General features: G+C 38.8%; 1 protein-coding gene across 4 annotated transcripts; it reads right to left on the reverse strand.

The window, feature by feature from the left end:
- Window positions 1-1,528: 1,528 nt before the first annotated feature.
- Window positions 1,529-82,729, reverse strand: Acsl1 (acyl-CoA synthetase long chain family member 1). Of its 4 annotated transcripts, none has more exons than XM_021264995.2 (21): window positions 82,549-82,729; window positions 54,233-54,459; window positions 41,412-41,526; window positions 31,220-31,284; window positions 24,875-24,976; window positions 22,570-22,669; window positions 22,175-22,353; window positions 17,343-17,375; window positions 17,060-17,111; window positions 16,479-16,552; window positions 13,682-13,759; window positions 11,784-11,918; window positions 10,285-10,419; window positions 9,382-9,477; window positions 8,385-8,457; window positions 6,716-6,804; window positions 5,971-6,087; window positions 4,998-5,141; window positions 3,842-3,943; window positions 3,658-3,729; window positions 1,529-3,173 (listed from the first exon to the last, which is right to left on the reverse strand). In XM_021264995.2, the coding sequence occupies exons 2-21, from the start codon at window positions 54,425-54,427 to the stop codon at window positions 3,033-3,035; spliced, it is 2,097 nt and encodes a 698-aa protein (XP_021120654.2). In that variant the 5' UTR covers window positions 54,428-54,459; window positions 82,549-82,729; the 3' UTR covers window positions 1,529-3,032. The 4 variants fall into 4 exon arrangements, with proteins under 4 accessions (XP_021120654.2, XP_004853065.2, XP_004853066.2 ...); XM_004853008.4 differs by lacking the exon at window positions 13,682-13,759 and adding an exon at window positions 13,819-13,896; XM_004853009.4 differs by lacking the exons at window positions 13,682-13,759; window positions 82,549-82,729 and adding exons at window positions 13,819-13,896; window positions 56,177-56,357.
- Window positions 82,730-144,179: the final 61,450 nt, after the last annotated feature.

Here is a 144,179-nt window from a genome sequence, read left to right on the forward strand (position 1 = left end):
GTCCCCACCAACATGGCCATCATCAGATGGCAGTGCCAAGCTCTTGGACTTCCCAGACTCTACAACCATGAGCTAGAACCTTTATTTTAATTATTCACTCTCTGGTATTTTGTTATAGAAACAGAAAATGAAGTAAGACAAGCCTTAGCAGGGGTATGCAGAGGGCTGATGCTTTAGAGGAAAGAAACAAACATAAAATACACAAAACATAAAACGTAAGGGACAGAGAAGATGGATTTGAACACAATGGTGGAAGAAATTAGGAGTTAACTAATACCTATGGAAAAGAAAATCTTTAAAATGGTAACATAGGGAGTAGGTTAGAGATAGAGGAAAAGAAAAAAAAAAGGAAAAGATGACTGCTATAAATGAGATATCTAAAATAGTTCCACAGAGAAATGCAAATTAAAACCACACTGAGATTCCATCTCACTCCAGAAAGAATGGCTATCATCAAGAAATCAACCAACAACAAATGCTGGTGAGGCTGTGGAGGAAAAAGAACCCTTCTCCACTGCTGGTGGTAGTGTAGACTGGTGCCACCACTGTGGAAATCAAGTGTGGAGATTCCTCAAAAAACTAAAACTAAAGGTTCCATTTGACCCAGCAGTTCCCCTTCTAGCTAACTTCCCAAAAGAGTTTAAAGCATCATACCACAGTGATATATCCATATTCCTGTTTATAACAGCACAATTTATAAGAGCTAAATCTTGAAAACAGCCTATATGCCCATCAAAAGATGAACGGATAAAGAAAATGTAGTATTTATACACAATTGAGTACCACTCTGCCATAAATTTGAATCATTTGTAGGAAAATGCATTCACCTTGAAACCATAATCAAGTGAAATAAATCTGACATACAAGTTTAAATATCACATTGTTTCTCTTATGTGAGAAATCCAAAGGGTAGGTAAGGAGCATAACATTTGGAAGTAGGAAGAACATGTCCAAATAAATGGGAAGAGGAACGGGGGGGGGCGGGGGGGGAGATGGAGAAGAATAGGAAGAAAAAAGGGAAAAAATAATGGAAGGAAAAAATGGAAACAAAGCTTGTACAAATGGGGAGAGGAAGAAGGGTTGAAGAGAGAGGAGGGGAATGGGAAAGAAAGAAGAATTAAGTACAGGTACAAATTCCCTATGATGAATGTGATCAACATGTATGACAAATAGGCACTGATAAATAAATAAATAACAGTTCTACAGCAAGAAAATTACTAAAATATAGAATTAAATCCACCACAGAGCCACTATTACAATGTCTCCTGGAATGCAGATTTCCAATAAAGTAGTTCCAGTTCCAGGAATATCCATTATTATTTACACCATGAATTTCTTCTCAACACACTAGGTCTGTTGCCACAGACAACCTGGTGAGAAACTGGGGCAGTGCCTGGAAGTATCCGAGAACAACTGGGAAGGGAAGCAAGCAAGCAGGAGGGACTTGAGGCTGAGGGCCCTCTTGTTCTTTGCTTGTGTGTGTCATGGGCTGTTAAATGTTAAAACTTCAAAGAGACACTTCACTCACTCCAAATGCAGAAATATTTATTTTGGTTTCCTTCATTGTTTTTGGAAATTCTGTTTTGGTTTATAAAACATAGAAATAGCAACACTTAAAGCAAACACTCAGAACCCCAATGTGACAAATTACTGACTTTTTGTGCAATTAAGAATACATATATGAAGTTAAGCTACCAAATAGTGTTATTACAATGACAATTCTTAGTGCAAACCCTGTTGTGCTTGTATAACACATGTACTCTCACATATCCAACAGTGGCTTAAATGTATAAACGACAGCTCAATTCAGTCAAATGTGGCAAAGACTTGCAGTCAAGTAAAAGGTTGTTAATTTCCAAAATTAACTTTTTAAAAATCCCTTAAGAAGTTAATCCCAGGAAATGATTTTTCCAGATTTCTACATCCCAGAAATTTGGCTTCTCAAATATATTTCACAGAGATCAGGTAGTATTATAAGAACGTTTGCTTATTACCTGCCATTTCAATAATTACCCAAGTATAACTATTCCCTTAATATATTTGAAGACATGCTTTGCCTGAGAGTTTATTTTGGGGTCAAAAAAGCAAGTTAATCACCACATTATCAATTGATATGAAAACTACATTAAATGTCCATTGGCCAATACAAACAGTGAGTGGTTCAGCGAAGATCAAGTGGACAGCTCTTCAGGCATCACAGTTGAGTAGGGTTGATCCAGATAATTTTTGAGATGCTGTCTTCACTGCAGAGTCTAAGGCAGGTTTCTTTTCATAACCCCTGGAAAGGATGGAGGGAAGAACCAGGTGTGGAGGAGAGTATGAGAGCAGCCCGCTGCGAGGTGGGAAGCCATTCGCTCTGATGAGCGGCCATTATTCCGAGACTCAGCACCCGCATTGCTCCAAGGTAGACCAGTCCTTTGGTTTATTAGGAACCTTATGCCCCATTAGGAACAACAGGAGGGGATTTTTTTGAACTCTTACATTGGAAGGATTTTGTGAGTGCATGTGAGATGGTAAAGGAAGGTGGCAGGGACTTTAAAAAAAAAATCTCTGGTTGACTTGTGATACTCTCCAGCTAGGACAGTTCTTGTTTCTAAAGGAACAGCTTCCCTCCAGTGCACTGTACTTTTCAGAGCAGCAGTCAGCTGCAGAATTTGCAGCAAGTAGCAGACATCTCAGAAACAGTAGAGTCCTAACCCCTTGGTTAGAAAAACAGGGAGACAGAAGTTTTAACACCCACCTTATTAGTGAGGAAGTCTCAAATAACTTAGCACTTTTATAGTTTCCCCTTTACAATTTTAAGGCTCGTTTTGGAAATTGTATATTACCATGAATATGGTCTGCGATACGAGGTGACTGTAAGGCAGTGTTCCATTTCCTCTAACAATCCTATGACAAGACCCTGAATGGACAAGCCAAACATGGACATTTCCTTCCCTATGCTTGCTGCAGTCAAAATTCCCAACATGAAGGCCATCAGTAGAAGAAGGGACTGTGGAGGTGTGCCATCTCTTCTGAGCTTTCTTCCTACGTTACACCTTGATGGTAGAATATAGTTCATCTATCTTTGACCTGAAATAGTTCCGTAGCTCTGGCCTTTTTGCCTTCATTGTGGGGGTCAGAAGGCCATTGTCAACAGAAAATAATTCAGGGTGTAGAGCAATGCCTCTGACCTGCAAACAAACAAGGCTGTTAGAGGAGGAGAGATGATGGAGAAGACAGTGCAGCCTAAAATGTCTAAATAGCATGTTAGCCCTTGTAGGGGATGAAGACCCTTCCAGGTATCCAATACATGCTTTCACTTCAGCCAAGCTGTGCTTTCTCAACAAAGGACAGGTATACCATTAGAACAGAATTCAGGTTGTATCTTGGACTTTGGAAAAGATGGAGCACACCCTTAAACCAAAAACCCTCCCCTGCTGAACCACTCCATTATTCATCCCTCATGTATTTCTTTCTTTCCTTTTTTTTTGGTACCAGAGATCGAACTCGGGTCCTTCCACTTGTGAGGCAGGTGGCAGAACCACTGAGCTAAATCCCCGGCCCCCTCATGTATTTCCTTATGTTACCTCATCCTCTTCTATGATCTACTTGTAAAACATCTTCAAGTCAAAAATCTGTTTTACAGAAATTCGTGTACTTCAATAAAAACTGTACCTGTTCAAATGATTTCAGACCAGAATCCGTGCCAATTCTTATCATATCTTCTAGGATAGCTTTTTTGACATCCTAATAAGGTAAGAAAAATAAGAGGTTCCTCTGTTGAAGGTGCATCCATAGCCATAAGTACACTTGATGCAAAGTGAAGACAGAGGAGGGACTGGACACTTCAGAGCCCTACCTTGTTTCTGCACAACTCATCAAAGGATCCTTCAAAGCCTCTCTTTCTGGCCCAGGAAGCTAAGGTCTCAGCATCTGGTATCACAATTGCTATGAGAAATGCCTTTAACATAGACAGTAAGTTATTATAGTGAGTTATGCCAAGTGCTCTCAAGGAGAGGTTCTTTATTTTTCTGGGTTACAGACCCCTGGAGAGTCTGATGAATGTTATGGGTCCTCTCTCGAGAACATACTCCTGCCTCCACCCACCAGAAGTTCCCAGAGTACAGGCGAAGAATTCCTGGCTCTGGGGTACAGCTGACATCAGGAATGTTGCAATTAAAGTTTTAAAAATCTAACAAAATTCTAATTCTTATTTACTTCTATGTATACTTTTTTGTTTAAAAAAAGTATTTATACAACCAAAACAAGGTCAAATAAGCAAAGTGATAGGAATCAGCTACGTGCTTTAGAAAAAACAGAAGGAAAATTTATACAGTCATTTAAAAAAATCTCTCTAGTACCCTCTTTCTTTATGCTTTAGAAACAATAAAGTTACACAAAAATAAAAAGCATGGTAAGGTTCTAGATCAAATAAAAATAAGTGTAATCTTAAAAGACAGGGTTCATTTTCTCACAGGAAAATATTCTTTTAAAAAATTTTCAAAATGTCAACATTTGTCAAAATATTTACTTTCAGGAAAGCAGAAACCCTTCGCTTCCTGGCTACCACCAATCCAACATTTTGGCCAATTTGTGCTTAACTGCAATATTGGTTTTGGTTTTCAACTCTGAGTAGTCTTAGTTCACAACTGTAATTTACTCAAAAAATATTTAGGAGCATATCATAAATAAGCGAGGTTTAATATGTTTAAAATTTTTAAAGTTTCTCACAGTCCATATATCAATATTTTTCCTAATTAAATTAGAAGCATATATTATTCACCTCCCACTATCTTTATCCAACCACCATTGGTATAACCATACCACTCTAAAATTAAAATATAGAAATTATAAAGAAATGCCAAGCAGCAAAAATCAAAGGTGAATTGATGACAGTCTAACAGGTCAGTCATGAAAGTCAATGTTTGCCTCAAACTGTCAATTATACCTAAGCCCCTGGAGGACAAGGCACTGGCAATGCTCAGCATCATATTCTCAACCTAGAAAGCACACACCTGCAAGCTTTCTCCGTGGACAAACACCTGGGCCACAGGTTCACTTCGCAGGTAGATATTTTCAATCTTCTCAGGTGCTATGTATTCTCCTTGTGCCAGTTTAAATATGTGCTTTTTCCTGTCAATAATCTTCAAGGTACCATTCTGTTGATCAGAGAGGAAGAGGCTGTGAGCAGATGCCTGGCTGGTTTGTGCCCAGTCACAACACAGTACAAGGTATTTGTTACACATTATCCTTTGATGCTGATAACCTCTTGCAAAGGCTGGCATTATCCCTTTTTACAGAGAATAAGGTTTACAGAGAGATTTAGTAACTTGCTCAAAACCATTCAGCTGTGTACAGAGACAGAAACAGGACTCCAGGCCCACGGCCACTCTGCTTCACCACTTGGCGCCAGTGACCTGTCAGCCCACTAGCAGCATTTGCTCCTTTATTTTAGCATACCTTATTCAGCTTCCTACTGAATGAGGTCCCTACATATCTGGTTCACCAAGTGAGTTAGGTTCTGTGAGAAGAGGGCACAGACTTATCCTTCGATTGGCCTTGCACAAAGTAAGATCTCAAAAACAATACAAAGGTGGAATTTCAGATTCCTTTATCAGTCCTGAGGAAGGAGGGTGCTCCAGGCTCTTCAGGAAGGGTCAGCCATCTCACATGATTAACTGGGAATCTCAGCTAGCCCCAACATCAAAGAATAGCATCAATATTGTAAAAAGCCACAATCTCTTGGATTTCAAATGAGAAGCAGCAGCTGGAGTTGATGTTAAGCATCAAAACAAATTTGCTTCAGTTAAAGTCAAAACAAGTATGCTAAGAGTAAAACCTGCCTTTGCAGGAAATAGAACAGTCAACTGTACCATTCAAGAAGGAGAATGGGGAAGAGAAAATTTAGGGCATCCCTGCCACACAGTAGCTGAGTAGTAAACAGTTTATATTCTCTCCTGCAGTGGAACAAAACTGTCAGCAACTTACTGGCAGCCATTTTCCAATGTCTCCTGTGTGTAACCAGCCATCTTTATCCAAAGCTTCCGCTGTTTTTGCTGGGTCCTTCAAGTAGCCCTTAAATACATTTGGCCCTTTCACACATATCTTTTAAAAAAGAAAATGAAAAAGAAAAATAATGGATCTATTAACATCACTTACTGGGGATCCTCCAAGGAAAACTAGGGTCTCAGTGTCTGGATGCATGTGCCAATCTATAGCTAAAAGCCCTCAATTCCAGGATCCCGAGAAAGTAACCAAAGACCCCATCAGATCTTAGAGGTGCTTCCAAAGCCCCACTTCTCTTTCATACTTGTCTTAGCTGCAGTCAAATTGTACGGTTAATGCTTGCCCTAGGTTCTATCTCAAAACTGGCAGAAAGCTCCAGATGGTATGAAATCACTTTTAAGTAATTAGGCTTCCTGTCCAGGAGACAGCAGCTTACTAATAGGCATCCAGGGCAATTAGTTGGCAGGAGACGGGCCCCAAGGACCTAGGCCACTGGACCCTTTGTAACTGCTCTGAGGCTCAAATCCCCAACACGACTGGCAGAAAGCAGGCATTAGCGTCCTCCCTGAGGCCTCTTGAGAGTTAAACACAAATGAACCCTGTTTGGCTCCATGATCACCAGTACAGTCAAGCTCAGTAGCTGTATTGAGTGGTGTTGGAGCCACTCTTAATGGACGTTATTCGAGGAAATGCCTCTTGAGTCAATGACTAATGAGGTTTCACTCACCTCACCCTCACCCTTGGCAGCCATGTAATTCATTTCTTCCACATCAACAAGTTTTATGAAACTGCAAGGCATTGGGGCACCAACATGTCCTGTATATTAAATGAGAGAATGATCATTCCTAAGGGGATGGCTAATATCCTCAGGCCACAGTTTTTTTGTAACAAAAACCTCCTTGTAAAAACAGCTGCTATCAACTTCTGGCTTCTGCAATTATAACCATTGTCTCTCTGGTAAAATAGTCTAAGATAGTTTCTTCCTAGAAGCAAAATGAAAACATTCAAAAGTCTTTGGGAACTTTTGTAGGTCTGAGGCTATAAATTATTTTCTGAAGTATAAATAATTTAGTCACTGAGTTTAAAGGACAGTGCAAACACCTGAAAGCATGTTTTCTAAAACTATTACTTGGTTTCTAGGATCAGACTGAGCTCACTTATTATCCCCACCCCCCATACATACGGACTTCTTGGTGTCCCTATTCTGAGAGAACACACATAGCTCTGGCAAACCTTGATTATTCTCTGCTCCACCCCTCCACTGCCTGGTTCTGATCAATACAGCCTTCATTTCCTAAAGTATGGATGTCTTACATTTAAGTTTATTAAGGTAAGACAGTGCTTATTTCCAGAGTCAACTTAACTCTCTTGTCAAAAAGGTTTTAGGATTGGGTTGTGTTTTCCAAAAACAGAAATAACTAATATTAAATACACTTTAGGATAATCACAAGTAATTATTCCTATGTTTTAATAATTTTAATATATGAAGATCACTATTCTAAATTCTCTGGATTTTTAAGGAATCTGAGGTTAAAATTAAACACCATGAAGAAGACTCACAGACTGTCAGCTATGAGAATTATGTTATTAGATAGTGCTAGCTTCTGAAATCTATGTTACTACATGGCACTAGTAATACACTAGGTAAGTCAGGGAAGTTTACTTATTGTAGGGTTGAATATGCTACCAACATAGCAGAGAGGAAAGCACAAAAGTTTTGCAGTCAGACTCAGGTTGGAATCCTGGCTCCAAAGCCATAATGCTGTATAAATTTGTCTCCATATTCATATGCTATTTAAGCAACAATCTATACTTTTCTCTTGCACTTTTTCACAGGGATATTCTGGGATCACACTCACATACTGTCCATCTTAAGCACACATCATTCAACCTTATCTGCCATAGGTATGCAATTACTTGTGGGTTTTTTCCTCCCTTTTTTTCCTTCTGAACAAGGAGGCTTGTGTTTATTCCTATCTGTAGTCCTAACATCTAGCACAGCACATAGTATAAATTTAATGACAATTTTTACATTAAAATTATCAGCAAATGATGAGACCCTAACCAATTACTTGCAAGTTCTTTTGGGCTAGACAGTCTTACTCTGGTATAAAAGGAACCCTCTCTCACATGTTCTCCTTAGGACACAGACAAATCCCTACTGTCACCTGGCATTATAGTCAGATCCCCAAAATGCCATTACAGTTGGCCACTGGGGGCAATTTCCACCCAGCTCCCTGGATTACAAGAGTGTTTACTCCAAGTCCTAATTATTTGGGACATAACACTTGCTTAAACTGGCTAATGAACCAATCAGTTATTAACCCAATTTCAATCATTCCAATCAACAAATTCCAAAAAGACAGACCCAGAAATGGCTGTCCCACCAAACGTACCTGCTGTCCAGTCTCCAGGTATACTCAGGGAGCAGCCAGCAGTGCACTCTGTTTGTCCATAGCCTTCATAGAACTGGGTTACCAAGAGGAGACATTATTAAGGGCAGACAGCCATGCTTTTGCACAATTAAGTTTCACTAACTCCTGAGTTAGTGCAGATTATGAAATCTTTTTGCAAATTTTCTGTAGATTGAGTTTATTCAGTGGCTCAACATGCAACCAAACCTTCACTCCCAAACACCAGCCCTCATCCATGTTCATTTTTTCTTCAACTTCCTATGAATAAGCAAGGGACACTTCCACGTGATAGGTTACTACTGACCTGGGAGTGCACCAGCTTTGTCAGTTCATGGTGTACCCCACATGTCTTATCTGTCACCATACCCTGTCCCCTTTAAAACAGGTTCTCAACGTGTTTTGTGGGTAGGCTTATAACATTCTCATACCGACATGTCTGCGTCCATAGGCATGGCTTGTACCTTACCCTAGAAAAATTACACAAATGATGGACACAAACACATCTCCACTGCCTAAGGTAAAATATATAAATTCTTATTTTTCCAAGCAACCTAGCAATGATGTATCTTTCAAAAAAATAAAATAGCACTAACATACACACATAAATTGTGGGTGGGGAGAACTGGTCAAAGAACATGAAATTTCAGTTAAGAGGAATAAGTTCAAGTGATCTATACTGTACAACGTGGTGACTATATTTAATAACAATGTCTTGTATATTTGAAAACTTCTGTGGGAATAGATTCTAAGTATTCTTACCACATGCAAAATGAGAAGTATGTGAAGTAATATATTAGCTTGATTGAGGCATTACAGTGTATCCACATACCAAAAAACACCATTTTATATACCATAAATATGTACAATTTTGATTTTTCAATTTAAAAAACCTGAAACAGAATCAAAATGACTTTTGGTAAAGAAGAAGTCTTAGTACCATGAAGTCTGAGATAATTTCATGATGTGAAGTGTACCTCACCTGACAGCCAAGGGCAGCTCTTAGGAACGTCAGCACAGTGGCAGATACAGGTGCAGCTCCTGTGATCATCAACCGGACTTTTCCACCCAGGCTTGACTTGCATGGTGGAGAGAGAAGGAAAAAGAGGGTTACATATTTTTTTGTTGTTGCTGTTCGTTTTTTTGGTACCGGGGATTGAACTCGGGACTTGGTGCTTATGCGGCAGGCGCCAGAACCACTGAGCTAAATCCTCTGCCCGAGAGTTACATATTGACAAGGCAGTTGGCTCCTCAGTCAAAGACACGAGCTTGGGACCCCATGTCAATCTAACAGTATCTAACGATCAACCCCATCTAATGATCTACTGGCTCTTCTGTGGGTGGAAAGGGACAGAACTCACACTTAGGACGGAGAACTCACAGGTGTTCATAACAGGAACACGTGACTTGAGTTCATTTCCACCCAGAGCTACTCATTCATTCTCCACAGGTACAGAAATAAGCAAACACCTCTGCTACAGGTATTTTAGGGAATCAGAGTAAGAGTAGGGTGGATCTGTTGCAACTACCACCATTTTGGCATTTGAGGGGACATAATGTTATTACATGTTCTTTAACTCATGTTTACAATTTTACTTGAGAGTGGCATACTTGTTCCAGAAAAGCTAAACAAAGTGAAGAATTAGAAAAGCTAAAATATCCTGAATCCTCTTCCCATAGGTGGCTAAAAGACTATCCAGATATACCTTGGAGACTAAGAAGGTTTAATGAATGGCTTTGTCCTTAAATTTTAGATGTGTGCCAGAATTAATAAAATCATGTCATTCTTTCCCTTACCTTCATTTTTCTTTTAAAAAACAGCCCTCATAGAAATCTTGAAACCCAAGTGAGTTTACCTGAGAAATAATAGCTGTGGGTCTGTTACCTGTATTTTGTGGAAGATAAGTTTATCCCACACGCTGTTGTTTCTAATGATGCCACTACGAAGCTCTGCTTCTTTCCTCTTGGATGCAAAGTCCAACAGCCATCTCTTCAGTATGGTGTTTGCTTGTCCAAAAATCTAATGAAGCAAGACATAAGAAGGTTTTCATACCCACCAAACCAGTGCCAGAACCAAAAAGTCAGACATAACAAATGCTAGTGAGGATGTGGAGAAACTGGAAGCCTGTGTACTGCTGCTGGTGGGGAAGTAAAATGGTACAGCTGCTTTGGAAAAAATAATTTGGCATTTGCTCTAACAGTTAAGTGCAGAGTAACCTTATGATCCAGTAATTCCATGCCTAGGTGTATACCAAGGAGAAATGAGAATATATGTACACACAGAAAGTTGTACACAAACATTTGTTGCAACATTAGTCATAATTACCAAAAGCTGGGAATGGCCCAAATGACCAATGAATTAATGGCTAAATAAAATGAGGAAGATAGTGGAATATGACTTCACCATTAAAAGGAAGGAGGTGCTGATTTATGCTACCTGGATGAAAACAAGCTAATGAAAGAAGTCAGTCACAAGTAACACATATTGCATGACTCCACGCATACAGAAGTGTAGAATACAGAAACCTCTAAATTGAGACAGCAGATCAGTAGTTGCCAAAGGGTTGAGGAAGATAGGAGGGTGGCCAATGATAACTACAGAGTAGGTAAAGGGTTTCGTTTTTGAGGTGATGGTGATGAAAATGTTCTATAATTGATTGTGGTAATGCTTGCAGAATTTGTGAAAACATTAAATTTGAATTATACACTTTAAATAGGCGATCTGTATGGTATTGGAATTATATCTCAATAAAGATATTTAAAATTATTTTTAAAGAACGATTAAAAAATAAGAAGAGTCTCAGAGATTACAGAAGCCTTGCTTCAAAGTAAAGAGTTTTAACGCTGCCCAATCAGAAGTGGTCTTGCCCCACCCACTATGTGGTCCACACTATGACCTCCATACTGTGTGGTGCCACCACAGAGGGCTAGCATCCTCTTAGTCCATTCCTTAGCTTTGCTGCTTCTCTCCATGTGGCTAAGTAATATTTTATATGCACATGGAGCTTTAGAATTAATAAAATCATTCAACAGTTGTTATTTTTGTGTGACCCAGTTAGCAACTTTATGAGATAGGCAACAGTGGAAGAGAGGTCACAGTCTGTTTTACAGATGAGAAATTAGAGGATCAAAGACTATTTTGCAAATAAAATCACCTCCCATTTTCTACCTGTACTGTGCCTTATGGTTTGTGTGTTCATGTGTTTCCTCTTATAATCTTTACTTTGTGAAGTACGTGTATTCTAATTTTACAGAAGAGCAAACTGAAGTTCTGTGAAGACGTTTGTCTGTGGTCACACAGATGGTTCCTGGTTGAGCCCAATCCTGAACCTCTAATTCAGAGCCCAATGTTCTGTCCCCCATACTTTACCACTTGGAACTTACACGATCAAACATCCGGTTCAGCAGTCTTGGAACCACAGGAAAGATAGTAGGTTGAAGCACCTTCAGGTCATCCATAAGCAGCCTGATATCTCCTTGGAAAAATCCTATTTTAGCTCCATGACACAGCATCACACACTACGGAGGTGGGCAGAAACAACACGTTTTAACCACTGCAGCAGGGGCTGTCAGCATGAAGACAGACAACACACAGATTTGAAGTCTTAAAAGCTTCCACATAGAACTAGCTTCTTTAAAAATGTTTTTGTATTTATGGTCATTCTACAAATAACATAGAAATACGGGATTTGTCTTAATTATCCTGAATATACAGTAATTAGCATGAAATTGGGGTACATCATTTTTAATGATGAACAGAGAGGTTTTAAACTTCATAATAAACATCTGTTGAATGAATTACATGTTTTTACATACTCTAAATACTTTTAGCCTTCCAGAAAGTTCAGGGCTAGTTTATTCTCAAAATAAAACTTCAATATTTTCCTCCAGTCCATCTTATTAAAATCTCATCTCCTTTGTTTGAATCTAACCAGAATTTTCAGAAAAGACACTGAAAACGCTGAAGTCAAGACAGCACAATATCTAATACCACCGTGGTTCACTTGCAATATACTGCACAATTGCTCTCCCTACCTAGTGCAAGCTACACTGACAATCCAGGTGAACCTGACAAACAGTCTGCCGATTTTAAGTTTAAAAAAGGAGATTCAAAAAATGATGCACCGGAAGCATAAATGGTCTCCATCTTGAAAGCAGAAACCACTAGACAGGTACATGAAGGTTCACTGCTGAAAAAGCGCACCCTTTTGTTTGGTGTGATCTGCCTCCCAAGCACATCTCTAATGTTACAGCTATATGCATTTGGTCCACTGGCAACTCAACTGAGATCACTTTATAAACTCCTAAGATCTGGAGGTGGGCAGCAAGTAGAACATGGATGGAAGATGGAGTCTAGTGATCTTCAGTCTTTTAGGGGTAAGTAAACGATACAGGGCAGCAGATAAATGAAGTGTCAGCTCTCTATTATTTAATTGTCCCAGGCACACAGCACCTGGCACACAGGTAGTGCTCAATAATTATTCACTAAATGAAGAGAGGGTGCTCACTGTTTTTCCTATAAGATCCAAAATCTCCAAGAGAAAAAAGATGGTTCTTGGTTAGTTTTTAAATCTGTTGCACAGTTGTGTACAGGGAGCCCAAGCAAAGATCAGCCAAACATCATCTTACTTTTCCAAGGGCTCTTAGAAAAAACTAGTCTTAAACTAACTCACCCACTAGGAACAAGCACAATCAAAGCCAGATTTCTAGGCCCTGGGAATTTAGCTCAGTGGTTCCACCGCCTGCCTTGCAAGCACAAGGTCCCAAGTACGATCCCCAGTACAAAAAAAAAAAAAAAAAAGGAAAAACCAGATTTCTTACAGAACAGAAGCCTCACCAGATTTATCAGACTGAATAAAAATCTTCCTTCTACATTAACCTTTCTGGAATCATGTCCATATTAGTATCATTCAAAAAGTTTCTAATATCTATCTATCTATCTATCTCAGTACAGGGGGTTGAACTCAGGGCCTTGGTCTTGCCAGGCAGGCAAGGAGCCACTGAGCTACATCCCTAGCCCAGCTTTTTTTTGTTTGTTTTTTTTTGTTTGTTTTTTGGTACCAGGGATCAAACTCAGGACCTTGTGCTTTTGAGGCAGGCGCCGGAACCACTGAGCTAAATCCCCAGCCCAGCTTCTAATTTTCAAATGAGGGATTAAAGTTCAGGTATCCAGTTTAGACCCAGAAAAAAATTTATACTCCTTCCAATAATTTGTACCATTTCTAAAATGAGGCAGAACAAAGAACTGTCTGAGGGGATGACAGTGTGAACATCACACTTACCTGCAGTAGTTGCTCATACATGTGTGCAAGTGGTAAGAATGAAATGTGTGTATCAGTGGCATTGAAGACAAGTGCCTTCTGTAAAATACAAGAACTTAGAACACAAACAAGTCAAGAAAACACAACCAAATGCCTACCTCTACCACTGTCTCAAACATGTGGGCGAGAGGCAAGAAAGATATCAAAGTGTCATCTGGGCAAGGGTTCACTGCGTTCTGAAAGCAAAGACGCCAGCAAGACAGAGAAGCATTAAGATTTCCTATAATTTCCCACTTCCTTTTAGAGCACATAGTACCTGAACACCACTTTTTATTCAATTAATTTATTTTTTGAGGCACTAGGGATTGAACCCAAGGTCCTGAGCATGCTAGGCAAGTGCTCCACCACTGAGCTATAACCCTCCACCACCTTGCCCTTTTAAATTTTGAGACAGGGTCTAAGGTTTCCAGCCTGGCCTCAAATTTGTGACCCTCCTGGCCCAGCCTCTTAACTAGCTGGCATTCTAGGATTGTACCACCAGGCCCAGTGAGAAACCATTTTTGCTTATGATTCTTTCTCTTGCCAAAGAATAAAGTGAAAGGTAATGCTTTATGGAAATAGAGTGGAGGCCATTGGTCATTCTCAATGACAGAATACACCCACTTCAGGACTTTTTTTTTCCTGTAAGGGTAATTTTACCCAAATTGGAATGTTAAGGGATTATGTGCTCTGTTTATTTAGTATTTCAGAATACTAAATAAACGTGCCACCCCACAAGTTCATCTGCACCTTAAGAAACACAAGATCCACTCCAACATAAGATAGCACACTATGTTGCAACCAAAAGGGGAAGGGAGGGAAGAGAAGACAAGATTTCCAAGGTCATTTAATTTACTATATAAATGTACCTACAATGTCTGAGTTTGATCAACACTTTTTACTTTAAAGCTCTATTTTCCCCCATGAAAATATCCCAATTTGTTTAAAGCAACCTCAGATCCAATGCCAAGGGATTTTCTGTGCTATAAAATTCTGATCAGGCAGATTAAGTGTGGGCATCTGGTTTCCCTCAGAACAGACTTACTTAAGGGCACAGTGAGGGTTTGCCTGAAATGTTCATGTTAACACAATTCTTGCCAATAACAGCTGCTGCCACACTAAGAAATGAAGGTGTTGACAAATTACCTAAAGGATGATGAGTCCACTTTCAAGCCATGGCCTCCCCAAAGTTGGGTCATACTTAGTAATAAAGTGACAACAGGTGAAAACCCCAGGCCTGGGCAAACTCAGCAGCCCCAGAAGCACTGGATGTAAGTTGAGCATGCCATAACTTTAGCTTAATTTCATTCAAGAATGACCTCATGACAACTAGTATTTCTTACTATGAAACTGTTACATAATGAGTACTCAGATTCAGCCATATGCACAATTTGGGTTTGTTTTTTTTTTGCAGCTCCGGGTATTGAACCCAGGAGCTCAGGCATGCAAAGCCTGCTGTCTACCAATGAGCTATGTTCCTAGTCCTCATACTTTTTAATTTCCTGATTTAATTTTTAAAAATGATCATTGTCATGGTTATTTTACAAAGTTAAGAATATCCCTTGATAGTACATGTGATTTGAAGTAATGCTATAATCATGTTCTTCAACAAACCATCGATGAATTTAAAGTTGTCTTTGAAGACCTGTTAGAGTATCAAAATTTTACTTTCAAAAGGTACTAAACATTGAACTCTGTTTAGCAAACATAACCTAGAAAGATATTTGGGATTAAGAAAGAGTATGGAATAAAATTAAGTGGCAACATTACCCAAAGACCAACCTGCAGCCACCAAACATATCCACTCCCCAAAACCATTAGGCACAAGCTCCTGCCACAAAAACTAGAGCTACAGAATACTCCCAAGAGATTGCAAAAGCAAACTGTTAAATGTTAAATAGCATGAAGGAGTGGCATTGTGTTGTAAGCACCTTTATAAAGACAGGTTTTGAAATACCTCCTTGGTGTTAAGAACTGTATTGGATCCCCATCCTAAATTCCTACACTGAAGTCCTCCCCTCCATGTACTTGGAGGTGGGACTGCATTTGTGGGTAGGCCCTGCTCCCATAGGGCTGGTGACTCAGAGAAGGAAGAGACACCAGAGCTCACTCTCTCCAAGCAGGCACAGAGGAGAGGTCATGTGAGAACCCTGCGAGAAGGCTGCCACCTGCAAGCCAGGAAGAGAGCTCTCACCAGGAAACAAATTTGCTGGCAGTTGACCCTGGACCTCCAGAACTGTGTGGACACAAACGTCTGTTGTTTACACCATCAGTTTGTGGTATTTTATTATGGCAACTTGGCCACAGTAAGACCTGAGGATGGTAAACTTTATAGGAAATTAATTAAGTTTGAGGCTTTGACCTTTCTCATACTATGGGACTAGCATTATCCATAATAAATAATGATAACTCAAAAACCTTCATCAGCTTTCAGCTCTTAATTGCCAACTTAAAGAAACTTTTCTCAACTCTGGAAAAAGCAGAGAGAGTCATCTCTTTGTTCTTTCCTGGTAATATTTACAGAGCATTACACAAATGATTTCACTATATAAAACCTGTAGTAAATTATAACTGTCAATTCATCTTAATGGTCATAAACAAGACATGGAGACTAGCTCCACAAAGAAAACCTTCTGACCTTCGGCTGAGCAGCACTCAAGTTCAGACGTTGTCCACATTTCAGACAGTGCTTTATACATAATGTGGACCTAACTTTACCACTTTCACTCTTAAGGCCTAATGCCAACCAGCGTATGTGAAGAAAGATGATAATATTTACCTCTGTCACTTTCACAAAAGCTGAACAATCACACACTACATTTTGGTGGGTGATCATTGCTCCTTTGGGGTTGCCTGCAGAGCACATAGGAAGCAGAACACATTAAACAAAGACACTCCATCCAAGAATTAGGGGCTTAAGTGCCTCTATTGTTAGATACACCCATGCATGGAGTGCCAGATGTTTAGTAACATTACATTCCTGAGCAACCAGCAATCCTTTCAATGAAACATTATGTTAAACAATCTTTATTAAGATGGGCAAATTTTACAGGATATGTGTATCAGTAAGAGAAGAAAAATCAAGAATTTTATCTCTGCAATACAGACAAGCACATAGTTTACCCTAGGAAGCTGGGTGAATCTAAGGTCACCGTGGATAAATGTTCTAGCAAATGCATGGTACTCTCAGATTCTGAGAATGCCTTATGGAGTAACAAGAAGACAGCACTGAACCACTTCGGTCTCTCCTGCTTTCTTTCATTCCCTTATAATTAGCTAACAAGTCTTATTAAAAAAAAAGAAGATAGTGTCTATAGTCTTTCAGATATTACTTGGAAGCAATTCCAACTCAAAATTTACCTGTAGTTCCACTTGTGAAACAAATTATTGCAAGATCATCAGGTGCTGGAGGCTGAAGAAGATTTTTTAAAAATGGTTATATATCAGAATAGAAAACTATAAACCCTGCAGAGGTGACAAACCTATGACACACATAACTCAGCCAGCAGTTATCATTGAAAGCTCTAAAAGGTTTGCCATCCCTGCCCTAAGGTAACACCCCAAGTCTCTAGCAGTCTCCAACATAAGTAGATAATAAAAACTACACAGAGAGTTATGACAGGGTCTAACACGGAATACTTACCTTGGGCTTCTTTCTGTTGGCTCTTCCAAGGGCCTTAATTAGAAGAGAGGAAAAAAAAAAAACTTAAGTGAAAACATTTTCTAAATGTAAAGAGTAAGGTCACATCAAGTCACTTAAAGCTGTCTTTACTATAGGGTTCATTCATGGCTGGCTCAAAGAAAGCAGTTTTCAAATTAAATGAACTATAGCAATTTTAATTAAGCAGAATCAAGATATTTACCTACTGTTCTAGGAAGCCATTTTCCAGTTCTCTTCTCGTCTATAAAACTACACATATGGAATCAAGACTGGCCTTTGAAATAAGACTTATTCAAAAGTCAGCAATCAAAGTCTGCTCCCCTCTCCCATTTCTTATTATAGTCTTTAACAAAGTCCTACTTTTAGCCATAACCAAGGAACTGCAGCTTCTCTGTGGCTTCCCCAAGTCAGAGCAGAGCACACTACCTGACTACCCAGCTCTGTGGAACTGACATCTTCCATTAGGGAGAAAGAACAGATTTCAGTGCTAGCCATTTTAGTGAGGTTCAAATATCTGTACTCCTCATGCACAGTGGAGACAGGATTGGGAGCCTCCAATTGTAAAACAGCCCACAAACAGAAGACATAAAACCACTTCCTGAAAGGGCATAAGGTTCAGAATGACAGATTCATTTCTGAGGTGCAGCAGTTCCCAACACAGGCTTCCAGGGAGAACCAAAGACATGGTTCAGTTTACTGCATTAAGCCACTTTCATGTCCATTAATTTTTTAAAATGAGCTATTTATATTCTTTTCCAATTAAAATTGAACAGCTTGAGTGAGCACATAGAGTGAACATGTCTATTAGAAAATCTAAAATAGATGGGTGTGCTCAGGGCTCAGTGACCTTTGCCCAGCAAACAATTTTAAACAGTTTTGAATCTTAATCACACTTTAAATTACATATATGACAGACTACTGATTAAAAACAAGAATACTGATGTCCCATTAGAAATCAACTAAGAACTAAAGCAATGATAATTTTGTACTTTTTTTTTCCAAAATAATCTTTGTTAGTTCCAAATTTCTACTCATCTGTTCAAAATCCTTTCCTAACTTCTGAAGATCTTCAATTCTTCAAAAATTGATGTTAAGAAAAGCAACAGCTACAATTTAGCTTTTAATTTTGGAGAATAAATATTGTTCAAATTAATGTACTATTTGCCCTGAAAGTTTCACAGTTGTAAATCTATCTTGTCATCATTTAGAAAATATACAGCAATTATCAAAAAAAAAATGTTGCCATCTTCAGGTTAAAACGTGAAGGATAAAAACTGAATTCTAGTTAGTGATAAATATACTGAAGTGTCTGGAGTAATGAAGACTGTAATGTACTAAAAATATACAAAAAATAAAAATAAATAAAATGAACTGATGAATGAATACATGGGTAGAGTGACATTAATATGTGATAAAGCAAATACATTAAATTTTAAACTATAGACTACTGGTGATGGGAATACAGTTGTCTGTTGGATAATGTTATCAATTTCTTGTATGTTTTAAAATTTTCATAATTAAAAGATTGAAGAAATGCAAACATTCCAAATACCTATGCTTTTATTTATTTTTTTTGGCAGGGGAGGGCAGTACAGGAGATCAAACTTGGGTCCTTGTGCTTGCTTTTATTTTTGATCCCATAAAATACATGTTAACACAAACTTGGTCTTATGATCAACAATAATGTTAAATTCACTCCTTAAAAATTCTACCTTTTATTTACAAAAATTTAAAAATCTAAGTGTAAACCACACTAAGCAGGGAAGTTTAAGACAATATTCTGTATAAGTTAAGGTTTAATATAAGCTGGTCACAGTAGCACAAGTCTATGACCCTAGCACTCAGGCAGCTGAGGCAGGTGGATCTTGACTTCAGATCAGCCCGGGGCAGCCTGGGCTACACAGCAATAACAAGACAATGTCTCAGAAAAAAAAGGCAACAAAAAAGATTTTAATAGAAATTTTATATTATAATCTTTAATCACTTACTCATCTAAGAAATGTTTTAAAGTAAAAATTATTCCTTTATCATTCAGCAGTCAAAAAAGACCCCCAGAAAAGAAAAAACAGCTTCTGTGTTGTGTATCTTGGGTGGGGGTGGGCTTGGTTCCAAGAGGGAAGGAAGTTAGGGGTAAAACAGATTACATCATTTTGAACGGGGACTATAAGCAAAAACAAAAAGAAAGTATGACAGAAAGTGGGGAAATGCTAGTGGAAAGTTAGCTAAAACCCCAATTTAAAAAGGAAGCAAAGCCATTAATGAGTATGGAGTCATGTTCTATGCTACTGGGTGTGTGTGTGTGTGGTATGATTGCAAAGTATGGAGTATGTGTTTAACTATTGTTTTTCAATTAATTTTATTGGTACATTTTAGGTATACAATATAATGACATTCATCATTGGAAATTTGCACGTTTACATAATCTATCTTGGTTCTTACTTTTCCCCATTCCCCTGCCCTCCCTTCAACCCCTCCATCCCTCCCTATTTACAAAGACTTGGTTTCCATTTTTTCATTTTCTCATATTAATTCCATTCCTTCCTTTCCCCTCTCCCTCCCACTTCCCCTGCCCCTTTGCCCCTTTTCTTCCTATTTCACATTATCTATTATACCTTTCAGTCCTTATTTACACTTTCAGTTTCTCACACTAGAGAAACTATTTGGTATTTGCCCGTGTGTCCTATTTATGTCACTTAAGAGCATCGCTTCAATGTGTATCCATTTAGCTATAAATGTCTCTAATTTCTAATTTTTGATGGCTGAGTAGTATTCCATTTCATAAAAAATCCACATTTTCTTTATCCAGTCTCCAGTTGATGGACAATTGGGCTGCTTCCAAGTTTTAGCTATCATAAATTATGCTCCTATGAACATGGGTGCACATATATCACTGTGGTATGATTCTTTTAATTCTTTGGGGAAGATACCCTACATGGGAATAGCTGGGTCAAATGAGACTTTCAGTCCTAGTTCTTTGAGGTATCTCCATACCGATTTCCACAGTGGTTGCACCAGTCTACACTCCCACCAGCAGTGGAGCAGGGTTCCTCTTTCCCCACAGCCCCGCCAGCATTTGTTATTGGTTGATTTCATGATAGCAGCCATTCTTTCTGGGGTAAGGTGGAATCTCAGCATTGTTTTCATTTGCCTCTCTCGAATGAGCAGTGATGTTGAACATTTTTCATATGTTTATTTGCTATTTCTACTTCTTTGTCTGAGAAATGTCTGTTCATTTCAGATGCCCATTTTCGGATTGGGTCTTTAAATTTGGGAGATCTGATTTTTTTAAGTTCTTTATAGATTCTAGATAGTAGACCTTTGTCTGAGGAACAGAAGGTGAAAACTTTTCCCCACATTGTGGGTTGTCTCTTCACACTGTTGGTGGTTTCTCTTGCTGTGCAGAAGCTTTTTAGTAAGAAGAGACCGTACTTGTTTATTGTTTGTGCTAGCTCATGGTCTGTGTTTAACTTTAAAAAATATTATTATGGTAAATGACACATGGTCATTCATCCCCCCTCAAAATATTTCCCCTCTCTTTGAACATATTTATCTCATCTTTTTTGCCACTTCTGGAACCAGTTCTTAAAGTCTTTTCTCATGAATATCTCTAGTTGTGCTGTCATGGCTGCCTCAGTGTTATGAGCTGATTCAAAATGTTTACCTTCATGGTCATTTTGACTCTGCATAAGAGCCAGAAGTTGCGTAGTGCCAGATCCAGTGAAGGAGGACACTCAAAATGCTTTTATGTTCTGCCTTTCTGTTAGATATCACTTGGCAGCAGCATTCACCATATTTTTTTTTTTTTGCATCTTGTAAAGACTCTCACAAAAGAACACTTCCTGAATTGCTTCAGAAAGCAGCAATAACAATGGGATAAGTGTGTTCAAAGCAAGTGGAATATTCTGAGGGAGGTTAACAGCAATGCGTCTTTCACTGTAGTAAATTTTTAAATTTTAAAGATTCATATTTTCAATCACTTTATGTATATGTGTGCATGAGCGTGTGCATGTGCACGAGGCAGAAGTTTCTGTTGGAACAGTGAGTTTTCCTGTGACTACTAGTCTTCAGGAAAGGTTTTAGAGAACCTTACTTGCAGCCTCAAATTTTGTGCAGAAGGAAGAGAGCTATAAATACAATTTTAAAAACCTATTTATAACAGTTTCATAAAAATGTTTATAACATCTTTGGAAACAGCATGACTTACTCTATTTAGAGTACTATTTCTTGTGATTCATATATAAAAATATCCTCTTCTGATCCCAAGTCCAAATGGGAGGATCAGTTCATATGAGCCACACTCATTCTCCCAGAACTGTTACCTTTAAAGTTGTGCTTACTGTAAATTTTAAACTGAAAATGAAAATAAACCAAATCAAACATCTCTGCTGGAAATTCACCAGGACTCTACAAAAGCAACCTGGGAAAAAGAATGATGAAACAGATTTCTGTATCTGGTTTGGTTCTGGAGGCAAGTCAGTAAATAAGACATTAAAGCCTAAAAAAGACATATGTAAACTTAAAACTTCCACCTGTCTGAAGCTGAAATTCATAGTTCCAGCATTTAAGAATGGCTTGTCAGTGCTCTGGAAAATTTATGAACATTGCAAATTCCTTTACCAGCAAGAAATTCTGCAAGAGGTGATGTATTAACACTGGGTATGTATGTAAAACTATTCTTTCTGGTCATAAGACAGAAATTTCTGCTCTTGACTTTTACTAGGGTGCTGAGATAACTGGCCTGTGTTGGGATTGCCTGCGGGCCCTAAAAATCAAGTCTGACCCTTCAGAGAAGTGGGCTGGGTGTAGTGACTCACCTCCATTGCCTTCATGCTGATGACTTCCACCCCACATTTTTTGCCTTGTTCCACCAGATCACTGCCATGGGAGTCCATGAGAACTATGATTTTAAGGCCTGGTGTTAACTTATTTTCTACACCTTCTAATAGGATTTTGGCCTTCTCTGGTTTGTCAGCAAAAATCACAGAGAGCTCAGCTATAAATAAAGAGAGATGATGAAGAATAAGCTCTGGGGTGTTAAAAGCTTGACTTTATAATATCTGACACAAGGATATTATAATATTATGTTCTTTGACTAGAAATACAGATGCATACTTAAATGTAAAACTCCCATTCAATCAGATATGCAAGTATAACATCACTGAATCTAACCAATAACTAGATTAATGTCCACCCCAAATCACAGACCTACCTTTGTTGACTATGTAAGCGATGGCATCGGCTCCAAGGGTATCATAAAGTGGAACAACCACCATTGAGTAAGCAAAGCATGCTTGTTCAATTATCACCCACTAAACAGCAGTAAAGGTTGGGGAGAGAGAACGAGATGTCATATCAAAATCACTCCAAGGATGACAATACTCTGAGATTCAAAGCAAAAACATTTAATGTAACAAAATTAACATTTATATATCTATTACTTTGTGCCAGAAACCATTAAGGATTCATAATGGAAACAAAACATTTGTTCCCTTTGCAAAAGTCATTTGGAATTTGCCTGAAGAATGGAAACACATATATGAAAAGATCATTAATACAAGATAGTGACTGCTCAGAGATGGGAGGGCTCACCATAGGTTCTAGGTGGTTGAAGATGCCTTTGTGGGGAGATACCTGAGTTTGCCCTTTGAAAAAGAAGCACAATTTGGAGAAGGGGCAGGAAGAGGGAGAGAGAAGGGCAAGATTCCAATAAGGAAACTATAGCATCCAAAGCAGAGAGATCAGTGAGCAACCTGGCAGACAAGAACAGTTTGGCTAGAGGAGAGGCTGGAGCAAGCCTGTGCTATGGGGGCTTTATTCTATGGGCCGTGCAGAGCTATCACACTGTTCTAGGCAAATCAGTGGCTGTGGGGTTTAAGGAAGATCAATCTGCAGCAGTGTATGGCACGGGCTGGGAATAGGGGAAGGAGGGTACACACTTATCTAACAGGAAAATTGTTTTGACAAAATCTTCCCCAGAAAGAAGCAATACAATAACCGGTTATCTTGCCACTAACTCATCAACCACACAGCAACTGACAAACCTACCAGGCAAATATGACATGATCACACTTTTCAGTGCTAACCCCTCAATAGTACCCATGACCTCCAGCTGCATGTTTCAAATGAAATTGTCTGGAGCAGTCTGACAGGGCACAGTAAAGACACAGCTGCTGGAGAAGGTAGCACAAGTTTTTGTACTCACTGGGTCTGGAAGGGGGATTTCATCGGAATTTTTTGTTTAATTCATTTTTCTTTTTTTTTGTTTGCTTTGTTTTATTTTCTCCCTGGAACAGATTTTAAGTTACCAGCATGGAGGTCAGGTCCAGGTTCCTCAGCAGGGCACATGTGACTTACACGGGCCCTCCCTTTCCTACCTCTTACCCTGTCACTCCATGTCCCACCATTGTAAAATGCTTTATCCCTCAAAACAGACAAGCTATATGATGTGAACATGCATTGCACCTGGTACTTCATTGGCCTCCCCACCTCTATTTCCTTCAATACTTTACTCAGGCATCACCTCTAGGAGGTCCTTGGCTGACCTCCCAAATGCTTCTGGCCTGTGTTCATACTTATCAGGTTACAGAAAAAGCATCATTTTGGGGGGTCTGTCTCCCTTATGTGGTACCTTGGGAAAAGAAACCAAGTCACGTGTGCAGTTGCTAAATAAAAGTTAGTGGATATGTTCATGAGGAGAGGAAGAAACCAAATTTCACCAGCCAAGTCACAATCTGACTGTAGAGAGTGCTGTTTTCCTTTTAGCAGAAGAAATTCCAAGAAACAATACTAATTTATAAAACAGGACAGCACAGGGATTGAGGTATAGGTATAGACTCTTTTGGATACAAGTAAGTATAAATTTAATTTCTTTAAGCCAAATGCTTGCATTTTTCCAAGCCAACTATGCCACTAATCTATTTACTAACACTTTAAGAGAAGCTTTCATCTCTCATTTAAATTCACTTTCATATAATGGTTTCCCAAAGCAGCATGCATGGACCAAGAGAGCCAAATAGCAGATTGTCTACATGAAGCCCAGCCCACAGGGAGGTACTTTCCCCACTGCCCATGGGATTTTAAACTTTGATATCTGACCAAAGGGAAATTTCAGATCTTTGGGAAAAAAAGAGAGTTTGCTATTAAGAAAACTATATCTAAATTTCTTTATAATTTATCAGTGCTAGTTTTCTAATCATAGAGTAGAGGTAGTCCTTAAAGTGTGAAGAGGTCTTTGTTAGGTATTTTCTCTAAGAATTTTCTTTGGGAGCCCCATAAAAAAAAATTAGAATAAAAATTACTAAGGGGAAACCTTTTTTTTTTCCTCTGAAAGGGTAAGAATGTCTTTGTTTGGGTCTTCATATGTGTAGGCTTTCTAATGTGTAACACAAAGCCATATTCTCAGCAGAAAGCAGACCACAAAAGCTGGTCTCAAGCAGAAGTAGGTGTAGACTCTGGCTCTTATAACTGTGGTTTAGAACTCCCCAAACCCTGTGGAGTAAGTGCCTAATTAATACCTCAGGTCTGTTCTGAGAAAAGATGCCAATGAACTGGTCTGGGGAGGCCTTGAAGCCCTTCTGGAGCAGCGCTGAGCCTATGTACTCCGACAGTTCTTCCACCTGAAGTGAAGGGGAAGGAAACAGAAAACAGCATCAGGCCGCAGCTCAAGGAACAAATCTGAACAGGTGACAGACTAGCATCTGGACCAGCAAGCAGTGCTGCAAAAAGAAGGGGGAAGGGGGCATTCCTTTATTTTAAATTTTTGAAAAGTGCAAGGTTTTATTAACCACAGCTCACTATTAAGAGAACAGAATATAGGGTCCTTTCTGCAGAGCAAATTAATCTCATCTCAATCTCAACAACTGCAGATGACAGATGATTTTATGTCAGGACTTCTTATACATTTGTTTTTTTCTAGTTTAGTTTTATAAATTACAAAATTAACACAGGGACTTTTTTTTGTATTTACAAAGAACACCAAAGCAATCAAAACATGTTATTTAATATTAACACAGAAACAGCAAGTTTTTTGAGAAAACTTTAATGTCATTCGACTCTAAGATTCCATTCTTGATAATTTATTCTTAGTAAATAATTCAGTCTTAGAAGTTTTAAAAAGTCTTTTGTACAAAAGTCTACATTCCAAAAATGTGGAAGGGAGGAAGGGTTGAAGGAAGATGTAGGGAATGGGGAAAAAGGGGGAACCAAGAGGTGTTATGTACAGGTATAAATTCCTTGTGATGAATGTGATCAATATGTATGACAAATACATACTAATAAAAAATTAATTAAAAAATAAACAACCCCCCCCCCAAATAATCTAATGTCAAAAAACTCCAACAGAAAAAAAGACTTGGGGCTGGATGGTTAAGCAAATGAAGATAAATCTTGGAGAAAACACTATATAATACAAATGCTATAATTATGAGAAACGTCAAAGTTAAGGTGGTACTTAGCAATGATAAACATAAAAATATCTACTTTTATAACAAGTGAAAGAGGCAGATGCACAAAAATTAGACAGGGCTATATGTCCATGATTATCCTCTCCCTACTCCTGTCCCAAATTAGCTAAATCTTAATACTTAGAGTTCCTTTTTAATTCTCTATTGATGAATTCTCAAGAGTACTTTTCAAGCACTTTCATGCCAACAGGAAATAAGGCCACACCTATCCCTGTAGGGAATTTGGTTGGCTTTGGCACATGGTGCCATCACGGCCCTGCCTATGAGAGGCTGACATTGGTGAGGTGACAGTGAGGTAACATGAATAGGCACAGCACCTTTTACTTCACAGACTGGTTCACAGCTCTTGGTTGCATTTAAGGGATTGGAACCTGAAAAATGTCTCCAACTGCAACCAGAGCTAATTGGGATAATATGCAAACATTTGTGTTTCTAGAAAGATGCTGTAACTTTCTTTTTTAAAAATATCAAAGAGGGGCCGGGGATTTAGCTCAGTGATTCTGCTGCCTACCTCACAAGGGGAAGTTCCCAAGTTCAATCCCTGGTACCAAAAACAAACAAACAAACAAAAAATAAATTAATAAAATAAAATGTCAAAGAGATTCCAGCCTCCAAAAGGTCAGATTCATTGAGCAAATTAAATAAAAATCATAAACCCTTAGCCAACCTTATCAAAAAAAGGAAAGAAAAGGCTCAAATCCATGCAATCAAGAATGAAAAAGGTGAAGTCACAACAGATTGAGGAGAAATCCAAAGCATCATCACTACCTACTTCGAGAAACTGTACTCTAATAAAATGGAAAACACAGAAGAAATGGACAGATTCCTAGATACATACAAATTACCAAAGTTAAATGAAGAAGATAAAGAAATTCTAAACACCCCAATTACAATGAGTGAAATTAAAAATGTAATCTAATTTACCAACAAAGAAAAGCCCAGGTCCTGATGGCTTCACTGCTGAATTCTACAAGACATTTAAAGAAGAACTATCGCCATTACTCCTTAAACGCATCAAGGAAATTGAAAGGGAAGTAAATCTTCCAAATTCATTCCTGAAAGCAAGTGTTACTTTGATTCCAAAACCAGGGAAAGACACAGCCCAAAAAGAGAACTACAAGCCAATCTCCCTAATGAATACTGATGCAAAAATCCTCAACAAGATACTGGCAAACAGAATACAAAGGGTCATCAAGAAGATCATACATCCTGAGCAAGTTGGATTTATCCCAATGGTTCAACATCCGTAAATCAATAAACATAATACATTATATTAAAAGAGTCAAGGACAAAAACCATATGATCATCTCAATAGATGCAGAAAAGGCATTCAACAAAATCCAACACCCATTCATGATAAAAACCCTATAGAAAATTGGAATAGAAGGTCTTTATCTCAACCTGATCAAGGCTATCTATGAAAAACCAACAGCCAATATCATACTAAATGGTCAAAAACTGAAAACTTTCATGCTAAAATCAGGAAAAAGACAAGGATGCCCACTATCACCCCTCCTGCTTAATACTGTTCTTGAAATATTGTTCTTGAGATTGAGGAGGACATAAGAAAACGGAAAGACATCCCTTGCTCCTGGATAGGAAGAGCCAATATAGTGAAAATGGCCATACTTCCAAAACTATTATATAGGTTTAATGCAATGCTGACTGAAATTCCAATGATATATTTCATAGAACTAAAGAAAACAATCCAAAAATTCATTTGGAGCCAGAAGAGATCTAGAATAGCAAAAGAAATTTTAGGCAACAGAGATATGGCTGGGGGTATTACAATCCCCAACTTGAAACTATACTACAAAGCTACTGTGATAAAAACAGCACGGTATTGGCAAAGAAAAAGATCTGAGGATCAGTGGAATAGATTCGAAGATTCAGAAACAACTACAGATATGCTCAGCCACCTCATCTTTGACAAAGAAGCCAACCACCATCATTGGAGGAAAGATGGCCTATTTAATAAATGCTGTTGGAAAAAGTGGATTTCAACCTGACAAAGATTAAAACTAGACCCATACCTATCACTATACACTAAATTAAGATCAAAGTGGATTAAAGATTTAAATATTACGACAGAAACACTAAATTTGCTGGAAGATAAATTAGGTAGAACTCTTGAAGGTATTGGTATACAAAAAGATTTTATGAACAAAACCTCAGTGGCACGGGAACTTGCACAAAGAATCAACAACTGGGATCTCATCTTATTAAAAAGCTTTTGCACTGCAAGAGAAACCACCATCAGAGCTAACAACCTACAATGTGGGAAAAAATTTTCAGCAACTGTACCTTAGACAAAGGACTGCTATCTAGAATATATAAAGAATTTTAAAAAATCAGACCCCCCAAATTCAAGGACCCAATTCAAAAATGGGCATCTGAAATGAACAGACATTTCTCAGACAAAGAAGTAAAAGCAGCAAATAAATATATGAAAAAATGTCCAACATCACTGGTTATTCAAGAGATGCAGATGAAAACAATGCTGAGATTCCACCTCACCCCACAAAGAATGGCTGCTATTAAGAAATCATCTAATAACAAATGCTGACAGGGGTGTGGGGAGAAAGGAACCCTTCTCCATTGTTGGTGGGAGTGCAGACTGGTGCAACCACTGTGGAAATCAGTATGGAGATACCTCAAAGAACTAGGCTTAGAGGTCCCATTTGACCCAGCTATCCCCCTGCTGGGTATCTTCCCAAAAGAATTAAAAGAATCACGCCACAGTGATATATGTGCACCCATGTTTATGGCGGCACAGTTTGTAATAGTGAAAGCTTGTAAACAGCCCAGGTGCCCATCAACTGGAAACTGGATAAAGAAGATGTGTTTTTTTTTTAAAAAAATGGAGTATTACTCAGCCATAAAGAATGAGGAACTAGAGACATTTATAGCTAAATGGATGCATATTGAGGCCATCCTCTTAAGTGAAATAAATAGGACACACGTGTAAATACTGAATAGTTTCTCTAGTGTGAGGAATTGAAAGTGTAATTAAGGATACACATGGATGAAATGGCCTAATAACATAGTTCTCAGATTGTGTTTCCATAGTGTGTCATATGACTGTATCAAAATTTAAGTTAGGGAGAAGCTTGGCTTATGTGGAGGCTGCCAGCTAACTGGAGTTTTTTCCAGACCGCTATTCATTCAGTGTTGGTTTTGGGGATCTTTCTGAAACAAATCACATCCTCTGCTGTCTTGTTGGTGCTTGAGATGCTTTTTTAAGTTATATGGAAAAATGTTTAAGTGCTTTTCAGTTTTGTTTTGGTTGAGTTCTACTGTATTTTAATATTATTGTAGTATTTTTCCCCTTGCATTGTTCTTCTTTGAATGGTTTTAATTTTTTGTATGTGTCTGTGTTTGATAATAAAGTTCTTTTTAAAAAATCAAATCTACACATATAAAGCTGACTTCAGTTAAGTCCAGTTTAATGTCTTTACTGGCCTCCAAAGAAATGCACAAATCAAAGATTAAGACCTTAGGGCTGGGGATTTAGCTCTGTGGTTTTACCGCCTGCTAAGCAAGTGCAAGGACCTGAGTTCGATCCCCGGTACAAAAAAAAAAGACCTTTACTTTAGAAACCTGTGATTTTCAATCTACCTTGAAAAATCCAACCTTTAACAGAAGTATCTTCTCTCTCTTTGTCAATAAAAACATCCAAAATCAATCTAGAAAGCACCTGAGGATCTTGTGAGCCCTTAGGGCCATCACTCAATGTTATGTGTCCAATACCACAAGCTTTATATGCCACTTGTGAAAATGAAAGATCTTGGATACTACTGGATAGGGAACTTATAGGCATCCTCTAATCACCTGAGCTACAGCTCATTACTCCTTCTACAGTTACAGTATGGTAGATTGCTTCACTTTTTCTCTCTCTTGAGAGCCAAATATTATTCAAGCAAAGCCTTCTGCAAAGGAGAAAGGGAAGAAACCACATGTTTCAATCCAAGAAGCATCTACAAGCACTAGAGCATGGCCGTGCTTTGTGCCTCCAAAAACAACTCCCATATATAAACACTCTTAAATAGACCAACTACTAGAAACACTTTTCATACAGACAGAGAGAGAGGAAACTGATTTGTATTCAGGAGTGCCACAGGATTACCTGGTCCTAGAATAGGCAGCAGAGGGAGCCTAGGGACAGAGAGCCATTTCCTGGACAGCTGTTCAGGGAACAAAAGCCAGCAGCATAGCTAATGCTTCCAGCTATGACTGCCTATCCTTGGGGCTGGACCTGGAAAAAGCAGTGACATCTGTGCTTGGTATAAGCATAATAAAAAGCAGTATCTTCCTGCTCAGGGACCTGCCACTCACAAACTCTGATTTTAACAACAGATAATAGGAAGTAGGGAGATAGATCATTCTCAAAAGGGAAGGGAATCCAGAGATGGAGGGAGGGGGAAGGGAGGAGAGGGATAAGGGATGAAGAAAGGAATTAAGATATGTTATATACACGGATCAACTCCACGCAAGGAATGTAAATATTATGTACTGAAAACACACATACAAAAAAAAAGCAAGGCGATCAAGGGATAGATGGAAGTGGGAGGGAGGGGAAGGAATGGGGATGAAAAAAGGAATTAAGATGTGTTATGTATGTGTACCAACTCCACATGGGGAATGCAAACACTATGTACTGCATACAAAGAACAATAAGCTAAAATTTTTTAAATCCCCAAAATAAATAAATCCTAAAAAAGAATTATTTTGATTAATAAAAAAAATCAGTTATAGCCACTGATAAGTGGGAACTAGAGTGAGACAAACGTGAAAATAACTAGATCCCAGCTTCCTTTGTGTTTATACAGTAATGCACAGTTTTTGGAACACCTGTGCTTCTCCCTACTGCTGCTGAGGTTAAACATCATACCCAGAGAGAGCTGGCAGGGGACAGCCTGAGGGTCAATGTGACGGATGAGAAATCCCAACACAGAAATCCCTCACTTCCGACCCTGGACTTGCCCCGAAATAGCTATGACCTGGATGAGTTACGCCTGTTCTTGGGGCAGGTATTCCTTGTCTACAGAATAAGAAGATACTACAGAGTGGGGCTTCCAAATTCCTCATGTGGGTCAGGCACAGAAGAATAATCACAGAGTATCCTGGGAGGAGTCATCTGCTTCAAGCAGTTTCTAGAATTTTATCTTCAAAATTGTACCCTACAATGCATCCATACCAGTTTTAAAATAAAGTGATTTAAACCACTAGTTAAATTATTCAACTACTTTTTCCCAAATCTTTATGTCAATTTTTTCCATGGATGCTCCGTATTTTTCCAAAGCTCAGTCTAGTCCAGCACATGCACTTCGTGGAAATCTTGCAACCCTCACCATCATTCTGCAGCCTGCAGGAGCATCCCAGAGCCAAGAAACTCACCTGTTTATAGGAAAGCCACTCATAGGGTTGGTCTGGTTTCCGAGAGCCCAAACAAGGGCCATTATCTACAAAAAAACAAACAAAACAAAAACAATGACAAAGCAAAGAATGACTTTAACATGTATAAAATAGTCCTGTATTTTAATGTGTACCTCACCTTATTCATTCAAATTACAAATGATGAGCTGGGATTAGGAATATTTTCTCCCTAGGTTTTGGTCTGATTTTTTGTTTATTTTGTTTCTTGAATTAGGGAAGAGAGGGTGATAAATAGGAGAAAAGACAAATACAACTTTTAAGGACACTCAACTTGTGAATTCCTCTTTAACATACTATTGGCTTAGACCAAAAGTCAGTAGCTAAGTGGTAAAGCAATCCTACAGTAGGTTTTCAGAATAGGTATCACTCAAAAATGTCTAAGGAAGTTTAAAGCACTGTAACTCAGAATATGAAAAGGAAAATGTACTTTTCATGTCTCTAAATTCTGATAGCTGGAATCAAGCAGAATCATAATTACATGAATGAAGTTCTATCTGTAAGAAACAAAAATGAAGAAAAGATCCAAAGTGAGGAGAAATAAGGAGGTAATTGTGAAGGCAAAGTTAAGAAATACCAGCATGTGTCCTGATTCCAATTTAGGTATCAAAGAAGCAGAAAAAAAAAAACTCTACACAACTGGCTTCACTATTCTAGGTTTTAATTCAGAAAGGAATTCTTTTTTTTTTATTAAATTCTTTTTATTGGTACATTGTAGGTATACAACACAATTACATTTCTCATTGGGAATTGTAGCTTTACATAATGCATCTTGGTTCTTATTTTTTCCCCATTCCTAGCCCTCCCTTCACGCCCTCCACCCTTCCCTATTTACAAAGACTTTATTTCCATTTTTTCCATTTTTCATCATTTTTCCTTTCCCTTCTTTCCTTTCCCCTGCCCCTCCCACTACCCCTACCCCTTTGGACCTTTTCTTCCTATTTTACATTATGGATTATTCATTCTATTCATTGGTACACGTTAGGTATACAATATAATGACATTCATCATTGGAAATTTGCACCTTTACATAGTCTCTCTTGGTTCTTATTTTTCACCCTTGCCCAGCCCTCCCTTCAACCCCTCTGTTCCTATTTACAGAGATTTTGTTCCTATTTTTCCATTTTCTCATATTAATTCCATTCTCTTCTATCCTTTCCCCTAGCCCTCCCACTTCCTTCCCCTTTGCCCCTTTTCTTCCTATTTCACATTACCTATTATACAGTTTAGTCCTTATTTACACTTTCAGTTTCTCGCACCAGAGAAACTATTTGGTATTTATACTTGTGTGTTCTACTTATTTCACTTAAAAGTATCGCCTCAATGTGCATCCATTTAGCTAAAAATGTCTCTAATTTCTCATTTTTTATGGCTGAGTAGTACTCCATTTTATAAAAAACCCACATTTTCTTTATCCAGTCTCCAGTTGATGGGCATTTGGGCTGTTTCCAAGTTTTGCTATTACAAACTGTGCTGCTATGAACAGGGGCGCACATATATCACTGTGTTATAATTCTTTTAATTCTTTGGGGAAGATCCCCAGCAGTGGAATAGCAGGGTCAAATGGGACTTCCAGTCCTAGTTCTTTGAGGTATCTCCATACTGATTCCCACAGTGGTTGCACCAGTTTACACTCCCACCAGCAGTGGAGCAGGGTTCCTCTTTCCCCACAGCCCCGCCAGCATTTGTTATTGGTGGATTTCATGATAGCAGCCATTCTTCCTGGAGTGAAGTGGAATCTCAGTGTTGTTTTCATTTCCATCTCTTGAATGACCAGTGACGTTGAACATTTTTTCATGTATTTATTTGCTATTTCTACTTCTTTGTCTGAGAAATGTCTGTTCATTTCAGATGCCCATTTTTGGATTGGGTCTTTAAATTTGGGAGGTCTGATCTTTTTAAGTTCTTTATAGATTGGAGATAGTAGACCTTTGTCTGAGGAAGAGCAGGTGAAGATTTTTCCCACATTGTGGGTTGTCTCTTCACACTGCTGGTGGTTTCTCTTGCTGTGCAGAAGCCTTTTAATAAGAAGAGATCCCACTTGTTGATTGTTTGTGCTAGTTCACGGGCAACTGAGGTTTTGTTCATAAAATCTTTTCCTACACCGATGTCTTCAAGGGTTCTACCTAACCTCTGTTCCAACTGGTTCAGAGTTTCTATTTTAATATTTAGATCTTTAATGCATTTTGATTTTAGTTTAGTGCATGGTGAGAGATATAGGTCTAGTTTTAATCTTTGGCAAGTTGAAGCCCAATTTTTCCAGCACCATTTATTAAAGAGGCTATCTTTCCTCCAGTGAGGGTGTTTGGCTCCTTTATCAAAGATGAGATGGCTGAGTGTGTCTGGCATTGTTTCTGCATCTTCTAATCTGTTCCACTGGTCCTCAAGTCTGTTTCTTTGCCAGTACCATGCTGTTTTTATCACAGTAGCTTTGTAGTAGAGTTGCAGGTTGGGGATTGTGATACCCCCGGTCATGTCTCTGTTACCTAGAACTGCTTTTGGTATTCTGGGTCTCTTCTTGTTCCAAATGAATTTTTGGATTTTCTCAAGATCCATGAAGTATCCTGCTGGGATCTCAATTGGAATTGCATTAAATCTATATAGCAGTTTTGGAAGTATGGCCATTTTCACTATATTAATCCTTCCTACCCAGGAGCAGGGGATGTCTGTCCATTTTCTGATATCATTTTCAATCTCTCTTTTCAGAGTGCCACAGTTTTCAGAGAAGAGGTCTTTGATTTCTTTCATTAGGTTGATTCCCAGGTATTTCAGTTTTTTGGATGCTATTGTGAAAGGAATTATTTGTCCTATTTCTCTCTCAGTGTGTCTGTCATTTGTGTAGAGGAAAGCTATTGATTTTTGTGTGTTGACCTTGTAACCAGCTACTTGACTGAATTTGGTTATTAAGTCTAGAAGACTTTTGGTGGAGTTCTTGAGGTCTTCTATATAGAGTATCATGTCATCTGCAAATAATGACAATTTGACTTCTTCATTTCCTACCTTTATTCCTTTTATCTCTTTCTCTTGTGTAATTGCCGTGGCTAATGTTTCCAGAACTATATTGAACAAGAGTGGTGATAGTGGACATCCTTGTCTTGTTCCTGATTTGAGTGTGAAGGATTTCAGTTTTTGACCATTGAGTATGATATTGGCTGTTGGTTTTTCATAGATGGCTTCTATCAGTTTGAGGTAGAGACCATCTATTCCAATTTTTTGTAGGGTTTTTATCATAAATGCATGTTGGATTTTGTCAATTGCTTTTTCTGCGTCTATGGAGATAATCATATGGTTTTTGTCCTTGGCTCTATTGATATAGTGTATTACATTGATTGATTTGCATATATTGAACCATCCCTGCATCCTTGGGATGAATCCCACTTGATCAGGGTGTATGATCTTCTTGACGATCTTCTGCATTCTGTTTGCCATCATCTTATTGAGGACTTTTGCATCTATGTTCATTAGAGGGATTGGCCTATAGTTCTCTTTTTCAGTTGGGTCTTTCTCTGCTTTGGGGATCAAGGTGATGCTCCCTTCCAGGAGTGAATTCAGGAGTATTGCTCCCCTTTCAATTCCACTGAAGAGTTTAAACAGTAGTGGCAGCAGTTCCTCTCTAAATGTCTTGTAGAATTCAGCAGTGAAGCCATCAGGGCCCGGGATTTTCTTAGTTGATAAGTTTTTAATTACATTTTCAATTTCATTGGTTGACACTGGGTTGTTCAGAATTTTTTAGGTCTTCTTCGTTGAACTTTGGTAATTCATATATATCTAGGAATCTGTCCATTTCTTTTGTGTTGTCCATCTTATTGGCATATAGGATCTGGAAGTAGGTATTGATGATCCTCTGGATTTCTGCTGGGTCTGTTGTACTTTCATCCTTTTCATTCCTAATTGCATGGATTTGGGCCTTTTCTTTCCTTTTCCTGACAAAGCTGGCTAAGGGTTTGTCAATTTTGTTGATTCTTTCGAAGAACCAACTCTTGGCTTCATTGATTTCTTTGTATCGTTCTCTTAGTCTCCATTGCATTGATTTCTCCTCTGATCTTTGTAATTTCCTCCCTTGTATGAGCTTTGGGGTTGTCCTGCTCTTCTTTTTCTAGAAGCTTGAGGTTCAGCATCAGGTTATTTAATTGAGCTCGTTCTGTTTTCCTAATGTGCGTATTCACTGCTATGAATTTCCCTTGTAAGAGTGCTTTCATTGTGTCCCATAGATTCCAATATGTTGTATTGTCATTGTCATTTAATTGAAGGAACTGTCTGATTTCTTTAATTTCCTCTGTGACCCATTGGTTATTCAGAAGTGTGTTGTTCAATTTCCACATGTTTATGACATTTTTTGAGTTTCTTTTGCTATGGATCTCCAATTTAATCGCACTATGGTCTGATAATATAGAGGGGATAACTTCAATTCCTTTGCACTTCCTTAAACATGTTCTATGTGTGAGTATGTGGTCTATTTTGGAGAATGACCCATGTGTAGCTGAGAAGAATGTGTATTCTGATTTTGTGGGGTGGAAGATTGTAAACATCTGTTAAGTTTATTAGTTCAAGAGTTTGATTGAGTTCTAGTATTTCATTACTTATTTTTTGTCTAGTTGATCTATCTATTTGTGACAGTGGGGTGTTGAGGTCCCCCACTACAATTGTATTAGTGCATATATGACTTTTCATGTCTGTTAGTATTTGTTTTATATAGTTGGGTGCACTAGTGTTTGGTGCGTAGATATTTATGATTGTCATCTCTTCCTCTTGGATTGTTCCCTTTACAAGGATGTAGTGTCCTTCTTCGTCTCTCTTAATCAGTGTTGGTTTGAAATCTACTTGATCTGCCAAGAGGATAGCTACTCCTACTTTTTTTCGGGTTCCTGTCGCATGCATTATTGTTTTCCACCCTTTACCTTTCAGTCTAAGAGTTTCCTTTTGAATTAAGTGTGTTTCTTGTATGCAGCATATTGTTGGATTTTGCTTCTTGACCCATTCTGCCAGTCTATTTCTTTTGATTGGTGAATTGAGACCATTAACGTTGATGGTTATAACTGAAATGTATTGACTTGTCATTGCCATGACTTTTTCTTTTTGTTGTGTTGTTCTCCCCCTTTACATTTAATTTCTTGTCATGCCAGATGGGTTCATTCTGCTTTGCTTCCTGGGGTTGTGATCCTCAATGTCTGTCCCTAGGATATTGTGTAAAATTCTTTGGGTGCTGGTTTGGTATTCACAAAGTTCCTAAGGTGCTCTTTGTCATGAAAGGATCTTATTTCTCCATCCATTTTGAAAGATAGTTTTGCAGGGTACATCAATCTGGGTTGGAGGCTGTTTTCTTTTAGGGCTTGGAATATGTCACTCCAAGCTCTTCTTGCCTTAATGGTTTGTGTTGAAAAGTCTGCTGTGATTCTGATGGGCTTTCCTTTGTATGTGATTTGTTTCTTTTTTCTAACTGCTTGTAGAACTTTGTTCTTCTGTTGAGTTTCTGGAATCTTAGCAATTATATGCCTATGTGTAGATTTTTTTTGATCAAGGCTATTTGGAGTCCTATATGCCTCCCTTATCTGTATGTCAAGCTCTTTTCCCCTGCTTGGGAAGTTTTCTGCCATTATTTCTGAGAAGAGATTTTTTATGTCATCTGCACTCTCTCCTGTTTCTTCTTTGACTCCAATCAGTCTTATGTTATTCTTCTTTGAATCATCTAGCAGCTGCTGGATTGATTTCTCATGTTCCCTTATAATTTTGAAGCAATTTTTCTTTTCCTGGCCACTAATTGCAATCTTATCTTCTATATCTGAAATTCTGTCCTCACGTTGGCTCATTCTGCTGTGTAGACTTTCATGTCCTGGAAATCTATTTGCATCTATTTTATGGATTCCATTTGTTTCCTATATTGGGATTCCATCATGTTCCTGAGCTCCTCTCTAGATTTGTTAATAATGTCTTGCACTAGGGGCACAATTTCTCCTGTTATCTGAGAAATTATTTCTGATTTCATTTTTTCCAGATCCCCTTTTGTTGCCAGTTAAGTGGATCCAGGTGTTTGAGTATCAGAGTGTTCCATCTCATTTCCCTTTGGGGTTGCTGTAGGTGATCTGGAAGTCTGGTTTTGAGACTTATTTACGTGTTTTCTCATTTCAACTGGGGCAGGGGGCTGTTAGTGCCTGCACGGATTACCTCCTCTGAGCTGGGAGAGGTGGGACAGGGGCCGGGAGCAGCTGTAGGGATGATGGCCCAAAAGCCGTTTCCTGTGGGCTGGGAGCAGCAGGAGGGATGGTGGCCAGGAAGCCCCTTCCTCTAGGCCAGGAGCAGCAGGACAGAAGGTGGCCCAAAAGCCCTTTCCTCTGGGCTGGGAGCAGCGGGAGGGATGGTGACTGGGAAGCCCCTTCCTCTGGACCAGGAGCAGTGGGATGGTGGCTCAGAAGCCCCTACCTCTTGGCCGGGAGCAGCGGGACTCAGTACCGTGGTCTGTTGGTCTGGTGTCCTCTGCGTCTTTGTAGTGTGGAACCAGGTGGCTGTACAGAGGAGCGGGCGGTGGGGTCCAGTGGATTGTTGCTGGGGCGCGGGCTGATTTGGCGTGTTCTGCATGACTTGGGACCTCGGTAGGGTGTGCGCCTACTCTTTAACTCTTGAAGCTCATGTTTTAGTAACCAAAAGCCTATGCTGTAAAAGCCAGGCAGTTTTCCTCCTGGAGCAGCACGCCTTACTGGGATGTGAAGTTGGATGTCCTTGCACCTTTTCCAGGCTTTGGGAGGTCTGTCCTCTTGTACTGAGGTGCACCAATTTGTTCCTCACACTGGGCACCACCTGTCACTGGTAGATTGTCCTGTATCTTACATATTGAACCAATCTCTTATTCCTGAGAATAGGTCAGTTCGCGTAAAGTGTTGTGTGTCATTCCAAGAGACAGTGCTGCAGATAAGCCCCCTTAAAAGTTATGGTGCTATATGGTTTTAGCAAGCAGGTATTAAATGAAAGGCATTTCTGGTCTATAGTATGATCTGTGGAGATGCCATGGGTTGTTCCAGTGCATTTTCAGTCCACAGCCACAGGCATGAAAGTTGTTTCTGTATGAGAGTCTGTAGAGGTTTCAATCCAGTCAGCTGGCTCCAAGGCAGGGTGGCATCCAGAAAGGAATTCTGATTCGGTTTGAGAAAGAAAGCAAGAGAATGGTCCCACCTTGGGCCATGACAAGCTGGGTCCTATTACCCAGATCTATGCGCTAGAGAAGTATGATGCTCATGGAGATTCAAGTATCAATCAGGAAGCAAGACACACACGGGCTTCTTTGCTATCCCTAAAAAAGTGTCCTGATGAAAACAGGAAGAATCTTACTCTCAGACCTTCTTGAGTTTACAGAATCTGTAACAAAGGCAGAGCAGTACATGACAAGTTGTGTCAGATGTTGTCTTCAGATGGGGGGAAAATACATTAGCCAAATGAAATGATCCCCTTTTACTCCAAGACTGACAAACTGCAGCCAAGATCCCAATCACACCCACTGCCTGTCTTTGTAAATATAATTCTACTGAAACACAGCCACAATTGTTCTTTTTAAGTATTGTCTGAGGTGCCACTCAAGTATTTGCAACCAGGAGCATATGTCTGTGCAGCCTAAAATATGTACTCGCGGGCCCTGAATGACAAATTGTGCTGATTCTAGCTCTAACACAGTGGTGGGCAAGCTCCAGGCTCACTTGCAGAACTTAAAAAGTATACCATACCCAGGCCCTACTAATAAAATCTTTGATATAATTAAATGGGGATTAGGCTTGGGCCTTCCTATTTTCTAAAGGTCCCCCAGGTGATGCTAAATCACCTGTTTGTAGGAAACAGGTGATTTTAAATATTTCCTGTAGTCAAGAAGGCTCCATGCTCAAATACATGCCAGACTTTATGGAGAGTCACACTACTATAAAGTGTGGTTAGGGATGAGAGTCCTGATAAACAGGGAACTCAATCTTTGTAAATGACTTTCCAGGTGCAGTTTTAAAATACTAGGTTTAAAAATTCTAGGCTGGCTTCTCCCATCATTGAACAAACTTCTGACAACTTTATCCAAATGCTGGGCTTTGCTCTTCTACAATATTTTAATTCTAAAATAGCCTAAGAAAATTAAAGTTTAGAATAAAAAGTTCCTCAGGGAAAAAACTGGCTTGAAAAGCAGTGCCCTTTAGTCAGAATAGTTTAAGAAGACAACTTACCTTCCTTCTTCTCTGAAACTTTTTTTTTTTTGGTACCAGGGATCTAACTCAGGACCTTGCACTTGTGAGGCAGGTGCGGTGTCATTGAGCTAAATCCCTAGCAAAACTTTTTTTTTGCAGTACTAGGTATTGAACCTAGGATCTTTGCACTGAGCTGCTTTCTTCCCTATAACCCTCTTAAGATTTGCTCCTGCTAAGTCACTAAGTTGCCCAGGTTGGGATCAAATTTGTGATGCTCCTGCTTCAGCTTTTTAAAGTTCTGGGATTGCAGGTGTGCACCACCATGCCCAGCTTCTCTGAAACATTCATAGAAAAACTTTCATTTTCTATTTCTAGGTAGAGCAAGTGACACCTGCCTGAAGTACAATGTAGGTCACCATGTTCCTAGATGAATCCCACTTACTGTTAACAATGGAAAAAACACACACATATAGGTATATACACACACACACACACAAATACATTTCATGTAGCTTATGCTATGCTGTTCTACCTAATGGATATTTACTATCACAAACAGTCCTCAACACTAACTTTCCAAAAGTTCATACATTATACAATATAAAAGTACACTTGTTTTCTCTTTAGAATAGGGCTTAATGAACTTGCTAGGCTTAATGGGATTAGTGGCCTAAATACAATGAGTTGAGCAATCCAATTGTACCATTACCAAGTAAAACAACAGGCACTTCTTGAATATGTATTGCTTCCAAAGGACGGTGGAGCATAGAGAAAACAACATCCCCTAGTCCCTGACCACAAGGAGATTACAATCTAGCTAACAATGGAAAAATTAAAAGGTAGCCAACCAAAGGTTAACAAAACAAAATATAGATCACAAAGACCATTTCTATAGAGGAACCTAGTAAAAGCAAAAGTGAAATGACTAAAGCAAAGAGAGAGTTTGCCTTCCTTCAACAGAGCATGCAGTAATAGAGCACCCACTGTGTGTAGGCACTGTGTCAGTGCTGTGGGAAGAGATGACAGGTAGCTGTGCTGTCCTCCAGGAGCAGAGGTGGTGGAACAGAAGGCCAAGTAAACACCTCTGTACCATGAGGGCTTACTACACAAGGAGGTGTAAGATGCTGAGAGGGAAAAGGGGAGAGATGCTTTTGATAGACTAGGGATTTTATAGAAAGGCGAAATGCAACATGAGTTTCAAAAAATTAATAAGAAGCCAGGTGTGGTGGTATTCACCTGTAATCCCACCACTTTGGGAGGTCGTTACGGGAGGACCACATGTTCAAGCCCAGCCTGAGCAATTTAGCAAGGTCCTATCTCAAAAAGGCGGGGGGGGGGGGAGCGGCTGGGGATGTAGCTCAATGTGAAGGACCTGGGTTTAATACCCAGTACTGAAAAAAAATAAGTAAATAAAAATAAACTCTGGCTGCAGTTGCAAAGACTGGGCTTTATAATCAGTTAAAAACTTTTAAAAGTACATGAAGGTTCAGAGTTTGGAGACAGCCAAGGTGGTCTTGCTTGAATAGCATATTCAAAGGGGGCCTAGAAGGGAGGAGACAGATACCAGATATCAGGGTTTTTTTTCTCATCCATAGTTAATAATTAAGAGTAATCCCACAAGCCAACATTTCCAAAGTGTCTCTGAAGGGACACTGCTTCCTTCGGCTATCACTGTTTCTCAAAATATAGGTCTTGTGATCCAGTAAACTTGAAAAAACACTGGATTGAGACCAGCTGGACAGATCTCTTTACTGCAAGAAACATGAGAGCTCTTTAGGATTCTCCATAAGATACTGGATATATGGTATTTGGCCACAGGGAACATTTGGAGGGAACAGTGAGCTTTGGGACTGGCTCTGGACAAATTATGGAAGGAGAGAGAGAGGGGCATAAGCAATTCTATGTAGGTGAAAGATTTGTGCATGTGTGCCTTTCTGAACTAAAGCTACTCTTTCTTAAAGAGAAACAATAAGTGACAATCACAGAAAAGCAGGCAACAGGCTTACTTGACACCTGAATGCCCCTTTGGAAAACATCGTATAATGTTCTGACATCATCATAGAAGTACACCAAGGGCTCATCACTGTCAAGGAGTGTGGATCTTCGAGCACCATTGCTACCCTGTTGAAAAAAACAGGCAGAGAAATACATTAAAAATAAAAAGCCTTTGAAATGATGTTCTGATGGCTAAATGAAGCTGATCAATAGTTACATACACTCCCTCCCCTACTTATGTTATTTGTGGCAGGAACACTTAAAATCTCCTCTCTTAGAAATATTCAAATATATAATACAGTGTAATAACTATAGTTATCATCTGGTATAATCTATCTCCTCAACCTATTCCTTCTATTGTGTACCATCAATACATATAATTTCTATCTGTCAATTAGACATAAATAAATAACAAGCCTAACATACCCCTATGGTATCCCTGTCACTCATTACTCAGTGAGTGTTTGCTGAATGAAGAAAGTATAAGATTTGCTAACATGCTAATACAAATCAGTCATTCACCTACAGGTACAGTAAATACAGGTTTCAGAGACACAAAGCTAAGACAACACGGCCATGAAAAGGATCACTGGGGCTAAAACTTGTGGGAAAAGAAAAGAGGGTCACAGGCCTGTAACCACCTATCCTGCCAGACAAAGCCAAAAAGAGTGAGAAGACAACAGGAAAGAGCCACCACCACACACACACACTTTTTTAGTACTGGGGATACAACTCAGGACCTTATGCTTTTGAGGCAGGCGGTGGAATCACTGAACTAAATCCCAGCCCACACTGTGACAATTCTGACTGCTGCATAAGTACCACAGAGGACGCAATCCTGCTCACATCTGGTGGAAATGATACACCATTCAATTTTCCCTCTATGATATCATCAACATTTTTCTTGAAATTATTTCTACTGTTTCATCTCTCACCAACAGCAGTACAGTCCATTGGAACTTTAGTGTCTTGGATTAACATCTAATAGTTTAGAGCATCAGCTACCAGATATATGAAGGTGCAGACACAGGTCTTTCTTGGTTTTATTTGCGGCTTGGATAGGGGTGCAGATTTGAAGTCACTGAGCACCTTTCTCTAAATTATCTTCATCTGTTGGCTCCTAAGTATACCGAGATGTACAACAATTCCTAGCCATGGAAAGATGGCAGTTCCCAGCCTCAAGCAGTAGCAGGAGGAGCTGCTGAGTCTAGGGCCAGAGAGATACTAGGATGGGTCCAGATATTCACAGGAACCACAAAAGCATTTTTTATAGACTGATAAAAGCTCCAACACTATCATGTTAGAGCCTATTTTTAAAAAACTTAATTTAGGGTGGGGCCTTCACACTTGCATGATCAGGAAATTCTTGGAAAATTAGACTGATATAAGGACTGCTATCTAAAAGTGGAAGAGAGAATTTCTGGCTTGAGGTTTGATGAAAGAAAACAGGAATGAATCCATGAAGCAGGGGGTCAAAGAGCAAGGTAAGTTACTCCTAAACTTTTCCTATGCTTATTCAAAATTCAATACATCCTTTCAGTACCTACTATTATACATATGCATGTTTAACTCTTTTTTGTTTGTTTGCATTGCTGGGGGTCAAACCTAGGGCCTTGTACCTATTAGGTAAGTACCCTATCACTGAGCTACATCCCCTGCCCTTGTGTTTACCTTTTCATCTAATACTGCAAATAGTTTTCTGGAGTAAATATGACCCAATAATATATGCTAATCATCCTACTATCTTCTCTGTTTTGGCAGAAACTTTCTAATACCTGTAGTCATGATTGCAAACACAATTATCAGCCATAACATGGTACTTTATAAAACAAAGAAGTTTATTCTTCATGTTCATAAAGATGGAAAAGCCTCTTCATTTTAGAACCACATATTATTATTGGTTAATCTGAATTTGTTCTTTTCTGTGAAATGGAGATTCTCTAAGTTCACTTCCAGCATTTGTTTCAGTTAAATAAAATCACTGTTTTAAGCTATGAATGTGTAGACTATTAATTACACACCCAATAATGTACTAACTAAAACAGAAGTCCTCCAGAACTCTATTTTTACTTCAACAAATAGACTCAAATTCAGAAGGAATTTTGTAGCTTTCTAGTAAGCATCAGAAATCTCTTCAGCCTGGGTCAACCAAAAAGACCTAGGGTACCAAGGTTAAGGTAGGAAGGGAAAAGGAAAGGAGACAGAATGGCAGAGACTACGGAAAAGTAAGGAGTGAAAAAGATAAGAAGAGGTGTGCATAGTGCACCAGGGCCAACTACCATAAATCCCTTCTTCTAGGCCAGGGCCCAACCCACTTTGTGTGTGGAAACATGGCTGGCTGGGGGAGGTACTCATGACTGCTTAGGATGACACCTTCCCTATGTCTAACCATGACATTAACTCATTCAGGTCATTTCTGAATAGGAGCTCTTTAAAGCAACACTGCTTTCTGCATTCTGCAAAGGGATTCTTGTAGTTATAAATGGGGCAGAAGGAAATCAGGTAAACAAGATACAAGCTTGTTCTCAAAGAGACTCCAAGGGGCACTGGCTGAGAAGAGTATGGAGGAACTCAAAATGGACAGACAGGGCCTGGCGATGTAGCTCAGCAGCAGAGTATTTGCTTAGCCTGAACAATGCCTTGGGTTCAATCCCTAGAACCAAAGGGGTAAGTAAAAATAAGAGGAGAAAAGAAATGGACAGAGGGGTTTAGCCTGGAAGCAATGGAGCAAGAGTTCATCCTAGAGCCAAAATCCTCAAAAGTGTAGTCTAGAGGACATGAGGCCCTTGTCAGGAAAGGGAATTAGTGAGGCTCAATCAGAAATTCTGGAGTGTGATCCAGCAATTAGTGTTTCAACAAGTTTGTCAGGGGATTCTGGTCCAGGCTATAGTTTGAGAAGCACCATGGTAGAGACACTAGGGCCTATAGGAGGAGTGTGGTAAAGAACAAGATAATGCTATAGAAAGAAATCTACAGAGAGTGTAAGTGGTGTGTAGGACAGAATGGGGAAAAGAGTAGAGAGAAACCAATTTATTCAGGCCTTGACCAAGACAGTGGGGTGGGAAGGGGGCAAGGACAGCCATGTCACACCACAGTGCTAATCAAGCTAACCAATGGGATCTGACAGGTAACAGCATGCAGGAAAAAGGAGGAGGAAGAAATCTAAGAGCAGAGAAGACAGCAGTTCCATCTGATCAAATGGAAGAGTGTGGGTTGAGAGATAGGTTTGAGAAAAAGGCTAAGTTTAGCTTGGATTATGGAGACTATATCCCTTTCAGAGAGACCAACTATCTTGGTCAACATCCCAATTTTCATTTTGGGAATCACTGGTCTAGAGGATCATTTGATAATAAACTCTTAGCTAACTAATACTAGTTAGCTTTTAGTTTTGGTGGTGTGTGATCTTCAGGACTCTGAGAAACACAGAGGTAAAAATGGGTATTATATCTCTAATAAAGCCACCATCTTGATAACATAATCTGTAGATAAGGAATTATTCTAATGAACAATTAAACTAAATAGCAAAAGCTTGAAAATAAGCACTAAATGAGATTATGTGCCAAAAAGATACTAACTTCACAGTACATATGAAACTGGGTAAAAGGCCACACCATCATTAAATTATAAGCATTTCCTGTAATTTTGAGAGGAACGTGAATGTAATTGGGGAAGGATACTAAACAGTAAGTCTTGTGCTTTGAAATTTGTTGTTCTATGAAATGGTCATACATTTTCCTAAAGAATCATCATTTTTGATGCGCATTAGGTGTTTCCATTCTTCTTGAACAAAAATGTTAAACACTGGGTGTCTACAACCTTAGCTCTACCTGCAAGCCTGGAGGACTGAACCTGCAAAGCTTCAACAAGCAGAGCCCAAAGTATCTAATGTGTATAAAACAGAGCTGCTTCAGAAATGAGGTACTCAATTGCTGAGTTATCCAATTTGTGGGGCTATTTCTAGGAACATCTCCCGAAATGAAAAATAACTTGTGTGGCCTTCGATATATGGGGGTTTCCATGGTGCTTAAGTATCTACCCTGATGAGTCATTAAGACCGAGTAAGGAAGAATTATGGGTCTTTTATGTCTTCTGTTGCAGACCCCTTTAATGAGGCGTTTGCTTAGTTTTTTGAAAAACGATGGTGATTCAAATACACTACTGTCAAGTCAGTGGTCACTAGGATATTCCCAACATCTAATGCAAGCTAAGGGTCCTTTGAGGTCAGTCTCTCTTCATGCTGAGTTAGGAAATAAAAGCTCAGGTTGAATTAGGCTGAATTAGGAAATGAAAGTCAAGTTCCCCTTCAAAGCAAAAAGAGGGAAAGGCAGGGGCAGGAAAAGAGGGAGCATCACTATATCAGTGGTTCACAAGACTAGACCTCCTGGCAATATTTTACAAATAGGAACCCTTGGTGTTGAGTTATTCTGTGCCACTCCTATAATTAAAAGCAAAAGCAAATTACATCCTGAGGATTTTTTAGGGGCAGAAAGGCCCTAGCTTTATAAAGTATGGTCTCATTCGTCGTGTCTATAAAATGGAGATCTACAGCCCATAACAGGTAAATGCCTATTGGGTTACCATTTTTAACTTTCTCTGAGGAGAGGAAATGTGGGTGGGAAGGGCAAAAAGAAAAGGGAAGCCAAGGGTAAGAGGGAGGAGGAGGAATGAGAGGGAGAAGATAGAACTGAGAGGAGGGAAAGGTAGGGAAGAGGCCAAGTAATTTCTAAGGAGACTGCAGAAGACTTAGCTGGACTGTAATGCTAAAGCCATCTACAGGGAGAAGAGTAGCATGAAGAACCACAATGGCACAGATAAAAGGGACTCTTGTATTCCTTTCACTACCTTAAACATGGAGTAGATTCCTTCCAGCAATTTCATTTTATTCACTTGTTTCCAGACCAAAAATATCTACTTTTTTTCAATTATTTTTATTAGCACATGTTTGTAGTACATGCATTTTACAATCATCTTAGGGAGTGAGTACATGCACATAACACAGCTTATTTCTTTTTTTAATCCTCTCCCTCCCTCTTCCTCTATTTCCCCTTTCCCCCTTCTCATTCTTGTTGATATTATTAAACTTAGTTCATGTTTATGACATATAGTGTTTACATTTATTGAAGTTATTAGGAACCTGTACATGGCTTATCTTTCTTCTACTTATTTCCCCATCCCTCACCCCTCACCCCTCACCACTGGTCCCATGGACCACTTTCTATTTGCAAAAGATCATCCCTTTTCTCTTTCTATCCTTCGTTATTCTCATTGCTTGAATGTTGCTTACTCAAATGAGAGATACCATAGGATATTTAAGCTTGTGTATCTGGTTTTTTCCACTCAACACTGTATTTTCCAGGTGCATACATTTTCTTACAAATGTCTCAATTTATCCTCCTTTATAGCCAAATAGCATTCCATTATATATAGATATCACATTTTCTTTATCTCTTAGCTCTTTAGCTCTTTGGGAAAGATATCTAGCTCTTTGGGAAAGATATCTTTCTTTAGCTCTTTGGGAAAGATATCTAGAAGGAGGACAGCTGCTCAGTTCTTTGAGAAATCTCCATACTGATTTCTATAATGGCTATACTAGTTTATATTCTTCTGCTACACCTATGTCTTCAAGTGTTTTACCTATTTATTCTTCTAGTGGGTTTAATGTTTCTGTTTTACGTTTAGATCTTTGATCCATTTTTATTTTAAAGCATATGTTAAAGGAGAGACAGCCTATTCAACAAGTGGTGCTGGGAAAGCTGGATAACTGTAGAAGTTTGGAACTGGACCCTTATTTCTCAGTGTGTACTAAATTACTTCTTTTTATAAGCAGTACAAAACTGCTTTTCCATTCAGCAACCTTTCAGAGAGGTTCTCAGGCCATCAATCCCCATACTCAGCAACACTAAATCTTGATACAGCAAACCAGGTCTTCTGGAGTTGGGGCAGACAATGGGAGGGAAGGAGGGAAAGGTTAGTAAAAATGACTGAGATGTGATATGTATAGGTACCAATTTTCCCATAATTATCCCATAATAATTATTTATTTATCACAAATAATTATTTTGTATCACAAATATGTAAAACTAAAAAACAAATAAATGCCAGTCTATGAACAGACTCCTTCCTACACCCACCCTCACAATAAATTCTGGATGCTGATGGACAGGATTTTTAAATGATACCTAGACTCCTATAATACACTGAACTGTAGCAGTCACAGGGCAACAGTGAACCCTCAGCCTCACTATTCATGCTCACTATTTCACCAGCTAACTTCCTAAGATCCTTTATTCCCAAGTACAAAGAAAGTGCAGAAACTTCTTCATGCAGGAATGATGGAAGGTAACTGGATGTATTTACTGAGCACCAGCTAAAGACAAGCTACTTTCCAGATGAGGAAGTAGACTTGGGAACATTTGCCCTTCCTGGACAAAGTGATGAAGCAAAGCTTTACAACAAGCTTAGTGGGACATCAGGTAGGCTAAGAGTTTTGTGCTGTGGCTTGCAGGCAGGTCCCAAACTTGTCCCATCACTGAACTTCCAGGGTTACTAGTATCCAGCTAGGAGTTTTGATTCTTCAGTGCTTTCCTCTAATCCTTAGAGCCTTTTTTCTTTTAGTCCCTAGTTCATGCTCCAGTTTCTAACCCCTGAGTGCCCCATTATCCCGATCAGAGGATTTCTTAGGAAGAGTGCAGGCAAGGGCAGGAGGCTGATATAGCACTTAGCAAAATATCTCATCCCTAGAGAAACTCAGCCAGCTACAGAAGGGAAAATATCACCCTCCCATCTCAATGAAAAGGGAGAAAATTTGAAGTCACAAAATCCAAATTCTCACAAACATATAATGTTCCAAAATAGGATTTCAGCCTATATTTAGACTGCTTTGCCTTCTGCTTTGCCTCTGTCTAATCTAAAGGGACCGAGTCTCTATTGCCCACCTTTTGTCATCTGGCCTTTTGGGTGCTGCTGTGCAGAAAGATTTTGTTAAGAAACATGGGTAGCAATGTTTGCCATTTTTCATTTGGCACTAGTTGGTCCCATGTAGGGAAGCTATTTAAAACTTAAACATTACAGCACATGTTTCTGTCATTTATGTGTGTATAAGTTCCTTGTCTGCTGAGGCCTATGAAAAGTAGCATTATTTGTAAAATCACATTATGTTTTCAGCCCTGCTTTATCATATTCCTATACAGTGAACATTAGCTTTTTCTTCCCGATTAAAGGGAACCAAAACAAATAGATTTGGGGTTTTTTTCTTAATAATAATGTCTTTCTTTCCTTGAATTCCTAAGATAGCTACTTAATGCTGCTGAGGCCTGCCCTTGGCACAAAGGCCCGAAACTCTTTCTCTGGTTCTCTGTAATCGGTTCTCTATAATCTCCGCCCCTCACCTGTAGAACACCCAGCCCCCACCAGGGCCATCAGCTCTCCTTACTGGCACTGATACTTCTTTCACTCCCTGCTAATCCCCACTCACTTGCTAGATGTGTTTCCAAGTCGGCAGACAAACCTTAAAAACACCTTAAACTCAATCTCCTATAGTGAATATAGTAAGAAATAAGGAAAAAGAATTTAGAAAAGTTTTACATAGTTTATTTTAGTAAGAAGATTGTTAAGTTTTAGAAAAGGTGTTCACATCTTTATTTGACCACCTGCATGATTATTTTGTGATCAAGATCCAGGGACAAACAGACTATAGGGAACAGTGATTGGGAACCTAAGATTACAAATGGGAAGTGAGAGTGAACACCTCAACACAATCAAGGATGACTCACAGATATGGAGCCAGAGCAACAGACTAGGAGATTCTCTCATGCACCTCTAGTTGAATACAAATCTGATAACTGTTTTCTGCTCCAAAGCCTTCCAGAGGTGAGAATTTGGTTTGTATTTATAAATGACTACATAAATCATACTGTGTCATATTTACAGACATCTGCAGAAATATCCAGATGCTACTACTGTTCCTAATATCACTGCCTTCTTTTAGTGTTCACCTCCCACCTGACTCAAAATCATTAGTCTAATGCCGCTGCTGTATGGCTGGCTTTCACACCCCTTCTACAGGCCCTGGTGTCAATGACAGTCAGCGATACCACCACTCAACCTCACCTGCCCTTCCCCAGGAGCCTACACTCAGGCTTATTCCTAAATGTCTGCCTCATCATAGCATTTAATCTTGCCTAACTCAAAAAGGGCTCCTGGGATCAGATTTGGGCCAACATGTCCAAATCCACAAAGGAATAGTCATTTCAGGGGTTTCTGATACTGTTACCCTATAGGCTTCCACAAGTCTACATAAAAACTTACGACTAAGTGATATGTTCTCTTCTCTTGCACAACTTGCTTATTTCAGTTTATAAGCAAGCCTACATATGCATAAAAATTGATTATGTGGTGAAGGGTGATTCTACCAGCCACATGGAAAAATCCTCCTCTAAAACACACTCCATATACTAGGACAAAGAATCCTAGTTCTTGTTACAATGACAACATGAGCTGAGTGGTCTGGGGTTTATCTGTGTAACCCATGGCATTGAGAAACCCTCCAGTGGGCTGTGGTGACTTTTGAATTTTAAAACCACTACAGAGCGGGTATACTACATTTAGCTTCCTTCTTTCAAGTTCTTGCCCGAAATGAACTTCTGATGGCATGAAAACAGTTGCTTGTATTGATTGCTTTTATTTAAAGATGGCTCTTACCCTCAGCCACTGACAGAAGGAGACCTAAACAGTTCTTCCCACTGGCCTTTAAGTTTCAGAAGGCAGAAGCCTGTCCTGCCCTGGTATTGTGCACATCACATGGCAGAAGCTCAAGTACCTGCTGAATTAATACATATCTGGTGACTACTCTCTGTGACTTGTGGAGGATTACATCCAAAGCTTTACATCCTGCATGTTAGATTTTCTGGAGCATATGATTAAAATATTAAGGCAAGTTGCTAACCATATACAACCCAACACATGGATATGTAAGTTTCAGTCTTTCGTGCAAATCACCTGGCTATAAAGTGAGGGCACTAAACTGATGATTTTGAGCCAGATGACCTGAATGTTATGAGATCATTTAATGTGAAACTAAGTTTTCCTACTTGGAAACAAGTTATCTTCAACATGCCGGTTCTGCATATTAAAAGATCTGAATCCACACTTGAACCAAGGTCTACTAACACTGACTCAGTTATAGACTAACTGGTTTAGTCACTGGAAGTAAATTTTTAATCAAAGTTCTGATATTCTTAAAATTAAGTCTTAGACCAAGGGCAAACAAGTAGTATAACATTTTATTTGTTGCAATTCATTCCCTTCTCTAATGTTTGAAAACAAACAAGTAACAAAAAACATGGGTTTTCATTTAAGTACTTATGACCTTGTGGCAGTTGTCAAAAAACCTAATTTGACTCATATACCATCTCGATGTCCATATCACATCTCTCAACAATGAAAGGTGCTCACATATTCTATTATCTTCTTTACCAATTAGTGTGGTTCTCATCTATACTTCATAAAGGTTTGCATACTAAATGATAGGTAGGCATACAAAACCAGTAGCTCTAAGTTCTGCTCTGACCACATCTGTGTCCAATCCGGTTCAAGAGTAGAGGATTCAGGAAGGGCAGAACCACTCAAGTTTTCATAGCTCCATGCCTTTCTTCCCTCCCCTACCAAGTCCTCACCTTCCACTGATTCCTGACCATTCCCAAGCTATAGCCAACAGAATCTAGGCTCCATTTCTTATCTCACCTGCCTCTCCTTCTCCTCTTTCCATCACTACCTTTGGAATCCTATGCCTGCATATTCATTTTCAGAAAAGGCTGCTCTCGAGTTTCATGGCTCTAGCTACTAATTCTTCAGGTTTACCTGGACTGATCTAAACTTCCCTTATCCTTTCTTAATCCCTCCCCTGAGCCCTACTTATAATACTCAACTTTCTACTACCATAGCAAGGGCAGCATAAAGCATTTCCAGATCTGCCACCAGCTGTATCAAACAACCTCATCTCTTCAGGTTCAGTATTCTCATGTGTGAAATGTGAGGGTTAAAAGAGAAAACCTTCGAGGAAGAAAGAACATTTTCTGGACACCTACTGTGTGAGAGGCAGGCACTGCATGTCTGGGCAGTCTTCTTGCAGTAGTAAAGGAGGGGAGGGATACTCATTTGGGTGTTCCAGATAAAGAATATAAAGGTCAGAACAGTCAGATGTGTGTGCATAGGGCTTCCTGGTATCAGCAGAGGGAAAGGCCCAGCCTCTGCCACAGCTCTCCCTCCTGGAATGCTTCAGGCATCAATATGCTCTCACCTGTCTTTCCCTTAAGGGCAGCACCAGAGCCTGGGCACTAACCTATCCCACAAGCCAATTCCAAGCCACTTCAGGAAAGATCACCCGCACTAGGAGGACATGGGGCTCTCAATCTCAGCAAATAATCTGTGACAAGCAGACACAGAAATCTCACACATTAAATATGAAAGTATTTTAAAAACCAGCAAAGCAACCAACCCCACAAAACCTGCTTCATCCTCTGCTCACAGTACAGACCTTCAGAAGATGAATGTTGTTCTCTGACCGGCAGGGAAAGCTGGCTTTCAGGTCAATGATGCAGATTGTGAGCAACAACTGTACACAGAGGAAGGGCTTAGGAAATGTGGGCCTGGATCAAACCATGCTTACAAATTTAAGGCAGGCTCTTTGCATTCTGGTCCTGATGCCAGCTGCCTCATTCATGCTACTGAAGGTCAAACCACCTTTCCTGCACAAGCCCATGAGTAGTAACACTCTCTTAGGACCCTGAGGGTCCAGAGGAAATTTCAGAAGGTATAACTTACATAGAACCTCTGTGCTGCTGTAGAAAAGTGGGGCTAGAAAACAGCCAGCAAGGGGCATGATAATAAGTGGCCATAACAAAAAGTGCAGCCTTTTCTCAATTTAACACTCATGGAAAGCTGATAGGAAGAGGAAGGTGATAGAACCTGTATGAGACAGGGGAGGAGGAGGAAGGGTAGGAACTGCCAAATGGTGTTCACTTGTTTTCAAAGTAGGAACAAAGCAACATTTCATTCTGGCAATCAGCTCCTAAAACAGTATCAGATATACAGGAATTTCATCAATATCGTATGAAATGGAATTCCTTTTTTCCTGAGATACAGGTCCATGCAACAGTGCTAATTAGCTATATCAACACATCTGTAATTACTAAGCACCAGACCTCCAAAGCACTTTTAAATTTAAATTTTACATTCTTTTAAAAGAAAGACCAGTATCTTAGAAATCTAAGACCTATAAATTCTACAAATCAGAGCTAGAGCTGTAAGAGAAAAGACAGAAAACCTACACTCATAAACTGGATAGTAAAATTACAGATTTTCATTTTCTTTCTGCTAATCTGTAATTTTAAATTGTTCTACAGAGAATGTATGTAATTATTTTATTAAGACATAATAATTTTATGCTAAGCTGGAACTTAAAAACCACATTGTAAGAGCTTTCAGAATTTCTCATATAAAAACTAGGCATTTCGTTACTGCTAAATTATAAACATTTAAACTCTGCACTTGCCAACTACCCTTCTCATAATGGTTGCAAAACTACTGTGGTACTCCAGGTGCTCCCTAGCAAAGAAGGAATGCCAAAACCTCAATCCAGTCTAGTAGGCAAAGTTAAACTCTCATCCTAATGTGTATATGATTAGTTGAGATAGGATACGAAGGTACGTATCTTTATCTTCTCAATAGAAATAAAGTGTAAAGCCAACTTTTCTTGGCAGTTCAGTCATTCTATATTTATATATGTATATATGACATGAATTAGACTGATGTATCTTTTATATATTTTAGGAATTCATCTAAAATTAATCCAAGAACTCACCTAAAATAAAACAAAAAACTAATATCCTATAAATAACAAAAACCTACTAATCAAGTCAGGAATTGTACATTTGCTCCCTAGGGCAATCAATGTAGAGGAGATAGGGAGGGCCTTGCACCTCTCCATCTAAAAGCAGTAAATAAGGCAATTCTGTGTTTCAAAACATCCTTCTGCATACATGTTGAAAGTAATAAATACTGAAAAGTAATTCTACTTCAGTAGAGGAATGCAAACAACCACAAAGCAACGAGCAGGTAAAGCATTAAAGTGACACCAAGAACTTGATTTCTTCATTTTTCAGAATTTTGGCTTTTGTTTGTTAATAAACCTTGAAAAGAGACTAAGAAGGAAGCAAGGAAGAGCAGGAACACTAAGGAAAATACTGCTAAAGGGGTCTTGAGGTAGCACTAGGCCAGTGGTGGCAAACCTATGGCACAAGTGCCAGCCACAGCGGGCTGTTCGTTATCACTGAAAGCTCTAAAAAGTTTCCCTTACTCTGAAAAGTTCCTACCCTCATCTTATCTTTTGTGAAGTCTTAGAGTCCCTTTCAGCAGTTTCAGAGTGTTTTCTAAGTATCAGATGTGCCGCAAGTATAATTCTTCTTCCTATAACATTTGATGATCCTCTTTGTTGCTGGAATATCACACCTGTTAGGGCAGAAACTCTATGCTGTCTTTTCTCAGCAGTGAATCCTCTGTACCTACCACAGAGCCTGGAGCAAGGGAAAAGCTCATGTTGATTTCTGGAATGATCTGTGTGACTGTGAAGGCACAACCAACTTACTTGACCTCTTTTGTCTCTGTGCCTTTTGGCTCTACTTCTGCTTGTTGAACACACTGATGTTTACTACGATCCTCACAGACAAATACTTGGATGTGATTGTGACTTTGATCAATATTACCTTCAACAGGGCTTTACTAATCAGGGGAAGCTGAGAGAAAACTCAGGACGCAGGCTGGGCCCCCCACTTACCGCCACTTCCACCGACTGCATGGAGAGGTCACATGGTGGCTTCAGGGCCTTGGGCCTCGTGGCGTACCAGAAAGTAGTGAGCGCAGCAAAAGCTCCGAAGCCCATAAGTGTATTGGTAGGAAGGGTGCGCACGTACTGCCGGATGTCAACCAGCTCTGGCAATCGAAAATACTGGAATAACTCGTGGGCTTGCATGGTCCTGTGCTGATGGTTCCCTAAGATGAATTCTGTCAGAAGAGAAAAATGTCATATTCATTCCCAGGCAGCAGAACTCCTTTCCAGAATTCTCAAAGGTCAACTACCTAACTCTATATAGCTGGCTGACCAATCAAGGCATTAAATGCACAGTCCAATGGTCTAGGTCTTTTTCTGGCTGTCAAGTTTCATTTTTCTACAAACATAGTAGGAATTCACTTTTTTTCTATCTCTCCATTATCTTGTATAAAAGGAAAACAATGATCTTGCTTTCATTAGCCACATTAAAACAATTTTACACACAGAGAATGCTTGCCATAAAATGCTCAAATAAGTGGTACATGTTTCTACTTTCTTCCCTGACAGGACATCTCAGTTCTCTGCTACCTAATCAAATACACTCAACTCTCATTATGAAGGTTAGTGGGGATACAAGTGAAGAGGAACAAATAAGCCCAAGCTACCTAAGAGCCATCAGTTTCTATTTCTTCCAAGAGATCTCAGAACAAGTTTTCCAGCTGGTAAAACAGACCAAGCTAAATTTCAACACTTCTCTCACCTTCCCTGTACTTTTCAAAAGTGACATATAAGTGTGAGGAAACCACAGGTGGCTATTACAATTAGATCATTTAAAAAATATTTCCCAAGATACTATACTTAACATAAATGAATAAATTGGTATGCATAACTTTAAACCAAGTATCAAATATCTAGAGAGAATTTTTAATGTAGTATCTGAGAAAAAGTAGAAAATAGTAATTAAGATCCTAGATCTGGAATCAAATCTTGATTTACAGCTTATTAGTTGTATAATTTGGCAAAAATTACTTTACCTCTCTGTACCTATTTCCTCATCTACAAATGGAGATGAAAACATTGTCCATCTCCCTGGGCTTTTGTGATTACTAAATGATTCACATAAAGACCTTAAGATGGTGCCACACACCAATAAGTGCTCAATATAAATGTTAGATATTGTTATTATTTCCTCTACCAATGCTCCTGTGATTTGTCCTAAGTGCAGAACAGTAAGTTATTCAGGTAATAAAAAATGATGCCTATAATTTACAAATAAAATTAAGAAGCTAAAACACATAGAGGAAAATTAGATGAATAACTTGATATATATACATATCTCAAAGCCCCAAATTCAACATTACAATTTACATATAGACTAGTCTAAAATTAAATGTTCAGTTCAGATAATAAGAATAATCATAAAATAAAAATTATTGATGAATAACTGCTCTAAAATGTGGCAGCCAAATGAAGGAAATAACAGAAATGAGCTGAAAGACTTTTCCCAAATACTCCTTGGCAATGCAACAAGTGCTCACATTGTAAGTTCAGATGGTATTTGTGAGCTACTTACTATAATCTTTTCAATAGCTAAGTCACAGGAATGAAAAGATTTTTTCTTTTTAAATATAGAAATCTTGTATTTAAATTTAAGTCTATAGTAATACATAATGTATATATATTTTTCCCACAGAGTAGCAGCATGTTGGGCTATTTTTACTGACCAGTAGTTCCACAGGACCCAGAATAACGCATTTGCCCAGCTCAGTCAATCTTGTGCTACCATGGCTCTGGGTTCAATACACACACACACACACACACACACACACACACACACACACACACACATGCACGCACGCACACAGAATGTCAAGGTTTGACATGACAACAGAGAACAGATAAGTAAATGGCTTCAGGTTATAATTCTAGACAGAAAGAACCAGCACTTACAAAACCACTCGCCATCTGTGCCCCCAGCAGCTGACTGTTAGGTGACACGCCACTGCAGAAACAGAAAAGGGTGGCGAAGCTGGGGGTGGAGCAGGGGCTAGAGGAGCTCAGCCAGAGCTTACCCAGCCTGAGGTCTTTTAGGGCATTAGTCACATGCTGAGTCTACACTGCTGCCCACTGGGCTAAAGGTAACTAGCAGACAAAATCCATACTTGACTTCTCAGGAGAACAGAGGGTGGAGGATGGGCCAATGAGGAGCTGGGAGCAGAGTCACCCCACTGCTCCACCCATGGGCAGGGACCGGCACCACTGAGCATGTTGCTGCCAGCACCAGTTCTACAAACAGACGCTGTTTTCTTTCTGCTCAGCTTCCCAATAGCAAGAAACAATGGGCATATTTTTAAATCACTGAAGGAAGGATAGGATGTTGGGTGATATGTCTAACCAACATGAGGCATACCCAGAAAGAAAGAGACTGCCAAGAGTGCATTCAGAGCAGATTTATTCTAAATGAATTCATAGGAATTGAGCTATTTCTGTCACTTTGCATATATGAGTGCCTAGTGTATGCCAGGTACTGTGCTAGGAGCTGGGCAGACAGTGCTAATGACAAGGTCTGAGCTTTCAATGGGCTAACCATCTAGATGAGAAGATATGAAATTAAACAGGCAAGGTCTGCTAGGGATCGGGGGAGACTTCAAGGATAAGCAGACAAATCAAGTCCGAGTCCTCTTGGCACTGTGCAGTAAGACTGCACAAGGTACTGCAACTCTATAAATAAAACAACCTTCAAAATCAAATGTACAAACTTACCCTGCCCTCAAACCACTCCCATCTTCTAGTTTTCTTATTATCCTGCAATACTCCAAGTCTGAATAGGAATATCTACCCCTTACATACACACCTTTGCCCTTCTCCCTTCTTTCTCTAAAGACCCTGAAGTAGTTTCCATAAAATCTAGATCGTGTGGATTTACAGGGGTTGTTAAAACAGAATCACATCCCTGAGTGAAAAAGCCAAATAATTCCTCTCTAAACAAATATAATCATACACAAGGGTTAATTTATGTTAAGCAGTGGCAGCCAAACTATGAGCTGCATCGTGCTAACAAAGTTTAGGGAAAAAATTTTTTTAAACTTCAGAAAATTACAAATTTAACAGCATGCATGTAAGAACATTTTATTAGATATGAATCTATAATACTAAGCATTTAAATCCAGCCAAATTCTTACATTTAGTGGATAATGACATGCTATGGCAGTTTCATCCGTGCCTCTTAGCTGGCAGCCAGGTAACAAGCTGCAATCCAACTTTACTCAGCAAACTGGTTAATGCCTTGCATAGGAAAATACAGTCTATACATGAAGAACTAAGACAGTGCGTCATTTAGATTCACGTAAAGAACAAAATTCTTAAGCATCAAATGGACAGAATTATAAATCTTTTCCCCTCTGTTTACTTAAGGAAATGATACATGGCTATTTAAAAATGGAAGCACACCCACGACATTCAAAGAAAACTGGACATACTAACCTTTATAGGGTATATGTGAATATAAATGTCATGTTTTAAGATTCAATCCTAACAAATCTTGTTGTAAGATTGATGCATTTGCAAATAAATGGTTAAAACTCATAGACAGGTTTTTCCTGTCTCTGTCCAGGTTTCAACATTTCAATGGTGTTCTGTTGGATTTTTAAAGTATTTTTTTCAAAAAATTTCCATATCATTATCTAAGGAAGTAAATATGCCAGGCACATAAATCATGCTTCTGTTGCTAAGAATATGATTCAATGGGCTTACAGGCTTAGTAAGCTAGTATTCTCCACAGAGAACATACAAGCCTACTGACAGCTTCTCCTTCTCTACACTTACACTCCTGTGCACCTTTCTTCCCGCCACTTACAAAAAGTGTTTGCTCAGCTGGGTTCTTGGAATTGCCTACAAAGCTGGAATCACAAACCACAGCACAACAGGAACATAACAATGATCAGGGAAATCAGGTACAAGCCCAGCATAACAAATCAGAGTAAGCAGAAGATGGCCTCTGAATAGATGTGGGGAGAGGTAGAGGTAGTAGGGTGGGGGAAATAGAAACACAGGCTCAACTTCCAGAAAACAGAAAACCTTGCTAACAATCAGCATTTCCTTAGTGTTTTAGAAAGATTTTCACATCTTGCATGTCTTGGAATGTAACAATAGCAAAAATGATGAGGAAACCAAGGTCAGAGACTTAAAAGCTTCTCCAAGGTGCTTGTCAGGAACAGGACATCACTCTGAGTCAAAAACCAATCTACATGAATGACCTCTGCTGGGCCACTGACTTTATCTACTGAGAACATTGACAGAGTTACCTGAACAAGCCTTCTTCAGCCAACTTCAGATTAGGAACCACCAGACCAGGTTCTGAGGGTCCTCCCAGAAGCAACACTCCATGGTTCCGTGAGATCCACCTAAACTCCCCACATCTTACATAAATGCTAGCCTTTATCCTATCACCCAGGCCCCTGCACATGTGGGTTCCCAGCCCACACCTCTTACCACTGTGTTTATATTATGAAAAAAGTGGCTTAAAGTCAAAGGAGACTCACAAGGGCATCATTCTCTAAGGACATGGACACACACACACATACACACACATATCCCTCCTGAAATTCTGCAAACTTTTACTTACATTAGCATTTTATTTTCTTCTTGTTTACAAACCATAAAACAGGTGATCTAGATAATTTTTCCTTCTGAAGTTCATCAAGCTAAATAACAGCAGTCTGATGGAATGTTTCACTAAGAATGCAGACCTCAAACAAACCCACATAAATGGCACCCTTGCTCTGGCATCAGCGAATTAAGAAATCCTGACATCTTTCCTTAATGCAGCAAGCCAGGCTGGCAAGATGCTGCCATTCCTTGTTCCACCTCTCTCCTCATACAATGGGCTATTTACAGAAGGCTGAAAGTACCCTCTTTGTCCGGCACTGGCTGGGCAGAGCTTGAACCTCTGGGAGGAACAAGAGAGCAGCAGCTAGGCCATTTGCTGTTATTTCAATCTGCCACTCCGAAATTGTCAGACTCATGCTCCTTAACCCTGGCTGGCAAATTACCTAACACTAGATTTGCTTAAGACATCGCCTCTTGAACCAAAAGAGCAGTCAGGCTGTCCCTAGAGACGGAGGGAGGTACATAAGTTACAAAGGGATGCCAAAGTCTCTCAGAGAAGAAGGCAGATGCCAATGTCCAAACCCCATTCCTCGTTGGAATCTGTGACTGTGGTTACTGCCCTTGACCCATCACATTTTCAGTATGAGAAGGGGAAAGACCATTTGGGTAACTTTGGCATCCCATGCACAAATAAGCAAGTGGTTCCACAGAGAATTAATTATTCTCACCCACTGTCTTGGGGCTTTTTTTTTTTTTTCAACTAAGTGCAATTAACCTTAAACCAGTGGATTTTTCATTTTCATTAAAGTGATCCAATGAATTACCAGTTCAATTTCCATGCAGATATAAAAAGGAGAAACAAAATAGAGATGTCCTGTATTTATAAACTTGATTTTATAAAATACTCAAGTTAAATACGTCTACACAGTACTTATACTACTCCCTGCCCATCCTTTCTAAAGTTGTCACAGGAAGAATAAGACACAAAGCTTTTAAAAACAAGTACAAAGCTATACTAATTTTTAACCAGTAAGATTACGGCCATATTTCAGTCATATTGGCCACAGGCCACAATTATCATATATACATCCCCTCGCCCAAAAGGTGCTACTTGAAAGATAAATTTTTTCCCACTTGAAAAGGTAAATTTTTGAAAATGAGATAATCAAATATTTACTTATAGTACTTTATGTATTCATTAAACTTCATATATATATTTAAAAGACATGACAAAACAAATTACTTTAGAAATATTGTTTTTTAAATTCACAGTTGAGCCAGGTGTGATGGCAGTTGCCTGTGATCCCAGCATTCAGGAGGCTGAGGCAGGCTTACCATGAGGTGGAGGCCAGCCTGGGCTACATAGTGAATTTAAGGCCAGCCTGAACTACATAGCAAGACCCTGTCTCAAAAAACCAACCAACCAAACAAATAAACTCACAGTTCATTAATATTTTATTCAAATTATTTGACCATGCATCTTCAAACAAGGTCTTAGGCATCTTTAAAGCTACTTTGAAGTATCCAGCAGGTTTCTATGAGGTTTCTTCACATTTTCTCTTCCATTTAAATTGTTTAGGTTGAAGCATTTTAAAAAATCATGCATGTAGCTATTACAGAAAAATATTCTCCCAAGTCCATAAGAGCATATTTGAATAGTAGGATAGTAAAGAATTTTGTCCTATGGGTCCACATTTATATAACTAAACCTCATATATTATTGCTTTTAAATCTGATATTTAAAGACCTTTTTAACAATATTTAACACTTGGTTTTGTAAGGTCAAACTCCAGTAAATAATTACCCAGCTAGTGTTAATATTTCTTTAACTTAAAAAAAATCCAATTCAGTTATTTAACCTTTACAAGAAGACAAGACTAGGACTGGCAGAGATGGGTTTAGGACTAAGTGCCTTCTCAAAGAAAATGGCTGTAACACACCCCATTGAATGACAGCTTTATTGAGGTTTTAATACAAGGAGTGAAAGACCGTATGGGGAAACCCTCCCCTCATATTAGGGCATAAAAATTGTTTTATTCAGATGTGAATACAAACTGAAGAAAACTTGCAGACTGGTTCCTGAGGTTTGGAGGTAAAGCATATAACATAAATGTGTACATTCAAGAGTACACAGCAAAGCAGTGGTAACTGCAGAGGAGACCATGAAGGCAGCAGATGCTTCCAAGGAATTCTGCATGGGATGGGCACATGTTGAGCTGGTCCTCAAAGGATGAGTCCAGTCTAAGAAAATGAACTATGCTTCACGCCGTAGGAACAGAATCAAGATTATGAGGAGCTAACCCTCCGCCAGCACAAATATTTGTTGGCAAATTAACCTGGAACAAAGGAGAGTTACATTGGAGGGGAGAGGGGAAGAAAGGCATTCAGAGAAATCAGCTGAGCCACAATTTCCTCACTGCTGGTTAAGCATGTATGGCGTGTCAAGCACTGTGCTAAGCAATTACACATGACTAACGGCAATCCTCATAGTAGCCTTTATTTCTGTGTGAGGCTGTGACTGCCTTCAATTCAAAGAGCAGGACACCGTGCTTAGGAGTTAAATGTCCTACTCCTGGGCTGTGGAAGAAAGGACTAGATCCCAGGTGTGAAGCCAATGTCCATGGACCTGGAGAGCCAAGTACTGTCACATGTTTCTGGTGATTTAAATCCAGACATGCAAGGCCATCCTGATGGCAACAAAAAACCACAGTACAGTGTTTTTGAAAGCCAGGATATGAACACATATACCCATCAACAGATGAGAGAATGAATAAAATGTGGTATATACCTACAATGGAGTGTTATTCAGCATTTCTATGATATTGATAAATATCACAGCATGGGTGACATGGGCGAACTTTGAAAACATCAGAATAAGTGAAATAAGCCAGACAAAAGAACAAATATTGTATGATCTCAATTATATGAGGTACCGAGGTCAGCAACTTCACAGAAAGGAGAACAGAGGTTACTAGGGGCCGGCACTGGGTAAGGGAGACATGAGCGTTATTACCTAACGGGTACAAACATTTTGTTTGGGATGATAGAAAATTCTGGAACTGGATAGTGGTAATCATTATTTAGCTCTATGAAAGTACTCAATATGATTGTGTAACTATACACTTAAGAGCAGTTAAAATGGTAAAGTTCATGTTAGATATATTTTGGTACAATAAAAAATTTCAAATCATGGAGGTCCCGAGTCATGCGGAAGACGCCAAATCACCCTGCTGCAGACAGGCAGGTCTGCCCACACCCTACCGAGGTCCCCAGTGGCGCGGAACACACACCGAATCAGTCCCCTGCAGACAGGCAGGTCTGTGAACGCCCTACCAAGGTCCTGAGTGCCGCGGAAGACTCCTAATGACCCCGCTGCAGACAGGCAGGTCTGCCCATGCCCAACCGAGGTCCTGAGTCGCACAGAACACGCCAAATCACCCCGTTGCAGATAGGCAGCCACCTGGTTCCACACTACAAAGACGCAGAGGACACCAGACCACCAGACCAAGGTACTGAGTCCCACTGCTCCTGGCCCAGAGGAAGGGGCTTGTGGGCCACCATCCCTCCCACCGCTCCCGGCCCAGAGGAAGGGGCTTCTGAGCCGCCATCCCACTGCTCCTGGTCCAGAGGAAGGGGTTTCCCAGCCACCATCCCTCCCGCTGCTCCCAGCCCACAGGAAAGGGCTTTTGGGTCACCATCCCTACCACTGCTCCCGGCCCCTGTCCCAGCTCACCCAGCTCAGAGGAGGTAATCTGTGCAGGTGCTAACAGCCCCCCGGTCCAGTCGAAATGAGAAAACATGTAAATAAGTCTCAAAACCAGACTTCCAGATCACCTACAGCAACCCCAAAGGGAAATGAGATGGAACACTCTGATACTCAACCACCTGGACCCAATGAACTGGCAACAAAAAGGGATCTGGAAAAAATGAAATCAGAAATAATTTCTCAGATAACACCAGAGATTGTGCTCCTAGTGCAAAACATGATTAATAAATCTAGAGAGGAGCTGAGGAACATGATGGAATCCCAACATAAGAAACAAATGGAATCCATAAAACAGATGCAAATAGATTTCCAGGACATGAAAAACTCCATTAAAAGTCTACACAGCAGAATGAGCCAATGTGAGGACAGAATTTCAGATATAGAAGATAAGATTGCAATTAGTGGCCAGGAAAAGAAAAATTGCTTCAAAATTATAAGGGAACGTGAGAAATCAATCCAGCAGCTGCTAGATGATGCAAAAAAGAATAACATAAGACTGATTGGGCTCAATGAAGAAACAGGAAAGAGTACAGATGACATAAAAAAATCTCTTCGCAGAAATAATGGCAGAAAACATCCCAAGCAGGGGAAAAGAGCTTGACATACAGATAAGGGAGGCATATAGGACTCCAAATAGCCTTGATCAAAAAAAATCTACACATAGGCATATAATTGTTAAGATTCCAGAAACACAACAGAAGAACAAAGTTCTCCAAGCAGTCAGAGAAAAGAAACAAATCACATACAAAGGAAAGCCCATCAGAATCACAGCAGACTTCTCAACACAAACCATCAAGGCAAGAAGAGCTTGGAGTGACATATTCCAAGCCCTAAAAGAAAACAGCCTCCAACCCAGATTGATGTACCCTGCAAAACTATCTTTCAAAATGGATGGAGAAATAAGATCCTTTCATGACAAAGAGCACCTTAGGAACTTTGTGAATACCAAACCAGCACTCCAAACAATTTTACACAATATCCTAGGGACAGACATTGAGGATCACAACCCCAGGAAGCAAAGCAGAATGAACCCATCTGACATGACAAGAAATTAAATGTAAAGGGGGAGAACCCAACAAAAAGAAAAAGTCATGGCAATGACAAGTCAATACGTTTCAGTTATAACCATCAATGTTAATGGTCTCAATTCACCAATCAAAAGGAATAGACTGCCAGAACGGGTCAAGAAGCAAAACCCAACAATATGCTGCATACAAGAAACACACTTAATTCAAAAGGAAACTCATAGACTGAAAGGTAAAGGGTGGAAAACAATACTGCATGCGACAGGAACCCGAAAAAAAGCAGGAGTAGCTATCCTCTTGGCAGATCAAGTAGATTTCAAACCAACACTGATTAAGAGAGATGAAGAAGGACACTACATCCTTGTAAAGGGAACAATCCAAGAGGAAGAGATGACAATCATAAATATCTATGCACCAAACACTAGTGTACCCAACTATATAAAACAAATACTAATGGACATGAAAAATCATATATGCACTAATACAATTGTAGTGGGGGACCTCAACACCCCACTGTCACAAATAGATAGATCAATTAGACAAAAAATAAGTAATGAAATACTAGAACTCAATCGAACTCTTGAGCAAATAAACAGATGTTTACAGAGTGTTTCACCCCACAAAATCAGAATACACATTCTTCTCAGCTGCACATGGGTCATTCTCAAAAAAAGACCACATACTCACACACAGAACATGTTTAAGGAAGTGCAAAGGAAATGACGTTATCCCCTGTATATTATCAGACCATAGTGCGATGAAATTGGAGATCCATAGCAAAAGAAACTCAAAAAATTTCATAAACATGTGGAAATTGAACAACACACTTCTGAATAACCAATGGGTCACAGAGGAAATTAAAGAAGAAATCAGACAGTTCCTTCTATTAAATGACAATGATAATACAACATATTGGAATCTATGGGACACAATGAAGGCACTCTTACAAGGGAAATTCATAGCAGTGAATACACATATTAGGGAAACAGAACGAGCCCAATTAAACAACCTGATGCTGAACCTCTAGCTTCTAGAAGAAGAAGAGCAGGACAACCCCAAAGCTCATACAAGGGAAGAAATTATAAAGATCAGAGGAGAAATCAATGCAATGGAGACTAAGAGAACAATACAAAAAATCAATGAAGCCAAGAGTTGGTTCTTCAAAAGAATCAAGAAAATTGACAAACCTTTAGCCAACCTTGTCAGAAAAAGGAAAGAAAAGGCCCAAATCCATGCACTTAGGAATGAAAAGGGTGAAACTACAACAGACCCAGCAGAAATCCAGAGGATCATCAATACCTACTTCCAGAACCTATATGCCAATAAGATGGACAACACAGAAGAAATGGACAGATTCCTAGATATATATGAATTACCAAAGTTCAACGAAGAAGACCTAAAAATTCTGAACAATCCAATATCAACCAATGAAATTGAAAATGTAATTAAAAACTTATCAACTAAGAAAAGCCCAGGCCCTGACGGCTTCACTGCTGAATTCTACAAGACATTTAGAGAGGAACTACTGCCACTACTGTTTAAACTCTTCAATGAAATTGAAAGGGAAGCAATACTCCCAAATTCATTCCTGGAAGCAAGCATCACCTTGATCCCCAAACAGAGAAAGACCCAACTGAAAAAGAGAACTATAGGCCAATCTCACTAATGAACATAGATGTAAAAATCCTTAATAAGTTAATGGCAAACAGAATGCAGAAGATCATCAAGAAGATCATACACCCTCATCAAGTGGGATTCATCCCAGGGATGCAGGGATGGTTCAATATATGAAAATCAATTAATGTAATACACTATATCAATAGAGCCAAGGACAAAAACCATATGATTATCTCCATAGACGCAGAAAAAGCATTTGACAAAATCCAACATGCATTTATGATAAAAACCCTACAAAAAATTGGAATAGATGGTCTCTACCTCAAACTGATAGAAGCCATCTATGAAAAACCAACAGCCAATATCATACTAAATGGTCAAAAACTGAAATCTTTCACACTAAAATCAGGAACAAGGCAAGGATGTCCACTATCACCACTCTTGTTCAATATAGTTCTGGAAACACTAGCCACGGCAATTAGACAAGAGAAAGAAATAAAAGGAACAAAGACAGGAAATGAAGAAGTCAAATTGTCATTATTTGCAAATGACATGATACTCTATATAGAAGACCCCAAAAACTCCACCAAAAGTCTTCTAGACTTAATAACCAAATTCAGTCAAGTAGCTGGTTACAAGGTCAACACACAACAATCAATAGCTTTCCTCTACACAAATGACAGACACACTGAGAGAGAAATAGGGCAAATAATTCCTTTCACAATAACATCCAAAAAACTGAAATACCTAGGAATCAACCTAACGAAAGTAATCAAAGACCTCTTCTCTGAAAACTATGGCACTCTGAAAAGAGAGATTGAAGATGATATCAGAAAATGGACAGACATCCCCTGCTCCTGGGTAGGAAGGATTAATATAGTGAAAATGGCCATACTTCCAAAACTGCTATATAGATTTAATGCAATTCCAATTGAGATCCCAGCAGCATACTTCATAGACCTTGAGAAAACAATCCAAAAATTCATTTGGAGCAAGAAGAGACCCAGAATACCAAAAGCAGTTCTAGGTAACAGAGACATGACCGGGGGTATCACAATCCCCAACCTGAAACTCTACTACAAAGCTACTGTGATAAAAACAGCATGGTACTGGCAAAGAAACAGACTTGAGGACCAGTGGAACAGATTAGAAGATGCAGAAACAACGCCAGACACACTCAGACATCTCATCTTTGACAAAGAAGCCAAACACCCTCACTGGAGGAAAGATAGCCTCTTTAATAAATGGTGCTGGAAAAATTGGGCTTCAACTTGCCAAAGATTAAAACTAGACCTATATCTCTCACCATGCACTAAACTAAAATCAAAATGCATTAAAGATCTAAATATTAAAATAGAAACTCTGAACCAGTTGGAACAGAGGTTAGGTAGAACCCTTGAAAACATAGGTGTAGGAAAAGATTTTATGAACAAAACCTCAGTTGCCCGTGAACTAGCACAAACAATCAACAAGTGGGATCTCTTCTTATTAAAAGGCTTCTGCACAGCAAGAGAAACCACCAGCAGTGTGAAGAGACAACCCACAATGTGGGAAAAATCTTCACCTGCTCTTCCTCAGACAAAGGTCTACTATCTCCAATCTATAAAGAACTTAAAAAGATCAGACCTCCCAAATTTAAAGACCCAATCCAAAAATGGGCATCTGAAATGAACAGACATTTCTCAGACAAAGAAGTAGAAATAGCAAATAAATACATGAAAAAATGTTCAACATCACTGGTCATTCGAGAGATGCAAATAAAAACAACGCTGAGATTCTACTTCACTCCAGAAAGAATGGCTGCTATCATGAAATCCACCAATAACAAATGCTGGCGGGGCTGTGGGGAAAGAGGAACCCTGCTCCACTGCTGGTGGGAGTGTAGACTGGTGCAACCACGGTGGAAATCAGTATGGAGATACCTCAAAGAACTAGGACTGGAAGTCCCATTTGACCCTGCTATTCCACTGCTGGGGATCTTCCCCAAAGAATTAAAAGAATCATACCACAGTGATATATGTGCACCCGTGTTCATAGCAGCACAGTTTGTGATAGCTAAGGCCTGGAAACAGCCCAAATGCCCATCAACTGGAGACTGGATAAAGAAAATGTGGGTTTTTAATAAAATGGAGTACTACTCAGTCATAAAAAATGAGAAATTAGAGACATTTATAGCTAAGTGGATGCATAGAGGCGATACTCTTAAGTGAAATAAATAGGACACACATGTGTAAATACCGAATAGTTTCTCTGGTGTGAGAAACTGAAAGTGTAAATAAGGACTAAATGTATAATAGGTAATGTGAAATAGGAAGAAAAGGGGCAAAGGGGAAGGAAGTGGGAGGGGTAGGGGAAAGGATAGAAGAGAATGGGATTAATAGGAGAGAATGGAAAAATAGGAACAAAATCTTTGTAAATCGGGAGGACTGGAGGGGTTGAAGGGAGGGCTGGGTAAGGGCGAAAAATAAGAACCAAGAGAGACTATGTAAAGGTGCAAATTTCCAATGATGAATGTCATTATATTGTATACCTAAAATGTACCAATTATTAGAATGAATAATCGATAATGTAAAATAGGAAGAAAAGGTCCAAAGTGATAGGGGTAGTGGGAGGGGCAGGGGAAAGGAAAGAAGGGAAAGGAAAAATGATGAGAAATGGAAAAAATGGAAATAAAGTCTTTGTAAATAGGGAAGGGTGGAGGGCGTGAAGGGAGGGCTAGGAATGGGGAAAAAATAAGAACCAAGATGCATTATGTAAAGCTACAATTCCCAATGAGAAATGTAATTGTGTTGTATACCTACAATGTACCAATAAAAGAATTTAATACAAAAACAAAAAAAATTCAAGTCATTTAGGAAAAAAACAGGATTTGATAACTAAGTAGATACAAATGAAAAAGATAAGGAATTGGAACACTGAGTTTTGAGCCTGGGAAAATGAACTGGGGAACAATAGTGAAGAGACACGGAGAGGGTGAGGCAGGAAGGTGGTTTGTGGGCCACTCGCCCTGCTTTCCAGAGTCCTGAAAGCCTTCCTTCACATGAAGAAGAAAGGTTCCATAGTCACTGGGCACTTTTCTGGGCGGGATACCCTGCTGGCTACACCTGGCACAACATGGGACAGGGAAGCTGCCTCAGTCCTTCCTTTGCACGCCTGTCATTTCTGTCTCTCTTAAGAAGTTCTTCCTAGAAACAACTCCAGACACACTCAGCCACCTCATCTTTGACAAAGGAGCCAACCCTCACTGGAGGAAAGACAGCCTCTTTAATAAATGGTGCTGGAAAAATTGGGTTTCAATTTGCCAAAGATTAAAACTAGACCTGTATCTCTTGCCATGCACTAAACTAAAATTGAAATGGATTAAAGATCTAAATATTAAAACAGAAATGCTGAACCAGCTGGAACAGAGGTTAGGTAGACCTCTTGAAGACATCGGTGTAGGAAAAGATTTTATGAACAAAACCTCAATTGCCCGTGAACTAGCACAAACAATCAACAAGTGGGATCTCTTCTTACTAAAAAGCTTCTGCACAGCAAGAGAAACCACCAGCAGTGTGAAGAGACAACCCACAATGTGGGAAAAATTCTTCACCTGCTGTTCCTCAGGCAAAGGTCTACTATCTAGAATCTATAAAGAACTTAAAAAAATCAGACCTCCCAAATTTAAAGACCCAATCTGAAAATGGGCATCTGAAATGAACAGACATTTCTCAGAAAAAGAAGTAGAAATAGCAAATACACATATGAAAAAATGTTCAACATCACTGGTCATTCCAGAGATGCAAATGAAAACAATGGTGAGATTCCACCTTACCCCAGAAAGAATGGCTGCTATCATGAAATCTACCAATAACAAGTTCTGGCGGGGTTGTGGGACGAAGGAACCCTTCTTCATTGTTGGTGGGAGTGCAGACTGGTGCAACCACTGTGGAAATCAGTATGGAGAGACCTCAAAGAACTAGGACTGGAAGTCCCATTCGATCCAGCTAGTCCCCTGCTGGGGATCTTCCCAAAAGAATTAAAAGAATCATATCACAATGATATATGTGTATCCATGTTCATAGCAGCACAGTTTGTAATAGCTAAAACTAGGAAGCAGCCCAGTTGCCCATCAACTGGAGACTGGATAAAGAAAATGCGGGTTTTTAATAAAATGGAGTACTACTCAGACATAAAAAATGAAAAATTAGAGACATTTATAGCTAAATGGATGCACATTGAGGCGATACTCTTAAGTGAAATAAATAGAACACACGTGTAAATATAGAATAGCTTCTCTAGTGTGAGAAACTGAAAGTGTATATAAGGACTAAAAGTTATAATAGATAATGTGAAATAGGAAGAAAAGGGGCAAAGGGGAAGGGGAAGTGGGAGGGATAGGGAAAGGAAAGAAGGGAATGGAATTAATATGAGAAAATGAAAAAATGGAAACAAAGTCTTTGTAAACAGGGAGGGGTGAAGGGATTGAAGGGAGGGCAGGAGAATGGGGAAAAATAAAAACCAAGATTACGTAAAGGTGCAAATTTCCAATGATGAATGTCATTATACTGTATACCTAAAATGTACCAATAAAATATGAAAATGTTAAAAAAAAGTTCTTCCCTGTGACCCAGCCCTGTCTGCATTCCGCCTCCCCCCACTGTCTTCTTCACCTACAATCCTTTCATCAGCCCTGTTTTATAAGGTCCAAATGCTAACCAGACAGGCCAGAAGCCACTTTCTCTAATAAATTCTTATATGATCACCTCAGTGAGAAACAACCCTTCCTCTGACTTCCAGAAACACTTTATTTGTACCCATTGTATGGTACTTAGCTACTCCCATTTCATACTTATGGTGAATGTGATACTTAGTACCTATGTAGCTATTTCTCTTACCTCCTGCCCTTGGTGTTTAACATAGTGACTAGTCTAAAACAGATACTTCATTAATATTTACCGAGTCATGAATGACCCTCTGTGATCTTGACCATTTATCTACTGCAAGCTGCTGCAGGGTGTATTAATAGAACAGTGATTCTTCAGAGAGGAAGGGGACATTCAAAGCATTTTTAAACTTCAGTTTTATCCTTCCTCTACCTTTCTCACCCGCACAGAGCTGCTCCTTCTCCATGTACTAGAAAGGAGTAAACAGCACACCGAAAGGTGGGAGGGATTAGCAGACAATGATTTAAAAGTTACATAAAATATTATCTTGCCCCATTTCCATATTGATATTTCTCCAGCTGTTTCACTTATGTATAACTCTACCCCAAGAATGCTGTCAACACTAGGGGGTAAGGGTCCTTCTTTCTCTTAAAAAGACATTTACATGCACACTTAGACATGACTGTTGGTCAGTTTAAACTAAATCAAGGCTTTCCACAGGGTGGGGAAGAGGTCCCAGTAACACCTTTCTCAAGTAGAACAGCAAGGATTGAAGGGCTCAGCCCCAGAGTGCCACACAGGGCTGACCACCCAAGGCTGGAGGTGAGTTTTCTATCACAGAACACAGACTCCTCCATACCAGAGAAACAGAGCAGGTTTCTTCTAGCATAGGAGCTGGTATGCCAGGAGAGGAATCGGCAAGAGTGCTCCTAAAACACTGAGACCGCTGGGTGGGTGGTTTTCTGAGATGCAAGGAATGACAGCAAAAGGACCTGCCCAACATTCTCTAGAGCAAACAAATAAACAAATGAACCACACAGAACCTTCTCTTTATATGTAGATACAAAGAACATATGTCATGGATATCCACCTGGGACAATGAGAATTACAGTATGGACATCCCTAGTGAAGATATCCAGGTTATATAAAAGCCTTTAGGCAGGACAGCAAATTTTGGTGAGATGTATTTAAGAGGGAAAGTATTAAAACAAAAATTCCTAAAAGAAGCAAGATTATTCTATTTGTCTTCAAATATTGCTTTAATATTGCTCCATGATTTCTGTCTATATGCCATGACAAGGCAAGGACATTTCCTGATCAGAGCTGGAGAAGGGACTGGGCTAGGACTGAACAGGTGGCCTCAGTCACTCAGCATGGCTTCAGCTGACAGAGACAAGAAGACCTGTTTATTGGGCTGACCTAACTCCTCTGCAAGAAGCAATACAGAAGAGGCTTCTATATATTAATCTTCCCACCATAAACAGGGCATGTTATTTCAGTTGATGTTGGGCACATAGAAGAGCCCTAATTAGGTCTATAAGCCTGTATGTCGAAGAATATGACACCGCTGTTTACAGATATTAGGTGACAAGTAGGGCCTGCTATTGTAATAGCTAAACAATGAAATAAAATTTCTTTTACCAGTAAAATACTGCAGAAGAACACACACTCCACCTTGTTGGACAGGAATGAACCACAAAGTAAACCATGGTGCAAAAGGCCCCACGGAGAGAAGAGGACAGCCTAATCGGAAAGGGGATCCATGTCCTTTTACCATAGCCAGGGCCTGGCCCAGGTAGGCAGGAATGCTTCTTCACTGAGGGACTCCTGAATGGCACTAAGGTCCATTTGTTTGAGAAACTGCACATATGGAAGGGATCTAAGTGCTGGAGTGCTCTTAAGCACTTTGTACAAAGCCAATATCTTCCAATGGCAACTATGGAAATAAACAGAACAGAAACATGGAATGAATCCTAGATTCAAATGCAAAAAGACCCCATTCCAGGTCCTGGCTGTGTCAGTGATGAGCTGCAAACTCTAGAGCCAGTCCCGGGGGTGTGTGGGCTTCAGAAAGGTTGAAGAAAGGGGTGGAACAGAGGAAAGCTACACCCCCTTCCGTCAGGAGCATCACGGTGGCATCAGTAAGACTCTGAGAGAAAGCATGGGACAGCTAGAAGATCCTGGTGTCTAAGACTGAATCACCAGGATTCTACCTATACTCAGAACCCCTGGGCAAGAGTACATGCAAAGAAAATAATTCATGTCAAAACCCATCAGTTCTATGCAGTAGGCCTACATAGTATTTATTATCATTATTATTACTATTTTATTATTTTTTATATTTTTATTAGTACACGTTCATATTTCTTATGGGATGTTGGCACACGTACATAATATATCTTAATTCCTATTTTCATCCCCTTTCTCTCTCCTTCCTCTCCCTTCCCTCCACCTCTTGATCTACTTCCCATTTGAGATCTATCTCCCTACATCCTATTACCTATGTTTTATTTTGCTCTTTATTTATTCTTTATTTTTTGCTATATTTTCCCCTAACTTTTTATTGTGGTAAATACAGAATATTAAATTTATCATGTTAACCATTAACTTGTATTTTTAAATATTTCTCAAAACGAATATGTAACTGGATCAGTTCAGTTAATTTCCTCTTGTACTTATGTATTTCCCACCTGCTCCACAAACGATTTAGGATGGCAGCCCATCCTTATTAAAGAATGACAGATGGGATATAAATCCCTACGTGAAATCACACGACCAGTTACAAGAGGAACTTCCTCTTAAGTCTCTTTGAAAAGGGATCTCACTACAAATAAACAACACATTGAAACTTGCAGAAGATTAAAAAACCTCCTAGTCCTTTGCAAAGAGAAAGCCATCCCCATGAGGACAAAGCAATGGTCAAAGTTTTCTCTACCCTTAGCATGTCTGGGAGATGAGTGAAGACAAACACACCTGTAAGAGTTAACCCGACCACACAAGACAGATGGTGATAACCCCAGAGGTAGTAAATGGAGAGGCCTGGTGCTCCCAGCACCTGGAGCAAGGAGGAAACCCTATGTATGGGCTGGAGGCTGCAGGAGAGCTGTGCAGACAGCTGAGGATGGAACCAGGCCAGTTCTAAACAGGCAGAAACAGGTGGGGGTAGGGAGACACCATGAAAGCCAGCCTGTAATGGGAAGAGGGAGGTAGGCCAGGCAGCCTGCAGGCAGGGGCAATGGCAAGTCAGAGACTGACAGCATCAAACTTCTCTCTTCCTACACAGCATTTTTGTTAGCAGGCTAGGGAGCAGCAGCTGGAGGTTTTTTCTCACCCAGGAATGTTCACTTTATAAACCACCATCCCGCCCCCCAAGCCCTTACTGGGGCCTAGGCTGGTGTGAGAGACACAGAAGAACAGACACTGTCCTTGTCCTCAAGGAGCCCACATGGCCCAGTGTCTCACAGAGGTCACAGCTATCAAATATCAGTGACCTGGATAAGAAGGCTAAAGAGGATATAAGGTTGGGCAGGGTTACTTACACCTCTAAAAATAGATGAAGGTTTCAGAATGACTGCTATACTAGAGAACCTGCTTAGCAGAACAGATGTAGGCAACAGACAGAATACAAAGACAAACTTCTACCCAGAAGAGACCAGCTCCTCACAAGGTTGGAGGTCACTTGAGCTTTTAGATTTCAGCAGGTAGCTTAGCTGTGGTTACTTCAAACAGCAGAAATCAATGGAATCTGCAAAGTATTCATATGTGGCAAGGTTCCTCAGGAAGGAACAGACCCTTTGAAGAACACGGGATCCCAATGTCCTGGTGGAAGGTCTTAGTGATGCAGGAGGGAGCAATCCAGGAAATACAGAACAGGTTGACCAGGAGTTTGTTCACTACATTGTGAGGGATAAGAGGAGTGTTGGTGATGCCATGGGACATGAGCTAAAATTACACAGAGAGTTCAAGTAACTATTAGAGGAGGTTTCTGGTCCTGAGGAAGCTAAAAACAAAACAAATCTAACAAGATGCAGGTTACAGAATTTAAAAGAGAAAAAGACAAACCAATCATCTGGTTTGGCTGTCACTGCTTGGAACAGGTGACACTAGTTTCGGGTCTCTACATTCCCTTTATGATTTGTTTAAATTTCTATTATGAAGATTTCCAAATCTATTTACTAGTAGATGTAGCATAATTAAACTAGCAGGTACCCTTACCCATGCTTCAGCTTCAAGCATGATCAACCTTTTGCTGGTATTGTTTTACTACACCTATTGTTTAAAAACTAATTTTAAAGCAGATCCCAAATATCCTGTCATTCAAATGACATGCTCAAGGTCCCAACAGGTCTTCCACTCTATAGTTTAGAAAATCATTTGTGAGACAGTAAAACTGAATAGCACAAATACTATATCATGCTAACTGCTCAAAGGTTCAAACAAAAGAAGCCAACTTAAATATTAAGCTGAGGCAGCCAACCTAGCTTAATTGTCATCAAGAAAAAGGTCCATATATTCAGTTAGTGAGTACACACTAAAAGTTAAGCACAGCTCCAACCTTGTAAGATACAGCAGGAACAAAAGAAAAAAAAAATCACATACCTCTTATGGACGCTTCTACATTGTGAAGTTCTGGGACCAAACTCAAAATGTACTCTGGGTTTTAGTGACTCTCTTGAAGTCAGAGACTCACTGTGACAAAGTCACAAGCTAGTTTCAGAGAGTAATTCAGTTTCTATTTCCTTTTTTTTTTTTTTTTTTTTGGTACCGGGGATCGAACTCGGGTCCTTGCGCTTGCGTAGCAGGTGGCGAAACCACTGAGCTAAATCCCCAGCCCTCTATTTCCTTTTAACTGATAAACTGAGTCATTTTCTTTTGAAAAATGGCATTCAGAGGTCTCTTGCCACACCGGAAGTAGAGAAGGAGTTAACTTCCTGGCTCTCTAAATTACTGATTATACATTCTAGTCAATAATAAATAAATACATGCCTAATATGTAAATGTTTTTGTTCAGAAGATCTATACATGTACACTCTACAAATATTTTCTGAAGATCAAAAACAGAAACACAAATTTAAAAGAAGGCAAAAATATCTATACATATTCTAATATTTCCATCTTTCACCCTCATAGATGGTCTCTCTGCCCCCACTCCCCAGCCCAGGGTGAACACTCCCAATTTGGAGAGCACCCCTTAGTCTTCTGAGCACCACCTACAGCTTCTCTGGTGGCCTGCCTGGCTAGAGTTGCCATCAGTTCTGTCTTATGTGCAACAGTAATCAAAGTTGCTAACTGAGGCACCATGCACAGCTCTCTGCACCTATGGGGCAGAATCACAAACGCCTGACAAAACAGACTATTATATCAAGGAGAGAAACAACAAAGGGGAGACAAAGACATTCCACCTGGTGATGGAAAGAGACATCCTGGAGAAGCCAGGGCACTGCTGGTGACTGTCATTGGTCATATTCGAAAAGCCAGATGGCCTGGGCCCACTCTTCTACAGGAGGGAGTGTCAAGGCCATGGGGCCACACCAGGCCATGCCATGGGCTGGCCTCATCTGAGATGATGTGTCATGGTGACCCCACAGCTTCACTCCCTAACCCATGGGCCAAGGATCTTCACCTCAGCTAAATTCTAGAGAGGTCTTATTTTGCCATCAGCAGGCTTATCCTAGACAAGAGTGAAAAACAGATTAGTGCTATCTTCAGAGTCTGATCCATGACTTGTGGGCTGCTTGGCCACATCCCAGGATTTGGTTCTGTCCTATGAGGTGCCTGGTAGACTACTTGACAGACAGTGTCCCTCCCTACCGTTCCACATGCTGGGACACCTCAAAAGCTGGCCTCAGGCACAATTACTGCTGTCCTACAGAAGGAACAAAAGACTATTTGACCATTTCACTACTGGCACACTTAAAAGTAGGAATACCAGGTAAATGAAGACCATAGTACAGTTACAGTTATGTAAGATTATCTAGAATTTGACCCTAATCTCCCTTCCCACATCCTGCAAAGCCCACAGTCACCTGCTTCTCGGAACTGAAACTACATGGGAAAAAAAATCCCTTAAATGTATTCCTAAATACAAAGTTCACACCAATGAAGATAAAGGTTTTGTTCTAGACATTTTTAATACTTTAATTTTAGCTACTGGGTCCAAGCTTTGCACAGAGTAGACAAACCTGAACATTATAATGCATTTATTGTCAGGGGCCTTTTCTATGAGACATCTGACCAACTGAATGTCTTCTACCCTCAACCAGTCATCAGATCATATGAAGGGCTTACTAGCAGTAGGGCCCTGTGTTAAAAGCTGCTGAAACCAGGGCCGGGGATTTAGCTCAGTGGCACTGTGCCTACCTCACAAGTACAAGGTCTTGAGTTCAATCCCCGGTACCAAAAAAAGCTGCTGAAACCACAGAAAGGACAATGACTAGGTCTCCTACATGTCCAGATGTTAACATGTGCTGAGGGGCTCATGTGAGAAAGCAAGTTACACACACGTGAAAAAGAGATAAAGGATAAGAAGCAGGGATACTAGTTAAAATACTTAAGAACCAGTATGGCCAGGCATCAACTAGTCTGAAAAGACATAGGCCAAGCTACCAGGACAAGGATCAGAAGCTCTTCTGGGCAAAGTGTGAACCCTTCAGTTTCTGAATGAGGCAACAGCTGTTTGCCAACTAGTTGTGGGAGTATTTCAATATTTTAACTACCAGAATGGTTGCTCCAGTGGAATACCAGTAAATTTAGGGTCCCAATAAGTGGTGAAGTCCGAGAAAGGGGAAAATCAATCCAGTAAAAGCAGTGCTCTGAAGAATTCAGGTGGGATGAGGAGTAGTGCTCCAGATGGCCTGAGGTGGGGGCCTGGGAGGCCCTTCCAGGACACAGGACTGCCAGTGGGGCAGACGAGACAGCGATGTGCAGAGTCTTGGGGTACAGAGACCCTACAACCCTGTTTTATCCAGGTAGCTATCCCACTACAACCAGTGTGTCATCCAGGAGTCCCACTACATGGTGGCTTAGGAGAAATAGCAGGTATAAGCCAGGCTGAGGAAGCCCCCAACAGATAAGCTAAATAAAGGCTAGGGCCTGACAGAGGGAAGCCATTGAAGATTTCTGCTCAGAGAAGATTTGATCAGAACTCTGCTTCAAAACAAGTAGTTATCCTCTCTTCCCCAACCCCACCCCTCTTTTTATTTTACCCTTAGGTCCTCACTGTCTAAACTGGAGGCGACAGACTCTGGACTAGGGTGGCGATAATAAGAATGAAAGGAAGAAATGAGTGTTAGATAATATTGTACAGAGTAGCTGAGAATAAGCAGACACTGCTAACCGACTAGATTTCAGGACATAAGTCAAGGACAACACTGAGGATCTCAAACAGGCATAGGGAACAGGCCATGTGTTTGCCTTGGCCAGAAGGAAAGGCAGGCTGTGTAACCTTGGCTGAGTCACCCTTTCTCCCTTCATCCCTAAGATGAATGAGTAGAGCTGCTATTTCAGAGCTCAGGTTGTTCTGAAAAGCCTCTGAGAACACATGGATGAAAGAAGAGTGGGTTGAGATCTGGGATTCCACCCATATCCCACTACACTGCCACCATAGCAGCCCTGTTTTTATTTATTCCATGTCTTGGATATTCTCCCTAAAATTTCACTGGGAAAAGGCCCATAGCCACTAGATGATATTACTGTGCCCTCAAACCCTGAAAACTCATAATTTATTCTCTTGTCTACTTAAAAGTTTTCAACATGATTCTAGAACATGCCAACAAGGTCTTTTAAAAGTGCCTGCTAGGGCCAGGGATTTAGCTCAGTGGTTCTGGCGCCTGCCTCCCAAGTGCAAGGTCCCAAGTTCAATGCCCTGTACCAAAAAAAAAAAAAAAATTCCTGCTAGGTACACAGCAGAGGGCAACCTGCATGCTATGGTAAAGCCCATCTCCTATTTGAGTGTTGTTCCACCATCTGTTCCCACTTGGAATATACTCTCTTCTTCCTGCACACCTGATGCATTAATCATGCTGCCTGGCTATCCTCCAGGCTTCCAAGACAAAGTTCTAGGACAGGCCAAGCCTTTCACTTTCTAATTCTCTAGAAATTCATAGCTGTGTAGTAAGTAATCTCATCACACACTGAACCAAGTTAAATCAAAATTTGTCATCTCTTTCAATATTCTGGTGGTACAAAGGGAAAATTCATAGGAGAGTACAAATAAGATGAGGAAAAATCAAGAAGCAATGACACGGGAAAAGGAGACCTAGACTTGCCCACTTCTGCCACACGGTGGATAACCCAGAACACTTCAGATCCTCCTGGACTGAGAATCCTTGTAGCTCAGAGAGTCAACAAAGCCTAATAATTAGGAGCACAGGCCCTAAAGCCAGAGTGCCCAGGTTCAACTCCTGATGTGGACAACTTAATCTCTGAACTTGTTCCTTCCTTTACCTTTTTAAAATATAGGTAAGGTTAGAACCTACCTTGCAGGACTGCTAAGGAGACTAACAAGCTAACATATCTGAAGCACCAAGAACAGTACCTGGACTTATTAGCTGCTATCATCACCTCTCCTGTCTCCAATTCTGGCCCAGTTCAGGCTGCAGCCACCATTTTGGCAGATACCACAGCCCTGCTTCACAGCTGACAATTAAGGCTCGAGGGACAATCTAGTTCCTCCACAACAAGTGATGTTCTGAGTACTTTGACATTATGGGTGTAGACATCTCTCCCATAACAAAGCTGAGGAGATCGTGTCAACTTCTATAGCAGCTAAAACTGTGGAAACAGACAGATAACACATTTATCAGAAGTCTCACCCGAATGAGGAAATGGTCTCAAAGGCAATCTATATTTGCTCCTCTAATGCCCTAACTTCTTTGGGTTTATCTTTCCAAACCATGAAATTCTTCTTTCAACAGTTTTTCACAAAAATGTGAGCCAAGAGTCCATTAAAATTTATTCATTAATAAAAATAATTTTCAAATCATTGTCACTTTCAAGAGTTTTAAAGCAGAATGCGCCCAAGTTTTTATTAAAAACAAAACAAAACATGGCTTTAAATATACAAGAAAGTTTGGCAAAGTGTTCTGAAACAAATAGCTGTGCCTAAATATCTGTCAAGGAAGGAGTAAATAAAGCATATCACATATAATGCAGTCATCTTTAAAACTCATTTTTAAAAAACTATGTAATAACATGGAAAAAAGTTCTCAACATAACTTAAGTGATTAAAATTAAATTGTCAAAATGTGATAATAGTATTTAATCTCTGGAAGGCCTTCATTTCTTATATTTACAAAACACTCTACAATAAGCATATAGTATATCATATATGATAGTATGTATTACACATATTAATTTTTTAATATAAAAAATAAATAGAGCATTTGAGGGGAAATTGTTTTGATTTAGATATTAGACAACTTAAAAAATTTATTTAAACTTGAAAATCAACAAATAATTCACGAAGAGAACTCAGTTCAGGCCAGCGTGTAGAGCCACCAGTTTTGAAATCCATATTTGTTAGACCATGAATGTTCTGAGGTGGGCCGCTTGATAGAACAAAGCCCTCACCAATCCCCACATAAGTTTCTATCTGAAGGTGATGTCCCTCTTAGCCTGCCACACATCAAAGAAGGCACCACCCCACCTCATACCCTTCCCCTTGAATCCTCAAAGGTTACAAATGACTTAATACTGTGCTCTGTCCAATACAGTTAGGAACTTGTAAATATCATGGTGTAAAGAGCAGGAAAATTAACTTAAGCCATTATGTGCTAGCTTTCTCTTCTTGCTATTATGTATCACCCTAGGATTTCTTATGAATCCACATTTAGCATTTTATGAAGACAGCCTCAGAGTTGTTACAAACATTGGTAAAACTGCCTCTACCGTCTAGTCCATAAAGTTCTGCAACTACTTCAGACCTTATGTCTCTAATGTTAAATGAATATACCTTGGGAATACAATGTTAAGTGAAGTAAATCAGACACACAAGCTTAAATATCACATGGTTTTTCTTATATGAGAAACTCAATACATAAATAAAGTGTAACATAAAAGACAGATAATAGGAAAAAAAGAGAGAGAAAAACAGTTACTACAATCCAGCATAGACAAGCATACCTTGACTTAGTATAAATGTCTTATGTGTTTTATGTTTTTTGCCTATTAGTCAGATCGTTAATCTGTATGCATGTTAATTACCTTTATAAGGATTTACAAGATAAATGAATCTGATGCTGATGAAAGGTGGGGGGGATGGGAGGGGAGGGGGAAGAAGGAATTGAGATGTTTTATATACATTTACCAATTCCCCACAATGAATGTAATCATTATGCACTGCAAACATGTATTAATAAAAATTTAAAAATTAAAACAAAACAAAAGAACTCCCCCCCATAGTACTAGCATGTTGAAACAATCTCAGCCACTGGCAGCTTCAGATTGCCTCTGTTCACTGAGAATTCTTTTCCAGACACTAGTATCAAAGGTACTTTATATCCCTCACATGTTTGTCTAAGCTGGACTGGCAGCCTACAATAAAAACGCTGGCACCTTATTACTCCTAACTGACCCCAGCCTGCCAGAGAGTAAGGCTTAAAGAGGCTTTAAGATAGCCACAGCTTTGACCTATCTTAAAGGGAATTCTCTATTTTGTACCCTTGTGGATTGCATCATCCAAACAAAACTGTTAAAAAAAATTACTAATGGATTTTGTCTTAACAGAGTTGGGTTATAAGAGACCATAAATGCAAAGTAATAGTGGACATGTTTTAGAAGGCAAACTTGCACAATAAATTCAACTGACCTTAAAAAACTAAATGGTCCTCTAAAGTTACTGAATACAAATACCTGGAAATTACTAATGCTCCTACAGTCTTGCTCTTTCCAGAAAAGCAAAAGTGGAAGGGTAAGAGAAGAATTCTCCAGCCACGAGTAAAAAGAAAACCTCATGTTTCCCAAAGTCCCTCCCCTAAATATGACCATATTTCACAACACAGCCACATCAAAATGTCATAAGACCTAAACATTAAACAACACTGTGACATGCTGATATATTTCCAGTTTTCCCAACTTGACTCAGAAGTAAAGAGGTAGCTATGAACAGTACCTATGTGGTACAGATAACCTGCATTTGTCACATGTCACCTCTTAAACGTCAAAAAATCAAAAAAACCAGAGATTATTTTCAGTCAGGCTGCCTACAACAATAATAATAATAAAAATATTGCCAAAATATGTATAACAGAGACAGGAAGGAAATATGTCAAAATACTTATAATCATGACGGATGATTTTTTTTTTAAAAAGTCTTCTCTATTTACAGCAAATTCAGAAAACAGAGGTCTTTAATATGCCTGCATTATTTTAAAAGGGTAGGGGAGAAATAGGTGGCTGTTTTAGAAGATTTTCCTTTTCCAATTAGAATATATTAGCTCATGAGACATTTTAGTCTAATGCACTCTTTTCACAAATAATGAGTCAGTCTCAGGCTAGGAAGGGATTTTCCCAGATGAGCCAGAACAAGAAAGAACGTTTCCCAAGACCTGGTCTTGTTTGTTTTCTCCCATAGCTCAGTGCAAGTCTGGCTCCTAGCTAATGGGTCCCTTTGCCCACTCACTGCAGACCATCAACTCAAACTTTTCAGTTTTGGTCTACATAACTTGCCATGTCTACCTGAAAAGAATGGGAACCAACCATAAGTTTTTGGTTGATACTGGGGTGTGTGTGTGTGTGTGTGTGTGTGTGTAACTGTTTTCACCGGGGTAATCACGAGTTGTGAAATGTGTCAGAAACTGCGAGATTTAACGGATTTCTCTCATGCCAGTCAGAGGTCAGTAACTAAACAGATTATTGGAGGTCGCAGCACTTCGGATACTCAGGTACCAAGAAGCAGTTTAAGTCTTAACCGGGCACTTGAAGAGCACTTTTATAATGGTCCTTCTTAATTAGGCTCCATAACCTTGAACGTGAGTGGAGTGAGGAGGTCTGCACGCACTGACACACGCACTGATTTAGCTGGAGCGTCTGTCTCTAGGTCCTAATCCACGTGCTCATTCAAGTCATCTACCAGCATTGCCATCTACACCGCAAGGCGATAGCATCTTTGCTGCTCAATTTCAAAAAATGCTGTACGCCTTCTATCAATGCCTCCATCACGGCTGTGTGCAGCTGTCATGGGCTCCTATGGAGACGCCGCGAGAATTTCTACAGCGGGCAAACGCTCTGGGTGCTGCCTCTGAGGCCCCGAGCCCGCTCCGAGAGGGACCCCAGCCCGAGACCCGGTGTAGGCAGGCCGGCTCCACGCGCGGCCCAGGCGCGCCCTACAGACCCTTTCTCCGGGCCGACGAGAGATGGAGGCTGCAGGCCTGGAGGCCGCCTCCCCGCACCTGGGCTCGGTCCCGTGCCGCGCGTCCCCCGGGCTAGGCCGTGCACCAGCCCCGCGCGGCCCGCGGGAAGCGGCGACCTACCAACCGGCTCGGGCACAGGAAGAGGCCTGGAAGCCGCTCGCCGCAGAGGAACGCGAGGCAGTGGCCGGGACCGGAAAAGCGGAACGTCCCGGGTGCCGCGGGGCGGTTCTCGTGTCTCGGCAGCGGCCGCCGCCTCCTCCTAGGCTCGGTCCCGCCGGGCAACAAGGCCCCGCGCGGCAGGCGCACTCACCTCCTCCGCTGGCAGGGCCGCTCCGCGGCGGGCTGTCACTGCAGTCCACTAGATGCCGGGCGCCGGGTCTGGATGCTATTTAAGGAGTCGCCTAGGCTGCTCCAAGGCTGCGCCCCCGCCGCTACCGCGGCTGAGCCGGGCTGCTGCTAGTGCGCTTGCCGCGCCTGCCCCGCCCCTGTCCGTCTCGCAGGCCCCACCCCGCCACACAGACCACGCCCCGTCTGTCTCTCAGGCCCCGCCCCGCCCCGCCGCGCCCTCCCGCGCGTGGCGGGCGGGTGGCTGGCGGGCGTGAGGGGGAGGGACAGGGCGAGCAAAAGGGCTAAAGTCACTGTGTCTGCCCTCGGGTTTCATAACGAATCCGAGTAAGAGCAAAGGGTAAATCATAGTGCCTCAGCCTCAAAACTGCGAACCTTGAGATCTGCAATGCTTGGGAGCTGGGAGGCACCTTGGCATCATCTACCCTCAGTCTCTTGCAGGAAGGGTTCTGCTGCAAGGTGGCCAAAGAGTTTCCCTTTCTATTTTTCTTTGTCACTGACATATGTGGCCCCTTTTTACCCGATTTCACCACGGTCCCCACATTGGGTTTCGACACAGCCCCTGGCTGAGGAGGCTTGTCTGGACTTCCGCGGTGTCCTGCACTTGAAGCAACGCTAGGCAATTCAGGCCCAGATGTACATAGCAGACTAGACACCGTTCAAGGGAGGCTTCATTTTCAGGGGTCTTAGGGCCTATCTGCCCTACTCAGCCTTGACTGTGCTGTTTTGAAAGATTCCATGAGACAACTTTTGAGAAGCTTTCAGAGACCAAGACAATTGTTTTCAGGGTCACATCTGAAGTGTTACTTTTCAGTCCCTGAGGCCTGCCAGTATTCTCCACCACAGGAACAGCTGTACACTTACAGTGGTGCTGTAAAACAGGGTAGAGAGTACTGTTGTGTGGGCTTGCTTTGAATTTGAGGGGTCTGAAGAATTAGTATGGCATTAAAGGCCTTTGTTAGTAGCATACTGCTTGCTTACTGAGTGCTTGATACCCGGCACTGCTTTAAACACTTAACAGGGATGACCCTGTTTAATCTTCGTCATAATCCTATGAGGTGGTGCTGTCATTCTCCTTTTTACCGAAGAGAAAACTGAGACTCAGCAGCTAGGTACTAGTGAGGGCAAGGCTGTATGTGACACTCGAGCTAGTCTGTCTCCAGAGCTAGTACCTAACAAGCATGAGATTATATGGCAGTTTTCACTGGTCAGCTAGCATATGTTCCCTCCAGGCTCAGGCATACACAAGTAGACCTCAGCAAATAATACTGTAAGGACTTTTCCCGGTGCCTCTGCCTTTCCAGAACATCTGAAGGTGAGTGGCATGTTTGTTTCTTCCTGCAGCGAACTGGGCTCCCTGGTATAGTGGTGGCAAAAGCAGTCAACCCACTGACAACCTCTGAAACAGCTCAAGTTGTGTAGCTCAGGTCCAGATACATATCTTCCAGACCTCCATTCTTCCATTTAAAAGAAAAAAAATAGATGCATTTTTACTGGTTTTCACTTGGCTAATCCTTTATTTCTCTGTTCAGGTCTCTCCTCACACATGATTTCATCATTTTATCCCTCTCCTTTTCTTTCTTACTTCTCCAAACAGTCCTACAGCCCCAGGGCCTCTTCAGGCACTTTCCAAGTTCTGTGATACATTCATTTTCCAGAGCTTTGTAACAAACTAGCACAAACTAGGTAGCTTCAACAACAGAAATCTCTCACAGTTCTGGAGACTAGATGTACAAAACCAAGGTGTTACAAGGGTTGGTTCCTTCTAAGGGTTGTAAGGAAAAGATCGGCTCCAGGTCTTTCTCTTTGGTTTACAAATGGTTTGTCTTATCCTTAAGTCTCTTCATATCATCTTCCTTCCACAGGGTATGTGTCTAAATTTTTCTTTCTATAATGATACCAGTCCGAAACAACTTTCTCCCTAATCATTTCCAAAAGTTTCTCAACATAATGGAGTTGTCCTGTTGCCATCAGATAAAAGACTCTGCTGGTAGGCAGTAGGACACAGTGGTTAGGATTGGGCAAATCTACATTAAGCCCCAATGCATCCTGAGCTTTCTCATTAAATGAAGGTTAAGACTCCACAGTTCCATAGCCCCATAGTTCCATTTTGTGACTTAGAAAGAGGTAAGAAACCAGTCTTAACACTTTTTGGTTTTTTCTAATTCCCTTTTCCCCCAGATATCCCTCTAGCCAAGTGCACAAGAGCCAATTGGATGTTGTAGCGGAAAAAATTTCTTAATGGACGTTTGAGTTTCTTTCAAATACTCTAGCCTCTGTTACATTTTGATGTGATTAAAAATTTATGGCTAATTCTGTCTAGATTCAAATCTATGTTTATCTAATTTCTCTCTTCTAGATAAGATAAAGTCAAAGTCTTGGGCTGATGCCTAGCATACACAAGGCCCTGGTTTTGGTCACACTAAAAATAATACAGATAAAATAAAAATGAGAGAAAGAGCCCCTTTTGGGTACAGATTAATAGGCAGACTGACAATGGCCTTGCTTCAAAGGGTTCTACTTATGATTATTGACTGCAAAGTTGTGATTATCATTAATTTTTTACATCTACTGCTTTTTTTTTTTGGTCCCGGGGATCAAACTCAGGTCCTTACGCTTCCGCAGCAGGTGGTGAAACCACTGAGCTAAATCCCCAGCCCTATCTACTGCTTTTGAGCGTGGTCGTTTGAAGTATAGCCACATCAAATAATAACACCCAGTGTGCTTTTAATTCCAGAACTTGAGAACTAGATGTCTAAAGGAAAGGTTGGCATCAGTGACTGAGTGCTTATTACTCAATCTACTTTGAGGCTACATTTATGTATTGGTTTTATATTCCCATCTTGCATAAGAAGTAAGTTGCTGGAGGCTAGGAACTATGTTCCATTAATTCTTGTAAACTGTTGTGCCCCTTCTCACTCCCCTATAAGTCCTAGCATAGTATTTACACATAGTAGTTACTCAGTTGTTTAATTCAAAAATTTTCTAACTATTCATATGTGATCAATGCTAACTAAGGGTGGATCCAGTTTTTTGGATCTTGAAATTTATTCAATTTAGAAGATCTCTGGGTATCCTTATCATGTCACTTTCTCAGGGCATTGTTTCATCCCAGTCATATGTTCTGCCATGTTTGGCAGCCATTTTGATTTCACCTGTTAGCCACATAGCTTTGCCATATTTGTCCACTTTGGTTTATCATGTGAGTTAGCCACATGGATACACCATGTTTGGTGGCCACTTTAGTTCATCATGTGAGTCAGTTGCATGCATCTGTCATGTTTGTCATTTTGGTTGGTTGCATGGGCCAGTCATGTGGTTCTGCCATGTTTGTTCACCATTTTCTTTTTTTTTTTTTAACTGACCTCATGGGCACAGGAAATCTTACCCTTATAGATAAGAGATAAAGCTTCTGCTTATAGGATTCATGTAGGCCTCCTCCCCATTTTTCTTCTGAATCATGTTTAATCTTCTCCTTATTTCTTCTAACAGAAATTCAGGTGATTTAGAAACATGCCTTACAGCCTGAGTGGAACAAAGGAAACAGCCAGTAAATATTAAATCATCAAACTATGGGTCTGAAAAAAAGGTTTCTAGCTCTACTGCCTTTTGTTATAGGAATAAATGTAAGGGATATTGTTTCTCAGGCAGCTAAGGGTACCCCAGAGGGGGGGTGCTCCACACTGATCTAAGGGAGATCCTGACGAGGGAGGCTCCACTCTGACCTTGTAAGAGTTTCTCAAGTGGTTAAGGGAAGCCCTGAGGGCCTCCACCCTTTTCTCTAAGGAGTCAGTGGACATGGGAAACACCTTGCCACTTGAGTCAGTGGACCACAGGGTATGGAGAGTTCTAAGGAAACATATATGGGAATGGTCACTTGAATTTTCACAGGGCCAAAAGAAAAAGTTACTCCTGTGAACCTTTAGAAGATCTGAAGCTCCTCTTCAAAAAGTAAGATTCCAGTACTGCTCTAGGTGCAGTTAAGTAGTAATCACAGCTTAAGTGGGCACCTGTAGCAAGACTCCTGCTTTTAATTAGACTATAATATGGGTAATTGTGCTAGGGCTATAGCTCTCAGGTTCTTGATTCTTTATTTAACATCCCTCCATACTTTCTACCCTATGGGAAATACGGAAATCTGACAGGCTCCCCCTCATATTTCAGTTTTAAATCCCAAACCTAATAGTAAAGTTACTCTCCTCTAACAAATTCACCAAGCTTTCTCCCATCAAACAGGCAGCTCAATAGTCCTTCACATAGAAACACTAACTCTTTTCTTATTGATAAGTTTTTTTTCTTTTCAACCCGGCCAGTGAGCCACAACATTCCGAACTAGCTCTCTTGGGCTTCCAGCAGTAGGAAAGTCAGTTTCCACCAAACTGGTAGGTAGGGCTGACAGCCCTTTCAGCTAGAAGTAGCTGTTTAAAGATAGAGATGTCCATAACACCCTCAACACCCCATAAAGAATTATGGGGATTTATGTTTCTCAAGGGGAATGAGGGAGGAGATTAGGGCATAGCAAACCTCCTGGGGAAGTAGGTGTGATCTGTCAATCATGGCGTTCCAGGACACAGGCACAGAACTGTTCCCAAAGCCCTGCACTTGGGACCAATCAGAAAATGCTGTCTTCATTTCTTCTCATGAATAATCAAGCAGGTTTATGATAGGGTGGGCTAGAGCTGACATCAGTCTGAGGAGTGGGGGATACAAAAGATGGCTGCCATTAAGCTCATGGCCACTGTGCTCTCTCTTTTACAGTGGTCCACTTTCACCATGTGTAGTGTACTTCTTTTCCTACTGTTAGTTGGCTCACACTTGCTCTGCAGAGCATGTTCCTTTCCTAGCTTTAATAAATGTAAAACCTCACTGCCTTTTTTGTTTGTTTTGTTCATTTCTTTGTTCAGGACAAGAAGTATCTGGAAAAAAAATCTATAGAAGTCCCCAGAACCCCAGAAACCAGTAACACCAAGATGCTTGATGAGTTGACAGAGAGGATGGGATAGTCCTGAAGGTATTCCAGTCAATGCAAATTTCACAAATATAGTTTCCCAGACTCAAAAAAATTGATTTCCATCATCAGTTCCCCTTAGCTGGGTTCCAAAAATGACCTCAGCTACTTTAGCACCGTGAAGCAAAGGGGTGGTAACAGAAGAGATTTAGAATACAGGATGATGACTATATCAACTCTTAGCAGCTAACTTGTCTCTTGCAACATTTGCAGAAACATTTAATTATGTGAGCATGTTGGTAAAGCCTCTCAAGAAACTCTGGTTGATTGAGTGGCCCTGAATATTAGGCTATTTTGGCCTTCAGTTAATTTGCTCCAGTCAGCAATACTTTCTGCACCATAACTGTTCCACTGTTTGGATGTGCTACTACAGCTCTCTTGGGCTTCCAGCAGTAGGAAAGCCGGTTTCTATCAAACCAACTTGGCTCAATAGCTACTAATAAATGTCACATGGTATTTACTGCCGCTAAGCTAAAGTCCTCTCTTTCCCCACACTTATTTTATTTTTCAAATGCACTTGACCTATAGGCTTTGTTAACCTTATGTGGGAAAGGTAGCCTTCAGGTGCCTCAGTGGTAACTTCCCTGTGTATGCATGTCCCTCCTCATGGGTCAGAGTGTAACAACTCTTCTAGCCTCACTGTCAGGCCCTCTTCTGACATGGCAATTCTGCCCCAATACAAAGCTGTCAACAGAAGTCAAGGCTTCCAGGCCCCACCCTGTGCCCACAGCACTCTACTTCTGTGGGGGGCCTTGCCCCCCCGCTAGAACTCTTGAGTGCCTTTTACGGACATATCCGGGCCTGCTGCAAATCTACCCGGCAACAAGGAAGTAGCCCCAGTACCCTCCTCTTGCTCCTCCCCTCTAGCCCTACGGTATATATGTTGTAGCAGCTTCCGCAATAAACGAGACTTGATCAGAAACCTGTCTTGTCTCCATCTCTCGTGTCCCCTGTCCTTTGTCATTCTCACTCCCCCTCTAGGGTCTCCGTTGACTTACCCGCGGGCCGGGACATACTTCCAGTTTCTTGAGGTGGTATAAAGATTTTATTTAGTTAATATAAAAAAAAAGAGATTATAAGTACCCAATCTTTCTGACTCAACTGGTTTCTTATTCTCAACCAGTACAATTCTAAGGTCTTCTAAAGGACCTTTTGTAACCTATTCCTACTTTTCTCACCAACTGATTTGTCAGTTATTATCTTCTCCATCTAGATGGAATTATCTAGAGGTTAAGAGCCCACCATATTCCTTCAGATTTCTTGGGTTCAAATTGCATTACTTTCCAGTTATAGCCTAGGGAAGATAATTCTCAAGTCCTTGCTTTTTTATCTGCCAAGTGAATATAAAGTTGGATTGCATCAAATCTAAATAGCAATTGTTAAATGCTGGATTGTACCAAATCTAAGTTACAATCAGTTGTAAGAGGTCCGGTTATTTTACATACCCATGAGAATGAAAAATATGCTTGCTGTTCATTTTAATTGTAAACCATCCTCAATCAGAAGATACACACTGCATCAGTTAGTTTTTATTATATAACAAATCACACCCAAAACTTGGTCATTTCTTAGAACAGTAGTCTTTTATTAGGCCATTGTTGGATGGATTAGCACTTAGGAAGATTTCAGTTGACTGGTTCCTCTGACCATTTCTCCTGGGATTTCTCCTGCAGATATTGTCAGTCAGTGGATGATTAAGGGCTAGATGTTCTAGGATGGTCTCACTCACATGTTTCATGGTTAGCAAAAACTTTTCTGAAGTCTCTTGGTTCTCTACATGGGCACTCCAGCAAACTACATAAAGCATGTTCAAATGATGATCTCAGGGCTCCAAATACAAGGGGGATAAGCCTTAAAGTACAGTTTCTTTGCAAACCTCTGCTTGCACCATGTTTGTTGCATTTCCATTGGCCAAAAGCAAGTGACATGATCATGCCAAAAATCAGAATGGGAAAAGACTATGCAAGTATAGGGGTAAAAAGAAGGGAATAGTCACTTTGCAAACAGTCTTCCATGCATTCGGATTCCGTAGATATTAAAGTCTGAAAAAACACACATGGAGGAGTGTACAGAATGTAGTAATAGTGCTTATCTCAAAGGTTTGCTCTGTGAGAAAATGTCTGTAAAGCACTTAATCTGGTGCTTGGTCCCCACAAAATGTTGTATATAGATGATTGGTATTATTTTTGCTTTTCATTGGGAAGCCTTTGAAACTATGTATCTTTCTACCTAAAATTTGGTCAATTCTCTTTCTCTCACTTTTTTTTTTTTTTTGGTTTTTTGAGGCAGTCTTGCTGTGTAATCTAGGCTGGTCTTGAACTCATTATATAGCCCAGGCTAGTCTTGAATTCACAGTGATCCATCCTCCTGCCTCAGCCTCCCAAATGCTGGGATTATAGATGTTTGTCACCATGCCTGATGTAACTTGGTAAATTCTTATTTGTCTTTCCAAACCTAACTCACATATTATTTTCCCAGAACACACACACACACACACACACACAGTCTGTTGTTTTCAGAGCTGTTCTATCCTGCACTTTAGACATATTGGCTTTGTTGTGGCAGGTTGCCATTTCCATTTTTCTAGACTTGTGAGCCTGGCTTTGTGTTTGCTAGCAGCAGATATTCTGCATCTAGACAATTTCCACCCTGTCTCGGTTACTTTCTCATTACTGAGACACAATACCCAACACCCACAATTTAAAGGTGGAAAAGTTTATTTTGACTCAGAGTTTGTAGAGGTTTTAGTTCATTGTTGTCTGGCTCCAAGGCAGGGTGGCATGGTAGAGGGGTATGGCAGAGGAGAAACATCTCATGGCAGGGCAGCAGGAAACAGGGAGGAGGGAAGGAGATAGACCCTTCCAGCCCCTCCTCCCCAGAACTCACCTCCTTCTACCAAGCTTCACCTCCCAAATCACATTTAGCTATTAACTCCTCAGTGGACTAATCCATTGATGAGTATCACGTACCCGTGATTCATCACCTCTCAAATGTCCCACCTACGTGTGCATGAGGCTCTGGGGGAACATCCAGATATAAACAATAATGACCTCCAAGCCAATATAGTGCCCACAGCTTGATACATGTTTATTTATTTGAACTGGAAAGTCACCTCCAATACAACTGTCTCTCATTCCTCTAGGTATAATCTCTCTTTCCTCTGGGTATTCTCTGTAGCTCTTCATCAAATTTCCAGTATAGGATTTGTCACACTGAGTTGTGATTACATGTTTGTGAAACATGCACACATCTAGAATGCTCTTTACTCACCTTTGTAATACCCAGAGCTCCCAATACTGTGCCTAGTGGTAGCAGACAATACTTTATGAATAACTGTTAAATGAATAACAACAACAGAGGTTTTACTCTCTATCTTACATCTGAGAAGGCCTGTAGTTTAGAAGTCTAGTAGTAGAGTTAGATTTAGTATTTATCCACCAAGAGTTGGAGTTTTATTTTGTTTGTTTGTTTGTTTCTGGCACTGGGAATCGTACTTAGGACCTAGGGCTTGCCAGGCAGGTATGGCGCCACTGAGCTAAATCCCTGGCCTAACAGTTGGTTCTTGCTCAGTCCTTAGAGTCTGAGCTCTGCTGGCTTTCCGTTCCTTTTCAGATCCTTATGTGCTTGAGAGAGAAGAATTGCAGACCCAATTTCTGTCCCTATGGCCTCTGTAACACACATCCTCTGCTCAGTACATGGGTGCACATGTGTGCACACATACCAATGTCTGTTTCTGGGCGTTGAATGTGTCTGTAAATACCCTGGAGAGAGAGTAGGACTTGGACCAGGCTTATTGTTGTCTTGGCAAGAATACTAGTAACCACTGGAGTTGAAATATCAGCTCAAAAGGATGTTGCAAGTGGTGAGTGACTCAACATGCAACCTTCCTTCACTTACACTCTCACCACCTCCTTCTTCTTCTCCACTGTACCAGGAAAATGCTAGTCCAATACCTTCATGTAGTCATAAGCCCACATGTCAGCCTTTTGGAGGCCTGAACCATCTTGAGACTCTGATGAAAGATAGAGGCATTCACCTTGTAAACCTTTCCCGTATACATTATATGGCATTCTTAGAGTCCATAGCTAAGGGTCCTAATAAAATAGAAAGAGGACTAGATTTGTAGTTATAAATATCTAAGTTAAAGGCTTGATTCTTTATCTTCCTAGTTCTGTGGCTAATCTCTCAATTTTCACATCTGATTATGAGGCATATAATGGCTAGCACTGCAGGTTGTAAGGTCCCGGACACCAAATAGGTCTTTGGTTCTAACTCCCCCATCCTAACCTCCCAGATATGTTGTAACCATCTGCAAATGCCTGATGCTAACAGTTTGGCACATATAGTCAGTAACGGGTTTAAGTTTCATTTTAAGTTCAGATATTCATGTATTCACTTGAAAACATTTATTGAGATTTTACCACAGTATGTGCTAGCCACAGTGGTGGGTGCTGGAGTATGCAGGTGTGTGTGTGTATGGGTGTGTGTGTGTGTGTGTGTGTGTGTGTATACATCTGGTCTTGATCATGAAAGGTATACAGAGTTGAATACAATTTGGACTACAGGAAGCTCCATTATGATGATCCAGTGCTAGTTCATCTCTAAAATACAGTCTTTCTTGGTTTTTAGCATAAAATGTTTTCCCAATTCACTTACCAAAAACACATTCTATGATTGAGATTCCTCCAACACTTTCATTATATGATCAAAGTTTAATCCTTGTTTGACACCCACATATCTCTGTGAATACACATTCCTGTCCTTGACTGTTAAAATTCAAAGAAAAGAGTTCACATCACAGATATTCTTGGGTAGTTAAAACCGAGTGAGATGTCTTCAGTCTGTATACATTGAATACATTGTTTTGAAATTAGTTCAATATGGAAAAGATTAATGCCTTCACTGACTGAATAAAATTAATTGTAATATTATACTTCACACAGTTATTAAACTGTATTTGGGGGGACACAAATTTTGTATCATGGCTAAAAATACTTACTACTTTTTTATGCTTGCCAGGTTATTCTTCAGCATAGTTCTTCATTTAAAAGGTAGCCAGCTTGTGGCATTCTAGTCATTTGGACTCAATTCTCAAAATACCTGGATGCTTCTCCCTGTCCTGGTGTCTTCTACAAGCCGATCAGCTTGTCAGAATATATTAAGTTCCTACTTTGCCCTAAACCTGGAGTTTTGGTAATAATATGGAAAGATTTAGATCATTTTAATTTTCTGAAAATATCTTTTCTATTTCTAATTTTCTATTCATATCTTTGGTGTCATTTTTCCTAAGGTATGATTGTCATTAAGCCTTCAGAATTTGTGTGTTTAATTGGGGGAGGAGGAAATACAATGATTTAGTCTAAACTTTAGATTAATTTTTCTTCTTCAGTTTGTCTCCTTTCCAAGTGTGTTCAACTTTACCATCAATTCACATTTACTGAGCACCTACTATTTTGCACAGCACTGGGGCAAGGACTGTTGAGAATGTAAGCAATGGAAATCATCCATGACTATTTTGCATAGATCCAGAATTCACTGGAAGGAAATTGGAGAATTTCAGAGACTAAAAGATTTCACCAGTTACATGAGCCAAGAAGCAGGAAGAACCACAGCTGTCTTTTTTTGGGGGAGGGGGAGGGGTACCGGGGATCAAACTTGGGTCCTTAGGCTTGCAAGGCAGGCAGCAGAACCACTGAGCTAAATCCCTAGCCCAGCTGTCTTTTAAAAAGCACAGTCTAGAATGAATACTGCTCTCACAGCTGCAGGAACTGATGTGTGGGTTACTTCACGTATACTGCTAGATACCACTGCCTTGAGTGAATCCAAACCCTTTCATTATCTCTGCTACACCCCTCAGCAGTCAGAATTCTAGGCAAGAGCTTGGTTTTTCAGTCTTTGGTCCTGAGCCTATTCCGTGGCTGCCAAGGGTGGAGAGAGAAAAAGAAGATCTCTGTGCTTTGTTATCTGTAATTACAGAAAGGTGCTCAGGACATTCCCCAGTTAGGAAGGGACTTAAGAACTAGATAGTAAAAATTGACTGTATTCATCACATTCTGAATCAATAAGGCAAGTACTAGACTTGGAATTAGTTTGGAAGAGGGCAATGAATTGCTTTTTGGGGACAATGTATAAGAGAATAGTAGTAGGCTTCACAGTGGAATAGACCTGCAATCAAAGTTTTGAAAAATAAATAGATAAAAATCACCAAGCAAATAATAATAACCCCAGGCATAAATAATACCATGTACAGAGGCCTTAGCACATGAAATGGCATATATAGAGTGAATTTGGGGAGTAGAGAAAGAAGAAAGGGCAGAATAGGCAGTTTTCACCAGCCAGCTTCAACGATTGAAGGGCACTGCACAGTTTTCAGCAGAGGCAGGCCATGTCTTTCTTGCTTGCTTGCTTGCTTGCTTGTTTTCTTGCTTTCTTCCTTTCTTATACTGGGGATTGAAACCAATAAAACCTTTGTACTGAGCTACATCCTCATCCCTTTTAAAATTTTTTTAAATTTTGAGACAGTATCCCAAGAGTTCTGAGAATACAGGCATGCTCTATCATGCCTGGCTTCACTTTTTCATTTTAGAAAATTCACCTGTGTCCTACTATAGAGTAGGTAGATAGCAGGACATGGTATGGTTGGGGTAAGTTTGGCACTGGCATGAAAAGATCAAGTTTTCTAATTCTGGCTCCTTCACCATTAGCTGTGTTATTCAGCCTCCAGCTTGACCTTTATTTGTCTATGACTCATTCTCATTAGTTTCTTTTAAAATGCTTTGGTTAAATAAGACAAGTCTGAAGTGGCCAATTCTACATTTAAGGTTCTAGGGCTTTGTTACTCTACAGGCATGTTAGACTATGACTATAAAAGGCCTTAAATTCCAGGGTAAGGTATTTAAGTGACTTATCTATTCAACAAATATTTAGTGTATGTTACTTATGTGTCAAACATTGTACTAAGAGGTATCAGAGAAATAACAGTAAATGAAGAGTATTCCTTAGTATGAGAGATTTTTAGAATGAGATCTTATATTCTAGCAAGGTGGTGGAGGGGACCCAACAATAAAGAAACAACTATAAAAGGTGTTATGTAAAGTGTTCATGTGTACTATAAAGGAAAGCAAATTAGAAAGGTTAACAGTGACAGGAGAGAGGCACTTCCAACACAGGCTGGCAGGGATGGATTCTCAAGGAAGTAAAAGAGATTTAAATGAAAAGAGGGATCAAGTTTCATGAAGATAAACAGAAAAGCTCTCCAAACAGAGAGAGACATTAAGTAAATAGCAAGTGCAAAGGACACAAAGTGGTATGTTTAAAGAAAAGCAGGAAGGTTGGTAAAAGTAGAGCTCAGTAAGAGACATTTCAGGTAAACAGAAGAACAAAAGCAAAGGCTCTCGCTTGTGTCAAAGATACATCTAGAATAGCCATAGGATGTGATGGAGTTGGCCAGACAAAATAGAAAACAAAAGGTTTCAAAGAAGTGGCCAAGGGCCAACGTTTCTCCATGGATTTATTTTATTCCATTGGTGTATAAGGCACTGTTTAATGCTCTAGGACTACAAACAGGAGCTAGTCATGTCTTCACGGAGTGTAAGACCCTCCAATGGGCTCAGAACAAAACACATATTTTCAGTCATCAGTATTGTTTTCCTTTACTTCATATCTTGTTACTTTTACTGAAGGTAAACTCTTCTAGTCCATTAAGTTTTTGCTCAAGATGTTTGTTTAGCCTGGGTTTACCCTTTATGTCATCTCACACATCTAAATCTTTCTTAGCCTTTAAGATACAGCTCAACAACCAACCAGTTCCTTCCAGAAATTTCTAATATTCCAGCCTGAAAGAAATCTCTGCTGCTCTACTGCACTCACCCAGCTCTTTGTTCATTTAGCTGTCCTTCCATCTATGCGTGCATTCACTGACACCCCCTCTCCGCCATAGGTAACATTCCTGTCCTAGGCACTGTTGGTGCAGCAGGAGACAGAACACTATTCTACTTGTGAGTAAGTCAGAATGCAAAAGTGAAATCAGACTACAAAATCAACCACTGAAATATTGGAAAGTATTGCAATCAATCATTTTTCAATCAGGCACATGTTGTTTGCTTAGTGCCACATTAAGTACAATGAGTAGTAACAAAAAGTGAGATATCATTGTATACCTAAAATGTACCAATGATTAGAATGAATAATCGATAATGTAAAATAGGAAGAAAAGGTCCAAAGGGGTAGGGGTAGTGGGAGGGGCAGGGGAAAGGAAAGAAGGGAAAGGACAAATGATGAGAAATGGAAAAAATGGAAATAAAGTCTTTGTAAATAGGGAAGGGTGGAGGGGGTGAAGGGAGGGCTAGGAATGGGGAAAGAATAAGAACCAAGATGCATTATGTAAAGGTACAATTCCCAATGAGAAATGTAATTGTGTTGTATACCTACAATGTACCAATAAAAGAATTTATTAAAAAAAATTGAGATATCAAATCCTGACTTTAGGGCATATAACTCAGTGGTAAATGTATGCCTAGCATATACAAGGCCCTGGTTTCAATCTCCAGCACCACCAGGAAAAACATTCTGACTTTCACCATAGTTCTTATTTCACAAATAGAGTTTATAAGTATTTTTCCAATGTAAAGAATAGATATTAAATATTTGTTTACTAAAGATTTAATGTAAAGGTCAAATACAGAAATTTAATTGGGCAATTCAGTAGGGTGACAACAATAAAGAAATACTTTAATTTCCTCCTATGTGACTCTGCTGACATAATAGCATGGATCCCTCAAATAGGAAATATCTACATAAAAAATATTGCAAAGCTCTCTACCAACTAGATACTGTGAGAGGACCACACTCAAGGTGTTTATATCTAATTATGTGGATAAGATTCACCCAAATAAAAAGTAACTGCATTAAAAAAATAAGACAGTGGAGGATAGAAAACTAAATGAGTGACCCTGGAGGGTAAATGATATGAATTCACAGAAGTCTTAAAGGAGGCCTTGAATTGGCTCTTTCAAGATTAGCACAATTCAGATAAAAATAAGTAGAGGAGAAATGCCACACTGGGCAAATAATAAGTACAAAGACCTGTCTGGAAGCTGTAAAGTATTAAAAAGCATACAGAAGAGTATGAAGTTCATTCCATCTTATAGAGTTGCTTGACTGTCTTGTCTATCATTATCCCTAGAACCTAGCATATGGCCTAACATAAATAAGTGTTGGACACATGGGTTTTAAGATATGCATGAATAAGCTATAGAAAGCTACTCAGATATTTAATTGGGATCATGATTTAAAGAAAATAATGTTTCTGGAAGACTAACCTGGCAGCAATGAGCATAATGGAAGGGTTGAATAGGGAAGAGAATGAAGAGAGGTGACATCCTAGGGAACTTGTGGTCACCCAAAAGTACAGCGACATGAGTCTTCTCCAGAAGGTGCTCATGGGTCTAAGAAACATTTGAAGGAATACATGAGAGCTCATGATGGTTATGAGTGACCAGGAAGAAGGGGGAGTTATAGATGACACCAAGGACTAGAAGGATGGTGGTGAGACTGTAGGGGCCTATGGAATTTTAAGGGAGGAGAACATTTAAGGCTTGCCTTAGGAGAAAGGTAAATTTTGGGGACAGGAGGAGGGAAGGCATGAAGATGTAATTGCAGAGATGAGCCTTGGAGTTGCCTGCTCTACTGTTCTGAAAGGGAGCAGGCATAGGTCCTAAGAGAAAGGTCCAGGCTCTTAAGGAACTAGATTAACAAAAGCACATATAGTCATTGCCCTCATTGAGTTTGATATCTGGAATCTGTGCAGTGGAATGTGAGCCTCATATGAAAGTTGCAGTTTTCTAGTATCTTCATTAATTGATGAAAAGAAATAAGTGAGATTAATTTTTATTTAACTCCATATCCAAGAGGAGTATTATTTAGGCAATATAAAATTCATTACTGAGCTATTTTGTGTTCTTTTCTTCACACTGTCTTCAAAATCCATTGTGTATATCACACATCCAGCACATCCCAATTCAGATCAGTCACATTCCAAGTGCCCAATGGCCACATATGGCTCTTGGACCACACAAATCTAGAAGTTGTTGTAACTTTGCTCCTTGATATCTAAATACTTTTCTTCTCCAAATATTAGGGAACCATCTGGAGCCTCAGGCTGCTGTAAAACAGCATGAAGTACAAACTGAAGATCACAGGGCTAGCAATGGCCTTTGAGGGTACAAGTGCCATTTTTAGACAGATCAGTATCCAGCTATTCCCAGCCAAAGCTGGATTAATTAGGGACCTACTGGAGGATAATTGGTGTGCACTGTATTTTAAAACTGGGAGCATTGTCACTGTATGAAATATGATTGTTAATGGTGTTTAAAAAATGCTTTTCAATAGAAGCCATTAAACTGTAGAGTCTCTGCAGACAATTGTTTTTGTCATGTTCTCCTGAAAATTGATGGTGACTGCATTAGAGAGTTCTGAATCCCACTCTCTGGGCACAGTTGGGCTTAGGATATGCTTGGTAAAATGAATGAACACATGCTTCATGATTTAGGGGGAGGAAAGTGTGTGGAATTCTGTTTTTGACATTGCTTCCTTCTTCAAATAGCAAGGACTAATGCCTTTTAAAACTGATGTCTTTCTATCAGGAGAAATTGGCATGGATGTTTCCTTCTTTAACAAGTATTCAGCATGGTAGGTTGTCTTTTTATAATATATGGTTCAAAGGTCAACAAAAACAGGCCAGTGGCTTCTGGAAACCTAAGAGGGGAGCAGAAGGTTGGGCAGGAAGAGCTTGTCTGGTGGTAAGATGAGGCTTTAGCAGAGCACCGCTGCTTAGGAAAAACCACTTCTTCCTGACCATTTCAAGAATGCAGCTGACATACATGTCTGTCTGTCTGTCTCTCTGTCTCTCTCTGTCCCTCTCATTTTCTCTCCCCCCTTCCTCCTGTCTCTCTTTGTGGTACTGGTGATTGAAACCAGGGCCTTCACACTGAGCTACATTGCTAGCTCACTTTTTTATTTTTTATTTTTTATTTTGAGTCAGGGTCTCGCTAAATCTCCAAGTTGCCCAGGCTGAGCTCAAACTTGTGATCTTCCTGCTTCAGCTTCCCAGGTTGCTGAAATTGTAGGTATGCACCACCATGTTGGCTTTCCAACCTAATTTTCCCCCTGAAGATTTCTCATGCCTGAGGACAGATTCCCCAGCACAGGCATCCACACTGAAGAGTGTCTGACATTTTTTATGTTTTGCCTTCTTGTTTCACCTACTCCTTCATTAGAAAGTCCAAACACTATTCTTTAGGTTCCTAAGCAGCCATGGCCATTTGAGTCCTCAAAGAAGCAGCAGCAAAAGATTTGATTAGGAGCCCAGAGAAAGTTGAGATGGCTCTATTGGACTGTAATATAGTCTGGGCTTGAGTAAAAGAGAGGAAAGAAGGTAATGTGGAAGCTTGCTTGGTTCCAGTGCAGCCCAAGGAAAGTTCAGCAAGGTGGGAAGGGGACCTAGAGACAAAGTGGAGGCATCCCATGTCTCCCTGGGAGGGGCTGAAGCTCTTCAAGAGGGCTTTTCCTGAGTGCGGCTCAGGCCTGTGCCCCTCTTTGCTCACAGTCAGTGTATGTCCTGTGTGGAACACACATAGAGCAAATATCACATAACACAGGGGCAAGTGCTGTGGAATTGGCGTCAATGTTCAGGGACCAGCCCTTGATCCATGGCTTATTAGTTCTGTGATCTTACATGAGTCATTAAATGTCTCCGTCTGCTTTCTGTTGCTGTAACTGAATGCTGCAAACTAAGTAATTTCAAGGATCAAAGACATATTCAGCCTACAGTTCTGGAGCCTGGGAAGTACTTGGCAAAGTCCTTTTTGGCTAGTGGGTAGTTTGCAGAGTGCAGAGGTAGCTCAGGACATCACATAGCAAGGGAACACTGCAAAATGGTTTTAAAAACAAACCTATCCTGACGTAATCCATTATCCTCATTAATCTACTAATCTATGAATGGATTAATCATGCATAAGATCAGAGCCCTCGTGACCTCTTAAAGATCCCATCTGGTCGCAACTCTTTCTATATCACAATGGGGCTTAAATTTCAACATCTTACAAGCTCTGGTGAGGACATTCAAGCCATAACACTAACCTATCAGAACTTTGATTTCTTGATCATAAAATAGTCAATATTTTACAGTGTGGTGAGAGAGAGAGTATATTGTAATGAGTGTCTTGTACAATGTAGATACAAATACTTGTGCTGTAACAAAATCAACAAAGTACTTATGAAAGGCTAATGACAGGAGTTCTGGCAATTTGCTGTAAGAAGGGCTCATGGCAATGATAGAGATGTGTCTGTTTTGTGTTTATATATTTGTACAACACTACATATGGGTCAAGTATTTTGATTCTACAGGGTCTCAGTCACTTAAAAGATGTTGCTAGTTTTCATTATGTTTTGGGCAGATATTTATAAAAATTAAAAAATGTGTTGGGATTTGAGAAAATCAGAAAGACCTAACATTTTTTATAGGTGATGGCTATTCTTCAGCTCAGGAATAATTCACATGTGGTGATAATTCATGGTAAGTCAGGAGAAGGCTTTTACTGCTTCCTCTTTGCTTTTTTGCTTCTAAGATGAAGACACTGGTGATGTTTCAATTGAAGGACAGCTCTCAATTTTTATACTGGAGAAGTATGGAGATATGGAAGGCTGTGGAACAGCCTCTTAGAGGCTAGGGTAAGATCACTGGCATCAGCAGTGGCTCTGAGACCTCATCTAGGGACTCACATCCAGAGCAGGTTCACTCATTTTGTGAAAGATTCCAAGAGATAGGGGGAGCAAGACTGGAAAGACCCCATGGGTTTATTTCTAAACTGGTGAGGGATCTATTTCTAAACTGGATCAATTCTTTGCTGGAAAAGAGTTATAAGTAGATGATCTTATGTTACAATCTCAACACAGCTTTGGGGTTGTAATTAGAAATTCAGGGTTGGACTGGTAGGAACGGGGTTGCCAAGGGTGGAGTCTAAAGTACAGATGAGTGATTCAAAGCACTAACAATTTCCTTGAGTATGAGGAGACACATCACCCCATGTGAGACTCCCCAACCAGGCCTGCTGATCCCAGTGAAGTGTTTTGTTTGCTTTTGCTGTCACCTCAGGATAAAAAAGGCACAGATTTCTCTTTCAAACACAGCTCCAAAGCTGTGGTTTCACCCAGCTTTTCTTTCCTTCTGGATGATAGCTCAAAGGGCATGTGACTACAGATGAGGGAACAAGCTAGATGTTGACAGAGGGGCCTGACCTCACCAGGGCTTCTGAATGTGTGTTCCATGTACTACCTTCTTAGACACTAAGTAAGAGCACATTAAGAATGTAGCTCAGTGGTAGAGTACTAATCAGGCATGCATCAAACTCTGGTTTCAATCTTCCCACTGCAAACAAAATAAGGGAGGGAGGGAGGGAGGGAGAGAGAGTTAGTTCATCAGTCCTATCCATCATTGAATTACTTACTTAGGGTATCTAGGGGCAGAATCCAGAATCTCCATCTTCCCCTTCCCCATCTTCTTCAAGTGATGCTTTTATGCACAAAATGCAAGACTAATTAGATGATCTCTAACTTCATAGAAAGTTCCATGACTTGATGGTCCTGGTTTAAAACTATTATCTTATTTCTTGGTAATTTACAGTTTTAAAGGTTTAAACTCCTTCTTTTGCCCCTTACTATTATTTTTGAACCTTGTCTTATATTAGTCTTTTTTATTTTTTGCAATGACAATATCTCCTTTCTCAATTCTCTCACAGTTATGACTTGGCATGCTCCAGCGTCCCTGCCCCTCCCGTGTCCTCTGCTGCACAATACGACAATACAATGGCTTACTCTGCTACTGGAGAGCTATTTTTATGTAATTAATGTGTGCTTTCTTGTTTATAAATGCCTGATTTTAAAAAGGAAAAAAATGCTGCCTCTCTAGCATGAGAGGCAGCATTTTTATTCCTTCACTTTAAATTTTGATAGATTTGTGGCCACAGCAGAAATGACATATGATGCCTCAGATTTGTCTTGTATTAGACTTATGTTTTATTTGTGTTTTATTAGACTTATTTTTTTAAGCCTCAACAATTTATTTATAAAATAAATGTATGGAGTTTATTTCCTCTAAGGTCCTATGTTTTGCATGAGGGTATGGGACACTCAAAATACATGTAAGGTCCCCTGCCCTTAAGGTATTTCTGGACTCTAGGGGAGGTAAGAGTGTGTGGAACCAACTTTGCTGTAAGGCAATGGGCACTCACAGGACTGATTCAGGAGGCTTGTCTTTGAATGGCTGCAAAGTGTGCATGGAATGTGGAGAAATTTGGTTTGAAATGAGTAAAGAGCAGGTTAAAGATAGATGGTATATCAATTATCTATTGCTGGGTTGGAAACTACTGCAAAATCTAAACACTTAAAACAGCAATCATATATTTTGTTCAAGAATCTACATTTTGTTTTAGTTCCCTTCAGTATCAGCTTAATTGGGGCTGGAGAATCCACATTCCCTATGCCTTCCTCACAGGGCTAGAAGTTGGAGATGGATTTCTGTTCTTCGTTATGTGGGCTTCCCTACAGCTTGGACTTCCTCATTGTAGTTGAGTTTCAAGATAACTAGTTTAGAGAGCCAGATTAAAGATACATCCCTATTTATGACCTGACTTTGGGCATCATGTGTCATTTCTACTATGGTCACAAACCTACCAAAATTTAAAGGGAAGGAGAAAAAAACCACAAACTCTCATGGTGGAAGAGTCTAACTCATAATTGTAGGAGAAATGAGAAAGGAGATATTATTGTGGCCAATTTTTAAAAAATACGTATGAGAACAAGCCCTAATGATGCATTAAATAATAATATAAAGTTTTTTGACACACAGGATTTCATTAAATATCCAAATAACTTTAAGTTGGCAAAGAAAATGCTATTCTTATTTTACAAATACAGAAACAAAACTCAGAGATGTATAGAGGGTAGATTTACAATGAATTTAATAAAATGTACCTTCAGAGCCTTTATCTAACACTGACATCCTCTTGTTAGACCCTAGAAAGACCCAGGATTATGGTCACATGGTCATATGTTTTGCAAATTTCAGAGGTAAAATATATTAATTATAATTGGTTCAGGCTGCCATGCTGTACCTTTTTCCATCATTCTCCTCTCCATCCCATTTCTCCTTTGCCAGGTGTCATTGAAGATGGTTATGACACCAAGCTTTTAGAGATCCAGTTAAGGTGAAAGTGAGTTAGGGATACATTTAGTTTTTGTGGCATAGTTTCTATCGATGTGGCTTTCAGAAACCTCAACACATAGTTGTTACTAAGAATTCCAGTGTAGAAATGACTTCCAGGAATCCTCCTATTATGCTTACAGGATGACTCGTCATTGTGATACTAAAGTCCAGAACCAGATGTTACACTGTGATGTGACTGTGTTCTGTGGTATGCAGAATTAGAATAAAAACATATGGATAGTGAAGGACAGGTAAGGGTTGACATGTACATAACCAGAAGCTAGTTGTGGAGAATTCTTCCAATCAGTAGATACACAAAATTATAAGGATAATATTATTTTGTAAAATTTTGGTTTTTTGAAAATGTTTAAATGTTTCATATATTCCAAGAACAAATTTAAACTAAAATGAATGAGGTTTAGCAAGACTGCAGGACACAAGATCAATGTACAAAAATTACTTTTCTATACATTAGCAATAAGTAAACCATTAATTAAATTAAGAAAACGATTTTATTTACAATAAAAATTAAAATACTTAGAATTAAATTTAACAAAAGAAATGCAAAGCTTATACCCTAAAAACTATAGAAATTTGTTGAAAGATGTTAAAGAAGAACCAAATAAATGAAAAACAGTGTACCTTCATAGGTTTGAAAAGTTAATGTTTAAATGGTCGTAATCCTCAGATGGATCTACAGATTAAGCTCAATTCCTCTCAAAATTCCAGCCAAAATTAACAAACTGATCCTAAAATTCATGTGGAAATTCAAAGGGCCCAGGATGACAAAACTGTCTTGAAAAAGTAGAACGAATTTGGAAGACACATACTTCCTAGTTTCAAAATCTAACTACAAAGCTACAGTAATCAAGACACTGTAGTCTAAAGATAGACATAAAGATCAATGGAACAGAAGTGAAAGTCCGAAATAAACTCTCACATTCTTGGTAAATTTTCTTTTGATAAGGAGACCAAGACAATCAGTGGCTAAAAAATGGAGCTGTGACAACTGGATATCTATATGCAACAATGTTGACTCTTACTGAATACTCAATTCAAAAATTAATTAAGAATGAACCAAAGACTGAAAGATAGCTAAGTCCATAAAACTCTTAGAAGAAAAGATAGATTTACATTTTTATGGCCTTGGTTTCTTAGATCTGACAAGAGACTTGTATCTAAAATACAGAACTATTACAACTCAATAGTAAAAATGGACAAAAGATATGCACAGATAGTTCTCCCAAAAAGACATACAAATGGCAAACTAGGACATGAAAAGATGATTTAATTATTAGCCATTCAAAAATTACAAGTCAAAATCACAGTGAGGTACTAATAGGATGGTTATAATTAAAGAAACAAAAGATAACAGTGTCTGCAATATGTGGAGAAATTGGAACCCTCATACACTGCTGGTGAAAATGTAAAATGGTGTGATCTTTGTAAAACAGTATAGTAGTTCTTCAACTCTCTTCATACAGTACTATGTCATCCAGCAATTCCACACCTATGTATGTACTCCAGAGAAATGAAGATATATGTCTGCACAAAACTTTGTACATAGATGCCCATCGCAGTATTATTCATTATAGCCAAAATAGGGAAACAACCAAATGCCCATAGACTGGTAAATGGATATGTAAGACATGATACACCATTCAATGAAATATTGTTCAGAAATATTGTTCATACTACAACATAGATTAGCCTTGAAAATATAATGCTAAGTAAAAAAATCCATGCACAAAAGATGAATATTGTATGATTCCATTTATATGAGATGCACACATAGGCAAATCTATAGAAATAAAAATTAGATTATCATTGGCTAGGATTGGGAGGATGACAGAATTGAATTGTTATGGCTAAGGAGTGGGAGATTTCTTTCTGGTGTAATAAAAATATTTGAAAATTGATTGTGGTGAGAGATGGAAACTGTGGACTGTGCCAATAGCCATTGAATTTTATACTTTTTAAATGAATTATATTCCAATAAATCTATTCAAAAAAACAAATGAGGGAAACCCATAAATTTATTATACACAAAACCAGAATGAGCCTGACGCAAATTCAAATGATGGGGGAAAATTTATTCCCAATATTTTAAAAAAGGTTTCTTTTCAAACTATAAACTCCTGGTCAAAGGAAGAAAAAGGTACTACAAATAAATCATGAATGTAGACAGTTTTTTTTCAGGGATGTATAAGTATAAAAATGTTCAAAGTGTATTGTATACATTGTTGGATTCAGTATTCTCACTGAGAAGAAAGGAGGCACAAATATGTAATGGGGGAAATAAGAAAGAACCCTTTGAGATTGGTATTGAGTTAGAATAAACTCATGTAATCTAGCTCTGGTTACTGCAGAGCCTAGGAATAATGACACTCTAGTAGCAATGAGCATACCTAGTACCTGAATGATAGTTTCTGAATACTTTTTCTCATGAAAAGCAGCAAGGACATCTCAGAGAAATGGCAGATTTTGACTAGAACAAAGAAAGTGCAAGAAGATTCTTGACCGAAAGTAAAAAATTCTCAAAAAAATAAAAAAAAAAGGAGACATGTCAAAAGGAGCCAGCTTATGAATGCCCACTGGTCAACTCCAAGACAACTGGACCATAGTAACAGTAATGGATAACCCATGATATAAAATATGAACAAATGTTTCCATATGAAAGTATGCCCACTTATTTATACATAATACACATAAACATATAAAAGAAAGAGGGAAGGAAGGGAGAAAAGGAAGAAAAAAGGGAGGGAAAGCTCTTTTTCATATTGAAAGGCAACTAAAATGTAGAAAGAGTGAACAAGTTGGAATATCATCATTTTTCAAGATCACAATAATAATTGATTCAAATAACCACCATCACTGGATGCTAAAACTACAGAGTGAATGCCTGATGGAGAAGAGGCTATTTACATGATCTTTCACAAATTGTTTATTGCAAGAAAAATGGTAATATTACATGGAGAAAACCACAATTACTTTCACCAGGAGATCAAAGTTATTATTAAACAGTAGAACACGTGGATGTTTTGTGCTTAGCCCTACTCCAGTCATTAGGGCAGTGTTCTTACCTGGTTTTTCACAAATCTCCAGGGAATTCACAGATTAAACTTTAGAGTTTGGGAGATCTCAGAAATTGAAAGTGAGTCTTTGTGACTATGTTTTTTTATATACAAAAAGAAGATCCATATAACTTTCCTCATTCTTAAATGAGTAAGAGACTCTTCAAAGACCATAAACCATTGTTCCAAGCTCCAGATACAGCATTGTTTATTTGACTGTGATGACAGGTTCCAGTCACAAATTCATGACCAGTCATGAGGAAACAGCTGATAAACCTATACTGAAGGACAACTGAACTGTCCTCTACAAAAGTAGTAGCACCATAAAAGTAAAAGCAAAAGCCAAAGAACTTCTGATTAGAAGAGACCACAGAAACATAAAAATGAGATACAATCCATGATTCTGGATTGGATATTGGATGGGAAGATATTGTTACAAAAGACATAATAGGCACAATGGATGAAATTGGGAAATAGACTATAGATTAGATGACAATACTGTATCATATCAATATCAAATTTCCTAGATTTGATGAATATGCTGTAATTACACTGTGGAATTTTGTTGTTGTTGTTAAGGGATACATATTAATGGGTAAATGGTTATGGTATATTCTTAAATTATATAGAAAAAAATATGGATATGTACACATCACATATAAGTATCATGACAAAACAAATTAGAAAATTTTTACTAATCATCAATTTGAGGTCAAAGGAATATGGGAACGTGTTGCACTGTCCTTGCAATTTTTCTGTAAGTTTTAAAATATTTTCAAACTAACAGTTTTAAACATCTAAGCAAAAATAATGCTTAGTCAAAAATAAACAGTACTACAAATAAATCTTGAATGCTAAGAGGGTTTTTTTTCCAGGGATGTATAGGTATAAATATGTTCAAATTATACTGTATGCATTAAATTGTGTGCAATTTGCTTCTACCAGAAATGTATTAATCATGAAATATTCACAATTATAAATGGACCACATAAATATTTTTATCAGTTTTTAAATGAAATCAAGAAGTTGATGGTATATATTACAAGAAGTAAATGTATATTATAAGAAGTGAGAGATAATAGAAAAAAAGAGAAAGGAAAAAAAGGTATAGTAACCCAGCATGGACAATGGATCTAAAAGTGTAACTTGACTTAGTATAATTGTCTTACATGTTTCATATATTTTTTGGCCTATTAGTCTGCTTTTCAATCTATATATATGATAATTAAATTTATAAGGTCTTATAAATAAATGAGGTAAAGGAGCAGAGGCCCCCAGTGCCAAGCACATGAGCCTTTGAGGCTGCCATACCACTGCCCTCAGTGCAGAGGAGCACAGTCCCACCCAGCACCGAGGAGGTAGGCCTTTTGGCCCGTCATACCACTGCCCCCAGCCCAGAGGAGCAGAGGCTGCCAGCGCCGAGCAGCTGAGATTTTTGGGCTGCTGTACCACGGCACCAGCACTGAGGACAAGAGGCCAACCCAGTGCCAAGGAGGTGAGCCCCACTGGCACCAACATCACCCCCCCCATTGCAATAGAAGACACATAAAAAAGTCTCAAAACCAGACTTCCAGATCATCTAAAGCAATTCCAAAGGGAAAAAAAATGCAACAATCTGATACTCAACCAACTGGACTCACTGAACTGACAACAAAAGAGGATCTAGAAAAAATGAAACCAGAAATAATTTCTCAGATAACAACAGAGATTGTGCCCATAGTGCGAGACATGATTAATAAATCTAGAGAGGACACAGATAAAAAAATAGAGGAACTGAGGAACATGATGGAATGCCAACATAGGAAACAAATGGAATCCATAAAACACATGGAAACAGATTTCCAGGAGATTAAAAACACCATTGAAAGTCTATGCAGCAGAATGAGCCAATATGAGGAAAGAATTTCAGATATAGAAGATAAGATTGCAGTTAGTGAGGAGAAAAAGAAAAATTGCTTTAAAATTGTAAGGGACCACCAGACATCAATCCAGCAGCTGCTAGACGATGCAAAGAAGAATAACATAAGACTGATCAGAGTCAATGAAGAAATAGGAGAGAGTGCAGATGACATAAAAAAACTGTTCACAGAAGTGATGGCAGAAAACTTCCCAAGCAGGGGAAAAGAACTTGACATACAGATAAGTGAGGCATATAGGTCTCCAACTAGCCTTGATCAAAAAAAAAAAAATCTACACATCAGCACATAATAGTTAAAATTCCAGAAACCCAACAGAAGAACAAAATTCTACACCAGTTAGAGAAAAGAAACAAATCACATACAAAGGAAAGCTCATCAGAATCACAGCAGACTTCTCAATGCAAACCCTAAAGGCAAAAAGAGCTTGGAGTGATGTATTTCAAACACTAAAGGAAAAGAGCCTCCAAACCAGATTGATGGACCCTGCGAAACTATCTTGCAAAATTGATGGAGCAATAAGATACTTTCATGACAAAGAGCACCTTAGGAACTTCATGAATAATAAACCAGCACTCCAAAAATTTTTAGACAATATCCTAGGAAAAGACAACAAGGATCACAACCCCAGGAAGCCCAGCAGAATGAATCCATCAGGCAAGACAAGAAATTAAACACAAAGGGGGACAATCCAACCAAAAGAAAAAGTCATGACAAGAATAAGTCAATACATATCAGCTATAACCATCAATGTTAATGGTCTCAATTCACCAGTCAAAAGAAATAGACTGGCAGAATGGGTCAAGAAACAAGACCCCACAATATGCTGCATATAAGACACACACTTAATTCAAAAAGAAACATATAGATTGAAAGTTAAAGGGTAGAAAACAATACTCCATGTGACAGGAACCAGAATAAAAGCAGGAATAGCTATCCTCTTTGCAGATCAAGTGGATTTCAAACCAACACTAATTAAGAGAGACAAAGAAGAATGCTACATCCTTGTAAAGGAAACAATCCAAGAGGAAGAGATGACAATCATAAATATATATGCACCAAACACTAGTGCACCCAACTATATAAAACAAATACTCATGGACATGAAAAATCAGAAAAGCACTAATACAATAGTAGTTGGGCAACTCAATACACCACTGTCACAAATAGATAGATCAACTAGACAAAAAATAAGCAATTAAATATGAGAACTCAGTCAAACTCTTGAACAAATGAACTTACAGATGTTTACAGAAGTGTTCCACCCCAAATCAGAATACACATTCTTTTCAGCTGCAAAGGAGCCATTTTCCAAAATAAACCACATACTCGCTCATAGAACATGTTTGAGTAGGTACAAAGGAATTGAAATTATCCCCTGTATATTATCAGACCATAGTGCGATGAAATTGGAGATCAATAGCAAAATAAACCACAAGAATTTCATAAAAACATGGAAATTGAACAACACACTTCTGAATAACCAATGGGTCACAGAGGAAATTAAAGAAGAAATCAGACAGTTGCTTCACTTAAATGACAATGGCAATGCAACATATTAGAATCTATGGGACACAATGAAAGCAGTCTTATGAGGGAAATTCATAGCAGTGAATACTCACATTAGCAAAACAGAGTGAGGCCAGTTAAATAACTTAATGCTGAACCTTTAGCTTCTAGAAAAAGAAGAGCAGAACAAACCCAAAGCTCATACAAGGGAGGAAATTATAAAGATCAGAGCAGACATCAATGCAATGGAGACTAAGAGAATGATACAGAAAATCAATGAAGCCAAGAGTTGGTTATTCCAAAAAATAAACAAAATTAACAAACCCTTAGCCAAACTTATCAGAAAAAGGAAGGAAAAGGCCCAAATCCATGTAATTAGGAATGAAAAGGATGAAATTACAACAGACTCAGAAGAAATCCAGAGGATCATCAAGACCTACTTTGAGAACCTATATGCCAATAAGATGGACAACACAGAAGAAATGGACAGATTCCTAGATAAGTATGAACTACCAAAGTTGAACCAAGAAGACCTAAAAGTTCTAAACAAAGCAATATCAATCAATGAAATTAAAAATGTGATTAAAAACTTATCAACTAAGAAAAGCCTGGGTCCTAATGGCTTCACCCCTGAATTCTACAAGAGATTTAGAGAGGAACTACTGCCACTACTGTTTAAACTCTTCAATGAAATTGAAAGGGAAGCAATACTCCCGAATTCACTCCTGGAAGGGAGCATCACCTTGATCCCCAAAGCAGAGAAAGACCCAACCAAAAAAGAGAACTATTGGTCAATCTCATTAATGAACATAGATGCAAAAATCCTCAATAAGATACTGTCAAATAGAATGCAGAAGATCATCAAGAAGATCATACACCCTGACCAAGTGGGATTCATCCCGGGGTTGCAGGGATGGTTCAACATAAGAAAATCAATGAACATAAAACACTATATCAATAGAGCCAAGGACAAAAACCATATGATCATCTCAGCAGATGTAGAAAAAGCATTTGACAAAATCCAACACATGACATTCATGATTAAAAACCCTACAGAAAATTGGAATAGACGGTCTCTACCTCAATCTGATAAAAGCCATCTATGAAAAACCAACAGCCGATATCATACTAAATGGTCAAAAATTGAAATCCTTCACACTAAAATCAGGAACAAGATAAGGATGTCCACTATCACCACTCCTATTCAATATAGTTTTGGAAACATTAGCCACAGCAATTAGACAGGAGAAAGAAATAAAAACAATAAAGATAGGAATTGAGGAAGACAAATTGTCATTATTTGCAGATGACGTTACTCTATATAGAAAACCCCAAGCACTCCACCAAAAGACTTCTAGACTTAACCAAATTCAGTAAAGTAGCTGGATACAAGGTCAACATGCAAAAATCAATAGATTTCCTCTACAAGAACAATGGACTCACTGAGAGAGAAATAGGGCAAACAATTCTTTTCATGATAGCATCCAAAAAACTGAAATACCTAGGAATCAACCTAACAAATGAAATCAAAGACCTCTTCTCTGAAAACTATAGCACTCTGAAAAGAGAGATTGAAGATGATACTAGAAAATGGAAAGAAATCCCTTGCTCCTGGGTAGGAGGAATCAACATAGTGAAAATGGCCATACTTGCAAAATTGCTCTATAGATTCAATGCAATCCCAATTTAAATTCCAGCAGTATACTTCACAGACCTGAAGAAAACAGTCCAAAAATTCATTTGAAACAAGAAGAGACCCAGAATACTAAAAGCAATTCTAGGCAACAAAGACAAGGTAGGGGGTATCACAATTCCCAACTTGAAACTATATAACAAAGCTACTGTGAGAAAAACAGCACAGTACTGGCAAAGAAACACACCTGAGGATCAGTGGAATAGATCAGAAGATGCAGAAACAACTACAAATATGCTCAGCCACCTCATTTTTGACCATGGAGCCAACCATCCTCATTGGAGGAAAGATAGCCTATTTAATAAATGGTGTTGGAAAAACTGGATTTCAACCTGCCAAAGATTAAAACTAGACCCTTACCTATCACCATGCACTAAACTAAGATCAAAGTGGATTAAAGATCTAAATATTCAGACAGAAACATTAAATTTTCTGGAAGAGAAGTTAGCTAGATCTTGAAGACATTGGCATAGGTAAAGACTTTATGAACAAAACCTCAGTGTCATTGGAACTTGCACAAAGAATCAACAACTGGGATCTCATCTTATTTAAAAGCTTCTGCACTGCAAGAGAAACTACCAACAGAACTAACAGACAACCTACAATGTGGGAAAAATTTTTCAGCAACTGTACCTTAGACAAAGGACTACTATCTAGAATATATAAAGAATTTTAAAAAAATCAGAGCCCCCAAATTCAAAGACCCAATTCAAAAATGGGCATCTGAAATGAACAGACATTTCTCAGGCAAAGAAGTAAAAGCAGCAAATAAATATATGAAAAAATGTTCAACATTACTGGTCGTTTGAGAGATCCAGATGAAAACAACACTGAGATTCCATCTCACCTCGGAAAGAATGGCTGGTATAAAGAAATCATCCAATAACAAATGCTGATGGGGGTGTGGGGAGAAAGGAACCCTTATCCATGGTTGGTGGGAGTGCAGACTGGTGCAACCATTGTGGAAATCAGTATAGAGATACCTCAAAGAACTAGGACTAGAAGTCCCATTTGACCCAGCTATCCCCCTGCTGGGTATCTTCCCAAAAGAATTAAAAGAATCATACCACAGTGATATATGTGCACCCATGTTTATAGCGGCACAATTTGTAATTGCTAAAGCTTGGAAACAGCCCAAGTGCCCATCAACTGGAGACTGGACAAAGCAGATGTGGTTTTTTAATAAAATGGAGCACTACTCAGCCATAAAGAACCAGAAACTAGAGACATTTGTAGCTAAATAGTTGCATATTGAGACCATCCACTTAAGTGAAATAAATAGGACACACATGTGCAAATACTGAATAGTTTCTGTAGTGTGAGAAACTGAAAGTGTAATTAAGGATTAAAATGACTAAAATGAATAATCGATAATCTGAAGTATGAAGAACAGGTTCAAAAGGGTAGGGGTGGTGGGAGAGGAAGGGGAGAGATCAGAGTTACAGGCTTGAATCTGGAAAGAATCCATATATAGATTGTGTCTAAAATTACAGGAAGAGATGTAGATAGAGACTAGGCTGGAGCTCATCAGTAGGTTGGAAGGAAGAGTCACTGAGATCAAATGAGAGAAGGGTATGTTTCTAGAAGAAGCACATACAACTATGTACAGTACACAGTATTCGATAGTGTGATAAATGACTGCTACTGTTTTAGGTACTTATCATAACATGCTGTGCTTTTCATCCTTTAGAGCATAATCCTACTTATATAAAAGGGTTTATTGTAAAACTGTGTGCTGCTACGCCAATGGTAGCCTCATGTATCTCACGTATTTGGATAATATCAAGGGGCCATCACAGATGATTGATGTATACATTTTCAGTTTGCACTTAGAAGTTGTTCTCAGATATTTTCATCACGTGTCATATGACTGTATTGAATTTTAAATTTAAAAAAAATTGGCCTATGTGGAGTCTACTAGCTAACTAGAATTTTTTTCCAGCGCACTATTTGTTTAATATTGGTTTTGAAAATCTTTTAAAAACAAATCACATCTTCTGATGTCTTGTTAATGCTTGTGATTTTTTTTTTAATTATATGGAAAAATGTTTAAGTACTTTTCAGTTTCGTTTCGGTTGAGTTCTGCTATATTTGAATATTATTACAGATTTTTCCCCTTGCATTGCTTTTCTTTGAATAATTTTAACTTTTCTAAATGTATGTGTTTGATAATAAAGTTATACATTTTAAAATTATTTAAAGAAAAAATAAAATGGAAAGACATCCCTTGCTCCTGGGTAGGAAAATCAACATAGTGAAAATGGCCATACTTCCAAAACTGCTCTACAGATTCAATGCAATCCCAATTGAAATCCCAGCAGTATACTTCATGGACCTGGAGAAAATAATCCAAAAATTCATTTGAAATAAGAAGAGGCTTAGAATAGCAAAAGCAATTCTAGGCAACAGAGACATGGCAGGGGGTATCACAACCCCGAACTTGAAAGCATACTACAAAGCTACTGTGATAAAACTGCATGGTACTGGCAAAGAAACAGAACATAGGACCAGTGGAACAGATTAGAAGATGCAGAAACAATGCCAGACACACTCAGCCACCTCATCTTCAACAAAGGAGCCAAACACCCTCACTGGAAGAAAGATACACTCTTTAATAAATGGTGCTGGAAAAATTGGGTTTTAACTTGCCAAAGATTACAACTAGGCCTATATCTCTCACCATGTAGTAAACTGAAATAGAAATGGATTAAAGCTCTAAATATTAAAACAGAAACACTCAACTGGCTGGAACAGAGGTTATGTAGAACTCTTGAAGATATTGGCATAGGAAAAGATTTTATGAATAAAACCTCAGTCATATGTGAACTAGCACAAATAATCAACAAGTGGGATCTCTTCTTATTAAAAAGCTTCTGCACAGCAAGAGAAACCATCGACAGTGTGAAGGGACAACCCATAATGTGGGGACAATTTTTCACCTGTTGTCCCTCAGAGAAAGGTCTACTATCTAGAATCTATAAAGAACTTAAAGAAATCAGACCTCCCAAATTTAAAGACCCAATTCAAAAATGAGCATCTGACATGAACAGACATTTCTCAAAGAAGTAGAAATGGCAAATAAACATATGAAAAAATGTTCAACATCACTGGTCATTCGAGGGATGCAAATGAAAACAACATTGAGATTTACCTCACCCCAGAAAGAATGGATGCTATCAAGAAATCAACCAATAACAAATGCTGGCGGGGCTGAGGGGAAAGAGAAACCCTGCTCCACTGCTGGTGGGAGTGTAGACTTGTGCAACCACTGTGGAAATCAGTATGGAGATACCTCAAAGAACTAGGACTAGAAATCCCATTTGACCCAGCTATTCTCCTGCTAGATATCTTCCCCAAAGTATTAAAAGAATCATACCACAATGATATATGTGTACCCATGTTCATAGCAGCACAATTTATAATAGCTAAAACTTGGAAGCAGCCCAATTGCCCATCAACTGGTGACTGGATAAAGAAAATGTGTTTTTTTAATATAATGGAGTATTACTCGGCCATAAAAAATGAGAAATTAGAGACATTTATCACTAAATGGATGCACATTGAAGTGATACTCTTAAGTGAAATAAATAGGACACACGTGTAAATACCAAATAGTTTCTCTGGTGTGATAAACTGAAAGTGTAAATAACGACTAAAATGTATAACAGATAATGTGAAATAGGAAGAAAAGGGGCAAACGGGAAGGCAAGTGGGAGGGGTATCATAAAGGAAAGAAGGGAATGGAATTAATATGAGAAAATGAAAAAATGTAAATAAAGCCTTTGTAAATAGGGAGGGGTGGAGAGGTTGAAGGGAGGTCAGGGGAAGGGGGAAAAAATAAGAACCAAAATGGATTATGTAAAGGTGCAAATTTCCAGTGAGGAATGTCATTATATTATATACCTAAAATGTACCAATAAATTTAATTTTTAAAAAAGATAAATAAATGAATCTGATGCTGGAAAAATAAAAAGAGAGTAGAAGGAGGGATGAAAAAGACGAGAATTAAAATCTGTTATATACATATACCAATTCCCCATAGGGAATGTAATCATTATGTACTGCAAACACATACTAATAAAAGTTTTAAAAAAAGAATTTTGAAATCATGCAAAAGTCAGAAATTTATTAAGAGAAAGATATATATTTTGAATAGAAATAACCAAAAGGCCTTTGGATTATTTAATTATTCAGTTAACAGAGAGGAGAGAAACCCATGAATATATTGGAGAAAGATTTCAGGCCCTTCATGCTTTGTCTAAGACAGTGACTTCAGCAAATTTAACCAAAAATTCAGCAGTATGAGAGCATTGATGACAAGCTACTTCATAAGTAAAATCAGGTCAGAGCATTTAAGATTAATCCCTACAAAACCAAACTTAGAGGATCCCACCATCTAATGAAGACTTAATAGAGGTTTTCTTGAATATGACAAAATCTGAAAATGTACCAATAATAAGATGTGGAGTTGAAAGGTATCAATAAGAAAGAATAAATTCCATATGGGTTTGGTGGCACATGCTTGTAATCTCACCACTGTGTGAGGCTGAGGCCGAAGGATCACAAGGTAGAGCCCATCCTGGAAAACTTATCAACATAGTGAGATCCTGCCTCAAAATAAAAAATAAAAATACGGTCTGTGATATAGCTCAGTGCAAAGGTTCTTAGTTCAACACCCAGTGTATATCAAAAACAGAACAAAACAATAAACCAACAAGAACAACAAAAACACAAACTAAATCAAAACAAGTTCCATAGTATAGAGGTAAGGCTAAGCAATCTTTTCCCACACTCTGAAAATTATATCACAAAACTGTTATCATATTAAGAGGCAAAATAATACTCCAGAGGAGCAGATGGCAATTTATTTTAAAATACTCTTACTTTTTTGTTTTTCAGGAGTTTTTAAATCAGTACATGTTTGCAGTACATAATGATTACATTCATCATGGAGATGTGTACATGTACTTAAAACATCTTAATTCTTTTTTAAATCCCCTTCCTCTCCCCTCCCTCCAACCCTTCCTCCTGTTCCATTTACAAAAGATCTATCCCTGTTTTTCCTTTCCATTTTTTCTTTAAATCCCTTTTCCCTTCCTTCCTTTCCCCCTCCCCCAATCTCTTATTCCCTTTCCCATTTGAACAAGTTCTTCCTACTTTCTAATATCTGTCCCCTATTTAGTTCCTTATTTATACTTTGGGCCTCTCGCACAAGTGAAGCAATGTGATATCTAAACTTGTGTGCCTAATTTATTTCATTTAAGACTATTGTCATGAGGTGCATCCATTTACCTAAAAATACCTCAAATCTATCCTTCTTTATGACAGAGTAGTATTCCATTGTACATAAATACCACATTTTGTTTATTCATTCATCTCTGGATGGGCATATGGGCTGTTTCCAGAATTTAGCTATTATAAATTTTTCTACTATAAACATGGGTATGAACATATTACTGTGATATGGTGACTTTAACTCTTTTGAAAAGATACCTAGAAAGGGAATAGCTGGATCAAATGGAACCTCTAATTTTAGTTTTTGAGGAATCCCCATACTGATTTCCATAGTGAGCGCACCAACTTGCATTCTCACCAGCAATGGAGAAAGGTTCCTTTTCCCCAGCAGTCTTACTAGCATTTGTTATTGGTTGATTTCTTGATGATAGCCACTCTTTCTAGAGTGAGATGGAATCTTCATGTTGTTTTAATTTGCATTTCTTGAATGGTCAGTGATGTTGATCATTTTTTCATGTGTTCATTGCTCATTTGTACTTCATCTGAGAGATGTCCATTCACTTCATATGAACATTTTTATATATTGGGTCTTTAAATTTGGGAGATTTCATTTTTCTTTTTGAGTTCTTTATATATTCTAGATGCAAGTTCTTTGTCTGAGGAGTAGGTGGAAAATATTTTTCCCCATTCTATAAGTTGTCTCTTCACTCTGTTGGTGTTTTCCTTTGCTGGGCAGAAGCTTTTGATTTTCATTAAGTTTATTGGTACATTTTAGGTATACAATATAGTTACATTCATCATTAGGATCTTGTAGCTTTACATGATGTATCTTGGTTCTTATTTTTTCCCCATTCCCCTGCTTTTTAATTTGATGTGATCCCATTTGTTGATTCCTTGTAATATTTCCTGTGCAATCAGAGTTTTGTGCATAGTATTTGCCTACATCTATGTTTTCAAGAGTTTTACCTATTCTACCTTCCAGAAGATTAAGTGTTTCTGTTTTAATATTTAGATCTTTGATCCATTTTGATTTTAGTTCAGTGCATGGTGAGAAATACGGTTCCAGGTTCAATCTTTGGCATGTGGAAAGTCAGTTTTCTTAGCACCATTTGTTAAAGTGGCTATCTTTCCTCCAACAAAAGTGTTTGGCTCTTTGTCAAAGATAAGATAGCTTAAATTGTTTCTGCATCCTCTGTTCTGTTCCATTGATTCACAAGTCTGTTTTTGTTTTTGCCAATACCCTGCTGTTTTTATCATTGTAGCTTTTTAGTGTAATTTGAAGTCAGGGATTGTGATGTGCTTGCATTGCCCTTGTTGCCCAGAATTGCTTTTTTCTTTTCTAGGTCTCTTCTGTTCCATACGAATTTTAGGATGGTTTTCTCTAGTTCTGTGAGGAATGCTATTGGTATTTTAATTGGGAGTGCATTAAATGTGTATAAAAGTTTTAGAAATGTGACCATTTTCACTATGTTGTTTCAGGAACAGGAGATATCATTACATTTTCTCATCTCCTTTTTCAGAGTACTATAGTTTTAATTGTAGTGGTCTTTCACTTTCTTGGTGAAGTTAATTCCTAAGTATTTCATTTTTCTTGATCCTATGGTGAAAGGTGTTGTTTCCTTAATTTCTCTCTCAGTGAGTTTACTATTGGTATCCTGGAATGCTATTGATTTTTGGGTGTTGAAATTCTATCCTGTGATGCTACTGAATTTATTTATTCTAGGAGTCTTTTGGTGGAGTTTTGGGATCTTCCATAGCAATAGTTTAACTTCTTCCTTTCCTATCCATATTCCTTTTATTTCTTTCTCTTCTCTAATGGCTCTGGCTAGTGTTTCCAGAACTATATCAAAAAAGAGAAGTGATAGTGAGCATCCTTGTCTTGTTCCTGAATTTAGAGTGAATGCTTTCAGCTTTTCTTCATTTAGTATGATGTTGGCTATTGGTTTGTCATCAATAGCTTTTATCAGATTGAGCTGAAGACTTTCTATTCCAATTTTCTTTAGAGTTGTTATCATGAATAAATGTCAAAGGCCTTTTCTGTATCTATTAAGATGATCATGTTATTTTTGTTCATGGTTTTGTTTATTGATTTGCATGTGTTGAATCATCACTGAATCCCCGTGATGAATCCTACTTGGTTATGGAATATTATTTTTTTGATAGTTTGCTGCATTATGTTTGCTAGTATCTTATTGAAGATTTTTGCATGTATGTTCATTGTGGAGATTGGCCTGTAGTTTCTGTTTTGGTTGGGTCCTTTTCTGGTTTTGGTGTCAGGGTAATGCTTGCTTCCAGGAAAGACTTTGGGAGTACTACTTCCTTTTCAGTTTCACTAAAGAGTTTGAGGAGTATTGGCATTAGAACTTTCCTAAAGTTTTTGTAGAATTTGGTAGTAAATCCATTGGGACATGGGCTTTTCTTAGTTGATAGTTTTTTAAAAAAATTACCTTTTCAATTTCATTTACTGATATTAGATTTTTTTCAGAATTTTTATATCTTCTTGATTCAGTTTTCATAATTCATATGTATCTGGAAATCTATCCAGTTCTTCTGAATTTTCTGATAATGATAGTATGACATACCAGAACCTCCTGGGATGCATTGAAAACAGTCCTAAGGGGAAGTTTATAGCAGCCAATTCCCACATCAGAAAAACAGAACAAGCTCAAATAAATAAACTAATGATGAAGCTCAAGGTTCTAGAAAAACAAGAATCATTCAAACCCTAAACTAGTACGAGGAAGGAAATTATAAAGATCAGAGGAGAAATTAATGCAACTGAGATTGATAAAACAATACAAAGAATCAATGAATTGAAGAATTGGTTCTTTGAAAGATTAAACAAAACAGACAAACCCTTAGCCAATCTTATCAGAACAAGGAAAGAAAAGACACAAATTCATGCAATTTGAAATGAAAAGGGTGGGGCTGGGGATTTAGCTCAGTGGTTCTGCCACCTGCCTCAAAAGCACAAGGACCAGAGTTTGATCCCCGGTACAAAAAAAAAAAAAAAAGAAAGAAATGAAAAGGGTGAATCACAATGGAGTGTGCAGAAATCTGGAAGATCAGTGAGAACTGCTGTAGAAACTGTACTCTAATAAAATAGTTACTTTTTATGAATTATATTTGTGATATCATTCAGCTTGATCAGTTTCTAAATAAGTTGTCACTTTTGTATCTAATTGTTAATTTGTAATTTTATATTCTTTTTTAAAATAAGGTCCCCCAGATTATAAACTCCATTTCCAGAAAGTCTAGATCTAACCTTGATAGAGGGTAACTTGTCTGCAGCCATTGGGTTTCTATTTCAATCACTTGATTGTCTACTGCAGCTATTTAGAGAAAGGAGATTAGATGGGGCTCACTTTAGATGCTTGAGAGGGAGATGAAGTGATCTAAGAGAAACTTCTAGAAGGTTACACTGGCCATCCTGCCTTACACCACACTATAGGTCTGGGTCAGAGACTGGGGAAAGTGTTGTCAGTGAGATTTGAAAGAAAGGGAGAAACATGAGAGATATCTCAATGGGAGAAATGCCAGAAAATGACAGCTGGGTAGTTTGGGATTATGGGGTCAACTGCAGACCTTCCTAGGGGACAGAGGAAGGTTTTGGGTGCTTTGGGGTTTTTTTGTGAGTGTTTTAGTCATTGGAGAGGGATTTTAGAGTTTCCAGTGAAGGAAAGCTTTGAATGTCAAGTTAGGGAGTTTGCACTTTGTGATATTGATAACAGGGAACCCTTATACATTTATAAGAAGGGAAATGACACAACCTGGATGTTTTAGAACAAATATAGCTATACCATATGCTACAGCATGGATTGGTGGGAAGAGAAACCTTAAGTAGAATAACTAGATCATATTTTATGTTACATACAATTTTGGGCAGACACACAAAGTAGCAACTGTGGTTGTCTCTGGGATGAGAGACTGGATCTAGTTGTATCAATGGGGAGACTGGGAATCCAATGAGGGTATAGAATTCAGTTTACTGCTTTCCTTTATGACTGCAGGGTCATGTGTTTTTTCCATTTTTTTAAAAAAGATGAGCAAAAAGAATTCTCATGCTAGCGGCATTTCCTAGGTCTCCCAGGTCTTTCTCCAAGGCTGGGATTATGTGACCTCTGACACATTTATCCCTGCTTCAATCTATAGTGCAAAATTCTTACCTGATGCCTACAACTGCCCAGGGCATTCACAGATGAATTTTAAAGCGCTTCCTAGAATTATAAGCAAGATTGTGTTTTGTATTGATGTACTTTTTATAGTAAGATCTATATTGCTTTTGCCACATTCTTAAATGAATAAGAGACTCCCAAAAGGCCATGAACCATTTCTCAAGGTTCAAAATAATCTTAGCCAGCAGGAAAGGATTTGAAATGTTAAAAGCAAGTTGCCCTTGATCCTACTTTTAGCGGGCTTTGGCCTTTAAACCAGTTCTTAAAACGGAACTTCTGATCTTGGGACTTGCCTCCCATGTAGATCCCAGGAAAGTTAGAGCCTGTGGAGTGCTTCACGTAACCTAATTTATATGAAGTATCAAAACAGGCAAAACTAAACTATGCTGTTCAAGGTACAGAGTGTGGATGGATTAGGGACTTCAAGAGAACATGGAAGAAACTCTCCTGAAGAGCTGTAGTATTTTTTAAATTTTTTAAATTTTATTGGTATACATTTTAGGTATGCAATAAAATGACATTCATCATTGGAAATTTGCACCTTTACATAATCTCTCTTGGTTCTTATTTTTCCCCCTTCCCCTGCCCTCCATTCAACCTCTCCATCCCTCCCTATTTACAAAGACTTTGTTTCCATTTTTTCATTTTCTCATAATTCCATTCCCTTCTTTCCTTTACCCTACCCCTCCCACTTCCCCTTCCCCTTTGCCCCTTTTCTTCCTATTTCACATTATCATACCTATTAGTTGTTATTTGTTTTTGGTTTTTTTGGTACAGGGGATCAAACTCGGGTCCTTGTACTTTCGAGGAAGGCGGCAGAACCACTGAGCTAAATCCCTGGCCCTATTAGTCATTATTTACACTTTCAGTTTCTCACACTTGAGAAACTATTCAGTATTTACACGTGTGTCCTCTTTATTTCACCTAAGGGTATAGCCTCAATGTGCATCCATTTAGCAATAAATGTCTCTAATTTCTCATTTTTCATGGCTGAGTAGTACTCCATTTTATAAAAAACCCACATTTTCTTTATCCAGTCTCCAGCTGATGGGCATTTGGGCTGTTTCCAAGTTTTAGCTATTACAATTGTGCTGCTACGAGCATGGGTGCACATATATCACTGTGGTATGATTCTTTTAATTCTTTGGGGAAGATACACAGCAAGGGAAGAGCTGGATCAAATGGGACTTCCAGTCCTAGTTCTTCGAGGTAACTCCATACTGATTTCCACAATGGTTGCACAAGTCTACACTCCCACCAGCAGTGGAGCAGGGTTCCCCTTTCCCCACAGCCTCGCCAGCATTTGTTATTGGTAGATTTCATGATAGCAGCCATTCTTTCTGGAGTGAAGTGGAATCTCAGTGTTGTTTTCATTTGCATCTCTTGAATGACCAGTGATGTTGAACATTTTTCCATATGTTTATTTGCCATGTCTACTTCTTTGTCTGAGAAATGTCTGTTCATTTCAGATGCTCATTTTTTGGATTGGTCTTTAAATTTGGGAGATCTAATTTTTTCAAAATTCTTTATAGATTCTAGATAGTAGACCTTTCTCTGAAGAAAAGCAGGTGAAAATTTTTTCCCACATTGTGGGTTGTTTCTTCACACTGCTGGTGGTTGCTTTTCTTATGCAGAAGCTTTCTAGTAAGAAGACATCCCACTTGTTGATTGTGCTAGTTCACGGGCAACTGAGGATTTGTTCATAAAATCTTTTCCTATACCAATGTCTTCAAGAGTTCTACCTAACTTCTGTTCAGGCTGGTTCAGCCTTTCTATTTTAATATTTAGATCCTTAATCTATTTTGATTTTAATTTAGTGGATGGCAAGAGATATAGGTCTAGTTTTAATCTTTGGCAAGTTGAAACCCAATTTTTCCAGCACCATTTATTAAAGAGGCGATCTTTCCTCCAGTGAGGGTGTTTGGCTCCTTTGTCGAAGATGAGTGTTTCTGCATCTTCTAATCTGTTCCACTGGTCCTCAGGTCTGTTTCTTTGCCAGTACCATGCTGTTTTTATCACAGTAGCTTTGTAGTATACTTTCAACTTGGGGGTTGTGATATGCTTTGCTATGTCTCTGTTGCCTAGAATTGATTTTATTATTCTGGGTCTCTTCTTGTTCCAAATGAATTTTTGGATTGTTTTCTCAAGGTCCATGAAGTATGCTGCTGGGATTTCAATTTGTATTGCATTGAATCCATAGCGCAGTTTTGCAAGTATGGCCATTTTCACTATGTTGATCCTTCCTACCCAGGAGCAGGGGATGTCTTACCATTTTCTGATATCATCTTCAATGTCTCTTTTCAGAGTGCTGTAGTTTTCAGAAAAGAGGTCTTTGATTTCTTTATATTTCAGTTTTTTGGATGCTATTGTGAAAGGAATTGTTTGCCCTATTTCTCTCTCAGTGAGTGTGTTGTTCATGTAGAGGAAAGCTATTGATTTTTGTGTGTTGACCTTGTATCCAGCTACTCTACTGAATTTGGTTTTCATGTCTAGAATACTTTTTGTGCCATTCTTCGGGTCTTCTATATAGAGTAACATGCCATCTGCAAATAATGATAATTTGGTTTCTTCATTACCTATCTTTATTCCTCTTATTTCTTTCTCTTGTCTAATTGTTGTGGGTAATGTTTCCAAAACTATATCGAACAGGAGTGGTGAGAGTGGTCATCTTTGTCTTGTTCCTGATTTTAGTGTGACGGATTTCAGTTTTTGACCATTTAGTATGATAATTGGCTGTTGGTTTTTCATAGATGGCTTTTATCAGATTGAGGGAGAGACCGTCTATTCCAATTTTCTGTAGAGTTTTATCATAAATGCATGTTGTATTTTGTCAAATGTTTATCCTGAATCTGTTGAGATGATCATATGGTTTTTGTCCTTGGCTCTATTGATATAGTGTATCACATTTGTTGATTTGCATATGTTGAAACATCCCTGCATCCCTGGGACAAATCCCACTTGGTCAGGGTGTATGATCTTGATGATCTTCTGCACTCTGTTTGCCAGTATCTTATTAAGGATTTTTGCATCTATGTTCATTAGTGAGATTCACCTATAGTTGTATTTTTCGGTTGGGTTTTTCTCTGCTTTGGGAACCTAGGTGATGCTTGCTTCCAGGAATGAATTTGGGAGTATTGCTTCCATTTCAATTTCATTGAAGAGTTTAAAGAGTAGTGGCAGTAGTTACTCTTAAATGGCTTGTAGAATTCAGCAGTGAAGCCATCAGGATCCGTGCTTTTTTGGGTAAGTTTTTAATTACATTTTTAATTTCATTGACTGATATTGGGCTGTTTAGAATTTTTAGGTCTTCTTTGTTCAACTTTCATAATTCACACATATCTGTCCATTTCTTCTGTATTTTCCCTCCTACTGGCATATAGGTTATGGAAGTAGGTATTGATGATCCTCTGGATTTCTACTGGGTTCATTTTAATTTCACCCTTTTCATTCCTAATTGCATGGATTTGGGCCTTTTCTTTCCTTTTTCTGAGAAGGTTGGCTAAGGGTTTGTCAATTTTGTTTATTCTTTAGAAGAACCAACTCTTGACTTCAGTGATTGTTCATATCATTGTCTTAGTCTCTATTGCATTGATTTCTGCTCTGATCTTCACAATTTCCTCCCTTGTATGAGCTTTGGGGTTGTCCTGCTCTTCTTTTTCTAGAAGCTTGAGGTGAGCATCACATTGTTTAATTGGGCTTGCTCTTTTTTCCTAATGTGAGTATTCACTGCTATGAATTTCCCTCATAAGCCTGCTTTCATTGTGTCCCATAGATTCTGATATGTTGTATTGTTCTTGTCATTTAATTGTAGAAACTGTCTGATTTTTTCTTTCATTTTCTCTGTGACCCATTGGTTATTCAGATGTATGTTGTTCACTTTCCATGTGTTTATGAAATTCTTGTGGTTTATTTTGCTATTGATCTCCAATTTCATTGCATTATGGTCTGATAATATATAGGGGATAATTTCAATTCCTTTGCACGTACTTAAACATGTTCTATGAGTGAGTATATGATGTATTTGGGAGAATGACCCATGTGCAGCCGAAAAGAATGTGTATTCTGATTTTGTAGGGTGGAACACTCTGTAAACATCTGTAAGTGCATTTGTTCAAGAGTTTGACTGAGTTCTCATATTTAATTACTTATTTTTCATCTAGTTGATCTATCTATTTGTGACAGTGGTGTATTGAGTTCCCCCACTACTTTGTATTGGTGCTTATTTGATTTTTCATGTCCATGAATATTTGTTTTATATAGTTGGGTGCACTAGTGATTGGTGCATAGATATTTATGATTATCATCTCTTCTTCTTGGATAGTTTGCTTTACAAGAATGCAGTGTCCTTCTTTATCTCTCTTAATCAGTGTTGGTTTGAAATCCACTTGATCTGCAAAGAGGATAGCTATTCCTGCTTTTATTCTGGTTCCTGTCACATGGAGTATTGTTTTCTACCCTTTAACTTTCAATCTATATGTTTCTTTTTGAATTAAGTGTTTTTCTTGTATGCAGCATATTGTTGGGTCTTGTTTCTTGACCCATTCTACCAGTCTATTTCTTTTGACTGGTGAATTGAGACCATTAACATTAATGTTTATAGCTGATATGTATTGACTTATCCTTGTCATGACTTTTTTTTTTGTTGGATTGTCCCCCTTTGTGTTTAATTTCTTGTCTTGCCTGATGGATTCATTCTGCTGGGCTTCCTGGGGTTGTGATCCTTGTTGTCTTTTCCTAGGATATTGTCTAAAAATTTTTGGAGTGCTGGTTTATTATTCATGAAGTTCCTAAGGTGCTCTTTGTCATGAAAGTATCTTATTGCTCCATCAATTTTGCAAGATAGTTTCGCAGGGTCCATCAATCTGGTTTGGAGGCTCTTTTCCTTTAGTGTTTGAAATACATCACTCCAAGCTCTTTTTGCCTTTAGGGTTTGCATTGAGAAGTCTGCTGTGATTCTGATGGGTTCCTTTGTATGTGATTTGTTTCTTTTCTCTAACTGCTTATAGAATTTTGTTCTTCTATTGGGTTTCTGGAATATTAACTATTATATGCCTATGTGTAGATTGTTTTTTGATCAAGGCTAGTTGGAGACCTATATGCCTCACTTATCTGTACGTCAAGTTCTTTTCCCCTGCTTGGGAAGTTTTCTGCCATCACTTCTGTGAACAGGTTTTTTATGTTATCTGCACTCTCTCCTGTTTCTTCATTGACTCTGATTAGTCTTATGTTATTCTTCTTTGCATCATCTAGCAGCTGCTGGATTGATCTCTCATTATCCCTTACAATTTCAAAGCAATTTTTCTTTTTCTGGTCACTAATTGCAATCCTGTCTTCTATATCTGAAATTCTTTCCTCATATTGGCTCATTCTGCTGCATAGACTTTCAATGGAGTTCTTAATCTCCTGGAAATCTGTTTCCATGTGTTTTATTGATTCCATTTGTTTCCTATGTTGGGATTCCATAATGTTCCTCAGCTCCTCTCTAGCTTTATTGATTATGTCTTGCACTATGAGCAGAATCTGTGCTGTTATCTGAGAAATTTTTTCTGATTTCATTTTTTCCAGATCCTCTTTTATTGCCAATTCAGGGAGTCCATTTGGTTGAGTATCAGAGTGTTCCATCTCCTTTCCCTTTTGGGTGCTGTAGGTTATCTGGAAGTGGTTTTGAGACTTGTTTATGTATCTTCTCATTTCAAAGGGGGGAGGGTGTTGTGTGGGCTGTTTTGTGTGTGTGTGCTGCTTGTGCCCACACGACTCACCTCCTCTGAGCTGGGAGCAGTGTTGCGGCAGCCCAGAAGCCTCCTCTGCACTGGGAGTGGTGGTACAGTGGTCTGGAAGCCTCCTCTGTTTTGTGAATTGTGGTATGGCAGCCTGGAAACTTCCTCTGCACTGGGAGCAGTGGTCTGTAGTATTTTGATTCTTACTTTGATTACATAGAAAACTTCATCAAGCTATAGATGTGCTTATGTATTTCTCTGTATGTATGCTGTGCTTCACATTTTGTTTAAAGAATAGTCAAAATGAGATGAACACTTGTGGTGACTCCTGGGCTGAACATGATTCTTCTTTCCCAAATCCCTGTGACCTGAACACTATGATATTATACAAATGGAGGGAACATGGGTTTTGTATTCAATCTGATCTGAATTAGAACCATGGCTTTATTATTTGCTAATTATATGTAAATACACAATTTTTCTTTATGTTACTAATTCTAATTTTTTTCATACCTACTTTTCAGGATTACTGTAGGGATTAGAGATCACATAAATAAGGTGTCTAACACATTATTTATGTGTACTATGATTTCTTAAACCAATGTAAAAAATGTGTGCATGAAAATGGAGTCCCTTTGTCAATCCCTAAAATAATATATGAAGCCAGGAAGTTGTGAAGAAAAAGATCTCATGTACATATACCTAATTATAAAAACTATCATAAAAGTCTGTGTCAGAGCCAGAATCTTGCACAAGGACCCTTGAAATCTACGCAGAAAATACTTCTTCAAGGACATCTATCCAGCAACTGCTTGTATAACCTTAGACTGATATACCCCTTGTTATTGATCCATGTATCCAAGGATAATTAGTGCAAAACAACTTATGTAATTCTTCTCATTTGCCTTTGCCCTGCCCTTTGTCTCTGCCTCTGAATATACACACTGTTTATTATAGTACACATGTTCCCATTTCAATGCTATTCTCAAATGGACATAATTTTGGAGAATTTCTGATTGTTGTTTAGTTTAATGGTCATAAACGGTTAATACCTACCCTTCAGAATTTCTGTGGGGATCAGAACTAACACAAGCAATGTGCCTGGTACTATTGGCTTTCCACACCTAACTCCTCTCCTGCCCATATCTACACAGGCCAGATGCTGGAAAGCCCAGATGCTGACTCTCCTGGCCAGCCATGCGATTAAGAGGGACCATGTGAGACAGTTCTAGACAATGAGAAATCTGCTGGAAATGCTTTAGAAAGGGCAAGCATGGCTCATGCCACTCTCTTGCCTTCTTTCTACCTTGAATCTGGACACTGGTCTAAGTTTCAGCTGCCATCTTATGAATGAGAGATGGTGAGCATGAGGGAAAGGCTAAGAGAATGCTGGCAATATTGTTGAACTGCTGAGTCAAAACTTGTAGACGCCTGTCTCCATGCTTCCTGCTGTATGGCTGTGTATTTTCTGATCAGAATGAATTCTTAATTGAAACACACTTTAAATCATTTCTGTCACTAATGAATATAGCTTTACCTGTGTTTTCACAGCTTTTACACAACCATATTCCATTGCCACCTCCTTCTGATTGATAGTGAACTAAATGTGATAGCATTTAGACTGTGATCCCAGTCTCTGACTTATGGAATTTATTTAAATTTAAATTCAGGGCTCATTTTGTTAAATTTTATTCCCTTAGCTTTTCTCTTATCCTTTTTTAGATTTTTTTGTGTGTGTGGTACTGGGGATCAAACTCATGACCTTGCACTTTTGAGGCAGGCACAGTGCCACTGAGCTAAATCCCCACCTCCTTTTTTAGATATTTATAATTCAAGTTAGCATTTTAAGTTCAATAAATGTCTGGCTTTAAAAATGTCATGAGTCACTCCTTTTGGAAAGTTTAGAAAACTAAACTTTCATATAATAACAGATCTCTTATATCACCACTGTCATTTATATCAACATTTCCTTCTTTTCTGAAAGCCTACCTTATTTAAGATGATACTTGAGTCCATAATATCTTCTTATGAACTGGTAATCTTTTGCTTGTAAGGTGGAGAGTGTCCACACAGAGAATGGTGACCAAGAGTCACTGTTAGGTCCATGGATCATGCTATGGTGAAAGGTGGCTATAAGCACATCTCTTTGATTGCAAAGATTCTCCCTGTGAGATGGGCAAAGATGTTAGGAGTCAGTGTTAAAACCTCAGGGGAGCAGCACATAATTGTTGCACCTGCGCAAACACAGAGTAAAATGCAAGAGCAGCAGAAGAACATTATGATACAAGTATTGAGAGAAAGGGTCTTTACTGATCTCTCAAAAGGAAGACTAACTCAGAGGCACTGACAAGAAAGTTCATGATGACTACATGTGAGTTTCCAAGATATGGAAGACATATGAAGTTCTTTGTCACCATAAAAGAAGAACTTACAGATAATAGGAATGGGATCACAATTATTATTAATCAACAAAAGACACAGTCATAAGGTACCATTTTAAACATGATATTATGCAGGAATACAATGGTATAGAACATGATCTCTAGTCAGACACAGTGAATTAGGTACAGTCTGACCTGTTTGATATAAGGTGATATAAAATAAACTAATTTGGGGTAACTTGTTGAGTAAAACCAACAACAGAAGGACAATTTAAAAATTACTGTGTCCACTTTGTTCATTGGCATACAATATTTATAAATTAAAATTAAATGCAGTAAGCATGTTTGGGAAGGGGATAATAAGAAATAACCATGGGAATCCTCTGTTTAACCAAGAAGGAATTGGAGAAATCCAACTGGATAGGCCCTGGAGAGGAAGTGTGCTTCTAAGAATTACTTATAAAGTGAAGTGGGACAGGGAGGTAGTTGCTGAGCATGCTCCAGAAGATAGTTGGGTAACAATTGGGTACAAACCATGATGAAATTATGGTGAAGAGGCAAAACAACTGCAACTTTGAGTGTATTTGAGAGGAGTTTATTTGAAACTCACAGTGATAATAATAATTGCTATTGTTTTTCTGGACACATGTATTAAATCAGAAGACAATAAATAAGGTAAAATAATCTTCATTCCTGATGACCACCTTTGAAGGAAAAACAATCTTAGATGGACTTGTTAAAGATCATAGAATCTGTTATCAGATATGGTGGGGTAGGGATCACATTGATCAGGGTGATGAGTGTGGTAGCAACAGTAAGACCTAAATGAGACAAGAGGAGTTAATAGAGGTCACACCAAGACCGTAGGAAGAGGCAATAGCAATGGGACAAGGTGCAGGTTCAGTAACCAGTCTATGAAGAGATGTGCTACGGTAAGGGGTAGGGATAAACCGAGGCTCACACTCAGGATTATGGGTGGTATTAGCTTCTCCAAAAACTAAAAATAATTTCCTTTGTCTTGCTTCTACTTCTAGCCACAGCCTGTCTCTGTCTGTGTACTTATATCTCTAGGAGACATACTAAAGGCAGCAGTGCTTGCTCTTTCACTCCCACTTGATTCTTTTCAGTCTGGGTTCCATGATGCCACTACACTGCCTGCAGAAGTCTTTTTCTCCCCTCAGCAGCCCTGGGCACAGCAGGCCTCCATTATCATTTGGAGAATCCCTTTCCTCCTGTTACCTTTGTAATCCACATTGTCACTTAATTCTTCCTAGGGTCCTTTCTATGTCTTTCAATGATTCATCTCCCATTTCACGTTCCCCAAGTATGGGCATCCCTAGGTGTCAGTCTTGGTCCTCTGATCTTCTTTTGGAACTCAACTCTAGTTCACCTTTATTTTTCAATAAATCCACTTACAATGACCCCAAAATCTATATTTCCAGAAATCTATTTTTCTAAAATCTATATTTTTTCCAGCACTTCTAATATGCACCCCTTCATGTATTACCATCATTCAAACTCAAAATATTCGAATTCAACTCATCATCCATCCCACAGTACTAGCTCTTTTCCTCACTTCCTAATTTCTGGTCATGTTATTATACTTCTCAAATTCTCCAAAATGTGTAATCTTTGGACTTTCCTTTTTTGTCCCTTAAATCAGTCACCAATTTCTACAAACACATCTTTGCCACTCTTGCAAACTCATTCTTATCTGTCTCTACTTAGCCCCAAACCCAAAGCCATCTCATTATCTCTCTATAGAAAAAAATTTGTTAGCAGATTTTCTGTAGATTATCTTCCTTAGACACTGTTGTGGTTATCACAACAAAATCTATCTAAATTAAATGCTTACTGTATTTTGGTCTTTAGTGGAAGCTTTAAGTATGCTCTCATTTAAGCCTTTCAACACTGAATTGATAATACTGTTGAACAAAGGATAAAACAGAATATCATCAAGTTTAACTATGATTCACAGAGGCATACAGCCAACATGAAACATGGCCATGAGCACAGACCTTGTCCAACTCTAAAATTTTCATGGTACTTATGTGCTACAAAATCTATATCAGTCCCATTTTACTTATCAGGTCAAGTCCTGTTCAATATCCAGTATCTCCATAGTCTAACTTCACCAATCTGTCTTCTACTTTCCACACTTGATCTTAGCCAAAAGGCCAAGAAGCGATATCCTTCTACTTTCCAAAGTGGTACCTTCTTAAATGCCCCCAACTTTCTGTGTAGTGGGTAAAGAACAGACATTGAATCATGATTCTTCTATTTAGTACTTCTCTAAAAGTGAGTACTCTTATTCATAAAATACCCACCTCATAATCCTGGGATTGCCGCTGGGGTCATATATAATAAATGGAAAAGGATTGGCATAATGCAAGGTCCATAATAGGTGCATATAGAACCCACTGTGATTGTTACTAATGTTTCTACTTCTGTGCCTTTATTCCTGGTATTTCCTGTAAAAGAAATGTTCAAATTCTCTATTACATTAGCATAATAATTCTTAAGGGCTGGGCCCTATTTTTGTTAATCTTTTCCATTATTGTGGCACACATTGATCTTTCCCCTCTATAATTCTGAATGCACTTTTTATGTATACCAGATAACTCATATTCTATACCACCCTATTCTTGACTGATTTCATGTAAATGAGTTTATAGGTTACTTATGAGCTTGCTTATATTTCTTCTGTTCTCATTTTCTTTCTGTCCTTATCTCAAAGCTCTTAGCAAAGTGTACCAAAGTGATTTGTTCATTAATTGATGGGAAATTTAAACATCAGGACACATTTGAGAAAAAGAATTGGATACTATCTTGTTTGTTTGAGCTAGCAATTGATGTCTATTCTCAAATTATCTTGTAAGAGGCTTGATCCAGGAGGCAAGGCTTGGGATAACAGTTGGTGCCAGTTGGTATAGGAAAAGAGAAACAGATAATTATATAATTGAGCTTTTTATTTTAAAATTCTTTCTCTTAGAGGAGAAGTAGATCCAAGAGGAAATTATTTGAGATAAACTAAGAGACGCAAATGTCATGAAGGTACAGTTGGCTGGAAATAACAGAGGGAAATTCAAAGCATTCACATTTTCAAATAATGTGTAAGAAAACAGGAAGCATTTTGAAAGAGAAAAACCACAGGCTACACTAAAGAAGTGGGATTGTGGCTGTCTGTTACAAAAGAACAGGAAGATCCTTAAATGAGCTCAGGAACACAGTCAATTAGGTTATGGAAAGCAAGAGGCGTTACTTAACTAGTTACTAACAAAAGAAATTAAATAACCATGTTTATCTTGACAGAAACCAGATTGTGGATGATCAGAAAGAAGCAAGAGGGTCAGGTAAGAATGGTTTGCTTTGGTGTCTGAGATTGAATCACATCAGGGAGCCCATGTTTCCATATTCACGAAATGTCAGAATGGAAGGAGATCTTGACAGGCTTAGAAACTCTGACATGTAGGACTGGTCTCCATGGATGAGCAGCAAAGGAAAAGTGAGAAGTGAGTGAGTGTCCATGGCTGTGGACACTTTTTAAAATTCTGCTGAAGAGAGTAGTAGGAATGTTGTAAATCACTTGTGAAGCACCATCTTTGATCATACCATATATCAAGGCTCCTCTAAAAAGTCTGTAACCTTGATTTGTTCAGTTTAAAGGAAAAGAATTAATTAGGATCTATTCATTGCTAGTACATCAAACAATCCCAGAACCCTACTGATTTACCTCACAGTGTGACATGTTAGGCAAGTGGCCTTCCTTATAATCATCCATGGATGCAATCCCTTTCATGGAGTTCTGTCACCTTCAATATGTAGTTTCAAGATCAGCTTGACATCGTCCAGTGGGGAAAAGAGAAGAAAGCTGCTTAGCCACCAAGTGGCAGTAGCATTTTCTACTACATTCCATTGCCAAGCATTAGTTCTATGGCCCCAGCTGGATGATATTGTGACCGGGAAATTAATTTGATTGTGTTTCTGGGGAAAAGAAATAGGCTTGGTCAGTCAATCTCTCTAGAGAAAAATGTACAATTAGGTTGTATTAAAAAATCCACATAATGATTCATACCTTTCTATCGACCAACATGGTCGTAAATATGAAATGATTTCATTTTCAGTTTCAAATAGATTTTTACATTGTGAGCTCCCTAAAAGCATAAGGCTTGCCCTATCTATCTATCTATCATATATCTATCTCTGGTAAAAGCATATGAGTAAATGAGGAATTTAGAAGTTTATTTGTTGAATGAATATATTACTAAATTAATGAAGTTTTATTCTGCACTGAAAGAAGAGTAGGAGGTCATAACTCATAGTCATATGATGGGAACTAATTCTGTCTGCCCATTAAGTAACAAATTTTTCAAAAGTCTAAGAAGTAGATCTGAGAAAGGAACTATGAAACCAGTCATTTAGCCAGTAATTCCAGCACACATGAAAAGAAAGAACAAAGCAATAAAATAGGTGAAACTCACCAACTTCACATTCTCACAATACCATCAGGGTGATGTTTCTTTTTAAGTTATTTTCACTTTATTATATCACCAAACCTTTTACAGACCGAGGGGAATTATGACACTTTTCATGCTAGTAGTGTAATATATGTACAAAGCTGAGAGTAGTTTACAAAAGTGTCAAAAGTAGATGAAGAAGAGGAAGAAGAAGAAGGAGGAGGAGAAGAAGGGGAAAAGAAGAAAGAAGAGTGGAAGGGGGGAGAGCAGTATGATATAATTTATATTACTTTTAAAAGGTGATTTTTAAACACCATGAGGGCTATGATTTGCAAATAATGAGTGGAGGTATTTATCCACAGTAGAAAAAATTTCCAGAATCTATTGGGAAAAAGACAGGCCTATCTAAAGATTAAAGTGACATTAATGCAACAACCATGTTTTCCTCTTAGAAATCTCATGTAACAAAAAAAGATGCCTTACGTCGTATGTAATTCACAGAATTTTATAGCAAAAAGCTGTCATACAACTAAATACTCATTTTAACTAGAAGTCTTAGAAAGACTCCAGATCCACTCCATAAAAAGACACTGCAATCCTATGGTTTGTTGAAACCAAAGCTCCTTGGATACAAACTATTATAGGTCCTTTGAAAAAATGGGTGGTAGGAAACAAAAGGGAAGAAGACCTAGTTTCTGAAGGAGTAGGAAGTGAAAGGAGTCTGGAATCTGACTGGCAAGGTCTGGGGGCAGGAGATGTAGATAGAAGACATACTATTCTACGGTCTGTTTATGGAAGGGACAGACACTAAGAATCAGGTCAAGTTTCAGAGATGGAACCAGGTAAGGTGACCGGGCCACACATACAAGGACATGAGCCAAGCAGCTATGACCAAGCCGCAGGACCTGGGCCTGGGCTGTTGGCTCATTCTGAAGCCCTACCAGATATGTGAGGGTGTCTGAGGATGTGGCTGGGAGTTGACTAGGATGATAAGGCCACCAGAAGCAGGGTGGGTTTAGGGGAAGATTAAATGCAAACAAAGAACAGGTCCAGCAGGTCTATGTCTCCTGAGGGCCCTGGATTGGTCCTCTGAAGATATGGACTCTCAACATAATTTTGTTACTTTGTGCTTCTTTGACTATGGAAAAATTGTATTCTTAAACCATGAGAAGTGAAAAAGAAGATTGCAGCTCCTTTTTTTTTTTTAAGGGAGGTTAGGTTTTACTAGTTTACATTCCCATTGGTACTGTAGAAGGGTTTCTCTTTCCTCACAGCCTCACCAGCATTTGTTATTATCTGATCTCCTGGTGGTGGCCATTCTTTCTGGGGTAAGATGGAATCTTGGTGTCATTTTAATTTGTATTTCTCTAATGGCCAGTGCTGTTAAGCATTTCTTCATGTATTTATTAGCCATTTGTACTTTTGTGAAGTGTCTTTATTTCACTTGCCCATGTTTTGATTTGGTCTTTTTTTAGGGAGGGTCTAATTTTTTTTTTGTTCTTTGTATATTCTAGATATTAGTCCTGTTTCTGAGGAATAGCTGACAAAATTTTTTCCCATTCTATAGGTTGTTTTTTCACTCTGTTGGTTGCTTCTTTTGCTGTGCAGAGGCTTTTTAATTTGCTATGATCCCATTTCTTGATACTCAGTACTACTTCCTATGCAACCAGGGTACTGTTTAGAAAGTCCTTGCCTATGCCTATGACTTCAAGATTTTTATCTATTTTCTATTCCAGCAGGTTAAAGTTAAAGATGTCCTATTACAGTGATACACACATAACCATGTTTATTGAAGCACAGTTTATAATAGCTAAATCATGAAAGCTGCCCATATGTCTATCTACAGATGAATGGGTAAAGAAAATGTGGTATTTACACACAATAGAGTACTGCTCTACCAAAAAATAGCTAAACTTGAGTCATTTGCAAGAAAATGATGCACTTTGAGATCATAAGTGAGATAAGTGAGACACAAAGCTTAAATATCATGATTCCTCTTATATGAGAAACCCAAATTATAAATAAAGAGAAAAAGAAAAGTTTTTCTATTATCTAATAGAAAGTAGGAAGGTAGATCTTTCTCAGATGGGAAGGGGGTCAAGAGATGGAAGGGGGAGGGAGGGTGGGGAGGGAAAGGAAATGGAAAGGATTTTGAACTTGCTATGTATGTGTACCAACTCCACACAAGGAATGTAAGCATGATGTACTGCAAAAGTGTACTACTAATAAAAAAATTTTTTTAAGGAAGTCTAAGGGTATAACTCAGTGGTAGAGTTCTTGCCTAGTATGTGCAAAGTCCTGGGTTCAATTCTCAGCACTGCAAATAACTAAATTAATTAATAGATAAATTTATAAATGAAGGGGGGCTAGGACAGCTGATGAGTAGGGATACTGAATCTCAGTGAGCTTGTGGTTTTGTCAGGTTTACTTTTTGAGCAAATGGTCACCTTCTAGGAAGGTAGAAGGTGTTGAGTGAGGCACATGGGAGAGCTCTCTGAGTTGGAAGGTGCTGGGCAAGGCGGAGCTCTTGACACTTCCCAATCACCTTTTCTGGTACAAACCAACCGTTCTTCCAATGTCGCTTCACAGGGTAGTTCTATACTTACTCATCATTCGATGAAGTCTAGAGTTGGACAGAGGTTATTAAGAAAGGGTTGCTGCTGGACATGGTGGTTCATGCATAATATCCAAGTTACGTGACAGGCTGAAGCAGGGGGCTTGGAAGTTAGAGGCCAGCATGGACTATATAGTGAGTTTGAGGCCAATCTAGGGGAACATAGTGAGACTCTGTCTCAAAACAAAAACAAGGACTTGGGGATGTAGCTCAATGGTAGAACCCTTGCCTACTGTGTGCAAGGTCCTGGGTTCCTGAGTTCAATTCCAGGAGAGAGAGAGAGAGAGAGAGAGAGAGAGAGAGAGAGAGAGAGAGAGAGAGAGAGAGAGGATTAGATTATGTTACAATCTGAATTTAAGTAACTGCCAAAAATGAACATTTGTCAAACCCCTCTTTGACAGCCAGGTTCTATGCTAAATGCTTTACATATGTTACCCCTCACACTATAATCCTACAACATAGTTCCTATTATTAGCCACAACTTATAGAAGAGGGCAGTGAGGCACAAAGATGCTACAACCATCAGGTGCTGGAATCAGGATTTGCAGTTGGGCAACCTGTGCTTTGTAACAACCACACCACGCTGACTTCCTGAGGTGAAGATACTAGACCATGAACAAATGGATAGATTGTAGAAGTGCAACTGACAATGAAAAGAGCGACAATTAGAAATTTAGGGAGGAGATGAAAAGAATTGAAATGGAAAAGGAGAAATGGCCATGGAGGTGAGGAATAGACAGAGTAAAACGTGTTTTGGGAATAAGATTAAAATGAAGCCATCAAGGCCGGTTTTATTCATTTATCATGTACTCCCCAGTTTAAAATTCATTGAGTAGATAGAATTAAACCCGTCATCAGGCTTTAGGTGACTCAGTCTAAAATTCAGGTATTCATCCAAAAAATTAAAATAAAATTCAAGTGTTCATACATCTCTAAAATCTGTGCTCAATGATAAGAGAAGTTTGTGACAGAGAGGGATCCCCAGGCCACAGGGTACAAAAGAAAGACAGGGAGTTTTACCCTTGATGCAGGGATTGCATCTTGCCAGCCTCCTACAGCGTGAGGCACGGTACTGTGCAACCGAGAGGTCTTTGGGGTCTGAGCAACTCCTCACAGAGCAGGTGGGGAGTCTCTGCACCATGATGGCAAAAGCAGAGTTCCCTTCATGTGGGTCAAACTCTCTCCCCTAATCCCAGCCAAGATTTGACAAGACTGAACAAAAATTTAGGGTCAATTATTTGAGTATAGGAAGAGGATGTAGAAATTCAGCCTCTAGGAATTTCTGACATTGCAAAGTTCTACAATTGTTCTCAGTTTTGTTGTGTTGTAAGAGGATCCTCAAATTAGCAGCAGTTTCTTAGAGACAAGGTGCTAAGTCAAGGGCTTTATTAACCCCTGCCTGATATATTCAAATCAATTTTGTGAGTCTGTAGCAAGATTTTAATGGCCTATTGTAAGTAGAAAGAGGTAAATACAGTTATGTATGGCTAAGGCAGGACAAATTTTAAAGGAATAAAGTCCTGACACCATAAAGGAGGAACTTCTTATCGTTTGAACTTTGATGTAAACTGCCATTGCAATGGGATAGAGTGAGCAAGGTGACACACTCACTGTGGTACAGTTACCTGCAGAAGCCTTTGGAAGTCAGGAAACCTAAACCAACAAGAAGACCAGGATGGGATATTAGGTAGGCACCACAGGTTTCTCACATTCTTTAAGTTCTGATCCTCCACTTTTACCTCCCTCTACCACCATCATCAGGCCTGGTTCTTTATGTTGATAGGATATGTATTTATGCCAAGTCTGAGAAGAGGAGGAAAATTAATACCATCTCGAGCCAATATTTCTTTTCATTATTGGCTCCCTTCTGCCACTTGTTTTTCCAAATATAAAAATAGTATGCTCATTTAAAAGGATTTAGAAAATATATTAAAGGGGGAAAAAAGAAAGCATTTCTTATAATCTCAATATCAGTTAGCCCTTCCCTAAAGTAAGGGCTCATTTGTCTTGTTTACTGAGCTCTGTTCCCAGCATAGTAACCAGCACAATTAGGTGTTCGATATAATTCTCTTATTTTGAATGAATAATTCAGTAGTTAACAATTACATCTTAACATCTAATAACACATTGTTCTCTACTTTTCAAAGCATGCATTTTGGAAAAATTCTGCACACAGTTTTTTCCCCATGCATTTTTACAGTGGTAAAATATATATAACATAAAATTTACCATTTGAATCATTTTCAAAAGAACGATTCACAAGCATGTGGCATATTTGGAATGTTGTGCAACCACCACTACTATCCACTCCCAGAACTTTTTCATTATCCCAAACTGAAACTCTGTACCCACACTCAAAGGAATAATTCTCCATCCCAGCCTTCCTTCAGTCCCTGATAACTACTTTCTGTCCCTATGAATTTGCCTTTTGCAGATACCTTGTACAATGAAGTAATACAGAATTTGTTCTTTTGTGTCTGTCTTATTTCACTTTGCATAATGTTTTCAAGGTCAATTCATGTTGTAGAATGAAATAGAATTTCCTTTCTTTTAAGATTATTAACATTCTATTGGATCTATATGCAACATTTTGTTGATCTGTCCATCTACTGATAAGGACTGGTTTGTTTCCAATGCATATAGTTCTGTGTCCCCTTTTTTCACTTTTTAAAATATCACAAACATTCCTTCATCTTACTAAATTGTCTACAGGAAACATTTCATATGATTGAGTGACAGTATCACTATAGGTATATAATTGGTAATCCAATCATACTCTTGTGTTTGAACATTTAAGCTACTTCAAAACTGTGCCATTGTAGATGCATCTGTGGCAACCTCAGGCATAAACTTGGTCAAATATGCAACTGATATTTTCTAAGGATTCCTAGAATATAATTTGACAATTTTCCTACTGTGGCTGGGTATATAAAATTCTAAACATCTGTACACTTTCATTCCAATATGCTCATCAAATAACTTTCTAGAAAGGTTGTATCTGTTTGTACTCTTCCATTTGTGCATGAAAAAGTTGGCTTATTATACACTAGCCAACCTTGAGGGTTGCATTTAAAATGTCCTTGCTAACTTGACTGATGAAAAGTGGTATCTTGCTGATTTAATTGGGATATGATTGGCTTCTTAACTTTCCTCAGACACATTCTCTAATATCTACAAATTTCTTCACAGCAGCTCTGACATCAACAGTAGAGGAATCAGCAATGGAGAGGGCAGGGTGTCAGGTGCTAGGGTGGGCAGGCAATGGGAAGTGAGGATTAGCCATCTGCATGTATGGTTAGGTTTTAGATCTGGTTAGAGTCTACCTGATTTTGTAATGAACAGAGTACTTACAAAGCTCAGCTCTCTGCTACAGCCTTTCTCATTATAAATGGAATCACTTCTTCTGTTCTTAGGGTTTATAGCCCTGATTGTGGCTTTCTACAACTTTGAAAGACTTCACACAATTCCTTTCATTTACCATCAGTGGGTGTTATTAGTTGTTTTTTTTGCAGATGAGCAAATCAAAACTCAAACAGGTTAAGAAACTTTTCAAGGAAATTCAAGGTCCAAGAGACTAAGCTGTGATTTGAGGCTACTTGACTCTAAATCTATGCCTGTTTTTCCTACATCTTCTTTGTACAAAAGCTTTACATACTTGAAAGTACTGGTAATTCATGTCAGTATATAAAAAAGAATACTAAATCCTTTTGTTTTACTTGGGCACATCATTTTTATAGCATCATATAAAAAAATAGATCAACAAAGTAGCCAAGTGAGTTAGTGTTAGAATTTTTCTATTTTTAATCTTTTGAAATGTGAAAGCGTGATGAAATGGAGCAGAAATATCCAATCTTGACTCTACCTCTTGCTGTTTGCCAGATACTTTTGGTAGTTCACTTAATTTCTCTGGATTTTGGTTATCATAACTTTCTTATATACAGAAATGCTGTGAAGATTAAATGTGACAATATGTGTGAATCTAGCAAAGTACTTAGAATGCACTAGGTGGTCCATAAACTTTTTAAAGTTTCAGGATGAGATGGTAATTGACAAAACGGAACAAATGGGGGACCTTTTGGGAGAAACAGAGCCAATGCATTTATTACTAGGAAAAGACTTTAAAAGTTTTTTATTAAAGTAAAATATGTATACAGAAAAGTAGGCACATCATATTTGTGCACTCAAGGAAATATCTCCAAATGATCATACTCATGTAGCTCTCCCATGACAAGAAATAGAACATTGGCCGCAACACAGAAAGGTCCTATGCTTCCCTCCTAAAAATTATCCTCAATTTTCCTCCTAGTAACTATCTTGATATTAACTACCAATGAATTCAGTTTTGTCCATTTTCATAGAAATGAAACTTGACCCGTACATCATGTACAGAACATGAAGCATCATATTATGAATGACTCTCACAGCATAATTTTCAGTGAAAAGAGAAAGCTATTCAGAGAATATCGTTTATGTAAAATTATGTTTTGATTAACAGAAATTCTTACTATCAATGTAGCAATATTTGTCAATCTCTTGATGATGCTCTCTGCTTTATGAAACACTTCTTTACCTCAAACATTCTATACTTTCAGATGTTTTATGTTTTGTGTATAGTATTATATAGTGATCAAATTTTATTTTCTCCTATGTGGATATTCAATTGACCTGAAATATTTATTAAGAAGATTTTCTTTTCCCCCTTACCTTGTAATAATATCTTTGACTAAAATTAAAAGCTCATATCTGCACTGGAGTGGTTCTGGATTTTTTATTATATTTCATTAGTTATTTGACTATTCTTGAATGAAAACTACATTGTCTTAATTATGGTAGCTTTACATGTTGTCATATCCAGTAAAGTAACTCCTCTAATTTGTAAATCTTTGGATTTCCTTGTAACTTTTAGATTTCCCCCATAATCTTGTCCCTACTGATTTCCACAGTGATTGCACCAGTCTACAGTCCCACCAATAATGGAGAAAGGTTCCTGTTTCCCCAAGCCCCACCAGCATTTGTTATTGGTTGATTTCTTGATAGCAGCCATTTCTCTGAAGTGAGGTGGAATCTCAGCATTGTTTTCATTTGCATCTATCCAATGACTAGAGATGTTGAACATTTTTTCATATGTTTATTTGCCATTTCTACTTCTCTGTCTGAGAAATCTCTGTTCATTTCAGATGCCCATTTTCAGATTGGGTCTTTAAATTTGGGAGGTCTGATTTTTTTAAGTTCTTTATAGATTCTAGATAGTAGACCTTTGTCATAGGAAAAGCTAGTAAAAATTTTTTTACTAGGGTTGTCTCTTCACTCTATTGGTGGTTTCTTTTGCTGTGCAGAAGCTTTTTAATAAGAAGAGATATCACTTGTTGATTGTGCTAGTTCACGGTCAACTGAGGTTTTGTTCACAAAATCTTTTCCTATGCCAATGTCTTCAAGAGTTCTGCCTAATCTCAGTGCCAGCCAGTTCAGCATTTCTATTTTAATATTTAGATCTTTAATCCATTTTGATTTAAATTTAGTGCATGGTGAGAGATATAGGTCTCATTTTAATCTTTGGCAAGATGAAATCCAATTTTTTTTCCAGCACCATTTGTAAAAGAGGTGATCTTTCCTCCAGTAAGGGTGTTTGGCTCCTTTGTCAAAGATGAGATGGCTGAGTGTGTCTGGATTTGTTTCTGCATGTTCTAACCTGTTCCACTGATCCTCAGGTCTATTTCTTTGCCAGTACCATGCTGTTTTTATCACAGTAGCTTTGTAGTGTAGTTTCAAGTTGGAAATCGTAATACCCCCTACCTTATCTTTGTTGCCTAGAATTGCTTTTGCTATTCTAGGTCTTTTCTTGTTCCAAATGAATTTTTGGATTGTTTGCTCAAGTTCCATGAAGTATGCTGCTGCAATTTCAAATAGGATTGCATTGAATCTATATAGCAATTTTGAAAGTATGGTCATTTTCACTATGTTGGTTTTTCCTACTGAGGAGCAAGGGATGTCTTTCCATTTTCTGATATCTCTTCTATCCTTTTTTTAGAGTGCTATAGTATTAGGAGTAGAGTCTTTGGTCTCTTTTGTTAGGTTGTTTCCTAGGTATTTCAGTTTTTTGGATGCTATTGTGAAGAGAGTTGATTCTCCAATTCCTCTTTCAGTAAGTCTGTTGTTTGTGTACAGGAAAGCTACTGATTTTTGTGTGTTGACCTTGTATCCAGCTACTGTACTGAATTTGGTTATTAAGTCTAGAAGACTTTTGGTGGCGTTCTTGGGGCATTCTTGGGGTCTTCTATGTAGAATATCATGTCATCTTCAAATAATAACAAATTGACTTCTTCATTTCCTACCTTTATTCCTTTTATTTCTTTCTCTTCTCTAAGTGCTGTGGCTAATGTTTCCAAAACCATATTGAACAGGAGTGGTGATAGTGATCTTTGTCTTGTTCCTGATTTTAGTGGGAAGGATTTCAGTTTTTGACCATTTAGTATGATATTGGCTGTTGGTTTTTCATAGATGGCTTTTATCAGATTGAGGTAGAAACCATCTATTCCAATTTTCTGTAGGGTTTTTATTAAAGAATGTCATGTGTTGGATTTTTTTCAAATACTTTTTCTGCATCTGTTGAGATGATCACATGGTTTTTGTCCTTGGCTCTATTAATATAATGTATTACATTGATTAATTTGCATATGTTGAAACTTCCCTGCATCCCTGGGATGAATCCCACTTGGTCAGGGTGTATGATCTTCTTGATGATCTTCTGCATTCTATTTGCCAGTATCTTATTAAGGATTTTTGCATCAATGTTCATTAGTGAGATTGGCCTATAGTTCTCTTTTTTGGTTGGGTCTTTCTCTGTTTTGAGGATCAAGGTGATGCTTGCTTCCAGGAGTAAATTCAGGAGTATTGATTGGTTCCCTTTCAATTTCACTGAAGACTTTAAACAGTAGTAGCAATAGTTCCTCTCTAAATGTCTTGTAGAATTCAGCAGTGAAGCCATCAGGACCTGAGCTTTTCTTAGTTGATAAGTTTTTATTTATGTTTCAATTTCATTGATTGATATTGGGTTGTTTAGAATTTTTAGGTCTTCTACATTCAACTTTGATAATTCATACGTATACAGGAATCTGTCCACTTCTTCTGTGTTTTCTCTCTTATTGGCGAATAGGTCCTCGAAGTAGGTATTGATGATCCTCTGGATTTCTGCTAGGTCCATTGTTATTTCACCCTTTTCATTCCTGATTGCATGGATTTAGGCCTTTTCTTTCCTTTTTTGATAAGGTTGGCTAAGGGTTTGTCAATTTTGTTTATTCTTTAGAAAAACCAACTCTTGGCTTCATTGATTTTTTTTTGTATCATTCTCTTAATCTTCATTGCATTGATTTCTGCTCTGATCTTTATAATTTCCTCCCTTATATGAGTTTGAGTTTGTCCTAATCTTCTTTTTCTAGAAGCTTGAGTTTCAGCATTAGGTTATTTATTTAAGCTTGCCCTGTTTTCCTAATATGAGTATTCACTGCTATAAATTTCCCTCATAAGACTGCTTTCATTGTGTCCCATAGATTCTGACAGGTTGTATTGGCATTGGCATTTAATTGTAGGAACTGTTTGATTTTTTCTTTAGTTTCCTCTGTCACCCATTCATTATTCAGAAGTATGTTGTTCAACCTCCATGTGTTTATGAAATTCTTGTGGTTTCTATTGCTATTGATCTCCAATTTCATCACACTATGGTCTGATAATATACAGGGGATAACTTCAATTCCTTTGCATTTACTTGAACATGTTCTATGAGCTATATTTTATGTGGTATATTTTGGAGAACAACTTGTGTGCAGCCGAAAAGAATGTGTATTCTGATTTTTTGGGTTGGAAAACTATGCAAACATCTACTAACTCCACTTAATCAAGAGTTTGATTGAGTTCTACTATTTCGTTGCTTATTATTTGTCTAGTTGATCTATCTATTTGTGACAGTGGGGTATTGAGGTCCCCCACTACTACTGTATTATTGATAATTTGATTTCTCATATCCATTAGTATTTCTTTTATATAGTTGGGCACACTAGTGTTTGGTACATATATATTTATGATTATCATCTCTTCCTCTGGGATTGTTCCCTTTACAAGAATGTAGTTTCTTCTTACTTAATCAGTGTTGGTTTGAAATCCACTTGATCTGCAAAAAGGATAGCTACTCCTGCTTTTTTTTGGGGGGGGGTCCTGTTTCATGGAGTATTGTTTTCTACCCTTTAACTTTAGTCTACGAGTTTCTTTTTGAATTAAGTGTGGTTCTTGTATGCAGCATATTGTTGGATCTTGCTTCTTGACCCATTCTGCCAGTCTATTTCTTTTGATTGGTGAATTGAGACCATTAACATTGGTGGGTATAACTGATAAATATTGACATATTGTTGTCATGTCCTTTTCTTTTTGTTGGATTCTCCCACTTTTCATTTATTTTCTTATCATCCCTGATAGATTCACTGTGCTGGGCTTCCTGAGGTTGTGACCCTCATTGTTTATTCCTAGGATACTGCTTAAAATTTTCTGGCATGCTGCTTTGGTAT

This window comes from Heterocephalus glaber, unplaced genomic scaffold, assembly GCF_053883595.1.
Source record: "Heterocephalus glaber isolate CG9 unplaced genomic scaffold, H.glaber_assembly_v1.0 deba00001461, whole genome shotgun sequence".
Classification (NCBI taxonomy): Eukaryota; Metazoa; Chordata; class Mammalia; order Rodentia; family Bathyergidae; genus Heterocephalus; species Heterocephalus glaber.

Excerpts from the sequence above, each read along its gene's own strand:
- Acsl1 (XM_087217089.1), bottom strand. The coding sequence starts at position 55,981 with ATGCGTTATTCTGGGTCCTGTGGAACTACTG. Across the intron at positions 6,805-8,384 it reads ACCTGGAGACTGGACAGCAG|GACATGTTGGTGCCCCAATG; the intron begins GTACGTTTGGTG and ends TTTAATATACAG. Across the intron at positions 3,944-4,997 it reads TCCACGGAGAAAGCTTGCAG|GCATTTCTCATAGCAATTGT; the intron begins GTGTGTGCTTTC and ends TCTATGTTAAAG.